This window comes from Crotalus tigris, unplaced genomic scaffold (genome assembly GCF_016545835.1).
Source record: "Crotalus tigris isolate CLP2741 ecotype Arizona unplaced genomic scaffold, ASM1654583v1 scf7180000024449.105168, whole genome shotgun sequence".
In the NCBI taxonomy this organism is placed as follows: domain Eukaryota; kingdom Metazoa; phylum Chordata; class Lepidosauria; order Squamata; family Viperidae; genus Crotalus; species Crotalus tigris.
Genome location: NW_024100618.1, coordinates 1 through 105,168, shown reverse-complemented (window position 1 = coordinate 105,168; position 105,168 = coordinate 1). Strand labels below are relative to the sequence as shown.

Sequence of the window (105,168 nt, the reverse complement as noted above, 5' to 3'; positions counted from 1 at the left end):
GTGACCGGCTCACGATTATGATGTTGCAGCAAGCCATGGTCATGGATCGTCATTTGTGATCTTCCCTGCCAGGTTCCCACAAGCAAAGTTGCCAGCTGTTTCCGTAAATTAGTCCTGCCAGTTTTTCTTACTAGGAGCCCCACTATGGAGTATGTACCTCCGCAGTACCCACCTGCCTGCCCACGCTTTCTAGTCGCACTTGTTGGCCTCCCCTCATTCAGTAGTGCCTGCCCACTATCCCCACTGGCTGGCACAACCCCAGTTCCTCCCCAGCCCACCTACGTTCAGTAGCACTCACCCACAGCTCCTCACCCACCAGCCTGCTTGCCTAGGACTCTGATCATGTATGGTCTTTTCTTAACAAGCTGCATGGTCTCTGGTTATGATGGCCACTGGTCCTGCCGGCCACTGGTCCTGCCGGGATTGGCATTGCTAAGTGAAGTGGTCACATGTCATCATGGTTTATAACCACATTACTTAGCAACAGAAAGTCCACTCCAAATGGCCGTTGTAACCTGAGGACTACCTATATTTTAGCCCCAATCTTTAATCTGCAATAACCGTCACATTAAGGAAATGCTGTGTAGTTCTTTTGTTTTGTTGTGTTTCTTCTCCACAGGAAAAAAGCAGAAGGTGTACAGGGAACTGTGGCAGAAACATCTGGAGCACTAGACAATGCCAAGGACAAAGTGAAGGCAGCCGAGCGAGCCCTGAAAAAAACAAAGGAAGCCATCCAGAGCGTGGAAGGCAAAGTCAAACAGGTGAAGCCAGCCAATTTGTATTTCTTGGAAGGAAGGGAGTTGTGGGTAATAGTCAAGATCCTGGATAGCTTTTAAGGTATCCTGTGCTTTCAGTGGGCAGCTGCCAAGTATTTTCCGTACCTGGCCTTTCATCCTGCCCTTCCATGACTCTGCAGGTAAGACTCAAACTCAGCTTCTGCTTTTGGGCCACTTGCATGCCATTTTCCTGTCAACAAAGTAATTGCTGCCTTCTCCTGGGAATCATATTTGTATTCCCAGATTGATTTATAGCTGCGGTATTTTCTTGACATCCCCCATCCAGGTATTAACCAGATCCAAGCCACTTTTGGACTCTCGTTCAGTGGTGATGAGTGCAACTCTTAAGGCAGGGGTCCCCAACTCCTGGTCCTTGGACTGGTACTGGGCCACGGCATGGCAGCAACCGGTCCGCACAAACAAGCAAAGGCCCATCTGTGGGATGCAGGCAACACACAAAATCATGCACTCTCCGGTCTATGGAAAAACCTTTCTGCATGGAACCGGTCTCTGGTGCCCAAAAGGTTGGGAACCTCTGTCTTAAGAGACCCGAAAGACAAGTATAGTATGTCCTGGAAAAACTCTATCTAAGTGGTCTCTGGGAGTTGAAAACAACTTGATGGCACATCCTCCTTTGCTTTTCAGCATCACCCAAGACTGGCATTTAAGAAAACGTTCTTTAATGCCTCCAATAAGAAATTGCTCTTTAATTTCATTCTAAAGCGGAAAATGTAATAGATATTTCCAGAGAGCAAAAACTCTTTAATTAAGCCAGTGGATTATGATTCTATGAAGGTTTAGTTAACATTTACCTACCTAATAGCAGTGTTCCTCAACCTTGGCCACTTTAAGATGTGTGGACTTCAACTCCCAGAATTCCCCAGACAGCACACATATTAACTTATCAGGGTTGAGAAACACTGCCTAATAGTACCAAGCTCATTGAAGGGGATTGTGTTGTGCTTCCCTCTCTTAAGTGTCCATTGTTGTTTATAAGATCATTTCACCATATATCACCACCATGCACCTTTTAAGAGGCCTCTGGTTAATGCATTAAGTATAGCTTATCTCATACCCACAGTATCCCTGCTTTATCTGGCTTTTAAAGCATCTTCATGTCAGAAGATGCCGCCTACATACGGAATGTCAACCAATCTAGTCTTGACTCGAATATAATATACCCACGTCTCCAATGTTATGGAATTACCATTAATACATTATAGAGGTACATATAATGCAACGTTCATAATGCTAAAATATCACATATACACATATAAATATAAATTTAGACCTTTATGGTGCCGCAAGACAGTTACGTCTGCTACCAAATGTTGTCATTGCTACTAGAAAATGGTCCAGTAATCAAGACTATCTGTCAGTACCATATGTCATACACTGAACTTGCCAGTTTATTTTATGAAATTGTTAAAACAAGCAAAATAGCATAGTACTAAAACGTCAGACTGAAGGGTTATTTATGAAATGGAAATGAAGGGTTACTTTTCTGATTATGGAAGATTTAAAAAAGTCTTTTGACACATTATTCTTAAACATCAGAAGGCAGATTTATTAGAAATATAGATACAGGTAATTCTTGACTAATGACCGTTCAAAGTTACGACAGGCCCACTTGGGGCTACTTAGGACCAGATTTGATGGTCACCTTTACTATTGTCACGTGATCAAATTTCACTTGGGCAACATGGTCGCTTGTACAGTCATTTGCAGCCTCCCACAGTCATGTGACTGCATTTTATGATGGGTTTGCTGAAAATTGGCACTCAGTTCTGTTTGGCAAAGCTGCGACCTCTGCAAAAAAGATCATAAAATTGTTTTATGACCAACATGACTTATGACTGTAATTCTGAGGCTCAGTTACAATCATAAGTCAAGGATTGCCTATACATCCTTTGCAACTATCATTTTATTGCCCTATATATTATACAATATCTTTCTCTAATTTATTGCATTCATCATTTTCTCCTATGCATTTTTTTCTTATCTTATCATCCCTCCAGCAAGCATTCTTTTTCATATTTCATATTAATGTAATTCCACAAACTCTCTGTACTCTGCAGCTTAATTCTTATCTTTCTGTTCCATATAACTTCCAAATCCCCTTTCTTTATACTCATTTTCTATTAATCCTGGCTCCTCCTGTATTAGGAGATTAATCTGTCTTCTAATGCTGTTTCATGCGAGGCTCATGCTTTCTCTTGTAGTTAGTATACGTTTCATTTCTTTCACTCCCTTCCTTTCTTCCAGGTTGATTTTTCTCTAATCCACTCGTGAGGTCTCATATTCAGACCTTCTTACTCTACTTGGATCGTCAGTCATTCTTTCAAGGCTTTCATCATAGACCATCAAATCAATCAGCTTTTTTATGCTTGCGCATGAATGGATTTATGGTTAAAATATTCTGCATATTCTAAAGAAACATATAATTATTTCTGAACAGAAGTTGCCAAACTATGATCGTTCTTATTCATTCGAACAACCCAATCACTTTTTCTGTAGTCTCACAACTCATCTACGCCCGTTCACCCAAGTAATTAAATACTTTTTTCTTGGATGACCTTTAAGGTCCCTTCCAACTTTATTATTATTATTATTATTATTATTATTATTATTATTATTATTATTATTATTATTATTACTATTACTATTACTATTATTATTATTCTTTTAGAACTCTATAGGATCACATTTGTTTAGAATGTTATGTATTTTTCCCCAAACTCATGTTTGTTTTTTCTATTAGTCATTATTCATTGAACCGTAACTATTACCAACCTATGAATTCTGACTTCCTTCTATGCCCACAGTGATCCAGTTGACTCTAATTAATACTTCCTGACATACATTTTGATATAACTTTCAGCTCATACAGATAGTCTTCAAATTACAACTGGTAACTTAGCAACCATTGAAAGTTACAATAGACCCCCCTCCCCGAAAACTGCTTATGTCCCCTGGGGTCACATGACTGCTTTTTGGGTGAGTGGCAACTGGATTACCTTTACAGGTGGTTGCAGTATTCTATGGTCATGTGATCACAACTTAACAATTTTTGGCTCGTTTCTGGCCTTTGGGGATGGTTTCCAGCAAAAAGCACCTGCAGAAAGACCTTGATTCACTTAGTGACTGCATTGTTCACTTAATGACTGCTGCAAAAAAAAGTCATCCAATCAAGTTTGGTCACATGTGTGCCTCAATTTATACCCATCATGACTTACAATGGAAACGCCAGGGCCCATTATAATCGTAAGTTGAGGGCTACCTGTAATTAAAACTATGCTTCACTTCCCTGAAGATGTTAATTAATTATTTTCCACACGATCAGACCACCTTCATTCAGATCTGTGACAGCCTTCTCCTTCCTCTTAGTTTCACAGACATGCAGCGTATCTATTTCTCTTTCTGTCACTTCGTTTATTCATTCATCTTCTTTGCTATTTACTCTTCTTATGTTCTAGGTGCACTCCTCCAGGTTTGTTTATTTATCCATCTTCTTACCGCAATCCATATTGAATTTTAGCAGTTCTATATGCTACGGTCGTCACCTGGTGACTCATAGAAATTGACCTTTACCGCCAATTACACTGTACACGTTTTTCAATTGAGCATACACATAACCTAAAGAAGGTAATATACTAGGACACCAGCTTTAGTTCTACCTGTGCTATTTGCTTATTCCCTGCAGGTAAGGGACAGTGCCTGTCAGTTTTGGTGCTCCGGGCCCATCATGCTACCAGGAGAATCACAGTCTGCTTTACCCCAAGAACGTTCACATTGTTGTTTTTGTTAGTTGCAACCCATCGCAACCAGATGAACAATGTTCCTCCAGGCCTTCCTGTCCTCTACCATCTTCTGGAGTCCATTTAAGCTCACGCCTACTGCTTCAGTGACTCCATCCAGCCACTTCATTCTCTGTTGTCCCTTTCTTCTATTGCCCTCAATCTTTCCCAGCATTAGGCTCTTCTCCAGTGAGTCCTTCCTTTTCATTAGGTGGCCAAAGTAATGAAGTAAATTTCTAATTTATAGACAATCTAGGTGGGCAACACACTGTCGCCCTCATCCTACCAAATCAAAAGTATATGCAGTATTCTTCCAAACACTCCAAATTGGCAAGGGCAGAAAATGTTAAGGAACAAATACCAATTTACTAAGAAAATAATGGTGTTTGAACAAATCATCAATTAAATGAACTTTTGAACAAAAATTATTATGCTAAATGAGCTATGTTGAATAGATATTTAGACAATTGATAAATGGGTTTAAATATGTTTGCTTATCATATTATTTCGTAATTATTGGGAACTTGTTTGGGTTACTTTTTCAGTATTTTGTTGTATTTAATTATGAGTCTCCTACTGCCAGTTGAAGTTAGATGGCATCCAAATAGAATTTAATAATGAAGAATATTTTAAGCATGAGCTTTTGAGCAAAAATGATTATGCTAAATTACCTCTGCTGAATAATTATTTAACCATTTCTTTATTATAGTTGGTCCCAGAGTCAGCCAGATGTTTAGACTGGATTTGGCATTTTATTGACCTATAGAGTCCTTCCCAAGGACCTGGGATAGGCAGATGCTATTGTTTGATTTTATTATTGTTATGTCCCGAGCCTTTGCAAACGGCTCGGGCGTTTGCAGGCAGTCCCGGGCAGGTGCAAAGCTGCCCGGGACCAGACAGGCTGTCGCCAGCGCCGTGCGCATGCGCGGTGCTGGCGCGGGAAAAGTAACCCATTTACCCGGGAGTTGCCTATATAAGAGGCTGCGAGGCGTTTGGGCGAGGCTGAAGCCATCTTCCTGTAAGCTGAACGCTGAATAAAAGAAACTGAGAACTCCAGCTGCTTCTCGTGTCTGTTTTCCCGCCACGGACTCAACACTGGCGACGAGGATGGGATGCCTTGCACTACCTGGAAAGGAAGAAGTGTAAGCTTACCCACGGAGTCCTGAGCGGCGGAAGAGGAACGGCGTCGACTCGGCAGCTGCCCGCCATTCCGGTGCGCATTCGGGGGTAGGCTGGCTGATAGACCCGTCTCCTGAAGATCCGAAGATGGCGAAAATCGGAAGGCTTTCGGAATTCGACGTCTCACATCCAGAGCGGTGGGAGTCCTACGTATCCAGAATGGAGAACTACTTCAAGGCAAACCAAGTGAGGGAAGATAGCTTGAAGGCGGCCACCCTGCTTTGCGTTTGCGGCCAAGACGCCTTCGAAATCGCAGAAAACCTTGCAGCACCTGTCCCAGTAGAGTCTGTAAGCTACGCAGACCTGAAGAAGCTGCTGAAGGAGCATTCCACCCAAAGGTGTCCGTTATCTCATGGCGCCCACACCTTCGAACAGAGGGATCAACGTCCGGTGGGAGTCAGCCAAGGAATACATCGCCGCGGTACGGAAGGCCGCCAAGCCCTGCGAGTTCACGGACCTCGAGGAACGACTGAGGGACCGATTCGTGTGCGGGTTAAGGCATCGAGAGCTACAACAGAGACTTTTCGCTAAGGAAGAATTATCCTTCCAAGACGCCTTAAGGAAAGTCACCGCAGAAGAAGCAGCAGGCGACGCCGTCAAGAACATGCGGCCGATCAGAAGCAGTGCAGAGGGTGCGTCCGTGCACCAGGAAGACATCCGACGAAACTCCGAGGAGGATCCGGACGAAGAAGTCGACCGTCTACACCCCGCGAAGGAAGAGAACCAGAAGGGAAGCTCTTCGGCTCCGCTCAAGTGCATCGGCTGTGGCGGTCGCCACAGGAGAACCGACTGCAAGTTCCGCTCCGCTACCTGCCGGGCATGCGGTAAACAAGGGCACATTGCAGCTGTGTGCCTGGGCCGACGAAAGGCACAACCCCAAGAAGAACGCCTGAAGGGTACCAGATTCCCCAGCCAGAATAGGGTAGGTTTGTGCGCTTCGCGAAGAAGCATCTGTAGAACAGGCACACACAAGCCCATGAAGAAAAATCTGTCACTCAACGTGAAGCTACAAGGGGTTCCATTATCTATGGAACTAGACACAGGGTCTGCCCTTTCCATTATTTCATTGCATACATTTAGGAAGATTTGTTCCAGTAGTGGGACTAAGGCCAAGTTAAGGCCTTCTGATATTGTATTAACAGATTTTCAGAACTCAAGAGTGTGTGTTAAGGGGAAGGCCACCCTTAACGTGCAATACAAGAGTTTTGAAGGTCCACTAGACGTATTAGTAGTAGGGGGTGAACGAACGAGTCTCATAGGACTCGATTGGTTTGAGGCCCGGGGGATACACGTCACAGGACTCAACAGTTTACAAACACTCGACCTACAGGAAGTCTGCAAAGAATTTGCAGATGTTTTCAGCCCCCAGCTGTGCACATTCAAAGGACCACCTGTGTCCTTAAAGCTAGACCCCACTGTCACTCCCATTAGGATTAAAGCAAGAAGGGTCCCTTTTGCTTTAAAAAGTAAGATTGATACTGAATTAGACAAACTAATCCAACAGGGAATCCTAGAACCTGTTGATTCCAGCCCGTGGGAGACCCCCATTGTCACGCCTCTAAAGGCACATGGGGACATTCGCATTTGTGCTGATTACAATTGCACACTCAATAAGGCATTGCAGCAACATGCCTATCCTGTTCCTGTGGTCAGTCACATCCTGGCCTCTCTCAAGGGGGGGCGTGTTTTTGCAAAGCTTGACCTAGCTCAAGCATATCAACAGCTGCCTTTTGATGATGATGCTGCCATAGCTCAGACCCTTGTGACCCACAGGGGAGCCTTTAAAGTAAAAAGGCTACAGTTTGGAGTAAATGTCGCTCCTGGGATTTTCCAAAGCGTAATGGAAAACACACTACGAGGTATACCAGTGGTCTGCCCCTACTTTGACGATGTCTTGATTGCAGGAGACTCCACACACATTCTAGCTGAAAGGCTTAGGGCTGTCCTGTTAAGATTCAGGAAATCAGGCCTCAAGCTCAGAAAAGACAAATGCAAGATTGGGGTGCCTTCTACTGAATTTCTGGGATTCAAAATTGATGCTGCTGGGATTCATCCTGCTGAATCCAAACTAACTGCTATTTTAGAAGCACCCAGGCCAAAGGCCTTCTTAGGCCTCCTGAATTTCTACAATTCTTTTCTTCCACATAAAGCTAGTGTAGCTGAGCCTCTTCACAGGCTACTAGACAAACAAGCTGTGTGGCTGTGGTCACAAGCACATGAGGCTTGCTTTAAAGAAGTCAAGGCCTTGCTCACTTCTAACAGTGTTCTTGCACATTTCAACGAGTCTCTTCCTGTGTGCATCGCTTGTGATGCGTCCCCCTACGGGGTTGGAGCTGTCCTGAGTCACCTCAGGTCTGATGGAACTCAGGTTCCTATTGCATACTACTCCAGAACACTGTCTTCTGCCGAGCGCAACTACGCTCAGATAGACAGGGAGGCTCTGGCTGTTGTTGCTGGAATTAAAAAATTCCACGATTTTCTATATGGCAGGCATTTCACGGTCTTCACTGACCATAAGCCTCTGCTGGGACTGTTTACCACACGTAAGCAGACTCCCCACATCATTTCCCCTAGAATGCTTAGGTGGTCTATTTTTTGTCTGCATATGATTTTTCATTACTCCACAAGCCTGGGAAAGAAATGGGCCATGCTGATGGCCTCAGTAGATTGCCTCTGCCAGTAGTAGAAGCTGACCCCGCGCCAGCTGTCAACATTCTATCAATCCAAGCCTTGCCCGAGCTCCCTCTTAGTGCCAGGGATGTTACCGCTGAAACAGGTACAGATCACACACTTTCACGTGTCCGCTCCTGGGTCCTGTCCGGGTGGCCTGAGCACTGCCCTAGTCCTGAGTTTCAGAGTTTCTGGTCCAAAAGGAACGAACTGTCCCTTTCTCAGGGTTGTCTGCTTTGGGGAAACAGAGTTGTCATTCCCACCTCAATGAGGACTAGGGTCTTAGAATCCCTCCACGAGGGTCATCCTGGCATTGTTCGTATGAAGGCTCTTGCACGAAGCCACTTGTGGTGGCCTGGTTTAGATAAAGGTATTGAGGCTAAGGTACACGCATGCCACCTGTGCCAACGATCTCGCCCAGAGATGCCCCAAGCTCCTGTGCATAGATGGGAGGAAACACAGTCCCCATGGTCTAGGGTGCACATTGACTACGCTGGGCCCTTTCAGGGCCAGTTCTTCTTGGTCCTTGTTGACAGCCATTCAAAATGGCTTGAGGTTGTGCCTGTCTCATCCACCACCACTGCAAAGACTATTCAGGTACTGAGGGGGATTTTTGCTGCACACGGGCTGCCAGATGTCATTGTGTCCGACAACGGCCCTCAATTCACCTCCTCCGAATTCCAAGCTTTCTTACAGGCAAACCTGATTCGTCATGCCACGTCTGCGCCTTTTCACCCGTCCACCAACGGTATGGCTGAACGCATGGTGCGCATCGCAAAGGACGCCTTGAAGAGACTCACCTACGGGGACTGGCATCACAGGTTGGCTGACTTTCTCCTTTCTTATCGCACCACACCGTCCACTTCTACAGGGAGAAGTCCAGCTGAACTTCGTTGGGGGCGCCAACTTACTACTAGACTTGACCGGTTGCATCCGGACAGACTGCCTTCATCTACCTCACATCCTAGGGCACCTAGACAACTACTTGTGGGTGCCCCGGTTTGGGCTCGCAATTACGGGCCTGGTCATACATGGGTCCCCGCTTCTGTGTCCAGGATCACAGGTCCTCTCTCCTACGAGGTTGCCCTGGACAACGGTCGTGTCCTGCGTCGGCACATCGACCAACTTCGCTCTAGGCGAGACTTTTCTGATGAGACTCCTGGGTCTTTTCCAGGGGGGGAGGGGGACCCTTTGGAGCAAAGGGAAGGGCAAGAGCTACTGCCCATCTCCACTGAGGGAGCCACAAACGGCCCATCCCAGGATTCTGCAATTGCTCCGAAAAGGAAGTCATGGAGCTTACCCACACAACAGGCACTCACGCCTACTCCAGCCAGGGAGTCACCCCGGGGGCATACTCACTTTCCACATACATCACACAGCACTCCAGCAACGGAGGATACCCGGGGGCATCCCAACAAATCATTCCCCGCAAGAGAGCTGGCACACAATTCCCAAGGTTGGCCTGACCTTACCCCAAATCCTACAGGGGGTCAAACATACACAGAGCTAGTCGAGGAACCAAGTCCCGACTACAACAACCCTAGCACAAATCAGGGAACACCTGAGTTTTGGGAAAGTACAGAAACCCACACGAGCCCGAGCACAGAATGGGGTTCAGGGAATGGACAGCCTCCTGACAGGTCTTGGACTGACCTAGGAGGTTCTACAGAGACGCCCAGCAGTGGCTATCACTTCAAGGGGCCTGAGGGTCTACAGCTAGGTAGGTCAACCAGGTCACAAAGCAACAGAAGCCCTGGCCTGACGAGCCCGGTGGGCAAGCAAGCAGGCCAGGCATCGGGGCACAGTCCTTGGAAGACACCAGGGCACAATAGAGAGAACAGGCTCACGCCTCCCTCCAGTCAGGGGACTTATGCCAGTAACCCAGAGCTAAGAAGGTCACAGAGAGCAAAGAAATCTCCTAAGTATCTAGAAGATTACATAACATTGCTGGCAAGGCAAAAGCCAGTAATCAGTGGGAGCACTGGGGAGCAAAATGTCATATAAAATAAATGTTGTATGTTGGTAGTAGTTTTAGCCCGGGGGAAAGGGGTGTTATGTCCCGAGCCTTGCAAACGGCTCGGGCGTTTGCAGGCAGTCCCGGGCAGGTGCAAAGCTGCCCGGGACCAGACAGGCTGTCGCCAGCGCCGTGCGCATGCGCGGGTGCTGGCGCGGGAAAAGTAACCCATTTACCCAGGAGTTGCCTATATAAGAGGCTGCGAGGCGTTTGGGCGAGGCTGAAGCCATCTTCCTGTAAGCTGAACGCTGAATAAAAGAAACTGAGAACTCCAGCTGCTTCTCGTGTCTGTTTTCCCGCCACGGACTCAACAATTATTATTCTCAATCATCGCACAGTCAGCCAGATGTTCAGACTGGATTTGGCATTTTGTCTACCTATCGAGTCCTTACCCAGGACCTGGGATAGGCAGATGTGGATGTTTGATGGTATTACAGGTATCGTCGCAGGATGGAAGCAGTTCCTAATAAGGCCGCCTTTTGCAATTGACTAATAGCAAATTTGTCAATGCCAATGGTGTTCAAGTGGTGCTCCAGTTGTTTTGGGATTGCGCCAAGGAGCCTATGACTATTGGTACTACCCTTGCTTGCTTTTGCCACAGTCTTTCTATTTCTATTTGTAGGTCTTTGTATTTTGTTATCTTCTCCAGTTCTTTCTCTTCTATTCTGCTGTCTCCAGGCACTGCCACGTCCACTATCCAGACTTTTTTGTCTTTCTTATCGACAATTGTTAAGTCTGGGGTGTTATGTTGCAGGTGCTTGTCTGTTTGAATTCTGAAGTCCCAGAGCAGTTTAATTTTATCATTTTCTATGACTTTCTCTATTTTATGATCCCACCAGTTTTTGCTTACAGGCAAATGATATTTTTTGCAGATCTTCCAATGCACCATTGTTGCTACTTTGTCATGCCGCTGCTTGTAATCAGTTTGTGCAATCTTCTTGCAACAGCTTACCAAGTGGTCCACTGTTTCTTCAGCTTCTTTGCATAGGCGGCACTTACTGTCTGTTGCTGTCTTCTCAATTTTGACTTTGTATGCATTTGTCCTTAAGGCTTGGTCTTGTGCAGCCAGAATTAGTCCCTCGGTCTCTTTCTTCAATTTTCCTGCTCTTAGCCATTGCCAGGTTTTATTATTATCTGCTTTCCCAGCTATTTTTTTAATGTATTGGCCATGTAGTGCTTTGTCTTCCCATGCCTCTATTCTGTTCTTCATTTGGTCTTTCTTGTAGGCCAGTTTGGTCTCTCCAGTAGTTAGTAAGCCTTCCTGATATACTAATTTCAGTGCATCTTCATCATTGTTCTTCAGATATTCTTCCAAAGCCATTTTTTCTTCTTCAACCATCTGATGTACTTGTAGCATTCCACGCCCACCTATTTGCCTTGGTAGATAAAGTCTATCAATGTCACTGCGTGGATGAAGGGCGTGATTCATTGTCATTATTATTATTATTATTATTATTATTATTATTATTATTATTATTATTATTATCCATTTATTAGCAAATTAATTGATAGACCAGTTGTACTAGTGCTCCATTTCATACCATGTTGAATACCACATGACAAGCGGTTGACTGGAGGGATGGCTTGTAGCTGGATTGTTACAATATCTGTATTTTGTTCTTAATTCTGCCCATATTCTTATAAACTGGTCAGAGCATTCTACAATATTTGATTAACATTCTATTGCAGTGCTTCCCAAACCTGGGTAAATTACCCAAAATTAGATAAAACTGGTTTTTCTTTGGGTTATCAACACACATGTTTATTCCCACTCACAACAGGGGCGTTTTGTTCTAGTGGTTAAGGCACCAGATTAGAGAGCGGGAGACTGTGAGTTCAAGTTCCATCTTAACCACGAAAGCCAGCTGGCTGACTTTGGGCCAGTCACTCTCTCTCAACACAACTCACTTCACAGGGTTGTTATTGTGGGGAAAATAGGAGGAGAAAGATCTGTTGGACGTGTTTCCCGCCTTGAGTTATCGGTAAAAATAATAAAGGCAGGATGCAAATAAACAGAGAAACAAACAAATAAATAAATTTGACTTAAAGTATTTTACCTACTTTGAGTAAAAAGGACTTTCTGGTAAGCAGTTTTGGGTAATGAAGGAAAACATTTGAGAAGCATTGTTAACTTTCGATTCATTGCAATCTTTGTGTGTCAAAGACACGCTGGAGGATTCCCGAGTCAGTCCCAATTCCACAACTGATTTTCGTGTGGATGTGCCCTGAATGTGGATGCGTGAATGTGACCTTTCTCAAAAGTCAACCCTTAATCATGCTTTGTGACTTTCCTTTCTCTCAGGCTGTGAGCCAGCTCGACACACTCCTCAACAAGGAACTGCGACTGGAAAGGCGTCTGAAAGACTTGGCACAGGATGTGGCCACCTTACAAAAGAAGTCCCAGGCTAATCAGCGCCAGGCTCAGCAGGCCACGGGAAAAGCTGAGCGTGCCACTAATATAGCACTCCAGCTCAAAAACGTGAGAATCCCATTGCTGTCATTACTTTCATTACAGGCAACTGCTTTTTTGTAGTGGTAGTAACAAACTGTTGTGGTTTTTAGTTGCAAAGTCGTGTCCGATCCATCGCGACCCCATGGACCACGTTCCTCCAGGCCTTCCTGTCCTCTATCATCTTCTGGAGTCCATTTAAGTTCACGCCTACTGCTTCAGTGACTCCATCCAGCCACCTCATTCTCTGTCGTCCCCTTCTTCTATTGCCCTCAATCTTTCCCAGCATTAGGCTCTTCTCCATTGAGTCCTTCCTTCTCATTGGGGGGCCAAAGTTCTTGAGTTTCAACTTCAGGATCTGGCCTTCTAAAGAGCAGTCAGGGTTGATCTCCTCTAGGATTGACCAGTTTGATCGCCTTGCAATCCAGGGGACTCGCAGGAGTCTTCTCCAACACCATAGTTCAAAGGCCTCAATTCTTTGGCGCTCAGCCTTTCTTATGGGACAAACTGTAGGCTCACCTTATGGTGCAGTGTTTCTCAACCCTGGAAACTTTAAGATGTGTGGACTTCAACTCCCAGAATTCATGCTAGATGAGGAATTCTGGGAATTGTAGGTCACACATTTGACAGTCGCCAAGGTTGAAAAACGTATTAGGAGAAATCCAGAACTCCTACTTGTCATGTTTTCCCAGCTTGTTGTACCTTCTTCTTCTATCTTCATCAGAAAGTCCTCTGTTTCTCCCTCCCTTGAACAGTCTGTTGTCTTTCTGCCCAGGGTTATATAGAAAAGATTATTCAAATTATTAGTATTCATCCCACAAAACTTTGGCTGATTCCTTAGCTGCAAGTCTCTTAATTACTTGAGTTTATACAGGTAGTCCTTGACTTACGACCACAACTGAGCTGAAAATTGCTCAAGTGAGACAGCTGCTAAGCGAGATAGTTAAGTGAGTTTTTCCCCATCTTACAACCTTTCTTGCCACAGTTATTAAGTGAATCACAGCTTAATAACATGGTTGTTAAGTGAATCTGGCTTTCCCATGGCCTCAGGGCACTGCAACAATCATAAATGCGAAGCAGTTGTCAAGCATCCGAATATAAATCACATGACTATGGAGATACTGCAAATGGTCATAACTGTGAAAAATAGTCATAAGCCATTTTTGAGTGCTTCAAATGGTCACAAAGCGAACTGTTGTAAGTCGAGGACTATTTGTATTGTTGCCCCAACCTCACAATGCAGTTCTTCTCCTTACATACCGTTGTGCAATGTCATCACTCAACTACTGTACTAAGTGACAGCACTCAGATCATGAAATCACAGTGCAAACAGTATTTTGGCATCACCATGGTGAGGAAGGGAGGATGCCTGGGTGCCTAAAGAATCTTATTCTCAGTTTTCAAGAAGAGCTACGAAAATGTTAATTAGTCCCTGGTGAGAAAATGGCTATCTTCATCCTCAGTATGCAAAGCATATTCTCTGAGTAATTGCTGAGGGTTGCAGGCAAGTAATGAAGCAACAAATAACACGACATGGCCAGATGGCCTTGTTAAAGGGCAATCCTCAAGTGGACAGAAAAGTATACCAGTCTAAAATCTGCTGTCCTGGTAATCTATCCCTGTTCTATCACAATAATGAGCCCATCAAGTGAAACTGTCCTTTTAGTATCAATACTGTATGGGAGACTCTAGAAAGAGTACAGAGAAGAGCAACAAGAATGATTAGGGGACTGGAGGCCAAAACATATGAAGAATGATTGCAAGAATTGGTTATGTCTAGTTTAATGAAAAGAAGGACTAGGGGTGATGATAGCAGCGTTCCAGTATCTCAGGGGTTGCCACAAAGAAGAGGGAGTCAAGCTATTTTCCAAAGCATCTGAAGGCAGGACAAGAAGCAATGGATAGAAACTAGTCAAGGACAGAAGCAACCTAGAATTAAGGAGAAATTTCCTAACAGTTAGAACAATTAATCAATGGAACTACTTGTCTGCAGAAGTTGGGGGTGCTCCAACACTGGAAGTTTTTAAAAAAAGACTGGACAGCCATTTGTCTGAAATGGCATAGGGTTTCCTACCTGAGCAGGGGGTTGGACTAGAAGACCTCCAAGGTCCCTTCCAACTCTGTAACTCTGTTACGAAAAGTCATTGGCAGATTCCTCCGGCTTTGTTGTCTGTCTCACTGAGCATCCCCTGCCAGTGGCAAAAACAACCACCAGTTGTTCTCTGCAATGTGTGGTAGAGCAGAGTTGGGTGTGTGTTGATGGGTCCTGGAACGGCCAGTTTAGCTACCTGTTAGATTGCCCTCAAAAGTAAATTGACAAGTAAACATGAAACTCCTTGTTGGCAGAAGCAGCAAAAAGCCGGTGAGGCACTCAGTGGTGACAGAACCACCAAAGCATGCCTGGCAGCAGCTGGCTTTCTTAGCCAATCTGAATCAACCTTTTGTGAAGCACAGAGTAGCAGTTTTTCAAAAGAGAATTAAATCCATGTTTTTAAGGAGACAGTGTATGATCTGGGGAGTGCTTTGGAAAGCATCCGACAGGCATTAGATGGGCAGATGTCTCTATGGCAGTGGTGGCGAACCTATGGCACAGGTGCCAGAGGCAGCACTCAGAGCCCTCTCTGTGGGCACGCGCTGTCGCCCCAGTCCTAGGTCTTCAGCTGGGCTTTATAAAACCTTTTCGCTTTAGGCCTCCGTCGCCATGTGCAAAACAAAAAAAAGTTCACTCAGTCAATTTCAACTTCTCACGGGAAAAAAAGATCTTGCAGAGTTGGAATTGATTGATTGAACTTTTTAGTCCCACCCACTCTGCTGTTATCACTGCAGCCACACCCACCCAATGGGCCACACCCACCTGGCACTCGACGATGCATAAGTGGATTTTGGGTTGCAGTTTGGGCACTCAGTCTCTAAAAGGTTTGTCATCACTGCTCTATGGGAACCACATGGCCATTCTCTCATGCCCCACCCCCAAAATGGCAATGGAGGGCAATGCCCGAGAACGAGAGAAGAGCAGACATTCTCATGGCAGCTAAAATGGCCATTAGATGCTGAGCAGACCCCATTCCCTAATCATCAATCATATCCTTGATGAAGCCTTTGCTCAGGCTTTGAGTGAGGTGGGGTGGAGCCCCTTGTTAAATGTGGGCTTTGTGTATGTTTTTGTATGGAGTGGCTGGATCCCATCTTGTCAATCTATTTTGTACAGTATTGTGCTTTTATCTTGTTTTGCTACATTGTGAGCTGCCTAGAATAGATTCAGAGTCAAACTATGACTAAACTGAATTAAAGAAATTAAAGAAAGCATACTAGATCAGGTCCATAGCAGAAATTCAAAAAAATACAAAAGACCACTGTTCATTAAAACTGAAATAGCTAAATCTCCCTCTGAAAAAGAGCCCAAGAGGCAAGATCATGAAGTTACGGCATATTAAAATGATGATTAAAGTCTGTTTATATCACGGTTAGGGAACAGAAGAATGAGCCCACAATCAGTTAATCTATGTGCGTGTATATGTTCATTATGCCAGATGTTACACTGTTGTATGCTTTACATCTGTTATTAGAATATCTGGAAAATAGGGATCAGTAGGATTGCAGGAGAAATATTTGTCACCGATACAAGTAACCAGAGTGCCAAAAATACGGCCTGCAGGCAGACTAGAAACATGGTAAATGACAAGCCAATGATCAAGTGATCAAGCAGATGAAGAGAAAAATGCTGGGTAGTTGCTGAATTGGATAAGTTGTGAGATAGGTAATTTCATTTCATTTGATCTCCCTAGAAGTTTATAAATGGCTTGCAAACTCCACTAACAATTATTAAGGTGGTATGGAAACCTACACGCTATCCTTAATTTCTGGGACCTAATTTCCTCATCTACCAGGTTTGCTAGAAATAGACTAGCTGTTAGCTCAAGGACAACCACTTCACCATTCTTCACCTATATTTACTCTGGGATTGATTGCCAATTTCTACCAATTTGCTTTGTAATGATATTTTTCCTTCTGTCTCTAAGGAGGTAGACGAGGTAAAGCAAAACTACCAAAAGTTGCAGAACGAATTGGAGAAACAGCCCAAGGATGTCCTGCTCAGGCTGAAAAATCTTAGGGAGGAAGCCCAGAATCTCCTAGACAAGGCCAACAGCAGCAAAAGAAAGCTGGAAGGTGAGAATACAAGAGGAGAGTTTGGCTAAATCCCAACCTCATGTATCTTCTCTGATTATACAATTATATTCAAAAAATAAGAATTGGTGGGGATGATGGATATTTACTGACAGCTGGTATGGGATCAGCGCTACATTGTTCAGTATAAAAATCCACATTCTGGATAGAGAGGACCATTGGTTTGAAAGAAGAGTGAAATAATAGAATAATAATCTATGTTACAACTGAACACCCCTCCCTCAACAGAGGGGGAGGAATAAGATTCCACTTATCTCTATTTTACAATGCAGCCGTTGCAGCAGTTCCAGGAAGATTCCACAACCAATTGCACTCTGATTCAGGTGACCCTGTGGGCTCAGATAAATCCGCAAGTGGCCTCAATAGGTCTCAGGGAGAGTGCTAACATCCAGATGACTGCAAAGAAATACAATCCTTCCATTTCCCCCCCCCCCCAATCCTATAAGAATCTATCCTTCCACTCACCCCCATCCAATCTCAACTGTCAATACCTATCCTTCTATCCCTCCGCCATCAGAACTGGATGAGAAGTGAAACATTTTATTCTTCTTCCTCAAGGAAAAAACAGTCCAGTTGCCTTTTCTATAAAACCTTTGAGATTACATAGCCCAGTGTACCATTACCCTAGGCTAAGCAACCCACTGAACAATAGCAGATGATCATAAATATCCTGATTATTTAGGGAGTTAGGGACTTAGTTAAGCATGCCATGCGAACATAGCACAGTTAAGTCGCATGATGAAAATTATCTTGGAGTTTTCAGAAAATGTCCAAAAGTAAAAAAGCTATGATTTCAAGGAAATTCTGACTTGGAAAATGGTTTGCATGTCATTTTAATAGATGCTAGGATATTTAAATTAATATTGGTGCAGCTATTCAAATCAAGGCAAGTTTTGTAAAATAAGTTCAGAGCCAATATTATCACCAAAATTCTGAGTTTTAAAGTAACAGTAATGATCAGAATCCATCATTTCTCGTTTCATAATTTAACTGCTTTGGCATTTTGTTTCATCCATCTCCTCACTTTCCTTAATGGAGTAAAAAAAACCTTGCTACTTCAGGACGTCTTTCCTAATCTGAAGCCTTTAGGTGCAATGGAAATTCCTGGTCTGCATCTTAGTGTAGCTAAAGTTGCAGCTTTGCCAAGCTGGATAGAAATTCTGGGTGTTGCAGAATTATAAATCCTATGATTCTGGAAGACACCAGGGTAAAGAAAGTGTTCCAAAGACTGTAATGTCCAAGCTTTTAAAAAATTCTGGCTATTCTTTCAGAATTGGAGAAGCGCTTTGAGGACAACGAGAAAGAAATGACAAGCAAAACCACAAAACTGCAGGAGCTGGAAGAAACTGCAAAAGGATTACTGAAGTATATCCAAGAGAAAGCCACTGCCTATGCTACCTGCTAAGTTCAAGGTTCCTGTGGATAGCCCTTTGGGTTGGCTTCCTGCCAGCTCCGAACACAACTATGGTATGGTGCTTTCTACTGATGTCAATAACTGGCTTCTTAGAGACAAGACTTTGGCGGTAAATCCAGAGTTTTAATGTAATCCAGATCATTTCATCCTTAACTGACTGTAGCACTTAAATCCACCCGGGATCAGACATTAATAGCATGATTCTAATGTGAATATTTTGTAGAAACAATGTGTCTCTAGACTATGTTTTGACCCAGGATTCTGGAACATAGGCCAGTTTCTGAAGGTATCAGCTGGACAGATAGAATATTTCCGTTGTAGTTGTAGAATGGGAACCAGTTTGGCGTAGTGGTTAAGGCACTAGGCTAGAAACCAGGAGATTATGAGTTTTAGTCCTGCCTTAAGGGATGAGCCAGCTAGGTGACCTTGGGCCAGTCACTCACTCTGCCCTAGAAAATAGGCAAGGGAAAACCACTTCTGCAATCTTGCCAAGAAAATAGTAGAGACTTGTCTGGGCAATTGCCATAAGTCAACCATGATTTGAAGGCATCAAATTGTTATCCTAGTCATGGAAATACTTCCTCTTTCAACACCCTCTTCCTACGATTCACAAAGTTATTTTCATTATAGGGTAGAAACAACCATACTTTCTGTATGGTCCAGACTGCCAATATGAATGCCATAAAAACTGAATGTAAGCTACTGCCATTCAAGATGACTGATCAGTTCCCTTTCTTGACATCTTTTTAATTATTTGTGTCCTTATTTTTTTTAATAAAGTAACGCACATATACACCAAAATGATTAATAATTTTCTAAAAGAGATTTTCCTATCCGGGTTCCCTCAACTCCAAAAGTCATCAATTTGCAACCAGGTGTTGATTACAGCAACACACATACAAACTCAGAATTAGGAGAATTTCCCTAGCCGTGACAACTGTTAAGCAGCGAAACGGTCCCCCTGCTAGAATCATGGGAGCTGGTGGTTTTCAAACAAAGGCTGAATAACCATTTGTATGACATGATATAAAGATTTCTTCCCTAAGCAGGGGTTGGACTAGAAGATCTCCATGGTCCCTTTCAACTTACTATTGTATGATTTTAAGTCCAACACCACTGGTTTGGAGAAGACTGCAGGCCATGACACAATATTCACCTCCTGTGAATACTTATTGAAGATCTCCTATGTCCTTCTCCAGATGAGGAACTTCTGTTAGTGAGTTAATGCCAGTAATGAGTGTTTTGGGTTACCAATTATAGCCATCAGCACACATTAGTATTATTTTTTAAAAAAACTAATGGAAAGCATGCTTAGCATGGCTTCTAGAATTCTTTCCAACCTGTTAGGAGTGGCTCCATTCTGGGTCACATGACCAGGATAAGTGGGGGCTTAAGAATAGAGCCATTGGTAGCATTCTATTATGGGTCTCCCATAGGGATAACAGAATTACAGAGTTGAAAGGGCCCATGGAAGTCTTCTAGTCCAACCCCCTGCAGGAAACCCTATCATTTCAGACAAATGGCTGTCCAATCTCATCTTTAAAGCTTCCAGTGCTGGAGCATCCACACCTTCTGGAGGCAAGTTGTTCCACTGATTAATTGTTCTAACTGTCAGGAAATTTCTGTAGGTTGCTTTTCCCCTTGATTAGTTTCCATCCATTGCTTCTTGTTCTGCCTTCAGCTGCTTTGGAGAATAGCTTGACTTCCTCTTCCTTGTGGCAACCCCTGAGATATTGGAACACTGCTATCATGTTGTACCCAATTCCAGCGACCTTTCTTTATATGTTTCAGCCTCCAGTCCCCTAATGGGGACTGGGATGCATGTTTCTGAACTTTATTATTCCCCATCAGATCTATCCCATTTTCTAACTCCATTTTTGTTTGTTGATTTATCCTCATGCACACACCCCTCAAATACGATCCAGTTTGCATCAGTTTTGCTGATAGAAAGACATATAGACAGACTGACAGATAGGCATAATCCTAAATCCCTTTACATAATTTATTTCCAACATTCTGTTGGGGTGGGAATAATAAAAAAAGACTGGAATAGATTCACACCTATTGTAATCTTAATACCTTAGGGCAGTGATGGGGAACCTTTTAGAGACCGAGTGCCCAAACTGCAACCCCAAACCCACTTATGTATTGTTGGGTGCCGGATGGGTGTGGCCCATTGACTGGGTGTGGCCCATTGGCTGGGCGTGGCTGCGGTGGTAACGGCAGACTGGGTGGAACTAAAAAGTTCAATCAATCAATTCCAACTTTGCAAGATCTTTTTTTTCCCGCAAGAAGTTGAAATTGATTGATTGAACCTTTTTTTTTTTGCACATGGTGGCAGAGACCTAAAGCGAAAAGGTTTTATAAAACCCAGCTGAAGGCCTAGGACTGGGGCGACAGTGCGCGTGCCCACAGAGAGCGCTCTGAGTGCCGCCTCTGGCACCCATGCCATAGGTTCGCCACCACTGCCTTAGGGTGAACTCTAGTTCTCTTATTCCACCCTACTGCAGCAAAATGTAAGGAGAGAAGAGGGTTCCCCATAGTCTGTTGATGAACTTTCCACCAACATTGATTAAACATTATATGGAGATGGAGAATTGGACAACTTAGCAAATGATCAGTTCCAGATGATTTGTTGGGATGAGGTAGGAAATTCCCTTTTAACTGCCATGGCAAAAGCAGAATAATCAATTAATGAAAGTTTTACCGTATTTACATCTCTCCCTCCCCTTCAGACCCATCCAGTACAATACAGCTGGCACTGAAGGCCATCCTAGATTTCATGAAGTCTTTGCTTTTTCTTTCTTTTCATTCCATCCATCATTCAATTTGGTTTCCACAGCCATTTCTACCTACTTGCCTAGAGAAGACTGCCATTTCAAAGCTAATTAGATAGATATTTATCCCAATATAGTATACCCTCCTCCATTTAATGTTTTCCTGTTACAGATGTAATTATCTGGAGATAAAGAAACGCCTCACTATCCCTCTTGAGTTTTCCTAACTTAATGGAACTAGACGTCTGTGTTCTGAATTCTTCCCTGTTTTATTGGCCGAATGGGCCATGTCTAATTCAGCCGCAGGATGGAAAAATAAAAATGCCACTTCTACAAAGTGGGAATTTTAAAATGTTCTCTCCTTGTAGTAATAAAGCCTTTGACCTCTCTGATTTTCTGGTATGTACTTATATATCTGGGCCTCCTGATATACTAATCTTATTTATGCTTCGAGGAATTCCTGTGAACCCTGAACTCTAAAAGTGCAGCTAGAGCTTTCGGCTTTACCTTATCTACTTGTGATGGAAAGATCTTTGGGAATCCCTTTTTCTTTGCTGAGGCAATTTTTCCTGGCCTATGCTTTTAATAAAGACTTGCCTATCCTAGTGTTTTCCAAACATATTGGACTCAAACCCTCTTCATTCTCAGCCAACATGGTGAGAAAATGTGTAGGGGTATATTAATAGCTGGGTGTCAGACAAAAATCAAACTTAACATGAGTCTTTTTCACAGCAATATTAAATCTCTCTGCTTTTTTCACACCAACAGTATTAAGAGAAAGGATTAACAGCAGAAGCTAAACATGGTCTTTAAATAAAAGGAAAGAACACTGCTACGCTTATTTCCAGATACCAACAGGTAATCCTTGACTTACAACCACAACTGAGATCAGAATTTCCACCTTTTTTTGCCCCAGAAAAGTGAATCCAGCTTCCCCCACTGATTTTGCTTCTTAGAAGTCATCTGGGAAGATTGCAAGTGGTGATCACATGATCCTGGGATGTTGCCATCATTGTAAATACATGCTGCCGGTTGCCAAGCACCCAAATTTTGATCATATGATTATGGGAATGCTTGATGGTTAAACAGTAAATATGAGGATGGGTTGTAAGTCTCTGATGCCATACAAAAGTCTACTGCTCCCCCAATTTAGGAGATACAGTGATACTTTTCCATCTGTTTCTCAACAGGTTGAATAAATTTGGGGCTAATGAAATCTGTCACCTAACCTGCATGGCAATGACTCATTTGTTCATATTCATTTGTCTGCTTCAGTCTGTCACTGTATTATTATTATTTCAGTTTTACACACACACACACACACACACACACAGAGAGAGAGAGAGAGAGAGAGAGAGAGAGAGAGAGAGAGAGAGAGAGAGAGAGAGAGAGAGATTGGCTGATCAATTGATCAAAAGGAATTAATTCTTATTTTCTAGCTAAGAAGTACTGCCAAGGTTCCAAATGTTCTTAGTTCACAAAATAGATAAGCGGCCTTTGTTATCCTACCACACTGATTTTTTTCCTCACATATAGCTCTATGTGGAAATGACTTGCCAAAATTCACAGAGCTTGGCAGAGGAAGGGAAGTATCTACACAGTATGTCTCCCAGAGCAATGCCGCCCTAAAGGATTATTCCTAGATTGACAGTAGAAACAAGATACATTCTACAGCTGGAAATAAGATTGCCCTTTTAGAGTGAATCAGCTGATTGAAGCAGGCAAGGTTGGACAGTCCCCATTGCTGGATTTGTTGGATGTGCAGTGCATGTTTTGACAAATAGCCTTTAGCTCACAGTGAGGAATCTTTGTTTTGCTGCCCCTTCCCAACGTACAGCATCATAGCAGCAACAAGCAGCATTGGGGGAACTTAATAGGTCTGTTTCATTTTGTACCCTCAGAGAAGGTCCTCTTCTGGAATCTCCGATTTCCAGTAGAACGATCCCTCAGAGGATCCCATCTCACGTAAATAAGAGAGAGGGAGGCGCGCCTAACTTGCATTAGAGAATTCAGAACTGTGCTCAGCTCTCCTCACGAAAAGGAGCAAGCTAGGGGAAGCACATTCCAGTCCGTCTGGAAGACCAGCCCACTTTGTACATAAGAAAAGCTGGAGTCCGCTCTCCTTAGCAGGGATGGGAGTCTGTCCACCCAGTGCAGGGAGGAGGAGGGGGGGGAATGGGTACGGTATTAAGAAATAGGCGGACATGACACTGGCAAGTCAACTAGTACAGATTATATACTAGCCAGCCCTCTACTTGTGAAAGATCATTTAAAACCAGATTATTCACCTATGGAACTATTGTAGAAGCTGAATTTTTGAGCCTGGAGCCATAGAAAGCGGATTTAAACTGACAAACTAAAATGCAGACCATTCTCTCTCTTTTTGAAATGCCAGGACAACATAACAACATAGTTGTGGATGAGTTTGTTGTGCTTTATCTATAACAACTGGAGCAGATCAGCTCCCTGCACCGTGTTCTTCACTTGTAGAGTCTGGAAGTGAAATTCAAAAATGGAGAGCTACATTCCTTTGAACATCCCAGGAGGTCAGCTTAGAAAAAGGGAAATTAGCCCACCCCTCCCCCTTCCGGAGTGTTATTTTTCCTGTAGAAAAATAATTTTAATTCCTAGACATTTCCGATTCACAGTTATAGCCTTTGGAACTTACAGATACGCTTAGAGAGTCAGAGTGTAATGTGTGGAATTGATAGAAAAGAAAAAATATTTTTCCACTACTTGCAGCCGTGACACAAACAAGTCCTTTTTGACAGGAACTCATGATTTTATTTTCAACTCATACTAGCCTCATTCTACAATGGAGATTTCCCAGCCCTTGAATTCAGTATCTTCTCCATGTGTTTATTTCTTTGTTCTTGATGATCCTTCCAAAGGATCTTTCAAATTTAATTCTTTAAGTATATATCCTGACTGTTCCCTGGCCAAACTCTCTGAGAATCAGAGATAAGAAGGATGTGAAAAAATAGTGGAGATTATTGCATTTCAGGACAGGTTATGACCACAAAATAGACCTTATTATGGTACCATTAAGAATGAAAATCATTCTTTCTTAGTATATGTTGGGCATCTTGTACAATCCAGTGTTTTTTTAAAAAAGCAAAGATACATTTCTACATGGGTCAAAGAAAGTTTTGTTGTTCATATAAAGATGTGTCTCCTTCCCTTGTAAGTCTGTGCTCACCACTCTGCAGTTGTGCTTAAAACAATTTTAAAGTACCATAAAACTCCGTAAAATTACATTTAGAGGCTTCACTGAGGCTTTTAGTTGTCTGCCATAATAACAATACTCCGAGGAAGAAATTTTTAAATCCTCACTATGGAAACAAAATACTGGAATAGAATAGAGAAATCCAGCAATATTTCATGAACATTCATATGGGTTGAGAACCGCCATATAAGACTGGTAAGAGCAACAGTTCTCAGTTATATAAATTGAATTGCTATATGGCTGTACTACGGCTAAAATTAATATTCACGTTCTGCGGTAGCATTAATCATTACAGACATTACACTGAGAAGTTTATATTGATGTCTAGTTTGTAAACTTCCCAGAAATATCTGGCTGCTATTGAAAGCAAAATTAGAGGCTTATCCAGACTGTCTCAGTTATTTATCCAGGAGGGTTGAATTTGTGTGTCCTACTAATTGGACTGTCATCATTGTGTTGCCGAAAGAGCAGTTCCAGACAGACCATGGCTTTCTTCCAAACATATTATATACCAAACCCTCTTGATCCATAAATTGCAACTGGAATTGCAGCCGATTTTCCATGGCCTCTGGGTTATTGCACTTTTTTTTACATGGCTTGGTTTTATTCTCCATCAGCGGCATTGACGTGGGGGCTATAAATGAGAAAAGAGAGCCTGACTATGGATAGTCCTCAACAACCGGTCCAGAATTTCTGTTGTTAAGCAAGGCAGTTGTTAAAACGAATCATGCCTAATTTTATGGCCCATTTTGCTACTGTTGTTAAGAGAATCACAGCTGTTGTTACACGAATTATGCAGTCATTAAACAAATCCGGCTTCCCTTACTGACTTTGCATGTCAGAAGCCGGCTGGAAAGGTTGCAAAGGGCAGTCATGTGACCCACAGGATGCTGCAACTGTCATAAATACATGCTGGCTGGCAAGTGCCCAAATTCTGATCAAGTGACTGTGGGGATGTTATAATGTTTGTAAGTGCAAGGACAGTTTTATGTCACTTTTTTCAGTGCTGTTGTAACTTAAACAATCACTAAATGAATGGTTGTAAGTCAAGGACAACCTGTAACTGAGTGTCCCTTGTGAAAACATCAGTTATCATAAAGATCTATTTGGTGTAGAATAGCTACTTCTCAGCTGTTGCCACCCATAAAATGCCAAAAAAAAAATCTTACTGTATAATGTTCCTTTGAATCAGAAATGACTCTCTTTTTACTGAAGCAATGTTTTAGAATATTTTAATACTTATAAACATATTAGCAGAAAATACTTAGCATTCATTAAGTTTTTTTTTAAAAAAAGGATTATAAAGTGCTACCCAATGCAAAGGTTATAAACAATATGTGTCTATCGAATTGTGTTAGGTGCATCTACCCGATGTCACCAGTCATATCATTTCTGTGGGTTCTTTCCCAAAACCTGAGAGGTTTTTTGTATGATTAAAACAGCAATACAGAAGAAAAGCAACACTAGAAAAACTCCAGGAGAATTACTAATTGGATCAGCATATAGTCCCTTTTTTCACTTGTACATAACCATGGCACAAACACACCAGTACATGCACAGCATTATGAAAAGCAGGTGGCAGCTGTCACAAAGATGATCTCTGCACAATTTCATACTAGTTGTGAAATTGCACCATAGATTGGGAGGCCCTGCTCTCTGTCACACCTTAGTGACCTCCTGGCTGGATTGCTGCAATGAACTCTACCTATGACTGCCATTGAAAACCACCTGGGAGCTAAAATTTTATTTATTTGAAATATTTATATAGCTTCCCATCTTACATGCAACCAATAATAAAACAATACAAACTGTAAAACCACTATAAAAATCCCCACTCCCAACAACACACCCCTCACATTCAACTGACCACTATGAGCCAGCAGTGTGCAGCAGCAACCAAAAAAGTTAATACAAACCTGGGTTGTATAAACAGAGGCTTAGAATCAAGATCACACAAAGTATTAGTACCACTTTTTAAAGCCCTAGTAAGACCACACCTCGAATACTGCAGCCAATTTTGGTTACCATGTCACAAAAAAAGATGTTGAGAGTTTGGAAAAAATTCAGAGAAGAGCAACTAAGATGATCAAAGTCCTGGAGACCAAAACGTACGAAGAATGGCTGCAGAACTTGGATTTGGCTAGTCTAAAGAAAAGAAGAAATAGGGGAGACATGATAGTAGTATTCCAGTATCTGATGGGCTGCCACAAGGCAGAGGGGGTCAGGTTATTCACCAGAGCACCAGAGGGAAGGACGAGAAACAATGGTTGGAAGCTGATCCAAGAGAGAAGCAACCTGAAACTGCTTTGGTAGCGCTGATGGATGATCTCTGGCAGGCCCGAGACAGGGGTTATTCCTCTGTCTTGGTGCTACTTGACCTCTCAGCGGCTTTTGATACCATCGATCATGGTATCCTTTTGCAACGACTTGAAGGGGTGGGAGTGGGAGGCACCGTTTTACGGTGGTTCTCCTACCTCTCTGGCCAGTCGCAATCGGTATTGGTGGGAGGGCAGAGGTCAACCCCGAGGCCCCTTGAATGCGGCGTGCCGCAGGGGTCAGTCCTCTCCCCCCTCCTATTTAACATTTACATGAAGCCGCTGGGTGAGATCATCAGACAGCACAGGGTGAGGTTTCATCAGTATGCTGATGATACCCAGCTATATATCTCCTCCCCGAGCTCTCTCAGTGAAGCGGCTGATGTGATGGGCCGTTGCCTTGAAGCCGTGAGGGTCTGGATGGGGGTTAACAGACTCAGGCTCAATCCTGACAAGACCGAGTGGCTTTGGATGTTGCCTCCCAAGGATCATGTCGACTGTCCAGTGTTGACTCTTGCGGGGGAAAATATACCCCCTTTGGAGCGGGTTCGCAACTTGGGTGTCCTCCTTGATCCACAGCTGAATTTGGAACATCATTTGACGGCTGTGGCTGGGAGGACCTTTGCACAAGTTCGTCTGTTGCACCAGTTGCGACCCTACCTGGACCGGGAGGCTCTCCTTACAGTCACTCATGCCCTTGTCACCTCACATTTGGACTACTGCAACGCGCTCTACATGGGGCTACCCTTGAAAAGTATTCGGAGACTACAGTTGGTCGATACACCCACGTTACACCTATCCTCCGTGAGCTGCACTGGTTGCCTATTGGTCTCCGGGTCCAATTCAAGGTGTTGGTTATCACCTTTAAAGCCCTAAATGGCTCAGGGCCAGGCTATTTGCGAGACCGCCTACTACCTCATAGTTCCCTTCGTCCAGTTAGATCCCACAGGCTGGGCCTCCTTCGGGTCCCGTCGGCCAAGCAGTGCCATTTGGCAGGGCCGCGGAGGAGGGCTTTCTCTGTGATGGCGCCCACGTCTTGGAACCAGCTCCCCCCGGAGATTAGGACCGTTCCCATCCTGTTGGTTTTCTGTAAGCTGCTTAAGACCTGGCTTTTCCAGCAGGCCTGGGGTTTATAAAATCTGACCCCTGGATGACTGTTATTGTACTGTTTGTTTTGTCATGTTTTATGTTGTTTTTATTGTTAGCCGCCCAGAGTCCTGCGGGAGTGGGGCGGTTTATAAATTTTTAAAATAAAATAAAATAAAATAAACCTGGAATTGAGAAACTTCCTGACAGTGAGAACAATCAACCAGTGGAACAGTTTACCCCCAGAAATCATGGGCACTCTATCACTGGAAATTTTTAAGAAAAGACTGGACAATCACCTGTCTGAGATGGTATAGGTTCTCCTGCTTGAGCAAGGGGCTGGACTAGAAGACCTCCAAGGTCCCTTCCAGATTCTATTCTATTCTATTCTATTCTATTCTATTCTATTCTATTCTATTCTATTCTATTCTACTTGCTTGGGCTCCAGCCAACACATTATCCCAACGCTTGTGGGAAAAAGTTTTCCCAAAAACTAGGAAGGTAGGGCCCTCCAGATCTCAGGGAGAAGGGCGCTCCAAAAGTTAGTGGTAGCTACCAAGAAGGCTTACCACAGGTCCCTCTTCCCAGTTAAGAGAAAGGACACAGAGAATGCCCGCACTATTGGATCTGGTTTGGAGCAGGCAGATACACTCAGGGAGAGGCCATCCCACAACTAACTTGGCCACATGCCATTCAGGGCTTTAAAGATGATAACTAGCCCACTGAATTGCACCTGGAAAAGAACTGGAAGGCAGGGCAGATCATGCAGTAGTAACACAACATGAACCACCTTTTGGTGCCCAAAACTGCACACACCACTGCATTCTCAACCACTTGTGATTTCTGGATTGTCTTCAAGGGGATCTCTGTGTGGAGAGCATTGTAGAAAATGTTTAAATGTCAACAAAGAGGGGCAAAAAATCAGAGCTCTGAGGAACCCCTCATTGCAGTCACCAAGGGTTTAACTTCTTACCCACACCCAGTGCCACACGAAACTTGCCACAGAGAAAGGAGAACCCTTGCGAAATAATACCCTCCCTCCATCCCCAGTCAGTCCAGTTGAACACTGGTTCAGCAGAATCAAATGCTACTGAGAGATCCAGGAGGGCCAGGGCAGATGCATTACCCCTCTCTGGGGCCCTCCAGAGGTCATCCTCAAGAACAACCAAGGCCACGTTAGTACACTAAATGGAACTGAACCCTGACTGAAAAGGGTCAGATAATTTGCTTCCATCGTGGCTCTCTAAATAACCTTCCTTAAGAGGGAGGGGCCGGTGGTGGAGACAGGACAAAAGTTGGGTCCAAAGAGGGTGTCTTAACATCTGTGGTGGACACACTTCAGTAGGCTTATGTAACACTACTATTTTGCGGGCTGCATTGGCTTCCCATTATCTTCCAGGTGAAATTCAAGGTGTTGTTATCATCTAGAAGGCTCTCCCTGACATAGGGTTATTTGTGGGACTGCCTGTTGCCAAAGGTATGTCTGTCCTACATGCTTGAATGGCCATGCTTTAGATCTCTTCCTGAAACAATCCCATCTGATGGTACCCAAGAGAAATGAATTTTCTGCTGTGCTGTCAGCTAATCATTCCAAATCTCCTCAGGGATAGAGCTGGCCCCAGCCTCGTTGGCCTTCAGAAAGGCAGTTAAACACTTGACTTTTCCTTCAGATTTTATGGCTGAGATTATTGGGTTTTCCATCGAGAAAGGGACAGAATTAGGATTTCCTGGTTGTTTGGATTTTAACAGAATTCTCATTTTATTTTCTAATGTTCTATGCACCACTTGGAAACTCAGTGTCCAGACTGGGCAACCTTATCAATTCATTAAATTAAATTAAATTATTTTTTCTGTCATGTCACTATGACTTTGCCCTAACTTTGTCCTCACATCATGACATGAAATGCAGTAGAAATACGGAGGGATTGGCAATGGAGTCCCAAAATGTTATGTTGGATAGTTTTCTACCATCTTAAGGATGGATACATAGTGTAGCACTTCTGCTCAGCAATGGGGAGTGTAACTCCTGGAAGATTTGAGTGCACGCAGACATTTCGCACTTAATTCATGTGGAATCCATGTGAAGAATGTTTTTCTTACCAAAAATACAGACTGATTGTCAAAGAATATAGCAATAGCAATAGCATCTAGAATAGAGTCTAATTCTATTGGCTTTCAAAAGCCAATAGGAATTGTCCAGGCTGTCTCTGCCCTGCTGAGCCCGCCAAAAGTCCCATTCTGCAAACGGTGCTGCAAGTTGTCTGCAGCGAAGGCGAGCTGTCTGGAAGTTTCCACCCCTCCCTGCTGAGCAACTACTAAAACTGTAAGTAAAAGAGGGCCAGGGGTGGGAGGTGGGAGGCCGGCGGGCGCAGGGAGGGTTGCTGGCGCGCGTGGGTCCCGGCAGGTGTCTTACCTCCCTTGGGTTGGGTCAGCTGGTGGCCCAGCCGGTGGTCGCCCCGCTCCGTCTCTGCCGCTTGCCAGCTATGCCTCGGCCGGCGAAGGGGGCAGCACCACGCATGCACGGCGCTCCTGGGCAGGGAAAGTCCTTGACTTACGACCGGTTGGGTAGTCCTTGACTTACGACCGGTTTAGTCCTCGACTTACGATCGGTGGAGTAGTCCTCGACTTATGACCGGTTTGGGGTTGTGGCATTAAAAAGGTTGAGAACCACTGATCTAGACTTATATATATACTATGAAGCACTACTTCATAGTGTTTTACAGCACTCTCTAAGCTATTTGCAGAGTCAGCATACTGCCCCCAACAAACTGGGTCCTCATATTACTGATCTCAGAAGGATGGAAAACTGAGTCAATCTTGAGCGGGACAGGATCAAACTCCTGGCAGTGGGCAGAGTTAGTTTGCAATACTGCATTCTAACCTCTGCACCAATATAGTCTATCTGTGGTTAAATTCCAGTTTCAGTGGCAATGCCGCAAACATGGAATCATGTCACAGAAGCAACAAACCGATCAGCCCTCCTTTAAAACTATCTAGTGGCCAGCACAACTGGTTGATGTAGCATGACTTTTAAGAGTGGCTATTAATCTGTTGCAAAAAAAAATACAGTACTTTAAATACTGATTTATTTATTGTGAATGAGCTTTTGAAACTAATGTAATCCATGAAAGCCCACATCAGAATAAATGTGTTAGTTTTTGAACTGCCACAAGTTTATCTTGTTATGTTTAGAGAAATCCTTTTGTGTTTGTACAATGCCTGCCACAAGCCAAGAAACCAGAGAAGACTTGGCTATTCTTCAACCTGCTCCCTATCTGTATTTTCTTAACCAAGCAAACATTTTACCAAGCAGCAAAGAGCACATTCCAACTTTTCAAAACTTGCATCTTCAGGATATGCCAATATCACACTAATCCATTTGAGCTGCATTTATTAATCCTTACAAACACCACTTTATCATAACTAAGCAGAAGGGCTAATAACAGATTGTCATAAATCACTTTAAAACGCTGAATTGAAAATTGCTGCCCCAAGTGTTCAGATATAATCATATGAGCACCCCGGATCTTCTGGAATAAAACCCTCCTGGCCTGACAATTTACTAAGCAAGGGTCACGTTTTGGAGATGCGAATAATAATTGGCACCTCAGAATCCAGCTTGCTTCTCAGGACAATTGTAAGGATGACGTCTTCTGTTTGAAAAGCTGGGGAGAAAAAAAGATTATAAATCGGCAAAGCTGTCTTGCTTTTTAAAATAATTGTTGTAGACCCTGCCACTGAACTTAAAATAAATATTTTAGACGCAAATGGCTTAAACAGCTCCCCTGGAACGCAGCCAACAAATAAACAAACCATCGGGGGTCCCGGCAGAGTTTTCCAAACTTAGGACGGTGCAGACCGAGTTTGCAAATGGGCGCGGGCCTGTTTTGCGCTTTCGGGCACCATCAGATCCCAGCAGAATCCGGCCCGCGCTTTTCCTTCGGCCCTGTTGCTAACTTTTTCCGACTAAGTTTAATGTTTGGAGCAGCCGTGACGCCGGCGTGAGGCGAGCTGCTATTTTATTTCCCCGCAGCGCGGGGTAGGTGAGCGCCTGGCGGGCAGCGGCTGCTGGTGGGACGAGGAAGAAAAGAGTGACCCGGGCCAGTTTGCGAAGTCCCGAGTCAGAGGCGCGGCCTGGGCGAAGCGAAAGGCTGGGCCACCCTGCCCTGCCCTGTCTTTGGGATCTCCGCCTCAGGTCCCCCTTCCTAGCAGCATCTTTTGGCTGCCGCCTGTGGATCAGCTCTCCTCGCCATGGCTCCCTTCAGGCCGGCGGCTTCGGGCATCAGAGCGTGGGGTTTCCTCCTGGCAGGTGAGTCTTCCTCGCGTCCATCTCCGCTCTCAGTCGGAGATGGGGGGGACCTGCCGCCGGACATGCCTAATTGGCGGGAAGCGTTGGTTACCCTTGAGGAGAGGAGCGTGCAATCTAACTAGAGAGGAAGGAGAGGAGGCGAAAGCGCAGGGGTGCAAGCGTAATTTGGGGTTTTGTTTTTCTTTCCTGGGGTACCAGGCCACGCTGAGTAGAGCTGAGGGGGTCTTGGAGAGAGCAGGGAGCTCCCGGTCATCCCTTTCAGCCTCATAAGCACCTCCTTCCTCCTGTCCACTGAAAGGCGCAGCAAAGGGTTGTCAGTCTAGTTTGAGGGGTTTAGGTGAAGCAGTCTGCTCCGAATTTGTGTGTGTGTGTGTGTGTGTGTGCGTGCGTGCGTGCGCGCGTATGTGTGTGTATGGGGTGGGGTAAGGCTGCCAATAAAGGAGTGATCCCTCAATTTTGGGGATGAATGAGGATGGGGGGAGTCCCAACTTCTAAGTCAGTGGTTCTCAACCTTTTCTTCACTACACTACAGCCCCCCTTTAAATACCATAGCCAGGGATCTCCAAGACTTAACTCAAGATTTAAATCATAGCATTTCTTCAAGCCCTCTGTGATGACATTGCGCCCCCACAGAGCTCTGCGGACCCACAAGTTGAGAACCATTGTTCTGAGCGAAGGCTGGGATTTAATGTTCTGGGTTGGGACTGCCACTTTTATTCTGAACAGGCTGACCTGCTTTCACACCGCGCAAAGGGCAGAAAATCAACAAGTGGCTCTTTCCGTGTGCTGTGATACAGAAAGCCCGACCGCCTGATTTTTTTCCCCCTCTGCTCCAATAATCAGCAGCTCAGCCCTATGAGTGTTTGTGCAGGAGAAACTCTCAGGGAGTGAAGGAGATACTGAAATAAGTGCCCGACTGGAGATGCTGTTCCTGAGAGCCAAAGGGCTTGGATCACATCCTCTGTGAAAATAAATGCCAAGAAGCACTGTCTGTCATAGGAGCAGGGAGGAAGCCTCCCCTTACCATGTGGATTTTTACTCCTGAATCTCCTGGATTCAGTTCTCGTATTAATAAAAGGGAGAGTCTAATTTGTGGTGCGTTCTTATCAATGGGATCAGAGTTTTATACTTGTGAATTTGAGTTTATGGAGACTTCTCTAACTGTGGTGCCTTTCTCAAGTAAAGATTTCGACTTCCAGAATAGCTATGCTAGTTGTAATCCAGTTGTAATCCATTAAATAATCACGCGAGTCTATCTGTTAACTGTTTCTATTTGTTGACCCCGTTAACCTCCAATCTCCCCGTATCTTTTTTTCCTAATGCCTTTGGAGTAGATGGAGTGTGTGGTCTGTGCCTGCCTGATTTCTAACCAACCTTGGTTGTGGGGAAGCTGCACACCCATTTCCACCAGCTGGAGCCTTTGTTCCCAATTCCCTTTGAAGTTTTGGCTCCAGAGGATTTGAGGCTCAGGGAACTGGCCAGCTGCCTGGAAGCAGCAACGAAATGCAAGAGGGCGGTGGGGAGATTGAAGGCTCCCAGTTGTCGTATCTCCCTGGCAGCTGTAGGCGTCCCTACAGAAGAAGCAGGTGGATGGAAGAATGCTTTGCATGCCATCCTGCAGTCAAAGCTTGGGTAAGGTGGACAGAAAATCCTGGCTGAGGCATCCAGCAGGACCCCGACTTACACGACTGTAATCCCTTCTTGAGGTTGTGCCATCGCCTCCCCGCCACAGCCTCTCAAGAGGAGATGTTCTCTGAAACTCAGCCATCGTTCACAAATTCAACTCTCAGCCCCCACATCCCTGGCGCAAGGCCAGGCTGGCCGAACAACAGAGCCAATCCCCGCTAGGGTTATTTCTGGCAGTGCTGCAGCTTCCGCTCTCAGGCCTAAAGGAAAGGGAGGGGAGGGCAGCTTTGACATTTCTCTTTTCCAGCCCCACCCTTGCATGAGCCACAGAAACAGGTGGAAGAATTAGGATGAAGAATCTGGAGGAAGAAGGAAGCCCAATTTGAGCTGAAAGATCTGCTAGGATTCTTTGGGGCCAACAGTGTGAATTGTGCCTGCATCACTGAACCAGCAGCTCTCTGGGGCAGAGTGTAGATCAATAGTGGCGAACCTATGGCACGAGTGCCAGAGACGGCACTCAGAGCCCTCTCTATGGGCACGCACGCCATCGCCCCAGTCCTAGGCCTTCAGCTGGGTTTTATAAAACCTTTTCGCTTTAGGCCTCCGCCACCATGTGCAAAAAAAAAAAGGTTCAATCAGTCAATTTCAACTTCTCGTGGGGAAAAAAAAGATCTTGCAAAGTTGGAATTGATTGATTGAACTTTTTAGTCTCACCCAGTCTGCCGTTACCACCGCAGCCATGCCCACCCAATGGGCAACACCCACCCAATTGGCCACACCCGGCACCCAACGAGGCATAAGTGGATTTTGGGTTGCAGTTTGGGCACTTGGTCTCTAAAAGGTTCGCCATCACTGGCATAGATAGATAGAGAACCGTGATGACAAAAAGCCGCTGCCCGTTCTTACATTTGCAGAGTGTGTTAGAATCTGTCCTCCAGTTTCTCACTATAACATCAAATAGCCTTGAGCTTTCTCCTTCATGGATTACTGCCTTGTTGTGGCGACGGGGCTTGTGTAACTCAATGAAGCTATGAGCTATGCCGTGCAGGGCCACCCAAGACGGACAGGTCATAGCAGAGAGTTCTGACAAAATATGATCCACTGGAGAAGGAAATGGCAACCCACTCCAGTATTTTTGCCATGAAAACCCCATGGACAGTACCAAAAGGCAAAAAGATATGATGCTGGAAGATGAGCCCCTCAGGTCGGAAGGTGTCCAATATGCTACTGGGGAAGAGCAGAGGGCTAGTACTAGTAGCACCAGAAAGAGTGAACCGACTGAGCCAAAGCCGAAAGGACGCTCAACTGTGGATGCATCTAGTGGTGAAAGGAAAGTCCGATGCTGTAAAGAATTTTTCTCCATAGGAGCCTGGAATGTAAGATCCATGAATCAAGGCAAGCTGGACGTGGTCAAACAAGAGATGACAAGATTGAAGTTGAAACTCAAATACTTTGGCCACCTAATGAGAAGGAAGGACTCACTGGAGAAGAGCCTGATGCTGGGAAAGATTGAGGGCAATAGAAAAAGGGACGACAGAGAATGAGATGGCTGGATGGAGTCACTGAAGCAGTAGGCGTGAGCTTAAATGGACTCCAGAAGATGGTAGAGGACAGGAAGACCTGGAGGAACGTTCTCCATGGGGTCACGATGGGTCAGACACATTTAACAGATGGGGAATGTGATTCAAACCCACACCAAATTGAAATCCTTCCAGGTTTAAAGCCAGCTCTGGATTGTAGGTAGTCCTTGACTTACAACCATTCGTTTAGTGACTGCTTGAAGTTATAATGGCACTGAAAATATGCCGAGAATATAACCGGGTTTTACACTTTACGATCATTGCAGTATCCCCATGGTCACATGATCGAAAGTCAGATGCATGACAACTGATGTGTATTTATGACAGTTACATTCTCCCAGGGTCATATAATCACCATTTGTAACCTTCCCAGCCGGGTTCCGACAAGCAAAATCAGGGAATGCCAAATTCACTTAACAACCACATGATTCGTTTGACAGCTATAATTATTCACTTATAGATGGTGACAAAAAGGTTGTAAAAATGGCACACATCTCGGCTAACAACTGTCTTGCTTAGCAACAGAAATTTTAGGCTCCATTTGTGATAGTAAGATGAGAGCTTCCTGTATTGCTTTCGAGTCACATTTTGACTCCTGGAAATTGCCTGGACTAATTCCAGCATTTTTCTTGTAAATTTCAGTGATTCGCCCTCGCCGCCTTCTTCCTAGAGCTGAGAGAGAATGATGGACTCAAAGTCACTCAGCTGACTTCCTGTCTAATGTGGGATTGGAATTCATTATCTCCCATTTGTAGCCTGATGCCTTAACTATTGCACCAATCTCTGGATTATTACCGTTAATTTTTTTTTACATTTTTTAAAAGAAAATTTTGAGTGGGGCTCTTATAAACTTTTGTCCAAGACAGTTTTTCAGTTCACATCTGCTTTAGACATAGAGTTTCTATTCACCTAAGTCTTGTAGGAATATATCATGCTTTCTTTCTAAAGTTAAAATGCAGGGGAGGAGAATAATTTGAAAAGCATTTCTTAAACCTGAATAATAAATAGACAAACCAAAGACCACCCCTGTTCTGTCTTTATTAAAGTCCAAATCTTCATTAAAATGTGATTATACGCAGATTTAATAATTTTGTATATGTGAGAAACTTTGGTTCGGAACAAAATGATCTGGCCCATCTTCTCACTTTCTTCCCCCATTAGACTGAGAAAGACATCTTGGTATGATGGTATGTGATGATGGACATTGTTTGGAAGGTGGTTTAGTGTATTTAAGTAAAAAAAAAAAAAACTTGACTGGGGGCCAAGTGCTATGGAATGCATAAGACTGGAGTGTTTGCCAGTCGCTCCCTCTATATTGTCAAGAAAGAAGAAAAAAGTCAAAGCAGCAAATCAAATGGCAGACTCTGTAAAAAAAATTAATACAATAAAACAGGTATTCTTTCAATAAACTATTTCTTCAGGAGTCCGAAAAAAATACTTCTTTCCTAGTAAGAAATAGAATGCATTAGAGATGAGTTTTCCTTCATTTGGGTATTATGCCGCCAATAAAACACTGATTTCAGGAAAAATAACTTAGATAGTTACCTGGAAATCATTTCCATTTAGCTCCCAGGAGATCACTGCTCAGTAAATATGCAGAGGATTGAGCCATACGTTTTTCTGATTAAATTTAGTGAATTTTGTTGAAGGGTTCTGCCTTTTTCGTTTGTCTCTTTACTTTCAGTAAACCTAGCTTAAGTGCCCCAGGGTGTACTCCCCATTTGCACTAAACCACAGCAAAATCTTCTCTTGATTACAATAGTCCTTGATTTATGACCACAACAGAGCCTGGCAATTATGGTAATAAATCCTGATAGTCGTAAAGTGGTTTGTCACATGATTAATCCAATTTTGTTTTCTGGTGGTCATTAAGAGAATGTCATGATCACCAACCAAACCCGTAGTTTGCTATGGGGCGTTTTTGCTGAAAACTGGAAGTAAATGCCATTTTTTTGGCAAAAACTTTGTAAATCGCGGTCACATAACTGCAGGATTGTGCAAATGACTGTAAATTCAGGCCGGTGGCCAAGTGTCCAAAACGCAGTTATGTGCCTGAAGGGGAGACAGTAGGGTGCTTGGTTGTAAGTGCCTTTTGGGGTGTCCATTGTAACTTTCATTGGTCGCTAAGTGACTGATTGTAAGTTGAGGACGGCCTGTGTAGCAATTTTTCACTTTGTTCCCATGATGTTTCCTTTATCTTCTCCCAACTTTAAGCTCAATTTATTTTTAGTTATAGTATCAAAAGAAAAATTTGCCGTCATTTCCACACCATCTACTGCTAGCTTTATGGTGTGGAAAAACTGTTAGGTTTCACCACCCCACAGCCAAAGTTAGGTGTTCAATAGTGGGAGCCAAGCATTTCCTGGGTTTTCAAGCTGAATGTGGGCACAATTTTGTGGTAAATTCTGGTCAGTTTCTGAATGCTGCCATTCTGCTTTTAGCTTCCTAAAGAGCTGGACATAGCTCTTTCAGAAGCCTGCTAGGTGTACAGTGTTGGGGTCTGGAATTACATAACCGTGAAATAGTATGTTAAGTGAAATAATGTAACTGTATAATGCTATAACCAGCTCAGTCCTTCACTTTGCCTCAGCTCATAACAGGAAGGAATCTGCAGAGCAGTGATTGGCAACTATAGCTAGTTCTCAACTTTCAACAGTTTGTTTAGTGACCATTCAAAGTTACAACGGTACTGAAAAATGTGACTTACAATGTTTTTCACACTTACAAACATTGCAGCCTCCCCATGGTCACATGACAGAAATTCAGATGCTTGGCAGCTGACTCATATTTATGACAGTTGCAGTGTCCCAGGGTCATGCGATCCCCTTTTGCGACCTTCTGACAAGCAAAGTCAATTTCAGACCCCAGATTCACTTAACAAACGTGTTACAAACTTTACAACTGCAGTGTTTCACTTAACAACGGTGGCCAGAAAGGTCGTAAAATGGGTGAAGATTCACTTAACAACTGTCTTGTTTAGCAACGTTGGGCTCAATTGTGATCATAAGTTGAAGACTACCTATATATAGAAAAAGGGAAGGGAAGGGAAAAAGGAAAGGAAAGGAAAGGAAAGGAAATCAAATCCTAAGTCCATCTCTCCCCCCCCCCCGCCAAATGTTGCTGGCAAGTTGGTTCTGTTAGTGATTCTCACATTTTATTCAACTTGTGTTGTTTATTTTGGGGTTTATTAATTTCAAAAGCTTTTAAGCCACTTGGGTCTTATGGCTTTACGACAAAAGAATCAAGGAGGAGCAGCTGGTGAGGAAGGGAGGGTGCTTTGCCTATTCTGTGCTGCACGCACGTAATCACACATAAATCACACATTACTAACAATAATCCCTTAACGTCTGGATTAATATCGCTATTCCAATTTCTCAGTTTAATTATTTTAGCCATCTGCCGCGATTGATATAACCACAATTCCTGATGAAGAGTCAGATGCCAAAGTTTTGATAGATAGTTCAACATCACACCAACATCATTAACACTTAGAGATTTTCCCGTAAATATATTTACATACATTACTACACAATTCTAAAATAATAGCAAACGATCACATTTCATATGGGTCAGGGAACCCTCAAGTTTCTTTCATAAGCATAAGGATGTCCAAAATTTCAAATACATTCTTTGGGCAGTCAAGTATACCCTAAAACATTTTTTGATTAATTAACTTTTATCTTCATATCTCAGATTTCTTTTTTTGATGAATACTAAACAGATATTTTGCCCTGATCCAATAACTTCCTTTTGAATAATTATGCAGTAGACAAAGCTTATCTTCCAATAATTTTTCAGGTGGAAAACTACTGTTTTGCTCTATCTGAAACCCAGATTTTGCTTTGAACAAATCCAAATACTGCTAATCTCGTTCTCTGCTTGTAATTTGGCTCCTAATGGTTCAGTGCTTCCTAAGGTCCTATCCCCGTGGTGGCAAACCTATGGCGCACATGCCACAGGTGGCATGCAGAGCCCTCTCTCTGTGCACGTGCACCATAGCCCCAGTCCTAGGCCTTCAGCTGGGTTTTATAAAACCTTTTCGCTTTAGGCCTCCACTGCCGTGTGCAAAAAAAAAAAAAAAAAAAATAGGTTCAATCAATCAATTTCAACTTGCGGGGAAAAAAAAGATCTTGTAAAGTTGGAATTGATTGATTGAACTTTTTAATCCCACCCAGTCTGCCATTACCACCGCAGCCATGCCCACCAATTGGCCACACCCACCCAAAGGGACATGTCCACCCAATGGAACATGCCCACCCGGCACCAGACGATACATAAGTGGGTTTTGGGTTGCAATTTGGGCACTCGGTCTCGAAAAGGTTCTCCATCACTCCAAGATAATACTTGCTTCGGCACTTTCTGTCTCCACAGTGCTGGGAGGAGTGCTGTGCCAGGAACCTGAACATCCCCATGGCTGTTCCCATGGCAGCTGCTACCCAGCCACTGGAGATCTGCTGGTAGGCAGGGCTGATCGACTTTCTGTCACTTCTACCTGCGGCCTGCGACACCCACAGCCTTACTGCATTGTCAGTCATTTGCAGGTGAGTATCAGATAACAAATGTTATGTCTCTTTTAGTCATAAGACAACTGGATCACAGCCCTTTTCATTGTACAGGCAGTCTTCAACTTATAACCGGTCAAAGTACGATGGACCTCCAAAAGGTACTGATGATCTAGTTCCAATAGCCAACCCCCTCTTGGTCACATGACCAGGCACTTGGCCTTCAGCCCACATTTACAGCTGCTTGCCGTGTCCCATGGTCATGTTACCACTATGGATTCACTTAACAACCATATGCTGTTGCTCTTTGACTGCAGCATTTTCTTAACCACCACAACAAAAGGTTGTAAAATCAGATCAGTCACCTGATGATCCACTTTATGACCATCCTGACCTACAACCTCCATTACAGTCGTAAATTGAGGACTACCTCTATGTGGTTGTGGCAAAAAGATAAAAAAATAAAAGGGGTTGGAGCAGTCATTGGTCTTCTGTTCACTAGAAATTCTGCCTTGCAGGGCTAATTTTTTGCAGGACGAAAGCTAAGAGCTGCTTCTCTGTATGTCTGTATGTAATAAAAATCAAATTTCCTTTCATATCAAATTCTCCCCCGAATCCCTTTTTATGGGGAGAACAGCCTATACGTGGCTCCATCTCTTTAACAGGATGAGAAAAAGTGTTTTGTGTGCGACTCACGTCGACCTTATGATCCTGTGTCCAACCGTAACAGTCATCGCATTGAGAATGTCATCACTGCCTTTGCCCGTTATCGGAAGAAGACCTGGTGGCAGTCAGAAAATGGTAAGAGATGGAAAGCTCCATACATAAATGCCAGGATGACAAGTTTTTGAGGAGTTGTACAGGCATACATCAGTGCAAATTAGGTGTCAGCACTGGTGATGTTATCTAGTTTGTAATGAAACGTCTGCAAGAAAACAACCAAACTCAGAGAATATCAAGGACCCCTCATGGGGAGTTGGGCTGTAAAGGTGTGTGGTCTAGCATCTGCCGGGAAGGGTGTGTTTTTAACTATGTTTTTTTAATTGTTGTTGCCATGTTTCTCTGAAAATAAGACTGGGTCTTATATTAATTTTTGCTCCAAAAGATGCATTAGGGCTTATTTTCCAGTTAGGTCTTATTTTGGAGAAATATGGTACTAAATGCGTCCGTCTGGCTGACGATCTTAACTGGGCCTTATTTTGGGAGTGGGGCTTATATTACGATCATCCTGAAAAATCATGCTAGGGCTTATTTTCTGGTTGGGTCTTATTTTGGGGAAAACACGATAAATAACTAAATAAATGAAGCTATCTTTCATAGTAGAACACCATAATTGTTCTCCAATTATCTTAACCACCCTACAAGTGATGCCGTGTGATCATCTGCCCCCTCCCCCCATTAAATGTCATCAGTGAGGCTGGATAATTGCAGAATAATCTCTTTATTTATTAGACTTTAGATTTATTACACTATAAGATTTATTGCTGAATACAAGTAGTTCTCATCTTACGACCCATTGCTTAGAAACTGTTTGAATTTCCAACAGACTTAACCTGGGGATTATTTAAGACTTGGAATTGAAATTCCAATGGTTTTGGCCCCCAGTGGTCACATGACCACTCTTCGGGCGCTTAGCAACCAGGCTTCATTTAGGGATACTTGCAGCATCCGTAGTCACAAGATTGTGTTTTATGATGGTTTTGCCAAAACCTGGCATTTATTTGTCTATAACTATAACAAGCCTTCACTTAACGACCACTGATTCGCTTAACAACAGGGGTGATTTGTTTAACAAGTGCCACAAAAAGATTGTAAAATCATCATGGGTTATGACCCTCATGAATGATGACGGTGACGGGCAGGCTCCATTATGCTTGTAACTTGAAGCCTCCCTATACTACAATATTTTGGCAGTTTACAATAAACCTATGAAATGAAAACTACAATAATCAAAGATTAAGATCATGAGTAAGTCAAAAGCTTTCCAAGAAAGGTGCGTTGAGGCCTTTTAAAAGATAACAAGGAAAACATCAGAAAGTCCTCTAGGGCAGAGATCCCCAACCTTTTGGGCACCAGGGACCGGTTCTGTGGAGAAAGTTTTTTCCACGGACCGGAGAATGTGTGATTTTGTGTGCTGCCTGCATCCCACAGATGGGGCTTTGTTTGTTTGTGCGGACCGGTTGCTGGCATGCTGTGCCCTAGTACTGGTCCACAGCCCAGGGATTGGGGACCCCTGCTCTAAGACTACTCAACCTCTAGTGACCAAGTCACCCTTCAGATGTTTTACCGTCGCGCACAATCCTCTGTGAAGGAGAGGTGAAGCTGATGGGAGCTGGATTGCCTGATGCCTTATGCGTCATCTCAAGGGTGTTATAAGCTGTCTACCAGCAGGACTCTTAGATACTCACAGCCACTTTCTTCCTTGCTGCGCTACTCCATGTTTCTCTGCAGCAAGCCAGCCTCACAGTTGATTTGGCCTGCCCTGGATCTGCGTGTTCTTTGTTTAGAGAACATGTCACCTCCGAGGCAGAGCAAGAGAGAGGGCTTCCCCAGAGTCCTGTTGCTTTCCTTTCACTCCCACGCAGGGGAAATGCTGAATCATGTACAGCCAAGTCCCTTCTTCCTCCGGTTTTTGCCAGGTGGGGGTGGAGGCGCCTACAGGAAGAGCCAGCTATTCAGAGAGGAACTCAGTACCAGCAACTGACCTCTGACAGCTAGAGTGTCTCTCTCTGGATCCAAAAACGCCCACGCAGTTTAGAGCTCAAGTCTCCTTAACCAGGTCTTCTGGTGGTTCCACAAAGTTCTCAGGTGCTTCTTCTGCCTGGATTCATCATCGGGAGTTGCTCTTATGCTTTGTTCCAGATGGGAGAAGGGTGGACAGGATGAATCATTTTTCCCATTCTCAGCTTTAAAAAAAAAAAAAAAAAAAAATCACAGGGAGGCAATTGGCAGCCAGAAAAGAAAGCAATCAAAACAATAGTTTGCTTACAATATTAACACCAGAGCAATATTTTATCAGCCCAACACAGTGTCCCCCCCCCCAAAAGGGTTTTTATGTGTTCTTAAAAAGGAGTAAGAGGAGATTATTTGGGTCAGGGGAACCATTTAAGAGAGAAAAATTGCACCATTCTAGGGGAGTGAAACTGACCTAACTCTTTGTTACTTTGCAAAAAACATTGTGAATATATGTATAATTTAAGATGCCCCGTGCTTACTCCCAGGAAGCTAGTAAACTCAGTTATAAAAAGTCATACATAAAATAATCCAATATATTACCAATACAATAGTATTATCTGGAATTACATTCTTGGATCATGAATGCAGAAATTTGGATTCATTTCTTTATAGCTCAACTGTCTTACCTAATGGCAAAATCTTATTAGAGTGCCTAAATTCAGGAACTCTTTCCTACCATTTGTATGGTTTACAAGGTAGTAAGTGGTGGTCGGAAAGTTTTGTTAAAAGAGGTCTGACTTCCTTGTCAGCTGTTGGTGGTGGGATTTTGGAGCTAAGGTATCCTTGCATGTTGTACATATAGAAGGGGGAAGGGGGTTTACTATGGTTCTTAGATACCCAACAACAGTGTTTCTCAATCTTAGCAACTTTAAGATATGTGGACTTCAACTCCCAGAATTCCCCAGCTAGCCATGCTGGCTAGGGATTCTGGGAGTTGAAGTCCACATATCTTAAAGTTGTTAAGGTTGAAAAAATACTATCCAATGTAGTTTGGAGGGGAAGAACAGCAATAGTGGACCATCTGTCATTCAGGAAATTGAGTCATCACTATTATTCATTTTCTATAAGGAGAATCCCAAAAAGTTTCAGAGGAGTCTTAGATTCCCTTCCAAAAGAGCTCCCCTAGAGTTGCTTCAAATAGCAACATGGGTAGTATATAAATTTAATAAATAAATAAAATTAGGTCAAAAGCAATTGCCCTAAATATTTTTCTGGGGTCCATCCCGCCTCCCATCTATTTCTCTAGGAGTGGAGGAAGTCAGTATCCGCCTGGACTTGGAGGCTGAATTCCACTTCACGCACTTAATCATGACTTTTAAGGTAAGTTCCATGTGACCATAGATGGCTCCTTCTCCAGGAGAGAATTCCCACACAATGCCTTCTTCGTGGAGAGGCATGAATGAGTTTATCTTTGGGGAGACTTTGTAGCCTTATACAGTTCTTCACAAAGAGGTGGGGGCTTTATTTAAAGTAAAGAATAAATGCACATTTCCATGGCAATTTTCCTGTCTGCATATCTAAAGGCAACACACTTGTATGCAATTTCCTATAAGACAGAAATTCCATTGTATACAATGGTAGAAACGACTCTTCTTGTGAAATGTGGGGAAATAACCTTATAAAACTACTTTGTAAAATGCCAAATTTCATCTATTATGTTGGCATATATAGGTATAGCACTAGATTTGATGGATTATTGAGGGGAAGGCATGTACAGTACACTAAATATGGCTTTGTTAAATTCCCTTCCCTTCCCTAAAGCAACACCCCTTCCACCGTTGTAGCATAGCATAGCCCTGTTCAGTACACTTTATCCATTAATAATAATAATAATAATAATAATAATAATAATAATAATAATAATAATAATAATAATAATAATGTTGGAAGGGATCTTGGAGGTCATCTAGTCCAACCCCCTGCTCAGACAGGAAACCCTATACCATTTCAGACAAATGGCTGTCCAGTCTCTTCTTAAAAACTTCCAGTGTTGGAGCATTCACCACTTCTGGAGGCAGGTTGTTCCACTGGTTAATTGTTCTAACTGAGGTTCTTAAATCAAGGGTTGATTGTATCCTTGATAGCGTACCCATAACATACAAATCTAGGACCATGTGGAGGAATATAGAGATAACCTTGGAGAAAATAGGTGACAACTATTCATGAAACTTAGCCCAGGAAAATAGAAAGTGTGAGAAAGAAACTCAAGATTGCCTCTCCTTGATTCTTTTTGGTTTAAAGAGGGAAAGGGAAATATCAGACTTCCATCATTCTATTATGGAAGTCTGATGATATTTTCTCTTCCTTCCTTAAACCAAATCAATATCGATAGCCTGGTATATCCATAAAGTAAAACTCTAGAATTTTTGTGATGTCTGTTTCTTGAAGGGCTGATAGATATTTACACAAAATATATGAGCATAGGGTCTGGGTCACCCATATTTATTTATTCCTTTATCGTTATCGCATCTCATTATTTTATTTTATTTATTTATACCCTGTCTCAATCCATCTTCATTCCAGGCAAGATATAAAGTAGACAATTAATAACGATGACGATAATGATTGTGATGATACTGCTACTATTAATAATAATAATAGTGCAATTTTAATTGCAGACAATAATAGAATTATAGTAAGAACTAAAAGCTGAGCAGCACTTCAGATGATAACCTGAAGACACACAAAGTGATTCTTGTAGACCTCCAGTCCAGTTTGGAGTAATTTGTTGAGTCACCATTTCTACCCTGCAGACCTTCCGACCTGCAGCTATGCTGGTGGAGCGCTCAGCAGACTTTGGGCGCACCTGGCAGGTGTACCGCTACTTTGCCTATGACTGTGCCGCATCTTTCCCCACTGCCTCCCTGGGACCCTTGAGACGCGTGGATGACGTTATCTGTGAGTCGCGGTACTCGGACATTGAACCTTCTACAGAAGGGGAGGTGAGTGTGACTCCTGGCCTCGGGGCTGCAAAGTTGAGTATAGATAGTCCTTGATTTACTAACCTGTTGCTTAGTGACCATTCAAAGTTACGACCAACCTGAAAAGGGGGACTTACAATCTGAGTTGAAGTTCTCCAGTTGGACACTTTCTGAAGTCACATGATCAAACTTGGCACACTCAGCAACATGGCTAAATTTACAGCCCTTTGTGGCATCCTGCGGACAGGTAGGGCATTTACAGCCCTTTGTGGCATCCTGCCTGTCACATTTTATGACAGTTTTGCTAAAAACCAGAACTTCCGGTTTTCAGCAAAACCTTGCCATAGTACATCATCGGTTCACTTAACGATCTCCGATCTCCGCAAAAAAGGTTGTAAAATTGGGTAGGTCAGAGATCAGCAGGCTCCATTATAGCCGTATGTTGAGGAGTACCTCTACTCAAAGCTATTGCACTCAGCTGGGGCTCTTTCTCTTCTCTACGTTATGCCTTTCTTCTTTGTTCTAGGTCATCTACAGAGTGCTGGATCCAGCTATTCCAATCCACGATCCCTACAGTCCAAAAATTCAGAGTGAGTCTTTTTTTGGGGAGGGGGATTCTGGGCTGAAAAGAATAAAGTAGTATTTCCCAACCCTTAGCAACTTTAAGATATGTGGACTTCAACTCCCAGAATTCCCCAGCCAGCATTTTGGCTGAGGAATTCTAGGAGTTGAAGTCCAGATACCTTAAAGTTGCCACAGTTGAGAAACAATGGAGTAGAGCTGTGGTGGCGAACCTGTGCCACATGTGGCACACAGAGCCCTCTCTGGGCATGCGCATTGTCACCCCAGTGCTAGGACTTCAGCTGGGTTTTATGAAACCTTTTCGCTTTAGGCCTCTGCCGTGTGCAAAAAAAAAGTTTCAATCAATCAATCAATTTCAACTTCACGGAAAAAAAAGATCTCGCAAAGTTGGAACTGATTGATTGAATTTTTTAGTCCCACCCAGTCTGCCGTTACCACTGCAGCCACGCTCACCCAATGGACCATGCCCACTCCATGGGCCACGCCCACCCAGCATCTGACGATACATAAGTGGGTTTGGGTTTCAGTTTGGGCACTCGGTCTCTAAAAGGTTTGCCATCACTGGAGTAGAGCATTGGTTTGAGGTGTAAAAAAGACTTAATATATTACACCTCCTTTTGAGATTTTCAGCCATGTCCAAAATATTGCGAATTCTTTCCTGTTCCAGATTTATTTCGGGAAAAGCCCAAATAGCTGAGTTAGCATGTTCTGGGGGGTGGGTGGGGGGAATGCAATGCTCCAGGGAACACTGGAGCATTCCAGGAATGGACCACACCATTTTACATGTAGCTAAGTAAAGCTTTTGCTCCTTTGGTGACATCCAGATATGTTGAGACTACTATAGCTTCTAAAATTCTTAGATGCCATAGCAATGGGGATAAGAATACATATTTGAAAGTCATCTCTTTGGAGAAGGCCATTTCTTTATTCTCAGTTGTTAAATTTCAGCTTGTTGACGAGAATGGTTTCCAAAGGCAGGCCGTTCCATATCCAGAATATCCCACTGGAGTATTTTAAGCAGAAACTGCACAGCCATTTATCATGGGCGAAGGAGTATCCAGGGATTTCTTGCCTTGGCAGGGAAATGACTTTTCCAACTTTTCCAGTTCTTTTCCAACTCGATGACTCTTCTGAAAAATAGATACTCCCCAGTAGACACCAAAATGCTGGGTAAACATGCTATCACCACAAGAATCTCTTCCCAAAGAGAAGATATCCTAGGCACACAGACGCAGGCACATGCAGATATAAAGAGGGAGAGATTTATTTAGCTAATTAGTTAGTTCACTCTGATTGCAATGCAGTCTGCAGCTGGCCTTGTCTTTTGCCCTATTTCAGGCTAGTTAATTTTGGCCCTCGATGTATTTTTTGCTCTAGCAATTACACTATTGGCTCCAAGGATCTGTCTGGGCGTTCGGAATTCCCTGCCTTCCCTCCTCCTTAGTGCGGTGCAGATATTTCTGACTCCAGCTGATGCTTTGTAGAAGCCAGCCAATCTAAAACGGTCACGCTTCTTGCTTTCTCACCACCATCTTACGATCTTCTTGCATCTCATGATTTCAATGCCCAGATCTCCTGAAAGTCACCAATCTGAGGATGAACCTGACTAGACTGCACACGCTGGGAGACAACCTCTTGGATTCCCGCCGGGAAATCAAGGAGAAATACTACTTTGCAGTGTATGAGATGGTGCTGCGGGGCAACTGCTTCTGCTATGGGCATGCCTCGGAGTGTGCCCCGCTCACTGGCAACCCTACTGCTGTGGAAAGCATGGTAAGGCTTCCTGGTAACAACAGCAATGAAAAGATGGTGAGGCTCTAGAACAGGGGTCTTCCAACTTGGCCCTTTTATGACTTGTGGACTTCGACTCCCAGAATTCCTCAGCCAGGCACGCCTGACTGAGGAATTCTGGGAGTTGAAGTACAAGTCATAAAAGGGCCAAGTTGGAAGACTCCCTGCCCTAGAAAGAGTGCAGAGAGCAGCAACAAAGGGCCCTGGAGGCTAGATTGTATGATGAACAGCTAAGAGAACGAAGTATGTTTAGCCTAATGAAGAGAAGGCTCAGGAGAGACACGATAGCATCTTCCAACAGGCAACAGTTTGCTTAGTACAGTGTTTCTCAACCTTGACAATTTTAAGGCATGTAGACTTCAACTCCCAGAATTCCACAGCCAACAATGCTGGCTGTGGAATTCTGGGAGTTGAAGTCCACATGCCTTAAAAGCTGGCTGTGGAATTCTGGGAGTTGAAGTCCACATGCCTTAAAATTGTCAAGGTTGAGAAACACTGGCTTAGTAACCGTTCAAAGTTACAATGGCATTGAAACACTGACTTATGACTACTTTTCATACTTACGACCGCTGCAGCATCCCCATGGTCATGTGATTTAAATTGAGACACTTGGCAACTGACTAACATTTATGACTGTTGCCGTGTCCCAGGGTCACGTGATCCCCTTTGTCAACCTTCCGCCGAGCAAAGTCAGTGGGGAAATCCAGATTCATTTAACAACCGTCTTACTGATTTAACAACTGCGGTGGTTCCAGTAGGGCAAGAAATGGGGCAAAACTCAATAAACACTTAACACATTTCTCACTTCGCAACATAAATGATGGGCTCAGTTGTGGCCGTACGTTGAAGAGCTGTCACAGAGAAGAGGGTATCAATTTATTCTCCACAGCACCTGAGGGCAGGACCAGAAGCAGTGGGTGGAAGGGTGCCAGAAGGTGATCCAGCCTAGGAATAAGGAGGAATTTCCTGTCTGGGAGAACAATTGGTCAGTGGAGCAGCTTGCCTCCACTGGAGCTGTAAGTGCTCGATTGCTGGAGGTTTTCAAGAAAAGACTGACCAACCATTTGTCCAAGATGGTGTAACGACTCCTGCCTTGGGCAGGGATTGGACTAGAGCAGGGGTCTGCAACCATGACAACTTGAAGACTTGTGGACTTCAGCTCCCAGAATTCCTTAGCCAACATAGCTGGCTGAGGAATTCTGGGAGCTGAAGTCCACAAGTCTTCAAGTTGTCAAGGTTGCAAACCCCTGGACTAGAAGACCTTCAAGGTCCCTTCCAGCTCTATGATACTAAGCAGAGAAAATACCATGCTCCTCCAACCCCCATCATTAATGGCCCCCTCCTTATGGATCTGGCTTTGCCTTAAGGGGCTATAGTTGAGGGAAATATTCAACAAGTAATAATAGTAATAGTAATAATAATAAGATAGAAGAAGAAGAAGGAGAAGAAGAAGGAGGAGGAGGAGGAGGAGGAGGAGGAGGAGGAGGAGGAGAAGAAATAGTAGTAGTAGTAGTAATAGTAGTAGTTCTCCCATTAATACAAAAGTGGAAGCTGTTACTGAATCAGAAACGCTACTGCTATGCCCAACAGTTGGATTCGGAACCATGCAGTTTCGTTAAGAGTTTTCCAAATCTACATTATGGTGAGCCATCATGTAACTCACAGGCCATATGTGTCCCCATCTATGTTTTTTCCTCTGAAAAAGGGCTCCTTTCTCATATCAGGCATTCAGTAATATAATATTTGACCCTTTTTAACAATAATAGCAATAACAAAACTCCATAAGGAGTATGAGGCTTCTTTCCGCGGTTACCGTGCAAGTAGTTCTCGACTTACAAGCACAATTGGGATCAGAACCTCCATTGCTAAGTGATGCAGTCATTAAATGAATCACACCCAATTTTATGACCTTTTGGCCACATATTTAAATGAATCTGACTTCCCGCATTGACTTTGTGTGTCAAAAGCCAACTGGGAAGATCACAAATGACAATCATATGACCTTAGCACCTAGACTTATATACCACTTCACAGTGCTTTACAGCCCTCTCTAAGTGGTTTACAGAGGCAGCATATTGCCCCCCCAACAGTCTGGGTCCTCATTTTACCGACCTTGGAAGGATGGAAGACTGAGTCAACACTGAGCTGGTGAGAATCGAACTGTTGGCAGTTAGCAGAATTAGCCTGCAGTACTGCCTTCTAACTATTCTAACCAATGCGCCACCACCTTGGGACTATAACTGTTGTAAATGCAACATTGCCGAGTGTCTGAATTTTGATCATGGAGCCATGAGGACACTGTGACTGTATAATTGCGAGGACCTGTTGTAAGTCTTTTTTTTAACCACTGACACAACCGAACAATCATTAAATGAGTGGTTGTAAGTCAAGGACTACCTGTAGCTATCACACTTCAAATCCTATTCCACTTCCCCAAATGAAAAAAATGACTCAAAACATCATCCTTTCCCCTTTGAGCTGCCACCATTATAAATGTGAGGCCAGTAAAACTATTCTTTTAAAAGTAAAATATAGTTCCTCCTAGAATAGTGTTGCCTGCTCCAGTCTACTTATTGCTGAATCAGTCGGATTTGCAGTTCATGCACAATTTTTGGACTTTTTGTGATGGAAGAAAAGCAAGAGATAAATAAATTAACCAGGCTGAAAGAAATATACTTCTGTGCTTTGGCTGCAAAATGTATGGACTTTTCCTTCCAAACCAGAGGACTGTTCTCTTTTGTCTTTTGTTATCTTGAGGACCATTATCATTCTTTTTTTAAAAGCCCTTGCACAGGATGCCACAAACTTAAAGAATAGACCTAGACCACATGGCCTGGTCTGTGCTTGTGGAGGGTCTGCCCTCTGCTATTGAGGTTTGTGTTGTCACCTTTCTTCATCTACCAACAGGTTCACGGTCGCTGCGTCTGCAAGCACAACACCAAAGGGCTGAACTGTGAGCTGTGCAAGGACTTTTACCATGACTTGCCCTGGCGCCCAGCTGAGGGACGCCGCACAAATGCCTGCAAGAGTGAGTGTGAACCCTGTAGTGCCTCTAAAGACAAATTGGGGAAGGTTGTGAGGTCACAAACGGACTGTGTCCTCCCAAAACATTTATGTAGGGGACCTTAGAGGAAGGGTGTTGTTGGTAAAGACACATACTCTACCAATTATTATTATAAGACATTTACCACATAGAACAGAGGTCCCCAACCCCCAGTCTGTGGACCAATACCGGGCCGCAGCATGCCAGCAACTGGGCTGCACAAACAAGCAAAGCTCCATCTGCGAGATGCAGGCAGCGCACAAAACCACACACCTTCCAGTCCATGGAAAAACCCCTCTCCATGGAACCGGTCCCTGGTGCCCAAAAGGTTGGGGACCTCTGACATAAAAGACTCCCTTCCCCTGAAGGATATAGTAGCCTGAAGCCTTCCAGATGTCACTCCCCAAAATATGGTGAACATTGCCTAGGGTGAGGGATGCTAGGAGTATTTAAGTATAGCAACATCTGGAAGATCACAGATCTCTTCCTTATGGGCTTTGTAATGAGCACATGTTCGCTAGAGTGCAGCAAAGCAACTTGTCCATTATTTAACGTAGTATTTTATACACACAGAAAAAACCTATCTTTCAAGCAGGAACAGTGAATGAATTCTTAGGTGGTAGAGGGACCCACAGATCCTGGTCAAACAGATCCCGCAGGATGGTTGACGCGCAGACATGCAAGGAAATAAATTATGGGCAGGAAACTCTTAATGTGTGAAGGGGTTTAGAGATGGGCTATCTCGGGTTTTGGACAGGTCTCAGCAGCCACGCACTCTTGTGTGCATAGACTGCTGGCTGGGGCCAGCTTCCGTTTCACCAAAAGGCAACAAACAAGATTAAGGAAGCACCTCTACCTCCTAATCAGGTGATACAGGGGATGTATTTCTGTGCTCTCTCTCAGGTGCTTTTTCCGATGTGGTTGGAGGGTGGGAAGCATCATTGGCCGATGGAGTCTAGAGCGAAGCACTTTTGCATTCTTGCTCTCCTCAGAATGCAACTGCAACGAACACTCCCACCGGTGCCACTTCGACATGGCTGTGTACCTGGCCACGGGCAACGTCCATGGTGGGGTCTGTGATGATTGCCAGCATAACACCATGGGCCACCACTGCCAGTTCTGCAAGCCATTCTATTACAAGGATCCCACCAAGGATATTCGTGATCCTGGCATGTGCCGAGGTAAGGGGGGGGTAACAGCTGCGGAGGGAAGCAAATGGATTCAGGACCTGAGAATCTGCAGGAAGAGAGGGATTTTCTTGAGGACCAGCCCCATTCCTCACCACTGGGAGAGTTGGAGGATGAGAATACAAGTAACTGTCAACTTACAACAATTTGTTTAATGGCCATACAAAGTTACACCGTCATTGAAAAAAGTGACTTCTGGCCACTTTTCACACTTAACAACCGTTGAGGCAATCCCACGGTCACGTGATCAGAATTGGTACACTTGGCAACTGGCATGTACTTATGACGGTTGCAATATCCCGGGGTCACGTGATCATCTTTTGAGACCTCCCGACAAGCAGAGTCAATGGGGAAGCCAGATTCACTTAACAGCTGTGTTACTGACTTAACGACTGCAATGATTCGCTTCAGGGCTGTGGCAAGAAAGGTCATAAAATGGGTCAAAACTCATTTAACAAACTGTCTCGCTCAGCGAGAGAAATTTTGGGCTCAGTTGTAGTCGTAAGTCGAAGACTACCTGTATGTAGGCATCTGGTCCCCTGATATTTACAGGTTCTATCTGCCCTTTGAACCTCTGTTGAAAATTAAACCCCCGAAGCTTTAAGAGTCACATGAAGTATGTGACTGTGGCGGGGATGGCGTGGAACCATCAGAACCTTGGGACCAGATTGTACATAGCTTTTGGGAGGGTCCGTCATAACTTTGGACGCTTGAAAAGGGACTGGTCTTTAAGTGAGGAGCACCTGTACTTAGCTGAAAAGTAGCTAAGGAGATATGCTAATTGTCCTCTTTTTATTCAGTCATCTCACCAGGGACAGCATCTTCTGACTTCCCAGACTTCAATGAAGTCCCTAAGGAGGACATATAAGGAATTCCCTCCATGGGGTTTTTTTAGGAGTAGAACTTCAGTCAATGCTGAGAAAAATTCCCAAGAAACTGTAGGAGAATTTCTCTCTCCATTAGAGAAAGTTAACCTATCCTCCTGCTTTATTTCTCTCCCAAAATGGTGGAGTATTTTGAAAAGCCATCTCTACCCAGCGCTAACCACAATGCTTCCATCCTGCCAAATCAATGGGAAATTGTGCTTCGATTGTTCAGTGGTGTTTCTGAGGATTGAGAAATACCTCCGGCCTTCTTAAATGTGGCCTGGTACATTTGAACAAGACAAAAATAATCCTTCTTGGGAATGGCTGGTTTTGTTTTCCATCTCAGATCCGCAAAGTATATCGGTGCCCCTGCTACCATAAAAATAGTGCAATGCTTTATAATGGGGCTTTGTCGAGTTTCCCCGAACGTATAGACAGAACCCTGCTGATCAACAGCAGCACAAAGCATTAAGTGACAATCTGCAAAAGCTAGATTAGAGGCTTTGGAGCCAGCATTTTCATTGTGCATTCAGTAAGCACTGCTCTCCACATCCATCTGCAGGTTGGCTGCCTGTTTCTTCATTGCCAATTAGCAGAGTGGAGAATTCAGCACTGTGTTTTTCAGCCTTAAAAGGTATTCACACATCTTAAAGTTGCCAAGGTTCAGCAAAGTGTTAGGAAGTCAAAGGGCAGTGTTTCCACACAGGCTTGAAGGAAGAAAGAGAGTCTACGCAGTGTTTCTCAACCTTGACAATTTTAAGGCATGTGGACTTCAGCTCCCAGAATTCCACAGCCAGCATTGCTGGCTGTGGAATTCTGGGAGTTGAAGTCCACATGCCTTAAAATTGTCAAGGTTGAGAAACACTGGTCTACAGGTAATCCTGAACTTATAACCATAACTGAATAAGAGTTGCAAGCCATGCTGCTTATTAAAGAGTCACCAGATGACCATTTTACAACATTTTTTTGCAATGGTCATTAAATGAATGATCGTCGTTAAATGAACACCATGGTTGTTAAGCGAATCCACTCTCCACAATTTTTTGCTGGAAACTGGAAGTAAATGCAAAAAAACCCAAATCGTACATTGCAACCACGTGACCGTGGGACACGGCAAATGGCCATGAATATGGGCTGGTTGCTGAACACCCAAAATGCAGTCACGTGACCCTGGGGGAGGTCGTATCCGGGTCTTAAATAGCATTAGCAAGGTCTGTCATAATGGAATAGTCACTAAGTGACTGGTCATAAGTTGAGGACTACATGTAGTATCTCATCTTTTCTATTAGCAACATTATTAACCAGTAATAAATAATCTATGAAAAAATGGTCAGGATTTGGGTTTTTTTGGTTTTTTTTTTAGTTTGGATCTGAAAATAGTGGTGTGTTAATTGTTCCCTGCTGGCTGTTCCTTTAGATTCTGAATTGTGGCCATTCCTTCCAAGTATTCCTTGAGCACAATTCCTTTTTTTTTCTCCTCTGCCATGTAGCCTGTGACTGTGACCCTGATGGGACATTAGATGGCGGGGTGTGTGACACACATGATGATCCAATGCTGGGGCTGATTGCCGGGCAGTGTCGGTGCAAGGAGCATGTAGAGGGGCCCCGTTGTGACAGATGCAAGTCTGGGTTCTTCGGACTGAGTGCAGAAAACCCACAAGGATGCCAGCGTAGGTACCTTTCTTCTTGATGGGTTCTCCTGGGCTGAGACGGGCTTTCCTCTAGGGAACCCCGTGTGACTTCAGCTCTGGCTGGTGGTCTCTTGGAATGGATTTTCTTAAGACAGTGAAACTTAGCCTGTGTGGCATAAGGAACAAAATGAAGGTTACGTTTGAAACTCTGGTCCTAAAACTCACCGGTTAAAACTTCAGCTTGTCTGTCAAACCTGTAGGAAATGACCAGGCTGAGCCCAAGGAAGGGGGTCAAACAGGTCAAGTCTCAGGCCCCTTCTCACCCACAAGAGATTGAAGTCCAGCCCATCTTGAATTCCATTGATTCTTACTACTGCCAATTTGCTTTGAACATTAGTAAATCAGGTTCTTGTAGAGAACATAAGCATGCCATAAACCTTCACGTTCATTTGAACTGCTTGGACTTCTGATTTTCCCACGTTTGACAAAACCCTAACTAAAGAAGATAAGGACTCTAGTGGCTGTCCCCAAAAAGCTGGGAATGATTCTTCAGTGGGGGTATATAATCCTTAAGGATCGATAAACCGGGAAATCCTTGAGACAGGGGTGAGTTTGTGCCATGTTTGACTTAACAGGCTGCCAGTGTGACCCCCGAGGCACAGTCCAAGAGGGCCCTCGATGTGATGCCATCACAGGGGATTGCTTCTGCAAACGCTTGGTTTCTGGGCGCAGCTGTAATCAGTGCCTGGTAAGTACTAGACCAGCGGTTCTCAACCTGTGGGTCGGGACCCCATTTGGGGTCGAACGACAATTTCACGGGGGTCGCCAAACAACGCAGTCCGCCATTTTTTTCCCCTTTTCCTTAGCTGTGCTACTCCCTTTTATTCTATTGGCTTTTGAAAGCCAATAGAATAGACTCTCTTGAATAGAGTCTAATTCTATTGGCTTTCAAAAGCCAATAGGAATTGTCCAGGCGTCTCTGCCCTGCTGAGCCCGCCAAAAGTCCCATTCTGCAAACGGTGCTGCACCAGTTGAGTAGTCCTCGACTTACGACCGGTTGAGTAGTCCTCGACTTACGACCGGTTGGGGGTCACGGCATTAAAAAGGTTGAGAACCACTGTACTAGACAGTAAGTATCCCTTGACAGCCTTATATGTGCATTATGTCTCTCTTGGACTAAAGAATCTTATGTTGCCTTCCAGCCTGAACACTGGGCTTTGAGTCTCGATCTGCGTGGCTGCCGTCCTTGTGATTGCGATGTAGGGGGTGCCTACGACAACCAGTAAGGAATTACAGCTACACTTCTGTGAGCAAAGATGAGGGGGGAAATGGGTGCAGTATTATCCATGCAATATCTAGGATGAGAAACACGAGATGGGATGGATGGAAAGTGAAATAGAAAGTTATTGGAGGTGGTGAAGAATCAGATAACTGTGGGAGGAGAGGCAAGAGAGAGAGAACTCTATTCTTACTTACTTCATCTTTATAATTCAGCAAGTAAGACAGATGCTCAGTTCTCCCCTAGAAGCACCCACCAGGCCAGAACCTATTTAGCTTCAGTGTAAACCTCCAGCAGATCAGGGCCAGTTTAATCCCCTGAGGAGAAGATGGGTAGGCCTGTTGTCACTTGGAAGAACTGATAGAAGAGACTATTTGTAGCTCAGGGTTGGACTATGGGATCTTTGATGCTCTCTGAGCTTGGTTGGTTTTTGTTTTTTGGCAGTCGTTTCATTACCAAACTAGGTAACATCATCAATGCTAGAAAGGAGTGGAGTCTGCTCTTAGTTTTATATACAGAATGACAGAGTTGGAAGAGACCTTAGAGATCTTCTAGTCCAACCCCCTGCTCAGGCAGGAAACCCTATACCACTTCAGACAAGTGGTTGTCCAATGTCTTCTTAAAAACTTCCAGTGTTGGAGCATTCACTGCTTCTGGAGGCAAGTTGTTCCACTGGTTAATTGTTCTAACTGTCAGGAAGTTTCTCCTTAGTTCTAGGTTGCTTCTCTCCTTGATTAGTTTCCACCCGTTGCTTCTTGTCCTGCCTTCAGGCGCTTTGGAAAATAGCTTGACTCCCTCTTCTTTGTGGCAGTCCCTAGATATCATGCCTAGTCCTTCTTTTCATTAAACTAGACCAGGGGTCTTCAAACTTGGCCCTTTTATGACTTGTGGACTTCAATTCCCAGAATTCTTCAGCCAGTGTCCAATTCCTGCAGCCATTCTTCATGTTTTAGCCTCAGCCCCCTGATCATCTTTGTTTCTCTTCTTTGCACTCTTTCTAGAGTCTCAGAATCTTTTTTACATTGTGGCGACCCCTTCAGTATCAGTGGGAGTGTTCTTGGTGGTTCCTTAATTAGGCTGTTTACTGTTAGCTTATTTGTCCAAGTTTGTACAGTAGTTCCTTGGTTGATGTATTGTTTCCTTTTTTTGACTTTTTGATTGTCTCAAGAAAACAACCAAGCTCAGAGTGCACCAAGGGCCTCATACTTGGGAGAACCGTTTGCCTATTTTGAACCTGGTCCCTTTTCTTTTCACAGATGTGCTACAGAAACAGGACAATGTCGCTGCCGTAGCCATATAGTGGGCCGACAGTGTAATCAAGTTCAAACTGGCTATTATCGCATAGTGTTGGATCACTATACATACGAGGCAGAAGAAGCCCGCCTCCACCAGGTGAGGAATGGCAAAGAATTACCTGGGAGCTGTCAGAAAGTAGCTGTCATGGTTCCGACAGATGAAACTCTTCAAAGAACTTGGAGGCATTGTTTATCTTAAAGAATCTTTATTCGAGTAGCATAGCATCAGCATGTACATAGTCAAAGCCAAAATCTGACTTCCCCTCCCCTGAGCACATAGTATGAAAGCACAATTCTCTCCTCTAACTAACAGTCATAAATCACATACTCCAATTAGTTTGAAATGTTCCCACCAGTTCTTCATTCGCCATGTCTTATCATCTCTTATTACAAACAGCCTTGGCTCTCACCCTTATACAGTATTGTTTTGTCTAACTAATCTCCCATGCACATTCCTCCTCCTCCCCCCACCCAGTATCATCTAATTCAGTGTTTCCCAAACTTGACAATTTTAAGGCATGTGGACTTCAACTCCCAGAATTCCACAGCCAGCAATGCTGGCTGTGGAATTCTGGGAGTTGAAGTCCACATGCCTTAAAATTGTCAAGTTTGGGAAACACTGATCTAATTCTAACTCTAAGAGTAAAACATAAAGTAAAGGAAAATGGCTGCATCTCCATATGTTGTCAAAGCAAGAACGTCCGATGTTAGCGTTGACAGTAGCTTTCTTGTGTGGGCTCAGGCTCGCCACGGGGCAGAGACAGTAAAACTAGGTAATTTTATATTTCGTTGCTAAATGATCCAGTGAGGACAAGACGCAGAGTAAGGACTTAATGCTGATTGGGGGGAGGGGAGGGCTCTCAGCTTTACCTGCTGCCAAATTTACTCACACCCACATTTATAAATCAAATCCTGGGCATGATCCTAAATGCCACACTCAGTTCACACACACAAGGTTTGTTCTAAGCAGCAGAGGGGAAGCAAAGAAGCAAAACTTTTTAACCCTTAGTGAAGTTTTAACCCTGTAAATACAAATGGCGGTTTTGAAGAGATGCTTTTTTAAAAAAAAAAAAGAAAGAAAGAAAGAAAGAAAGAAAGAAAGAAAGAAAGAAAGAAAGAAAGAAAGAAAGAAAGAAAGAAAGAAAGAAAGAAAGAAAGCAAATGCTGGGCTTTGGGCTCGTTCTCCAAAAGGGGCTTTGGAAGGTTCGGAAACAGAAACGCAGCATTTTTTCTATAGCATCTCAAAGCAGCCACGTCTTTCCCTTGTGGTTGTGCTAACCAAAGCTGCATTTCCATGTAGTCCTCAACTTACAACGGTTCGTTTAGTGACTGTTCAAAGTTACAATGGTGGTACAACAGTTATGACAATTTTTCCTATTTATGATCGTTGCAGCGTCCCCACAGTCACATGATCAAAATTCAGATGCTTGGCAGCTGGTTCACATTTATGACACTTGCAGTGTCCCAGGATCACGTGATCCCCTTTTTTGCAAACTTCTGACAAGCAGAGGCAAGGGGGGAAGCCAGATTCATTTAATAAGTGCAACGATTCACTTCACAACTGTGGCAAGAAAAGTCGTAAAGCGGGCCAAACTCACTTAACAAATGTTTCACTTAGCAACATAAATTTTGGGCTCAATTATCATAACTCGAGGACTACCTGTATTCTCTGAGGAGCTGCATAACCTTAGCAAGAATCTCTGGGGAGACAATTTCCTGTTTTATTTTATTACTGTTTTCCACCCACAAGCATTCAAATGCAGCATGTATTGCACTGAACAGATGTTTATGTATATCAGTGTTTCCCAAACTTGACAATTTTAAGGCATGTGGACTTCAACTCCCAGAATTCCACAGCCAGCGTTGCTGGCTGTGGAATTCTGGGAGTTGAAGTCCTCATGCCTTAAAATTGTCAAGTTTGGGAAACACTGATGTACATGAACGGATGCAGCGTCTGCTGTGTGTTGCAGCTAACTCTAGTTGCACTTACTGCTATTTAACTTTTTTTTTTCATCCTATTTTATTATGAGCTTCTTTGGGGACAATTTCAGGGCTGGAAAATGGGTAGATATGTGGGTCTAGGACAGGGGTAGGCAACTTTGGCTCTTTTATGACTCGTGGATTTCAACTCCCAGAATTCCTGAGCCAGCATGGCTCAGCATGGAAACCTCTCCCTTTCCCCTCAGCATGGCTGGCTCAGGAATCCTGGGAGTTGAAGTCCACGAGTCATAAAAGAGCCAAGGTTGCCTACCCCTTGATCTAGTGAAAGTTTTTTGATTCAGTTAAATAATGATGAATTGATAAGTTTGGTAACATTACAGGTAGTCTTTCACATGACCACAACTGAGCCCAAGATTTCTGTTGCTCAATGAGACCTTTAAGTGAATTTTGACCCATTTTACGACCTTTCTGGCCACAGTTGTTAAGCGAACCACTTCAGTTGTTAAATTAGGAATACAGTAGTTCAATGAATCTGGCTTCCCCATTGATTTTGCTTGTTGGAAGGTTGCAAAAGGTGATCCTGTGACCCCGGGAACTGCAGCTGTCGTAAATATGAGTCAGTTGACCGAATTTTGATCACGTGACCGTGGGGATGCTTCAATGGCCGGAACCGTAAAAACCGGTCATAAGTCTTCTTTTTTCAGTGCTGCTGTAACTTCGAAAGACAGTAAATGAACCGTTTAAGCTGAGGCCTACCCCCACAGACTTGCTTTCTGAGGAAACGTAATCGCTTACCAGTCCTTCTGTTGCCAGGGAGCGGAAGTCATACAGCGAGTGCACCTGTCTGGCCGTCCAGTCACGTGGACTGGGCTGGGGTTTGCTCGGGTGCTGGAGGGCAGCGTGGTGCAGTTCCATGTCAACAATGTGCCATTTTCCATGGAATATGACCTCCTCCTGCGCTACGAACCTCAGGTAAGACCCCTGTGACTTTCCATCTGTTGCTCTGCTTTCTGTTGCTTCTCCTTTGCCATGGAAATACATCCTTTGGGAACCGAACGTTTTTTTATTTAATTCTGCCCTTCACAATTTAAAATGTATGACAGATATTCTGTACTCATCAGTGTATAGGGATTTATAAGATAAAGGTATCAGCATAATAAAAGCATGTTAGCGACAAGACCGCGATTTGCACCCTTTGCCGTTTTCTGGCAAAAAAACAAACAAACACCTGTTTGGAAAAATGGGTTCACTTGACAACCAGGCATTTTCCTTAACAGCCAAGTGATTCGCTTAACGACTGCAACAAAAAATATTGAAAAAAATGAGTCTGGTCATAGAGGTGACTATACTTATGATCGCAATGACTTAACAATCAGAATTCCAGTCCCAGTTGTGATCGTAAGTCAAGGATTACCTGCATTGATCACTTTAACAAATTCCCTAAATTTTCTTTTTTTTTTTTAATAAAGATTTTACTGGGTTTTTTTTTTCATAAACATATGTTAATTTTTCCAATCAACGAGTTGTCTGGAGTTTGCTATGCTAATGCATGTTCAATTCCTAATCATTCTTTCCTCTAGCCCAGTGTTTCCCAAACTTGACAATTTTAAGGCATGTGGACTTCAACTCCCAGAATTCCACAGCCAGCGTTGCTGGCTGTGGAATTCTGGGAGTTGAAGTCCTCATGCCTTAAAATTGTCAAGTTTGGGAAACACTGCTCTAGCCAACAATAAAATAGGTCCCAAGTTTGATAATAGTCTGTATCTTCTTTATCTTTCAACCTCATAGTTTTCACGGTCACTATTTAAAATGGTGAATTTCAACTTCATGATTGTAAAATTTAAAAAAATAATTTGCACTCGTTTTTGTCTGCTGCTAAATTTCATCTGGTGTTTTTACGAATTGTAAACTTCTACTACAGTCTTTTTTCGATTTTGGCAACTTTTGTGTGGATTTCAACTCCCAGAATTTGTCAGCCAGCATGTTGGGAGTTGAAGTCCATGCATCTTAAAGTTGTGGTGGTTGAGAAACGTGGCTCTGTCTACTGTATTATTTCACTTTCTCTATGCTGCTGTGAGGCCTACACTTCCCAAACTATATTCCCTTTGATTTTATTACTTTCACAGCAACCTGCAGTATAAAAATAAAACATCTGGAGCCCATTGCATCACTTGGTCCCCATGCCAGGAAAAAATGTGTTGGCTGCCTGGAAGATCCCTGTTAAAGGCAGAAGTGTAGGGCTTGTGTTTTTATTTTTAAAAAATGGCAATCATCAAAACAACACTTTAACAACTCATGTCATTGTCAGGGAGGAGCTGATTCCAGAACCTATATCCTCAAGTGCCTCTAACTTTTTGTCAGGTTATATATGTGTCACATTTGGCTAGCAGATCCTCAGTAATCCTTACAGGATCAACATGTTTCATTTCTCAGTTTATTTCCACCACCTCTGAGCAAGGAATTCAAACCAAGTCTTCTCTTTTTGTTTAATAATACGGGGCTTGGAAAGATTTCTGCTAATCTGCCACAGAAAGAAAGTTGCACTTAACTAATTGTCCAGGGAACGCACACCTTTGCTGGTGTTGCCTGTGCAAAATCCTCCTTTGTCCTATCCTGCTTCTAAACTTCTTCATGCTCCCATTCCTTTTGTCTTAAATCCGTTCAAGGCCCCCAAAACCTGGGCACACACAGTCTTTTTATGCATATATAAGTCTGAACAATTTTAATCTTACTATTTGTCTTTTATTCTTGGCTGGACTGCTATATGGCAGCATTTCTCAACCTTGACCACTTTAAGATGCAATTCCCAGAATGCTTCAGGCAGCCTTGCTGGCTGAAGAATTCTGGGAGTTAAAGTCCACAAATCTTAAAGCTGTCAAGGTTGAGAAACTCCATTATATGGTTTTCCTAACTGTCTGCCAATCCAGCTCTGTTATTCCATGGACAATGCTACTTGTCCTCCTCTTCTTTCAGTTTCCAGGAAAATGGGAAAAAGTGAAGGTGTCTGTAGTGAGACCTGGGCCTGTCCCTAGCAGTAGTCCATGTGGAAACATCATCCCTGCCGATGACTTGATGTCTACAGCTCTGCTACCCACATCCAGGTAATCATTTGTCTGAAATGGTCCAGGGCAGGGGTAGGCAACCTTGGCTCTTTTATGACTGGTGGACTTCAACTCCCAGAATTCCTGAGCCAGCATGGCTCCGCTTGGAAACCTCTCCCTTTCCCCTCAGCATGGCTGGCTCAGGAATTCTGGGAGTTGAAGTCCATGAGTCATAAAAGAGCCAAGGTTGCCTGCCCCTGGTATAGGGTTTCCTGCCTGAGTAGGGGGTTGGACTAGAAAACCTCCAAGGTCCCTTCCAACTCTGTTATTCTATTCCATTCCATTAAGTTTCAGTGAAAAACTGGGAAGTAGAGTTATCTAGACTTTATTGCTGGGAAAGTGTAATTCAAACTGACAAATACAGGTAGTCCTCGACTCACAACAGTTTGTTTAGTGACCATTCAAAGTTACAAGGACAATGAAAAATGTGACTTATGACTGTTTGCCACAGTTAGAGCCTTTGCAACATCCCCATGGTCATGTGATCAAAATTCAGACGCTTGGCAAACTGGTTCATGTCTATGTCCATTGCTATGTCCCAAAGTCATGTGATCCCCTTTTGCGACCTTCTTATAAGCAAAGTCAATGGGGAAGCTGGATTCATTTAACGATCGAGTTACTTACAGTGATTCACTTAACAACTGTGGTAAAGGTCGTAAAATGGGGCAAGACTCACTTAACAAATATCTCATTTAACAGAAATTTTGGGCTCAATTGTCGTAAGTTGAGGTAGTGGTATTTTTATTGCTGAGAAAGGGAAATATTTAAGAGAGATGGATTTTGAGGCATATATAGGCAGATCAAGTCAACTCAGTTCTCCATCCTATTTGATCTAAGACTGTCTGGGCTTGCTTTAACTATAAGGATAATCATTTATTGGTTTTTATTCTACATCAGAGGTCCCCAACCTTTTGGGCACCAGGGACCGGTTCTGTGGAGAGAGGTTTTTCCGCAGACCAGAGGGGGCGTGGTTTTGTGTGCTGCCTGCATCCCGGGGCTTATATATTGTTACAATAAACCAGTAAATGAGGACACTGTGTATATATTTTAAACAGTCTGTATCAAATCAAAAATGAGAATGGATCGCCTAATTAACAGATTCTTAACCTTGAAAATAGCAGGCGATTTTTCGTTGTCTTAAAAAGATGGCACGAACACTAAAGAACTGTGCCAGGACAGATTGAGTAACTCCCGTGTGCTTGCATGATTTTTTCCTTGTCATAATTTATTCTGCTTTTATAGCTGACATTTTTTAAAGGATAAGAAACAAATATAAACAGCATAATAAATCAGCTTCAATAATGTATCAGAAATCTGCTAGGGAAAAAAAAAATAAGGATTAGGGATTAAGTTGGCAACAAGTAACCAAGCCTTAGCCAATTTTTTTTCTGGAAATCGTATTCTTGTGTTTGAATATCTTAATGACGTTCTCTAGATAAACTTCTCTCTATAACTGGGATAACTGGTAAGTTTAAAATATATGTATTATTTTTATAGTAAAATAATAAACAAGTGGGATTCACAAAAGCTTAAATCACGGGTAGGCAACCTTGGCTCTTTTATGACTCGTGGACTTCAGCTCCCAGAATTCCTGTTTAGGAATTCTGGGAGTTGAAGTCCACGAGTCATAAAAGAGCCAAGGTTGCCTGTTGTTGTTGTTAATTGCGAAGTCGTGTCCGACCCATCGCGACCCCATGGACAATGTTCCTCCAGATCTTCCTGTCCTCTACCATCTTCTGGAGTCCATTTAAGTTCACACCTACTGCTTCAGTGAATCCATCCAGCCATCTCATTCTCTGTCGTCCCCTTCTTCTATTGCCCTCAATCTTTTCCAGCATTAGGCCCTTCTCCAGTGAGTCCTTCCTTCTCATTAGGTGGCCAAAGTACTTGAGTTTCAACTTCAGGATATGGCCTTCTAAAGAGCAGTCGGGGTTGATCTCTTCTAGGACTGACCGGTTTGAACGCCTTGCAGTCCAAGGGACTCGCAGGAGTCTTCTCCAGCACCATAGATCAAAGGCCTCCATTCTTTTGCGCTCAGCCTTTCTTATGGTCCAACTTTCACAGCAATACATTGCAACTGGGAAAACCATGGCCTGGACTATACGCACTTTTGTTGGCAGGGTGATGTCTCTGCTTTTTAGAATGCTGTTTAGATTTGCCATAGCTTTCCTCCCCAGGAGCAAGCGTCTTTTAATTTCTTGGCTGCAGTCCCCATCTGAGGTGATCTTGGAGCCCAGAAAAATAAAATCTGTCACTACCTCCATTTCTTCCCCATCTATTTGCCAGGATTGAGAGGGCCGGATGCCATGATTTTGGTTTTCTTAATGTTGAGTTTCAAGCCAACTTTTGCACTCTCCTTCTTCACCCGCATCAAGAGGCTCTTTAGTTCCTCTTCACTTTCTGCCATTAGAGTGGTATCATCTGCATATCTTAGGTTGTTGATATTTCTCCCGGCAATCTTAATTCCAACTTTGCCTACCCCTGGCCTAAACTATATGATGAACAGGGATAGCATCTTCTTCTTTTGCTTCTCCTCCCATCCATAGCAGGAGGCAGAGATTCTTTGAGCATGCCAGTCAGTTGTCTCAGTAATATGGGCCGCAAGAAAGCCTTCTTCTGCAAATCTGATAAAGATCGTCCTCACTTAACGATGATAATTGGGCCCCAAATTTCCATTGCTAAGTGACACCATCACAAAGCGCAACATCATGTCACTGCGCTGCTTAATGACAATAGTTGCAGGCAATCCCCGGTTACCATCATTAAGCAAATCACCATGGGCTTGTTTAAGCAAGATCCTCAGGTAACCGTGACATCTGACTTCCTCCTGGCTTCCCTGTTGTCTTCGCTTGTCGGAAGCTGGCAGGGGACCTCAGAAATCGGGATCAGATGGACTGTGGGATGCTGCAACACTTGACAATGTGGGCCAGTTTCGGATATGTTATTGTATGGAGAAGATGTATAGAATATGTTCAGAAGAAATATGGAACTACAAAGTTTCATTTATTTTATGAGTAATGGATTTGTTTATAAAATTATGATGTTAAAGTCTGAAGAGAGTTAAGGGTTAGTATGATTTTGGTTATTGTATAATTAGTAAACTTAAATAGATTATGTTTAATATGTTTGTATAACCCTGTACTTGGCTCTGGGAAGTGGGGGGTGGGGGTAGGGGGGAGGAGGGGGAATGGGATGAAGGTTAAATAGCTCAGATAAGTAGAAATAGTTTCATTGTTTATAATATTATGCTTTATTTTGGAGAGAGGAATTGCTCGGGCATTTCTCCTGGACTGCATCCGGAATGAGAAGATAGGAGGAAGGGGAGAAGTAAGTAGGAAGGTTGAGGAGAAGGAAGAGAGGGGGAGAGTGAAGAAAAAGAGGGAAAGAGGGAAGTGAGAGAAGAGGCTAGAGCGGGGGTAGTCAACCTTGGCTCTTCTATGACTCGTGGACTTCAACTCCCAGAATTCCTGAGCCAGCTGTGCTGGCTCAGGAATTCTGGGAGTTGAAGTCCACGAGACATAAAAGAGCCAAGGTTGACTACCTCTGGGCTAGAGGGTGGACGCGGTTTGGGGGAAAATGGGTGAGCAATACCGAAAGTTATGTGTATAAATTTATTTTACTCTTTATCTGAAGTATTTTTTATGATGTAATGTAAAATTGAAAATAAAAATTTAAAAAAAAAAATGTGGGCCAGTTTCCAAACGTCTGGATCACGATCACGTGACTAGAGAGGCACTGCAAAAGCTAGAATTTTGAGGACCAAACATAAGTACCACTTTTTCAGCAGCACTGTGATTTCAAACAGTTGCTGAATTAGTGGTCGTTAACTGAGGATCCTCAGAAAAATTCTAATGGGGGTGTGTGGGGGGGGGGTTACGTGAGACCTCTGTGAAATGAATTGGCATTTCCATTCCCACAGGTACATTGTGCTGCAACAGCCAGTCTGCCTAGAACAAGGAATCAGGTACACCATTAGGGTAGAGTTTACCCATTCCGGAGGGCGTGAGCATTTGCAAGGCGCTGCTGTACTCCTGGACTCTGTAAGTACTGAGATTGGTAACCCTGGCACACATAGCAGAGGGGAGAGCCACATCTGGAGGAACCAGCTGTAAACACCCAACCCTATCCTCTTTTCTCCCTCTCTCCTTCTCATTTCTCTTCCTTGGAAGTTGGTACTGGTGCCACGTTACTCCTCCTTGGAGATGTTCATTGCCGGGGATGCCGCCTCTATTGCTCGCAAAGAGACCTTTGAGCGCTACCGCTGTGCCCAGCAGGCTCGCCCTGTGATTAAGGGGCCCGCCCCGGAGGCTTGTGCCAACTTGCTCACCAGCATGTCAGCCATCATTCACCAGGGGGCACTCCGTGAGTGTTAAATTGCCCAGATACAACTGCCACCCAGGGGCTCGGGCACAGGGGAAATCATCAGTGGACTAGGGAAGTTGTTCTGCTCACTCAGAGGAAGACAGGGACGGTTCAAGGTGAAGCCCTGATGAGATGGGAGAGATGGTTCCTGGAGACTCTAGGCCAGGGGTCTTCAAACTTGGCCCTTTTATGACTTGTGGACTTCAACTCCCAGAATTCCTCAGCCAGCGTGCACGCTGTCTGAGGAATTCTGGGAGTTGAAGTCCACAAGTCATAAAAGGGCCAAGTTTGAAGACCCCTGCTCTAGGCCTTCCCCACGTGCCTCTTAGCAGAATATGAATATGTCCTGGAAACCACTTTTATCTAAGGCAGTGGTTCTCAACTTTTTAAATGCCGCGACCTCCAACCGGTCGTAAGTCGAGGACTACTCAACTGGTGCAGCACCGTTTGCAGAATGGGACTTTTGGCGGGCTCAGCAGGGCAGAGACAGCCTGGACAAGTCCTATTGGCTTTTGAAAGCCAATAGAATAAGACTCTATTCAAGAGAGTCTATTCTATTGGCTTTCAAAAGCCAATAGAATAAAAGGGAGTAGCACAGCTAAGGAAAAGGGGGGAAAAATGGTGGACTGCGTTGTTTGGCGACCCCCGTGAAATGGTCGTTCGACCCCAAATGGGGTCCCGACCCACAGGTTGAGAACCACTGATCTACGGTCTCCATGAGGTTGCTTTTACCTTGTTCCCAGCCTACACTCCAGATAGTTTTAAGTTGTCCTTTGAAGTTCTCCCTTCAGCAGCAAATAAGGTTGCAGCAGTTTTACCTCTGATTGCGATCTGAAAAACAGCTGACCAGTGGTGGAGAGGAGGCTGTGTGGCGAAATAAGGGACCTCAAACTGGATCTCGTCTATCTTAGATGCACACCCAGTACACATGGGCTGTTGTTCAGGCCGCTTTTGAATATGGGTTTATACTTTAGTTTATAGCTTTTCCAGAAGAGCACTGAAGCCTGGAAGAGTGCCAAAACGGGCGTTCAAAGTCAGCCTGAACCATAGCTGCTAGGAACTGTGGGGTTCCATCCTGAAACAGAAGCAGAGATACATCTGGCTCGTGCAGTCCCAACACCCTGACCGCTACTTTTGCGCGCAGGGATCCAAGGCAGAGATCAGCTCAGATCTGCTGTGCAAAGAGCCTCCTCTTCCACTCACCTGCTCACCTCTCCTGGTCTGGCAGGTGATTCTCCAGCCGGGAGAGGCAGGGAAGCAAGGAGAAAGTTCTGACAGACGCCTAAATCCACAAGCTGAGCCACCCCCGAATCTATTGCCAATGACAGCATTGCTATGATTGGGGGGCACTTTTCTTGGTGATGAGGAGAAGGGGGGGGTTGGGAAAAGGCAACCTTTCCTGCACAAGGAATGAGGACACCATCAAGTCAGAGTAGAGACCTTTGGGACTGGTAATGGGATATAAACTATGCCAGTGTAGCTTTCTGTTGACTCACAGACAAGAGGCGGATGGTCTAACTGAGCGATTTAACTGAGCTCTGGGGAAAGAGTCCTGGCTGTTCTTGTGCAATTCTGGAAGCCTGGCAAGCACAGACAGGGCTGACCCTGGCAAACACATTCAGATTTTTTCCCATTATATAACGGAGAGGGGATACTTAGTCACATGGATCTCAGGTCCATTTCTGTGCAAGCCGGGAGGAGAGACTAAGAAGCTTTTCCTAAAGAGCATCACTCCCTTTTCTCTGCTGCTGCTTCTTCCTCTGTCTCCAGCCTGCCAGTGTGATCTCCAGGGATCTCTGAGTCTCGAGTGCAATCCAGACGGTGGACAGTGTCAGTGCAAGCCTCACGTCATGGGTCGTCGCTGTGAACGCTGCACTCCCGGCACCTTTGGTTTTGGGCCTGGTGGCTGCAAGCGTGAGTGAAACTCAGCTTCCTTTCTCCTCAAAGCACAGATCCGTCCCTGCCAGCCCAGTTCCATATGCTGCTGAAGATGATAGCTCAGGGGTCTTCAAACCTGGCCCTTTTATGACTTGTGGACTTCAACTCCCAGAATTCCTCAGCCAGGCACGCTGGCTGAGGAATTCTGGAAGTTGACGTCCACAAGTCATAAAAGGGCCAAGTTTGAAGACCCTTTTGATAGCTAATTGATAGGCAGAAATATTGATCTAAGCTGGTTGCTTTTGCTGACTGAGCCTTTATTGGAAGTACCATTAGAGGTGATGGAAATTATTTAGGTGGAGCGTGTTGGAGTAGAGAAGCAGCTTGCAAGGACAAGAATGAAATTTACTCTTATCTGCCTCGATATTTTTTGAAAATGCCTTTAGTGGGAACTGGTCATCTACGGAAACTTCAGCCCTTTTCCACATATGAGTGGATATTTTTATCTGTATATTGTGTTGTATCTGGAATCAGCTATTTCATCTCATTAGTTTATTTACTGGTTATTATATTTCCAAACAAGGTTTATCTCCATTGCCTCCATGTTAGATTGTCTGCTTGAGAAATAATGATGGCCAGTTACTCCATGGTTAAGCAGGGACTTGAATGTGGGTTGTCCAATTCTATTTAGTTTATTCATTTGATATATATCTTTTTTTAGCAGGTTGATCTTTAGTGTCCAGGTGGGGTTTGGCCTGGATAGGACTTGGGTGGGGAATCACCAAGAAAAACCAAGCTATAGGATAGATAGGGAGGTGAAGACAATGGCAAGCCACTTCTATATGTGGGTAATCTTACCTCAAGGGGGGGGGGAAGCTGAATGTTTCACCCAAAATAGCAACCTTCATGCTTAGGAGATGGTTGAAGTTATGCAAAATAGCAGTCTTTCCATTTTGGGGTATATGTAGCCAGATGAGAGCAGAAATAAAATATTTGGCATAGACCATGAAGAAAATATACACGAATGCATGAATTGTGTAGATGCATCCTATTGAGCTTGAATCATTGGTAGAGCATGATTGGGAGGAGACACAAGAATAGTTGGGGTGGGAAAATTTCAGCTGCTCTCATTAGAGTTGAGGATGCTTTTCTATAATCAACATCCAGTTACGAAGAGCCCTGGTGGCGCAGTGATTAGAAAGCAGCATAGCAGGCTAACTCTGCCATATCCTGGAGTTCGATCCTGACAGGAATCAAGGTTGACTCAGCCTTCCATCCTTCCAAGTCGGTAAAATGAGGACCGAGATTGTTGGGGGCAACACGCAAATAATGCTTCTACATTGTAAAATGTTCAAGAGAGTGCTGTAAAGCGGTATGGGGCAGTATCTAAGCCTGAACGCTACTGCTATGGCTAGCACTATTGCTATGATTCACTTCTAATTCTGTCTGTTTCGGTTTCTGAACCATTGGGGTATGTTCTGCCTTCCTTCATTCAGAGCAGGAAACTCTTCACGGGCTTGCCATGATATGACTTTTCTTTCTCCTTCCAGCATGCCAGTGCCACAGCCAAGGGTCCTTGAGCAGTTTTTGTGACAACTTTAGTGGACAGTGTCCTTGTCGGGCAGGTGTTTTTGGGCCTCACTGTGACCACTGCCAGGCTGGTCACTGGGGCTTCCCAAACTGCCGTCCATGCCAGTGTAATGGCCGATCAGAAGAATGTGAGTCACGGACAGGCAGCTGTTTGCATTGCCGGGGCCACACGGAAGGAAATCGGTGTGAGAGGTAAGGGAGAAACGGTAGAATATGCCGAGAGCCGGCCATTAGCTAATAGACATACATCTATCCATGATTTCCTGCGTGGACTTCAAGATCAACAGCAGGCTAGAATACAGGTAGTCCTTGACTTACGATCACAATTGAGCCCAAAATTTCTGTTGCTAAGCGAGACAGTTGAGTTTTGCCCCATTTCACGACCTTTCTTGCCACAATTGTTAAATAAATCGCTGCATTTAATAATAATAATGAAGTTGGAAGGGACCTTGGAGGTCATCAGTTAAGTTAATATCACAGTTGTTAAGTGAATCTAGCTTCCCCATTGACTGTGCTTGTCAGAAGGTCACCAAAGGTTTTCACATGACCCCTGGACACTGTGACCGTCATAAATGTGAATCAGTTTGCCAGACCACAGGGATGCAGCCACGGTCGTAATTGTGAAAAACAGTCGTAAGTCACTATTTTTCAGGGCCGGGGTAACTTCGAACGGTCACTGAATGAATGGCTATAAGCCAGTGTTTCCCAAACTTGACAATTTTAAGGCATGAGGACTTCAACTCCCAGAATTCCACAGCCAGCAATGCTGGCTGTGGAATTCTGGGAGTTGAAGTCCTCATGCCTTAAAATTGTCAAGTTTGGGAAACACTGCTATAAGCCAAGGACTACCTATATACAGTAGTAGCCAAAATTGTGGAAACCTTTTGGGAAACGTATACATTTGAGGTTTGATGGCTAATAACACCACTTTTTGGGGAGTAGTACCATAAAAGTATATATCAATGGAAAGACAATTTAATCAAGAATGTAATACAATAACTTTTATGAAGGATTTGCTATTAGAATAGCAGTTATAAAGAAGAAAAGTGAAACACATAGAAAAAAACGAGATATACCAAAATTATCACCATAGAAAAAATGAGATATACAAAAATTATCACCATGTCAATTAATACTTGGGTAGCCTTTAGCATGAATTACGGCCTTATAACGTCTTCCCATGGAGTGAGCCAAGTCTTTTAGTTCTGCAGCTGTTATAATGTGAAACCAAGATTGAATGATTGCTTCTATTAACTGGGTTTTATTGCTGGGTTGCTTCTGACTAACAAGTTTCTTTAGTCGGCTCCATAGATTTTCAAATAATTTCCCAGAGAAGTTTTTGGTTCAATAAAAAGCAAGTTTAATATGCCGAAGGCAGAACCGGAATGACAGTGGAAAGCAAAAACAGCATTATACTTCAATCCATTCATTGATTACATTGATGTCCTTTCAGACAGAATTGTTATGCGCAGAATTGACACATCCTGCACTTCATCCCCAAATAAAAACCAGGGTGATCATTCATGCACTGCAGCATCATTAAAGAGGGATATTGAACAACCCAGCTCTGACAACAATGCGAAAATTTAAAATTTAAAAACATCTTTTTAACTAATACTCCTAGTGGTATTCCTACACCTTCATTCATTCAGTAGACAAGGTCTTTTTTTCAGGATGTAATGGATTTCTTCAGACATCAAGATTGGATGGTAAATCTGTAACTTAATTGTTGGTGAACTTATATTTCTTGGGATGTATCCAGCTATTCTGGGAGCAAACAAATTTTATTCAGAGTTTATGCCTTTTAATAAAATGTAATCTGAAAAGGTGCTACTGGGTTCTTTCTGATTTTGGGGCTACCATAGATTAACACATCTCTTTGCTTATAGTAACTAGCTATCATTCTTTTGTAGCATTTTTGTAAATTCCTTAGCTTATTGATAGTAAGCCATTCTCAGCATTTCTTTTATCATTTTCTTGGTAGCCTAAAGTGTTTGTATCAATCTTTCTAGCCAGCTCCACTTTTCTACACAGTTCCTTTATTTGTAACTCCAGCTTGTTCTTCTGCTTCCTCAAAATTTTTCTATTCCTCCACTATTTATGCTTATAAATGCTTAAGGTACATTACATTTTTGGGGGGGGAATAGATTTTTTAAATTATTTTAATTTTAAAAATCTATTCCCCCCCAAAAAGCAACACATGCACAAATATGTATAGTATGGATGGTTCATCACAATCCTGCCACTTCTTTAGGAGGTATCAGCCAGTGGCTCTACCAGAATTGGAAGCTAAACAAGGTTGAGCTTCTTTAATAGTTAGATGAGAAACCTCCAGATAATATTATACCCATAGGCTAACTTGAGAAGTTGAAAAAAAAAAAACACTTTGGTAGAAGGTATTCCTGACAAAGAAAATTACAAAGAAAGGAACCGGAACTCAAGCCCCATTCATATGGACTTGATTTTCCTGTAAGAGATTAACGCTTCTTATACAAGAATTCTTCCTTTTCAGTCCTAAATAAATATAAGTAATCCTCGATTTACAACCATTTGTTTAGTGACGGTTCAAAGTTACAGCCCCACTGAAAAAAGTGACATGACCGTTTTTCACACTCACGACACAAATGCTGTGCAGCATCCCCACAGCCATGTGATCAAAATTGGGATGCTTGGCAACTGGCTCTTATTTATGACCATTGCTGTGTCCCAGGGTCACGTGATCACTTTTTGTGACCTTCTGACAAGCAAAGTCAATGGTGAAACCAAATTCCCTTAACAGCTGTGTTACTAATTTAACAACTGCAGTGATTCATTTAACAACTGTATCAAGAAAGGCTATAAGATGGGGCAAAACTCCCAAAATGCGGGGGTCAATTGCGATCGTAAGTCGAGGACTATCTATACCTTAAGTACAGCAGCTCATTGCCCCTCATGTAGTAGAGATGAAACAAGAGTAGATTTTGCTGAGTAAAAACATTACTTGACTGTATCAAAACTGGATCTTGGGAACCAGTGGATGAGGAAGAAGAGGAAAGAAGTGAAAGAAATCAAGTTGGAAGTAGAAGTCGTGTGAAAATGTAGTGGAAGAGAGTTATAGTCTCATCTTAGACATGAAAACCAACTGGGTGACTTCGGGCTGGTCACTGTCTCTCAGCCCAACTCAACCCACAAGGTTGTTATTGTGGAGAAAATAGGAGAAGGAAAGTATGTTAGAAAGGTTCATCACTGGGATACAAATGAATAAATAAAATAAAAATAAAATCACGTGTTCCTAAAACAACCTCTTCCCTCATGTGCAGCTGCGTGGCCGGATACTATGGGAACCCAGTACTGTCCTTGGGTGGCCAATGCCGTCCTTGCCCCTGCCCTGAGGCTCCTGGCTCTGGGCGCCATTTTGCAGCCACTTGCCACCAAGACAACCCTTCCGGAACTGTCCTGTGCAGCTGCCTCGGAGGTTATACAGGCAAGTCCAGCTTTGGGGCACGAGGGCAGGTCTTCATTCCACCTTATGGCGGGATTGGGGCAATAGCTCTCTGCACAACACGAGCTGCAGTGAAAAAGCAGAACACAATCAGGTCTGGGAGGCTTTGGAGGCTGGAACTGAGGGAGGTGAAAGACGTTTGGTTGGGTTATGTATGTTGGGTAGGCGGGTGAGTTTGCTCCAATAAAGGAGAATATTTGCAGCTCAGGGTTGAAATGGGGGGGTCCAGGTGCTCTCTGAGCTTGGTGGTTTTCTTATAGACATTTCATTACCAAACTAGGTAACATCATCAAAGGTAGCAGGGGGTGGTGTTTGCTCAATTTATATTCTAGTGGCTTGCCCTATCCATGTTGGTGGGAGTGATCTTGGTGGTTCTTTGGTTGGGCCGCTGAGTTTCCTCCTGTTTGTCCCAGGCATCCCAACTGGCACTCTTCCTTCATACAGGCCCACGCTGTGACGAGTGTGCTCCTGGTTATTATGGCAACCCCTGGCAGGTTAGAGGACGATGCCAGCCCTGCGCCTGTAATAACAACATTGATCTGGCAGACCCCAAATCCTGCGATCGACGCACAGGTCAATGCCTTCGCTGCCTCTACCACACCGAGGGAGACCAGTGTCAACACTGCCAAAGGGGTTACTATGGCGACGCCACTCGACATACCTGCCGCCGTAAGTGTCTACTGCAAATACTGACTGCCTGGATTTTATTGTTTTTTTGTTGTTGTTGTTGTTTGTTTTTATTTGAGAAAAGTTATACGGCTTCCCAACTCACTCGCAGTGACTCCGGGTGGCTTAAGAGGCTAAACTCCAATGCAAAAATCAATTAATCCCCCCACCTTTGGCAATATGAATCAGATGAGCCATTTGATTGGCTCCATCTCACTCTGGGTCTTCAGGTCCTTGGCAGAACAATGTCTTCAGGGCCTTGCGAAAGAGTGGAGATCAATCTTAGCTCTGTGGGGATGATGTTCCACAGGGAGGGAGGGAGGGAGCCACCACAGAGAAAGTCCTTCTTCTTGGTCCTGATAGATGGACCCCCTTAGGAGAGGGGACCCATAGCATTCCCTGCCTCCTCACTTTGGTGGGGTTAGGTAGATGTGACTGGGAAAAGACAGTCCTTCAAATCTTATTAAAACATTTACTAAAAGATTGTGCAGACTATCTTACTAAAACAGTGGTTCTCAACCTGTGGGTCGGGACCCCATTTGGGGTCGAACGACCATTTCACGGGGGTCGCCAAACAACGCAGTCCGCCATTTTTTCCCCCTTTTCCTTAGCTGTGCTACTCCCTTTTATTCTATTGGCTTTTGAAAGCCAATAGAATAGACTCTCTTGAATAGAGTCTAATTCTATTGGCTTTCAAAAGCCAATAGGAATTGTCCAGGCTGTCTCTGCCCTGCTGAGCCCGCCAAAAGTCCCATTCTGCAAACGGTGCTGCACCAGTTGAGTAGTCCTCGACTTACGACCGGTTGAGTAGTCCTCGACTTACAACTGGTTGGGGGTCGTGGCATTAAAAAGGTTGAGAACCACTGTACTAAAAAGACAGCCTGCACAATCTTACTAAAATATTAGTGCTAATCTGTATACCACAGCCATCTCCCCCCCCAAAAAAAGCTTTGGTTTATGGTGCCCAAGGAGAGTAGCTTCCTTTTAACTGACATAATAACTATTTACTTTTCTGTAAAGATGGTGTGACCTACCCATTGCTGTATCTTTTTTCCTCCAAAGAAGTGGCTGAATATCATATATATATATTTTGCTACCCACAGGTTGCTCTTGTAACCATCTGGGGACGGTGCAGAACAAATGCTCCTCACAGGAAGAGTGCCAGTGTGACCGGCACAGTGGGCAGTGCCAGTGCCTACCCAATGTCCAAGGACAAAACTGTGACCGTTGTGCCCCCAACTTCTGGAACTTAACCAGTGGGCAGGGCTGCCAACCCTGTGATTGCCATTCCTATTACTCACTGAGCCCTGCTTGTAATCAGGTCAGTCTGAGCTCTGTGCCAGGCAAGGCAGGTGCAGGCATCTTGGTCAATGAGGTGCTGAAAACTGGGAGAACTTCCAGCGTTGAAGAACAGGGTGGGCCACGACCTGGAAGCTCCTTGGCCGATAGGCTGGGAGAGGGGAGGAGAGTTTTAATTCAGCTCTATTTCACAGGCTGGATGAGAGGATAAAAAGTAGGGTGGAGAGGTGGTATCTGCATGGCCTTCAGAGGATGCAAACACGCCTGGGGACGTTATTTTGAGATCTCGGTGAAATAATATAGAAACATTGAAAAGAGATTTTGCTTGAACATCAAAACAATTTGCAAGAGCCGAGAAGAGTCAGGCAATATGGTGCTTCCATCATACAAATAGACCAGAACATGTTTCAACTTGGAGCGAAACAAGCTCGGAGAAGCTGTTAACAGGTAGTCCTCAACTTATGATCACAATTGGGATCACAATTTCCACTGCTAAGCAAGGACATTGTTACACCCGGTTTTATGTTTTGGTCACAGTTGTTAAGAGAATCGCGGCAGTTGTTAAGTGAATCATGCAGCTGTTAAGAGAATCTGGCTTCCCCCATTGACTTTGCTTGTCAAAAGCCAGCTGGAAAGGTTGCACATAGTGATCACATGACCCCGGGTTGCCACAAACCTTGTAAGTACATGCTGGTTGTCAAGCGGCCAAATTTTGATCAGATAACCTTGTGCCATTCATAAGTGCGAGGACCAGTCGTAAATCACCTTTTCGGCACAGTTGTAATTTAGAACGGTCACTAAATGAATGGCTGTAAGTCAAGGGCCATCTATATTCTTTGCAACTGCTGTCTCTGCTGCAGCTATTGCGTTATTCTCCTCTCCTGCCTCCTTACAGCAGAATGGCTATAGCAAACTTCACCCCACTATGAATTTAAATAGTTTTGAGCAAGACAGCCATATTGTCCCAAACCAGCTGATGTCCAGTATGGAGATAATTTTACAGCTTACCTATTACATAGAGATTTGTTGTCATTTCTTCCATCTTGCTACTATGCAGATATTATTGTTAGACATTCAAGATAATTCGAGCAGGAAACCAAAACCATGAGTATTAATACTACCTTTATTGTAAGTTTACAGTAACAGAATTTTGCAAGTCTGAAGGTACTCCTCTCCTGCCTTGCCTATATTTCCCTGAGACCTAGGGCAGTGGTGGCGAACCTATGGCACATGTGCCAGAGGCGGCACTCAGAGCCTTCTCTGTGGGCATGCACGCCATTGCCCCAGCCCCGCCTGTACCTGCGGCCCCCTCCTCACCAGCAGCCTCCCCCCAGAGGACAGTCGCCTCGAGGCATGACCCGCGCAGACCAGCACAGCCAATGTCATGGCAGCCAGGCAACAGAGACAAGATTCCGCCCTTGTGCCCCATCGCGCACTCATCATGCTGCAGGGCGCGGGTGGAGGATGTGGCCACCATGGCACTGCAGGGCCATCTGGGTAATCTGTGGCGGGCTGTGGAGGCGGTAGGTGGACTTGTGGGCTGGCGGAATGGGGGTGGAGCGGGTGGGGCGGGGGTGGTTTTTGGGCACTCAGTGTCTAAAAGGTTCGCCATCGCTGAGCTAGGGAATTCCCTTCTGAGATGCTTTCTCCACCCCCATCTCTTTTTTGCTCTTATTAGACCATTACCTAGACCGGGTATCTTTCTCCTGTCTCCCAAGGTTATTCTCACAGCCCATTACAGATTTATGTTCTACTGTAGCTCCCATTATCTCTAATGGGAAGAGACCAGGAGAAGAGAATCAGAGGCTTTACAGAGAACATACGTCAGCACGTTTTAACATTATATAGTACTATATTACTATCATGGTTATTGTTATTGCTGCTGCCACTTCTCCTCTTCCTGCCTCCTCTCCCATGCCTCATACCATATATCTACCTCTGCCCTTGTTAGCAGACTCTGGCCCTCTAATGGCGCCTGTCTTTGTAGTTCACAGGGCAGTGCCAATGCCGGCCAGGATTCGGAGGCCGCACCTGTTCAGAGTGCCAGGAGAACCATTGGGGCCAGCCAGGTCAACAGTGCAGAGGTAAGAGAGAAAGCAAGATGTGAAACTCTGTCAAAATGACAGACTCCAAATTTGAATCTCTTCCCCTGTTGACTTTGCTTGTCGAAAGCCAGTTGGAAAGATTTAAAAAAAGGCAATCAGGTGACCTGGGACACTCTGCAACCATCGAAAACGTATGCTGGATGCCATGCGTCCAAATTCTGATCCTATGACTGTAAGAATGCTGCAACAGTCATAAGTGTGAGGACTAGTCATTTTTCAATGTCGTAACTGTGAATAGTCGCTTAATAACAACGGTTGTAATTTGAGGATTACCTGTATGCAATTAGGAAAATGGGGTCTGAGGTCTGAGGTTCAGTTCAACTTGCCAAAGGAATTATTTCTGGAAGAATGCAGCGCTTCTGAGCTTAATTTGCTAAGAGGCCCTGTGTAGAAGAGCAGAGAGGGTGGGCTAAACTTCTTGTGTGTTGTTGGCAGCCTGTGATTGTGACCCCCGTGGGATTGAGAAGCCGCAATGCCACCGTACTACTGGGCACTGCTCCTGCCGCCCGGGGGTGTCTGGCGTGCGCTGTGACCAATGCTCCCGCGGTTTCGCTGGTGATTTCCCCGCCTGCCAGCCCTGCCACCAGTGCTTTGGAGACTGGGATCGCATTGTGCAAGACCTGGCTGCCCACACCCGCAGCCTGATGCAGCGGGCTCAACAACTCCACCAAACGGGGCTGGCTGGAGCTTTTGAGGGCCCCTTCCGTCGGCTGCAGGACAAACTGAGCGCCATCCAGGCTGTGGTCAGTGCTCGCAATGCTACCGCCGCCACCATCACTCACCTCCTGCGCAATATGGACGATGTGCGGTAAGTTGAAAGGCAGCCCAGCCCCCAACCTCCACTAAACTGGCCCAAAAGGTGGAGCAGGCAAGAGTGGAAGAGCAGGGATTAGGCAGGACTCATCGTCCAGAGTGCATGCTTTGGAAGATGGAGGACTCCAGTTAATGAAAACCATCTCAAGGCATTTCAAAAGACTTTCCCAGTTAACCTGGCAACAGAATTCTTGAAACCTGTTCAAGACCAATCACATAATATACTTGCTGCAACAAATGACTGTACACATTTAAAATGAAGCCAGCTGGTTTTATTTCAAAAAAGAATACTTCCATCCCAAGCGTGTTTCTGCAGAATTAAGTCATTAACTCAAAAACAATTGATTGCATAAACCACAATTAACAGAATTCAAACCTCCCGCTAAAAAGTATAAGCTATGATGAATATCTGAGTTCACAACACATCCAGGGACCCAATCAAACAAATTGCGCCATTGTACATAAGGTAATATATGAGTGCACCTGCACCTTTCTTTTACTATTGCTCACCAAAGTTTTCCTAAAACAAGAGAAATCCAAATAATTACTCTTTAATGTAAAGATTGAATTTCTTTCCAGTTGTTTTTAGCCTAATCTGATTTAAAAAAAACCTTGAAATCTCCCTCTTCCAAGCTGGTGTAGCGTCAGGGTTTAGATGTACTGGATGAACATTAGAGAACGTATCTCTGTCCCCATCAAGGTTTGGTTATTAGCTTTCCTCTACTACAGCAATATATTGACTATAGAAAACTGCTTTATATCATCTATCACAGTGGTTCTCAACCTTTTTAATGCCGCGACCCCCAACCGGTCGTAAGTCGAGGACTAAACCGGTCGTAAGTCGAGGACTACTCAACTGGTGCAGCACCGTTTGCAGAATGGGACTTTTGGCAGGCTCAGCAGGGTAGAGACAGCCTGGATAATTCCTATTGGCTTTTGAAAGCCAATAGAATTAGACTCTATTCAAGAGAGTCTATTCCAGTGGTTCTCAACCTTTTTAATGCCACGACCCCCAACCGGTCGTACGTCGAGGACTACTCAACCGGTCGTAAGTCGAGGACTACTCAACTGGTGCAGCACCGTTTGCAGAATGGGACTTTTGGCGGGCTCAGCAGGGTAGAGACAGCCTGGATAATTCCTATTGGCTTTTGAAAGCCAATAGAATTAGACTCTGTTCAAGAGAGTCTATTCTATTGGCTTTCAAAAGCCAATAGAATAAAAGGGAGTAGCACAGCTAAGGAAAAAGGGGGGAAAAATGGCGGACTGCATTGTTTGGCGACCCCTGTGAAATGGTCATTCGACCCCAAATGGGGTCCCGACCCACAGGTTGAGAACCACTGATCTATCACCAAAATCATATTCCTGCTAGCAGTAGTTCTTCCAAGAGTGATGTGGATTGGAGGACTTTCTGGATATGAAGCAGCTGCTTTTTGCCACTGAACTCTGGTTTCCCTAATTCAATGTTTCTCAAACTTGGCGACTTTAAAATGTGTGGACTTCACATCCCAGAATTGCACAGCCAGGAAATTCTGGGAGTTGAAGTCCACACATCTTAAAGCAGCCCCTAAAAAGGCGGCATCACATTGGATTAACAAGTCTGGGGGAGGTACTTCACGTCTCCCTCTTGTTCTGATCAGGCAGGAGATAGCTGATGTAACAGAAACACTGACCCAGCTGGAGGGATTGCTGACAGCCACCCAGGACAAGAATTTTAATGCCAATCATGCGCTGGGCACCCTGGAGCGTGGCGTTCGGAGTCTCAACTTTAGCCTAGAAGATCTGAAGCACCAGCTTAATATTCTCATAAACACCAACGTGTTGGGTAAGTGTTTTCTGCCATTCTGTCTAGAACAGAGGTCCCCAACCTTTTGGGCACCAGGGACCGCTTCCGTGGAGAGAGGTTTTTCCACAGACCGGAGGAGGTGTGGTTTTGTGTGCTGCCCCCATCCCACAGATGGGGCTTTGCTTGTTTGTGTGGCCCGGTTGCTGGCACGCTGCAGCCCGGTACCAGTCCACGGACCGGGGGTTGGGGACCCCTGGTCTAGAAAACAAAGCAATCCACAACTACAAATCCTTTGTCCATTTTATCCATATCTTTCCCTGCTTTCCTACCCTTGATGTTATCCTTTCTCTTCAGGCAGCCTCTGTGGAGCTGCTTGACTGAATGAGGATCAGAATGTAGTTTTTCCAATTCTTAGTTTGACCTGCTAAACACTAGAGGTAGTCCTTGCTTAACAACTAATTGCTTAATGATTGCTTGAAGTTACGACGGACTCAGAAAAAAAAATTATGACCCATCCTTTAAAGTCACGACTGCCACACTCACCCTTTCCAAGGCCAGATGATTGCATTTTGTGTGCTTGGCAACCACCTCACATTTATGAGGTGGTTGCAGCATCCCACAATTGTATGACTCTGATTTGCCACTTTTCTGTTGTTTTCCGGCAGAAAAGGGCAAAATCAGCCCAACAGATATGCTGGATTCACTTAACAACCACATGTTTTTAATAATAATAATAATAATAATAAAGTTGGAAGGGACCTTGGAGGTCATCTAGTCCAACCCTCTGCTCAGACAGGAAACCCTATCCATTTCTGACAAATGGCTGTCCAGTTTCTTCTTAAAAACTTCCAGTGTTGGCGCATTCTCTGCTTCTGGAGGCAGGTTGTTCCACTGGTTAATTGTTCTGTCAGGAAGTTTCTCCTTAATTCTAGGTTGCTTCTCTCTTTGGTTAGTTTCCATCCATTGCTTCTTGTCCTACCTTAAGGCGCTTTGGAAAATAGCTTGACTCCCTCTTCTTTATGGCAGCCCCTGAGATATTGGAATACTGCTATCATGTCCCCCCTCGTCCTTCTCTTCATTAAACTAGACATACCCAATTCCAGCAACCGTTCCTTATATGTTTTAGCCTCCAGTCCCCTAATCATCTTTGTTGCTCTTCTCTGTACTCTTTCTAGAGTCTCAACATCTTTTTTATATCGTGGTGACCAAAACTGGATGCAGTATTCCAAGTATGGCCTTACCAAAGCATTGTAAAGTGGTACTAATACTTCACATGATCTTGATTCTGTCCCTCTGTTAATGCAGCCTAGCACTGTTTTGGCTTTTTTGGCAGCTGCAGCACACTGCTGGCTCATATTTAAATGATTGTCCACTAGGACAAAACACTAGGTTTTGCTTAACCATGGTGCCTCACTTTACAACCATTGTAAAAATGGGTATAAAATGGAGTCAGGTCACATAGTGACCTGCTTTATCATTGCATAATGACTTACAACCAAAATTTGGGGCCCAATAGTTAAGTGAGGACCACTTGTACAGTATAGTGGTTCTCCTTTATACTGGATTGACCCAGTAAAATTCTCCTGACTTTCTATTCCACTGAAGTGGAATAATATAAAATGTATGCTGCAAATAAGTTGCTCTGGATTTAAATCACAGAGCAGTGGTGAACCTTATCAGCTAGCCTTAATTATTTTGTTTACAATTTGTATGCCACTTATTCTTCATGTTTTTCTCATAAAAAAACCTAAAACTAGTCAACAATACCATCTGCCTCCATTCTAACACTCCCCATGCGTAGCTGCCTCTGATTAGGTAGCCTCACTGCCCTAAAGGCTTTGAGGAAAGCCCCATCTTTATGATTTCCTGGAATGGCTCCCACTACCTTAAAATCTTGTGGCGGGTGGGGTGGGGTGGGGATCCATAGCATGATTTCTCTGCTTGCATTTTTTTAAAAAAAAAAAATGGGTAGTGCCATTATGCAGAGGAACAGGAGCAAAAACTCTTTAGCCAAGAGATGTCCAATGTCATGGGAATTTGAGAACTGTCAGATAAAGAGCCACTTCCTCCCAGCTTCCCTTTCTGTTCCTGAGAAAGAATTCTGGGAATTGAAGTCCATGGATCTTGAAGTTGCCACACTGTTGCAGCGTCCCCAGAAAACATCCTCTCCAGCAGCTTATATCCAGATAAGCAGGGATTAATACCAGCCAAACAATCAGACAGAAAACAATAATCAAGGAATTCTAAAGCAACTCCAAGAAAACCCCATGCTCATCGGTACAGATGATGTTACCTAGTCAGATAACCTGCAAGCAAGCATCCAAACTCAGGGAGCACCAAGGACTTCATAGTTCAACCCTAAGCTGTATTCTCTTCTATTGAAATTTCTCCTACAGTTTTCATGCTCCTTCTCTCTCCTTGGAACTGATACTGTGGGGATAAGGCCAGGCCTCTCCTCTCCCACCCACGTTTCTTCAAATGCAGCAGAGCAAACAAATTCTAATGAGAAAGTCAGGGTATTTCACCTAGTTTGAAACTGGAATTTACAACTGTGCTGTGGAAACAAGCCATGTTCTGTACTCTCTCTCTAAATGGGAATTTAGGAAACACACGGAACATTCTAGGAGGGTTTCCTGCAGGTCTACTAGAAGAAATTTTACTGCACCAGACAGGTTTCTGGGAGGCTTATTTTAAATAATTCCTCCCCTGGCAGGGGTCTATGACAGCGTCTACCAGTCCTTCGTGCAGTCACGCAAAGCAGAGCATCAGGCTAACGCCTCGACCTTGGCTGTGCACAGCCCCGTTAGCCAATCAGCTGCTTCCAGGCGTCGCACAGAACACCTAATGACGTCCCGAAGGGAAGCTTTCAATCGGCAGAATGCCGCCAACCGCCGAGGGCTGGGGGACCTCTCGACACGCACCCGAGGGCTGAGCCTGGATCAGATTAACGAGAAGGTGAGAGAGCATGAGAACAGGATGTCCAAAGTCTGCTGGAATTTATTTTCATTTTATTTGATTTTTGTTGTTGTTAGTTGCGAAGTCGTGTCCGACCCATCGCGACCCCATGGACAACGTTCCTCCAGGCCTTCCTGTCCCCTACCATCTTCTGGAGTCCACTTAAGCTCACACCTACTGCTTCAGTGACTCCATGCAGCCACCTCATTCTCTGTCGTCCCTTTCTTCTATTGCCCTCAATCTTTCCCAGCATTAGGCCCTTCTCCAGTGAGTCCTTCCTTCTCATTAAGTGGCCAAAGTATTTGAGTATAAGTAACTCAAGGTAGTAAACATACCTAATACTCCTTCTTCCTCCTATTTTCCCCCATAATAACCCTGTGAGGTGGGCTGGGCTGAGAGGGAATGACCAGCCCAAAGTCATCCAGCTAGATTTCATGCCTAAGGCAGGATTAAAACTCACAGTTTCCTGGTGATTGTCCTAACGTCCCTGAACTGGCTTTCATGCCTAAGACTGGACTAGAACTCATGGCCTCCTGGTGATTGACCCAAAGTTACCCAGCTGGTTTTCATGCCTAAGGTGGGACTAGAACTCACTGTTTTCTGGTTTCTAGGTCAGCACCTTCACCATTACATCAAGCTGTCTTTTCAAAACAGGGCAACAGTGCCGGTGCCATCAGAGAACTTGGGCCTCTTGTAATTGAAATAAATTCACCATCCAACTGTGAGCTGTTTTGGGAAGAAGTGTTTCCAGAAATCCTTGCCTTAATTAACTTATTGTAATTCTGGCTGGGAGTTTACTGTCAACAGTTTTCAGGATTCTTTTTAATGAATGACATTAAAATCCACGTGGTTTTTGTTTCTTTGGTTTGTCAGATTCGGGGAGCTCGACAGTAGCAGAGTTGAAGTTCATGACAAGATTTAGCACCGTTTCTCATGTGTGAAACAAAGAAGGGGTTGCTTATCGGTGCAAGAATATCTGTCACATGGAACTGCTTTTCTCTTGGAAGAACTGTTTCCCACCTCTCCTTTAATTATTTCCTTTCCCTTTCTCTGCTCCCTCCCCAACAGTAACTCTGAGCAGTGTTTCTATAAATAAATATGAATACCAGTAAATCCACTCTCTTTTTTTCAGAAATGCAACTAATCAAGTAGACTGTGTTCCCTGAAAGTTTATTTATTTGCCCATAGGGTGCCATAAACCTCTTGCGTGCATAATGGAGTAAAAAAATATATATATCAAGATTTATGCAAATTGCCAGTGTCAGTTGAGGGGGAAGAACAGTCTGAGAGGAGCTGTTATAAAAAGCACAGGGGGGGAGGGGGGATAAAGTGAAAGACCCTGCAGCTTCAGCAGTTAACTCTGCCTGCCCCTCTCTCTTAGGTCTGTGGGGCTCAGGGAGACACTCCCTGTGCCATCAATTCCTGTGGAGGAGCTGGTTGCTATGACGAGGATGGCAGACGTCACTGTGGAGGCCTTCACTGCGATGGAGCAGTGGCCACAGCTGACAACGCACTGGACCGAGCCCGCCATGTCGAGGAGGAGCTGCACCATGCAGTCTCTGAAGTGGAAAGTCTGCTGCATCAGGTAGGGAGGGTGGGTTGCTTGACATTTGGATAGGGCAAATCCAAGAACATTTCAATTCTGTGCCTTTCACGTCACATCAGATGATCCCGACGGGGATTCCTTTCATTTTGGGAAGCAGAATGAATTAATTCTGGGGAGCTGCAGCGACTTCCTTATCCCCGCGCGTCTGCTGCCCCCTGCTGGTTGACCAGGCCCTCGGATGTCTTTTTGGACAGGTCTCCAACGCGAAGGCCCGGGCGGCTGAAGCAAAGCAGAGGGCGCAGGCAGCTTTGGATCACGCCAATGCCACCAAAGCTCGGCTGGAGCACTCAAATAAGGCGCTGCGTGACCTTATCCAGCAAGTCAAAGAATTCCTGAATCGTAAGTACGAGAGCTGCTAGACCTCCCCCTTCTCTTCTGTTTTTGCTGTATTTTATTAAAAGTATATTCTGCCCTCCACCAATGGGTTGTCTTTTAAGAAAAGTTGTGTAAAACATTCCGAGTATAGTCCAAAATGTTCAAGAATATCTAATAAGTATAAAATAAAATGGAAAGATGTAATAAAAGAAAACCCAGACCTTCGTGCCCTCAGGATCATTCAACTTTCTGACCTCTTCCCTAGCCCAGTTAAGTGATAACAGCTAGCCATCTTTGAAAAGTTAAACAGGCCCAGTTGTGGTTAAAGCTTGGATGAGAGCCTACCAGAAAACAGCAGGACTGTGGGAGAGCCAATGAGGTTCATGGTTAAAGTGCTCACCAGGGGCAGGGGAGACAAACCCTGGTTCAAATCTACCCTCTCTACCCTAGAATCTCCATTCACAATCATTTGGCCAAGTTATCTCACAGGATTGTTGTTGTGGAAAGGGAATATATTACACTTTGAAGTCCTAGACCAGGGGCAGGCAACCTTGGCTCTTTTATGACTCGTGGACTTCAACTCCCAGAATTTCTGAGCCAGCCATGCTGAAGGGAAAGAGAGGGGTTTCCAAGCTGAGCCATGCTGGCTCAGGAATTCTGGGAGTTGAAGTCCACGAGTCATAAAAGAGCCCAGTTTGCCTACCCCTGTCCTAGACAAAAGGCAAGGCCTGATCAGTGATGGCGAACCTTTTAGAGACCGAGTGCCCAAACTGCAACTCAAAACCCACTTATGCATCATCGGGTGCCGGGTGAGTATGGCCCGTTGGGTGGGTGTGGCCCATTGGGTCGGCATGGCAGCAGTGGTAACAGCAGATTGGGTGGAACTAAAAAGTTCAATCAATCAATTCCAACTTTGCAATATCTTTTTTTTCCCCACAAGAAGTTGAAATTGACTGATTGATTGAACTTTTTTTTTTTTTTTTTGTACATGGCGGCAGAGGCCTAAAGCAAAAAGGTTTTATAAAACCCAGCTGAAGGCCTAGGACTGGGGCAACAGCGTGCGTGCCAGTCTGGGGTGTTATGTTGCAGGTGCTTGTCTGTTTGAATTCTGAAGTCCCAGAGCAGTTTAATTTTTATCATTTATTATTATTATTATTATTATTATTATTATTATTATTATTATTACTACTACTACTACTACTAAATGTTTTTTTAAATGTTGGGATTCAAAATGTGGTCATGAATGTTCATACATTGACTCATTCTGCTTCAAAAAACTGATAATTCTGGGAAACTAGAAGTAGAAAGTATATGAAGATGTGTTTATTTGTTTATTTATTATTAAATGTACTAAATGTATATGTTGCCCATCTCCCCAGCAGGGCAACTCTTAAGATTTAGGAATGACAGAAATAGAGAAACAGGTCACTGTTCCTGAATGTATCCCAAATTCCTCCAGGCTTTTCTCCAGACATGCCTGAATTAACTTTTTATTTTCCTGGGAATCTCTCTCTCCTCTCCCAGTTTCTAAAAACCAATCACCTTGGGCAGTCTTCCCAACCTGATGTCCTCCTGATATATTGGTTTACAGCTGCAATAATGGTTAACCAAACGTATAGATTGGCTACCTCGTAGTGCTGCTGCAACCGCAGCAACCATCTCCCTCTCTGAATCCAGCATCACAATCAGATCTGTTCAAGGATCTGGGGAGGTTCAGGCCATTCCCAATTCCTGAGGGCTTCAGCCAAAAATAATAAAAACGTATGGAAACAGAACAAAAGTATTGGCGGGAGGGGAGGCAGTGATGGTGAAAATGTGCAAGTACCGAGCACAACATTGAGATCAAAGGCTTGCAACATCCGTGTGCCTGCCACTGATCTTGACCCCCTTGCAGAGCACCAAAAGAACAAAAGACGAGACGTCGTTGACCTGTTTTCAAACAGAATAAAAAAAGCAGTCGTCTAAAATGGAGTTCTCTCTACACTTGAGAGGCCCAGAGCCAATGACCCTTTTGCTTTGCCCCCCTCTCCCCTCCAAATGAAGGGGTAAAGATTGGGTCCTGAATTGGATCAGCAAAGCATCTAAATCAGTGTTTCTCAACCTTGACAATTTTAAGGCATGTGGACTTCAACTCCCAGAATTCCACAGCCAGCATTGCTGGCTGTGGAATTCTGGGAGTTGAAGTCCACATGCCTTAAAATTGTCAAGGTTGAGAAACACTGATCTAAATTGTCTCATAAATTTGAAAAGAAAATATCTCCGTGAGGAAATGTATAGAATAGGTTACTCTGGGGGACTTTGGGAGAGCATTCACATTGGGACGGAAGACCACAGACTTCAGGCAGAGGCCCCTTTAAGATGGAGTCCTGTGGATAGCCAGGAGGGGGCTGCCATTTACTTTTCCACAGCTCTAATGGATCCATCCTGCATACAGTCGAGGGGGCAGATCCCGACAGCATTGCGCTGGTGGCTTCCCGTGTGCTGGAGCTCTCCATCCCAGCATCCCCTGTGCAGATCCACCATCTTGCTGAGGAGATCAAGGAGCGGGTCAGCAGCCTAGCCAATGTGGATGCAATTCTGGATCAGACAGCAGGGGACGTCCGCATCGCAGGGCAGCTACTACAGGACGCACGCCGGGCCAAGTAAGTATGGCAGGGAGAAGAGAGGGAGCTCAGGAGAAGCAGAGCTAAATCTCTTTTTTACTTGGATTCTGATCAATTTCTGGAGGATGTTTGCACAGCAGTTGAACATGTTACATGTCAGAAATTGGAGCTGCCTTTCCATGGGCCTCTCCTTTCCACTGGATTGAAGTGTGCTCCAATATTGCTTGATCTGGCCGAAAACTATAGCATCTCATCTAAACGGTCTGGGAAATTCACAAGCAATCATAGTGTAGGTATGCTTTATATCGTGTCTTATGATCTGAGATACAGGTAATCCTTGACTTATAGCTGGTCTCTTAGAATCCATTTAAAGTTACGGAGGACCTCTTCAGGGCCTCTTGTGGCTTAGATTTGAAGTTCTGGTGGCCTTCACCACCACCACCATGCAGTCACATGATCACGTTTTGAATGCTTGGCAACCAGCTCACATTAACATCCATTTGATCATGTGACCATGACTTACTTACCGTATATGCTGGCGTATAAGGCGACTTCTGCAAGCGCTAAAATCGGCGCCAAAGACGGGGGTCGTCTTATATGCCGAGTCGTCTTATACGCCGGAAATGCTGGTAGTTTCTGGCGTATAAGACGATGTTCTAGGAATGCGGCTCGGCGACAAAGACAGGGGTCGTCTTATACGCCGGGTCGCCTAATACGCCGGTATATACGGTACTTACTTACTTACTTACTTTCTCTCTCTCTCTCTCTCTCTCTCTCTCTCTCTCTCTCTCTCTCTCTCTCTTCCTTCCTTTTTCTTTTCTTTCTTTTTTTCTTTCTTTCCTTACTTTCTGGAAATTAATGTTTAGTTCTGGTTTCTGGCAAAACAGATTCACATTGTGGACAATGTATTCCTTTAACAAGTGCTGTGCTCATTTAACAACCTGGGCATTCACTTAACAGCTGTGATAATTCATTTAATGACTGCCACAAAAGCTGACGTAAAATCAGGCATGCTCACGTGGTGACCCGCCTAAAGACCGGCACAACTTGGGACTGTAATTTGGGACTCAATTACAGCCGTTAAGTCAAGGACTACCTGTACACAGCACTAAAATGGGAAGATTTCGTTTAGTGATCATGGTCACTAATATCGGTAGATCTGTGACTTCCCATTTGATGCTGATTCTTACACCATCGAAGTTGCCGATGGGTTAGGGTTTCTATTCATTCTTACAGAATTTTTCCTCCCCAGCGCTCGGGCAGAGAGTGTTAAAAATGCAGCTGAAGCAGTGAAAAGGGCTCTGGATGATGCCAAACGGGCCCAAAGTGCTGCCGAAAAAGCCATCAATTCTGCAGACAGTGACATTCAACATACTAACACAGTTGTTAATGAGGTAAGGCACCATAATGAATTATTTTTTTTATCAGCCCAAAGCAAATAACACGTCCATATGTTGCACTAGATGTGTCAGCTAAGGTATACCTAGTATAAATACCTCTCCTGTGGTTACAGTAATGCAACGATTAGCGGCAGAACGATTATGACACTGAAGGGCATCATTTAGTTTTTTCTACTTTGTGATTTTCCACATCCAGGTCTCTTAACACATCAAGCTTTTCTTTTTATTCCTTGATGAAAATTGACATGAAATTGCACCACTGTTGCTCAGCACTTCACCATCAAATTTGCCGCTCAGCAGTTCACCATCAGATTTTGGCAGTGCAACCTGGCGGCTCTGGAAGCCTTTGAAAGAAAGGTTTCAAGGCCTGAGGGCAACCAATCAAACTTCCAAACCACTTTCCTGAAACCGAGAACACATCCTGACAGCAGTTTAATACATTTGCTTTTAGTCTGTGAAGCAGCACTAAATATGCTTGCGTAGTTCTTTCTAGCTACATAGCCATTTTGTATTTTGCCTTGGTATTGGGGCTTAATCATGCTTTGTGTCTTAGCACTTTTGAATTCCCTGGTTGGAAAAGATTTTATGTATTAAATTTATTCCCCCCCCCCATCTTGCCTCAAGGAGGCTCTGGGTGTCTTACATCAGAGATCCCCAACCTTTCTTGGTTGGCGGCCTGGAAGGAAAGGGAGGGGCAGGCACCTGTACGCACGCATGCGCACATGCTGACGGAGCCGCACGCACATACTGCAACAGGGCTGCAAGCATATGCGTAACGCAAATGGGGCCGTGAGTGCATGTGAGACGATCGCAGTGGTGCTAGCGCCTGCAACCCTTGCAGCGACACTAGCACCCGCATGACTCTTGGGGCGACCTAGTGGCAACCCTCATGGCAACGCTAGTGCCTGCATGACCCTCATGGCGACGTTAGTGCCCATGCAATCCTCGGGGCGATGCTAGTGCAAGTGGGGGGGTGAGTGCTATGGACCAGGCCACAGACCAGTAGTGGGCCACGGCCCACAGGTTGGGGACCTCTGGCTTACAACATCAAAAGATTCCTGAGAACACCATGGATAACCCAGAAAATGAATGAATGTATCATTGAACATATCAATTTCAATTTCCACTGGAGGCACATATGACCAAGCTCAGATTATCGTATCATGCAAAGAGCCTTAATGCTGAGAAAGATGAAAAGGAAAAAGATGAGAACCAGCAGCAAAGTGATAGGACAGATTGTGGACAGATTGTCCTGGAGAATCAGTCTGTATGGCCACTAAGAGCCCACACCAATTTGATGGCATATAATGAATCAGTTAAGGACCTATTGAAACCTAAATACGTCTTCCAGATTTCCGTCCACGTCAACCAAAATGCTGGCTGTTCCAGGTTTGCAATATAGCATTATAGGTAGCCCTCAACTTACAACCATTTGCTTAGTGACCATTTGAAGTTTACAACAGCATTGAAAAAAGTGACCTATGGCTGGTTTTCTGCTCAAGAGGGAATTGCTCCCCTCCCCCAAACAAGACTACTGGCCAAATGCACACCAACACAATGAGGTGAAGTACCAGCCCTTCACCCTCCTTATCACCATTATATAGGCTTGTATCTATGTTTGGCTGACTTCACTTATTGTATCTAAGTATCACTTCTGCCACTTCATCTCCTGGAGCTCCGTGGTGAACCAAGGACTCCCTCAGGATTGGCAAGCAGCCTAGATTGGACATGCAGAAGTTTCCACCACGTGGACCTCCATGCACATTTTTCCTGTCCCCCCTCTTATCTACCTCATTCCACCAGATTAACAGGAAGACTGCAAATGCTGAGGTTGAGTTGGCTGCAGCCAAGAAACGGGTGGGCCATCTTGACAGGCAGGTGGATGTTCTCAAGATGAAGCGGGCCAACAACATCTTGACAGCCACACGAGCAGAAGAGACAGCGAGTGCTGCCAAGAACCGAGCTGAGGAAGCTGAACAGGTAGGATTCTGGCAAAAATGAACCATTGTTGGGATTTCAAATATCTTTACTTTGCTTGGTCCAGAGCCATAACTCAGCCTGTTGAAGTCTTAACTGGTTACTTTTAATTCTAAAATATTTGTGCCCTTTTCATACAGATCAGGGAGTTCATAATAAATAACCCAAATCAGACATTTCTCATTAAAAATGATACCCTCGTTGTTTCTTTGTTTTAGGACATAATATATCTTCATAGATTCACTGTATTTCATTTTTGTCTCGGTCTCTTCAGAGATTCAGGCTTGCTAATTTTATTCCGACCTCAAGTGAAATATTACAAATATGTCCTGACTGACACATTCCAAGAAAACTGTAACACACAAGTTGCCTGTATTTTATCAGGTGTTATCCAAACTTTATTGCAGTTTGTTCTCCCAAAGATTTTCCCTCAGAACCATGAAATGGTCAGCTAGTTAGTGATCGGATACTAACATATGAAGCTGGTAGCAAAAATAGTAATAGCATTTAGACTTGTATACTGCCTCATAGTGCTTTACAGCACTCTCTGGGCAGTTTACAATGTAAGCATTATTTGCATATTGCCCCTAACAATTTGGGTCCTCATATTACTGATCTCGGAAGGATGAAATGCTGAAACAACCTTGAGCTCTGTCAGGATCAAACTCCAAGCTGTGGGCAGATTTTGCCTGCCATACTGCATTTTAACCCTTGCTCCATCACCATGGCTCTTAATACTTTTAATTGTGTCAGTGGCCAGGGCCAAGATGTCATCATCCATGAAAATGAATTTTTATTAGGAATTGCATGGGGGGTTGTGCACTGAAGTCTCTGGCAGGAACAAACAAAGGTGATATTCATCCTCCCTGTAGCCCATTGATGGGGAAGTTATATTTCATCGATATCTGAAAAACTACAACTCTCAGCATCCTCTGTTCCTCTGGAACAGTGTTTCTCAACTTTGGCAGCTTTAAGATGTTTGGACTTTTAACATCCCGAATTCTGCAGCCAACATGCTGGCTGGGGACTTCTGGGAATTGAAGTCCACACACTTCCAAGTGGCCAAGGCTGAGAAACGCTGCTCTGGAAAGCTTTAGAACACTATCCTGTTCATAGCCTTCAGCCTCTCCTGTGTAGCATCTCATTTACGTGAAACCTTTCAATTGGAAGGCCCTTTAAAAAATCAAAGTCCAAGAGGCAAGATCACCTCTTCACTCCCTCGTTCCTGGCGTTTACTTCCGTTTTTCACCAAAAACCCGCCGATAGCCAATAGTGGGTTCACATAGCAACCCAACCACAATGCTTGATGAATCGCTGGAGCATTTATGACCTCTGCATTTGCTGAATGACCCTCCCCCAAAAAGGTTGCAAAATGGGCATGTGGTGACCCGCTTTACAACCAACTTAACCATAATTGTGAGGTTCAATTATACTCGTAAGTCGAGCACTACCTCTATTGCCTGCTGGTGTTTTCTGCAGGTACTGCAGGGACCGCTGGGTGATCAATACCGCACCATGCAGGAGTTGGTGGATCGAAAAGCCCAGCATGTAGTGGGGGCCCGAAAGAAAGCAGAGCACCTGCGAGATGAGGCCAAAGGACTTCTGCGCGATGCTCACGAAAAACTACGCCGGCTGAGCAGTAAGTGCCTAAGACAGTGATGGCGAACCTTTTAGAGACCAAGTGCTCAAAAACCGCCCCACCCCCTGACCTGCCCCCGCTCTGCCCCACCCCCACCCACTCGCAGGGCTACCACCGCCTCCATGGCCCGCTGCAGATCGCCCAGGCGGCCCTGCAGCGCCATGGCGGCCACACCTTCCGCCCGTGCCCCACAGCATCATCTGCGCGTGACGGGGCGTGAGGGCGGAGTCTTGTCCCTGCTGCCCGGCTGCCATGTTCTTGGCTGCGCTGCTCCACATGGGCCGCGCCCGGGGGCGAATCTCCTCCGGGGGGGGGGCTGCTGGGAAGGAGAGGGCTAAGGGGGAGGCGGGGCTGGAGCGATGGCACGCATGCCCACAGAGAGGGCTCTGAGTGCCGTCTCTGGCATGCATGCCATAGGTTCGCCACCACTGGCCTAAGACCTCTCTCTGTGTCTGCATCAGAATAAACAATGCGGATTTACGTTTTTAATGTGTCCCTGGGTCTCCAGCCGTTGGAGACTCCCCAGCCAGCTTCTGACAAGCAAAGTAAATGAGGGAAACTGGACCCACTTAACGACTGCATGATTCACTTAACAACTGCAGTGATTCACTTAACAACCATGGCAAGAAAGGTGATCAAATAGATCGTGACTCACTTAACAACGGCCTTGTTTAGCAACAGAAATTTTGGGCTCAACTGTAGTTGTAAGTCAAGGACTATCTGTATCTCGGGTAGAGGCAATGAATGCCCACTGCAGGCTTTTTGTCTGGATTTTCAGACAAAGTTAACGTCGAACTAGCAGTTTGGATATTAGATTCAGAACTGTGCTTGCACCGTGAGTGAAGTGTTTTTTTTTCTGTATACTGTCTGAATTTCTCTTATCTTTAACCCCTTTTTCCCCTCCTCCCTTACTCAGAGCTGGAAGAAACCTATGAAGAGAATGAGAGGCTGCTACAAGTGAAGGCAGCCCAGCTGGATGGGCTGGAAGCCAAGATGAGAAGCATCTTAAAAGACATCAATGAGCAAATCCAAATTTACAACACTTGCCAATGATTCCCCCATCGTGTACTCCTACTTATTTCCCCTGTCCGTGTGCTTAAAGCAGCACCGCTTTTCGGCTTAGCATGGCCCAGCTCCAACTACTACACGGAGCACTGATTCTTACAGCCATTCCTTCTCAGCATCTCTTTGATATACAGTATCAGCATCACCCTGCTCACCACCTCCAATGTATCTCAAAACACAACACTGCCCCGTGACTTCCTTTTGAGACTGCTAACTTCCTGCCCTGGGAAAGTCAGTCTGGCAGTACTTAAAAGCTTTTCGGTTGTTGTTTTTTTATGCTATTCTTATTTTCAGTGTTTCACACATGGTAATGTAGGGCTCTCCTTTCAAAGCTTGCAGGCTAAAACAAAGAAAGATGGTCTAAGAATGGATCGGATAAGGTAGTTAACACTGGTGTTTAAGTTTCACATGACCTGTCCCAACCGGAGTGGCTTACATTTGTGGGAAAATAAAGACCCAAAGTGGCTGTGCTTTTTGCAACATTACCTTGTTTTCTTTGTCTGTTTAAAGCAGAAACTAGAAGCTAGAAAATGCTGGCTATTAGTTTAGACCAGCGTTTCTCAACCTTAGCAACTTTTAAGATACATGGACTTCAACTCCCAGAATTCCCCAGCCAGGCACACTGGCTGAGGAATTCTGGGAGTTGAAGTCCACACATCTTAAAAGTTGCTGAGGATGAGAAATGCTGGTTCAGATAGTAAGAGCTGGGTAGAATTGATGCACGATATTGCAGAGATGTTGATACTGAAATGTCAAACATGGCCATTATCCAAAATTGGAAATGGTCCCAAAGGGCAGAAATCAGGCAACAGCAAGAGAGATGAAAGCAATTACAGCTTTACTGCAGAAGAAGCATCCTTCTAAAAGCCTAGCTAGATAAATTAGTTTCCGAGAAATCCACAAAAAAAGACATGAAGCAACAACTATTTTTGTCAAGAACTGGCATCCAGGGGCACATTGTTCCTAAAGCTGAAGACTCTATAAAGCCATCCTGGCTAATAGTCATTAAAAGACTTTTCCTCCAAGATTTATTTTAATTTTGCATTCTAGAAACAATTTTGTGAATGTGGGGGGGGGGAGAATACGCCTTCATATTTTTCTGTAAGTGTAGATCCACTTCTTCATACCAGAATGAAGTCAGTGCAACAAACCTAGGAAAAATGAAAGCATTTTGCTTCTAAAGATAAAATTCAGCTGGATCTTTAAACATTGTTTGGTCATGCCTGTGACCAGAGATTAGAAGTGTCTATAGGGTATCAAAAAGTGAAGATGGTAACTGATGTTTGAATCAAGTGCCTTTGTAAGACCACACTTGGAATATTGTGTCCAAGTCTGGTCATAATAAAAGATGTTGAGACTTTTTTAGAAAGAGTGCAGAGAAGAGCAACAAAAATCGGGGACTGGAGGCGAAAACAGGAAGAACCATATAACAAATGGTTGCAAGAACTGGGTATGTCTAGTCCAGGGATAGGCAACCTTGGCTCTTTTATGACTCGTGGACTTCAACTCCCAGAATTCCCGGGAGTTGAAGTCCACGAATCATAAAAGAGCCAAGTGGCCTACCCCTGGTCTAGTCTAACGAAGAGAAGGCAAGACAAGAAGTAATGGATGGGACATTGTCAAACAGGGATCCAATCTAAAAATTAAGGAGAAATAAGCCCTGTTAATTGATTCATCAAATCATAGTTAAAAAGCACAACAAAGTGTTATGTGCGAACCTATCACTGAGAACCATACCTTAAAAGCAAATAGAGGAGCAGAATTTCATTTAATTCCAGGGTTGTATTTTTATTTTTTTTTACAATAGAAGGCTGTTTATCAGAAATCCTTTTAAAGATTTGTACCCAGAGTTACAGTCTTCTCTTTCTAGTAAATCTTCATTTTTCATTTTGCTGCATTGCCCTTTATTTTAGTAATTTATTGTACAATGTCCTGGCCTAAAACATCACAGCATGTTCAAGAGTTTCAGATTTCATGGATCAGTGCAAGGTATGCTTAAAAGCCTTGTGTCAGAAATAATCCCCAAATTACAAAATGATAGGAAGTAATGTGTAGATTCCAACAGTTCATCACTAAATACTAATCCCCTTGTGGATAATTAGAAAATAACTAGATAGCACAAAATGCTGTTTGTGAAACAAAAGAAAAGGAGAAGTGAAAGGAATGTTTGAATGTTGTTTTCCTCTTTGTCTAAAGAAGAGGCAGGTAGCTTTTTTATGCAGAAGGCACAGCAGTCTTAAGCGGCGCAATGATGCAAGTAGAGCAGGGCCAGGATTGTAAAGTCTGCTTTGGGGCTGAATGATTAGGGACTGAATCCTCCTTTTCTACAGCCATTGCCAAAAATGGGCACCAATGTTCTGCTTTTCTGAGTAGGAAACATGAGGAAACTATGCACACTTGCAAAACAGGGGTGAAAGAATGAACATAGGGCAAAACCTTTTCAACCAAGATACCTCAAATGGGCTAACGTACGGAATGTGTCAAAAATCTGGGACCCCTGTCTCCTGTGGAATTGAAATTTGGCAGATTTTATAAAACATTTTGTGACAAAAATTATCATAAGCATTTTATGACATGGTACAAAATGTCATAAAACATTTCTAGTTTGTGCTATACAGATCAGTTCAAGACAGGCACATATCTAAATATCTCCCTGAATTTTTAGGAACTTTTCAAGTATATTAGAAGCTCTGCCATTGTTGAAAGCATTGAGGAATCCAGCAAGGAAATATCCCTGAAATGAGGACCGAAGGGGTCACGGGTAGTCTAGTCATATTTTCAAAAGCAAAGAACTGGCCACTTCTAAATTCCTCTCTAAAAGCTCAGGAAAATAATTGTGTCCTGGATTTCAGCTATTTATCTTGTGGTTTGTACTGCCTAAATCCATGACATTCAAGCTACTAGAATTTTTCCATAACCATCAAATTCTGATTAAGAGCTGTCTAGTTGGATGCTGACAGCAACAATAGACTTTAAAAGAATAGTAAGGATAGATAGATAATGGATCAATGGATGGATAGTAGATGATAGATAGATAGATAGATAGATAGATAGATAGATAGATAGATAGATAGATAATGTAAAAGATACATATTTGATCAATTATTTTAACGATGCAGCTATATATAACTGCACTTCTTGGAACGTGGAATTGCCCTTTGCCTCATAACCAAGACAGAAACCTAAATAATCAGGAGTTTCACAGGGACTCTGGGACTTATACTGAGTGTTAAGCTATCTGGTACATAAAAGGCTTGCCAAATCTTCAACTAAGCAGATACCAACAGAATCACAGGGTTAGAAGAGGGCACTTAAGCCACTTAGTTCAACCTCTTAACAAGTTGAATCCAAATCCCAGCATTCCTGACAGATGGCGGCATAGCTTCGTACTAAAAGCATCAGAGGTAAGGGAGCCCCCCCCCACAACTACCTTGAGTAATTGCTGCTACTGTTAAGGATATTTGTTTTCCTAACATGCAATCAGGATCTGTCTCCCTGTGATTGAAATCCTTTATTCTATGTCCTGCACTCTACAATGAAGAACGTCCTGTGTGATACATAATACTATTTCCAGTATTTGAAGAATGCAGTTGTGTCCCTACTCGGTTGTCTTTTCCCAAGGCAAAGCATAACAACCTCCTTCAATCTCTTTTCACAGGAGTTACTTTCTAATCCCAGGATCACCTTGTTGCCTTTCTCTGCTCCTGTTCCAGTTTCTGTGACTCATTTTTAAATTGTGCTATCCAGACCTGGATACAGGATTCTAGTGTTGGGATCCTGGTCTTTACTGAGCTTGAATGTCTTCCTGCAAATGTTTCATGACCAAGCTGAGTAACATTGTCAGTGCTTTGATACAAGGTTGTTTACTGGCTTTTTATATATGGCTGTTGGGAGTTTTTGTGTCTATTTCTGATTAGGCCATCTAGTTTAGTTAATTGAACTGTTTCATCTTAGATGGTTCTTGCCCATTGTGTTGGATTTCCCCCTTCTAGCCTGGGTTATCTCTCAGTATCTGTTAATGGCTGGTCTATCAGAATCCCAGGAATTTTCTTGCAATCTTGGATTTGGCTTGAATTAAAATGTTATAATAACAAACTATTGGAAGCAAATAGTCCTGAATACATCTTCCCTTAATAAACATCCAGAAACCAACAAGTACTGTATGTAAGAATCAGTACAACATTTGAACCGTGATCTGCACACATTTCTTTGCTGTTTCTACAGTATGCAAGGTGGAGAGCTGAACAATGTAGAAGAGAGTTGAAAAATTACTTCCTGTATATTTAGACAGTATATTTCTGTTAATGCTGCTTAAAATTGTACTTGCCTTTTAAGCTGGCATATCATACTGCTGGCTAATTTATTTGCAACCAACTACTATTCCAAGACTCAACCTTTTGAGGTAATCTATTCTAGACCAGGAAACCAAAGTTGTGAAAACTAATATTTTTATTATAAGGTTACAGTAACAGAATCTTAGTTGCAACTCTTCTTCCTGTTTCTCAAGGTTATCCTCACAGCGCTATATCAACATTTTCTCCATTACCATGCCGGGTATTTCCTATCCTACACCTATGCATTCACCTTTTCCTCTGTTAAATTTCACTGTGTCCCTGAATCTCTTTGAGCCTTTCCCTCCAATGTATCAAGATTATTTGAATAGTACTTCTATTTTCTCAGGTATTAGCTGATCACTATATGAGGCCATGGAAGAGGAAAAAGTATGAACTCAACAAGATTAAGTGGAGAAATGGCAACCACACAGTATTTGCTGCCATCATCCCACTATAAACTTATATATGTTTTGCTCCATCCAGCCCAGCTCAGTATTGACCACCAAAGTTTTGTTAGGAATAAAATTTTAGAATAAAAAGTAAAGTTAAGTGACACGTACTCTGTAAAATTTCTACACGCAGACAGAAAGATTTCTACACAAAATTTCTACTGCAAGATTTCTACATAATTTCTACATGTACATGTACCTTGTAAGAGTTCTGCACATAGGCTATAGGATTTCCACACTGAGCTATAGGATTTCATATACATATATGGGAATAGGTGAAGCAAAATAGTAAGGGGCAGGGATAATGTATTTTGTTTAGGCGATCCTGATAAGATTGTAACCTCAGAGGAGGGGCCAAGGTGTCGGGATAGAATGTATATAATGTATGTTTTTACTGTGACCAGGTGTGGCTCAAATATTTATTTGGAGTCCACCATGCTTTGCAAACCGTTGTAGCCAATAAATCTCTGTCTAATTTCAACTTGCTGTTTGGTGTTATTCAGTGGGCTAGAATTTCTACCAACAGTTTGATGGGACTATTCAAGGGGCTGATAAATGTCTAGGGAGGGGGTGTCAAAAGACATTATAGAAGAGGCAAAAAATTTACCTGATAAGACAGAGACTGAGTTGAAACTGGATTTACATAACACAGATTACAAGAATTATATTATTATTATTATTATTATTATTATTAAATTTTAACACTGCACATATAAAAGAAATGGGCCAATGGTTTAGTAATTAAAAGGGACATGCACACAATACACCAAAAGAGTGACTTGGATAATTTTCCTATACTGGTCTTACAAAAAATCTCATATGAAGGGACAAAATTTCTATTACAGTGGTCCTTGGTGCTCCCTAAGCTTGGTTGTTTTCTTGCAGACGTTCCATTACATCCTAAACCAAACATTAATACTCTTGGTAAGGAGTGGGATTCACTCTACATTTATATTTTAGCAGCTTGCTTTCTCAGTGTTGTCTGTACTGTCAAGTACTACATTGGCCAGGGCTCTTCAAACTTGGCCCTTTTATGACTTGTGGACTTCAACTCCCAGAATTCCTCAGCCAGCGTAAGGAATTCTGGGAGTTGAAGTCCACAAGTCATAAAGGCCAAGTTTGAAGAGCCCTGACATAGGCTATAAAAAATATTGGCTGTCATTTCTATTACCTTATTTGAATGTACTGAAGATTAATACTATTAGAAGTAAAAGGTAGGAATGTAATGTTATTTCTGGTAACCTTTAATGGCCTGTTGCTGACACCAGGATCGAAATGCTTTATTATGAATTTGTTTATAGATAAGAGATGGGAAGATCATCTATTGTAATTTAAGAGGAAGTGAAAAGTTACTAAAATTGTTTATGTTTGTAATGGTGAAGATTGGGAGTCACTTCTTTATGTACTTTTCTTTTCCTTTACTATATTCTTGCTTTTCTTTTTCTTTTCTTTTTCCTATTCTTTACCTCTTGCCTTTTCTTCTCCTTCGCACCTTTTTTTTACTCTTTTTCTTTTAGTTTGTATTGTGTTTTTTTAAAAAAATACTGTAATCTTTAATAAAAGTACTTGCGAAAAAAAGAAGAAACAACAGTGGCCTCGTCTGTCGGATAGCAATCTAACAAAAAATCGGTAACTGAATTTCAATTCCGCATTATATTACGCTACCAGGTCGGACCAGTTGCTGCATTCAACACCCGAGGTAAATTAAGGCTTTGTGTTACCAACCCTCTCCTAACAGAGCGGTTGCCATGGGAGCCCACCATGACGTCACGAAGGCGGAGGCGTTCTTTTGCCCTTCCTTTCCTTCGCCTCCTCTGTACCGACCGCGAGCACCATTCGCGGGCTCACGTGATGCTGGGTTGACTGGGGGAAGGTAGGGAGCGGGGGGGGCATCTCTCCGCGCGCCGTCGTAGCCGCCTCCTCCTCCCTCCTCCGTGTCACGTGGTTGCGGCGGTACCGGTTTCCGGAAACACGTCACGGGCACGGGCCTGGCTCCTCCTGAGTCTCGCCCGTTCGGAACTTCGTTTCCAAACCCAACCCAACCCAACTAAGCACGGGGGGCGGAGAGTCGCCGGGGCCTGCAGGGGGAGGGGGCCGGTGAGTGACCCGGGCCGGAGCGGGGTCTGTCAGGGAGGGGAGGGGGAGAGGACTTGGGAACGAGAGGCGGAGGGCGGGGCCTGGGAGTCCGCGGAGGGGCCCTTAAACCGGGAGGGGTTTCTATGGGGACGAGGGGCGCTGGCGCGAGACTTCCGCGGGCGAGAGTGGGAGGCCCGGCGGGAATCCCTTTTCCCCGCTTGCGAGACGCGCCTCTGCTGTGCCGGTTGTCCCTTTAAAGGCGCTCAAGCCTTCCTCGCGCGGCTGGTGGCCTGGTAATTCCTCTCCCCCCCCCCGGACCTTCCCCCCCCCCCGGTCACCTCCTGCATGCTGGCGCTTAGTCTCGTGAACCCCCGGGTGCCAGGTGGCGGGAGACGACCCTGGGTTTCCCGTTGTTATTGTTGTGTAGAAGCGTCCCTTTTTGTCCACGCTCCGGCGTTGCAATAGCGCCTCAGCTGCAGAAGAGCCTTTGCGCATCCCTGCGAGAAAGTGTAGCGGCCCCGAGAGGCGTCCTTCGGGGACAATCCTGACAGGTGCTGGAGGAGGAGGGCTGGGACGATACGAGTTAGCGCCTCCACGAGCCAAGTGATAGGGAGCCTGGTGGTAGGTATATTGGATGGCCAGTCGAGGGAGATGTCAATCAGAATACACTGGAAGGGACCTTGCAGCTCCTCTAGTCCAACCCTCTGAAGATGCTGAAGTATATGGGGAAATCTGCTTTTGGTGCCTCCTTTGCTTCATGTTGGTGAAAGGGTCGGATACCCAGAAGATTGTCCTACACCAACTTTTAATGCAGTGGTTCTCAACCTTTTTAATGCCGCGACCCCCCCCAACCGGTCGTAAGTTGAGGACTATTCAACCGGTCGTAATTCGAGGACTACTCAACTGGTACAGCACTGTTTGCAGAATGGGACTTTTGGCGGGCTCAGCAGGGCAGAGACAGCCTGGACAATTCCTATTGGCTTTTGAAAGCCAATAGAATTAGACTCTATTCAAGAGAGTCTATTCTATTGGCTTTCAAAAGCCAATAGAATAAAAGGGAGTAGCACAGCTAAGGAAAAGGGGGGGAAAATGGCGGACTGCATTGTTTGGCGACCCCAGTGAAATGGTCGTTCGACCCCAAATGGGGTCCCAACCCACAGGTTGAGAACCACTGTTTTAACAAAACGTGTATTGCTAGTTAAATCCAGATCTCAAACCTCTACCGCAGCAGTTCTCAATCTGTGGGTCGCGACCCCTTTGGGGGCTGAACAACCCTTTCACAGGGGTCGCCTAAGACCATTGGAAAACACATATTTCCGATGGTCTTAGGAACCGAGACACCGCTCCTCTATCCGTCTCCGCACGGCTTCGAGCTGGGGGCCGTTGCAGCACCGGATTCGTTTCCGTCGAGCATCTCCTAAGGGAAGCTGCGCTGCTTTGCGGCCCTTTCCGCGGAGGAGGCTGAACTAAGCTCTGCCGGCGCTGTTGTCCTCTTGGCTCTCTCTCCCTCTCCCCGCCTGGGCGCTTCTCCAACCAGGCTGGGCGGAGCCGGCGAAACGGCCTTCCTGCCCCCCCTCCCTGGCCAGTTGGAGCCAGGCAGGCCGGCGACCTTCGGAAGTGAGGTGAAGACAGGCGAGGCACGCTGAGCCCCAGGTGCAGCGGGTGAGTGGGCGGCGCCGATGCGCGCTTGGAGAGCCCTTAGGGTTGGGGGTCACCACAACATGAGGAACTGTATTAAAGGGTCGCGGCATTAGGAAGGTTGGGAACCACTGCTCTACCAAATTTGAAGTTTTATTTAGGGCTGTAGAACCCCGTGGCTACAAAAAGAGAAAGCGGCGTTCCTCTGAAATTTTAGTAGTTCTTTTAGGTGGCATGATGTTTGTTACTGTATTCTAAAGTTAGGGTTTAATGTGAGGCAAAAATCAACCTTTATTGAGGCTATTGCACTTCATTCCTAGATGCGTTCTTTCTTCCTTTATAGTAATTGCACTAACAATTGGAGTTGCCACAATAAAAACTAGTACTATTTTTTTTAAAAAAAGAATCAAAAGTAAAAATAGAAAGTAAATAAAAAAAGAAAACAAAAAAAATGTATTAAAGAAAAAATATATAAAAGAATGACTTCCCCCTTTATCACAAGTATGAACAGGTTTAGTAACTTACCACCACCTCTTAAAATACAACAAATGATTTCTTCTTCCTATACCTTATCTTTAAAAAAAAATCCTTAAATCTTATCATTTATTTTCTGAAGCCTAGAAAAAAATATGTTTGAAAGATTTTTACAGTTCATTTTATATGTTTTAATTAGCAAACCTTAATTAACAAATTTATTTGTATTTGTTTTGTTTCTTTCTAGTAAGCAAGTTGGCTCATTAAAGAAAGTGATCTGGCTGTATTAGTTACATAAACATTTCCCAAATTCTGATGGCATACCTGTTTGCATATCATAATTTAGATTGGTATATGGAAACATAATATTTTCTTATTGTCTAAACATGTTTTCCAGTCATGGAAAATGAAAACTGGAAATGTATTTTGAAAATAAAATGGGCACTCCTTGTTACATAAGGAGTTATTTTCTGATTTGCAAGAATGATATGATCACATCAGCATATTTTGTTTGCTAAAATTTAGGTAGGTGTTATAGGCTATAAAAAATTGGCTGGCAATTCTGGGAGTTTAGTTCTACCATGCAGGGAAGACAACATGTTAGGCCTGGATGTTAAGCCTGCATTTATATGTTGGATCAATATTTGAAATTAAAAACCAGATATCTGTTGTTGCTTCCTTAAATATTGATTGGTTCCTGTATCTTATATTTCTTGGGAAAAGCATGGGTTGTCCCCATCTTCTGTCAGTGTTGCTTTTTGTTCAGGCTAAGATAAATTTTCTGCATCCTGTGTTATAGCTGTTGCCTTGAACATTTTATTAGCCTTTAGTCACAGTTCCTTGGGAATGGTTTGGACATGTTAACCACGATCTCCCACTAAACGGAAATGCCAAGGCATTATTTCTTCTTGCTTAGTTTGGGATTGAGTGTGCCGTATCATTATTTCAAAAATAATCACTGTCAGTTTAAATTGATAAGGACAACTAGTTGTCAGTTATGTTAAGGGAGCTCTGAAACGACTCAGAAGTCAATCCCTATTAATGTAGGAAATTCATAATTTGTTTCTTGTAATTCTTGAGAAGTACTGCATCAATTTGAATGGCAGTTCCCAGGCTTCCTTCTTCTTTGTTCATTATGCATAAAGAATGCAAAAAAATGGGGAAAAATAACCTTTGAGGACTCCTAATAGCTACATTAACAAAATATAAATATGGAAAGTAAAATAGATTATTTTGGGTTCATCACATAGCAACTTGTTCTTTTCTCTTTGTTCTGAACAAATGCTGGAGATTGAAATTGAAAGTGACATTTGACAAATAGATTCCTGTGCTTTCTAAAAGGATACCTGCACTCTACTAAAAGGAATGGGGCTAGACAAGTGTCTGCCTGGAGCTCAGTAAAGCCTGCATTGCCCACCTTAGCAAGCTGAGATTCTCTGGGTACTGCTTTAGAGATATTTATGATGTGGTTCAGTCTCAAGTTGATGCATATTTAAGGTGTAGCTAACATATTAAATATGTTCTACTACAATGGGAAGAAAATAGGGGATTGCTATAAATAGAAAGGCATCAAGGACTTTTTGTGATGCGTGTGTGTGACTGTGTCTGTGTATTTTAGCCAGCTTCTTCTCCCATTCATAACAACAATGTCCAGTGTAGAAACTAACTTGCATTCAGCTGCTCTAATACTATAATGGAAAGATATCAGATGACAGCAAATTGGCCCATGACGGCTGAGGCACCCGTTTGTCCTGTTGCATTCTCTCTTAAGATGATTTTCTATGTTGACTGCTTTTGTGGGGGCTGTAGTTGTACTCTGCCAAAATTCTCATCACAAAGTGCTATTCTTTTGCAATTATTTCTAAATCAAGCTAAGGCCTAAAATATTGCCTTACTTAAGGAGTATTGTCCTTACCACTTAGTAGCTTCAAAACCCAAGCATAAGCATTATGCTTTGGTTTCTGTTAAAAGCTTGTTTTTTGTCCATTTCTGTGCAGTTTTGGTAGCTCAAAAAGAATATAGGTTCAGAGAAGGGCAACTAAGATGACCAAGGGACTGGAATAGCTTACCTATGAAAAAAAGTTGTGGCATTTGAATGATTTTTAGACTAGAAGAAGGTGATTAAGAGAGGACGGGATTGAGGTTATGCCTGATGTGAATAAAATGGACAAGGAACAGCTATTTCTCCCCTGCCCAAAATACCAGAACCAGAGGTCACCCAATGAAAGTGAATCGCCAGGAGGGCAGCCAAAGGGAAATATTTTCTAAGACAATGCCTAACAAATTTTGGAATTTTCTTACCATGAGATGTGCTGCTGGCTGCCAGCTTGGGTGGCTTTAAAAAAAAAGGGGGGGTTAGACAAATTCATGGAAGTCATGGGG

General features: G+C 43.9%; 1 protein-coding gene and 1 long non-coding RNA gene across 3 annotated transcripts; both read left to right on the top strand.

Moving 5' to 3' along the window:
- The first annotated feature begins 576 nt into the window (after nt 1-576).
- On the top strand, nt 577-19,285 carry LOC120303028. The gene is made up of 4 exons (XR_005555317.1): nt 577-761; nt 12,739-12,915; nt 16,905-17,052; nt 18,342-19,285. It is a non-coding gene; the product is annotated as an uncharacterized LOC120303028 (long non-coding RNA).
- A 12,275-nt stretch (nt 19,286-31,560) lies between these two features.
- On the top strand, nt 31,561-94,300 carry LOC120303027 (laminin subunit beta-2-like). Of its 2 annotated transcripts, XM_039332130.1 has the most exons (33): nt 31,569-32,197; nt 39,775-39,944; nt 40,571-40,706; nt 43,888-43,961; nt 45,395-45,583; nt 46,089-46,152; nt 47,715-47,917; nt 50,843-50,963; nt 51,971-52,159; nt 54,522-54,701; nt 55,298-55,410; nt 55,865-55,944; nt 57,198-57,333; nt 59,991-60,149; nt 62,151-62,278; nt 66,198-66,318; nt 66,448-66,640; nt 68,411-68,554; nt 70,069-70,300; nt 73,408-73,571; nt 74,034-74,258; nt 75,359-75,576; nt 77,542-77,638; nt 78,095-78,467; nt 80,110-80,294; nt 82,969-83,210; nt 84,592-84,795; nt 85,011-85,155; nt 87,566-87,773; nt 88,987-89,128; nt 90,938-91,114; nt 92,591-92,750; nt 93,667-94,300. In XM_039332130.1, the coding sequence occupies exons 1-33, from the start codon at nt 32,140-32,142 to the stop codon at nt 93,801-93,803; spliced, it is 5,367 nt and encodes a 1,788-aa protein (XP_039188064.1). In that variant the 5' UTR covers nt 31,569-32,139; the 3' UTR covers nt 93,804-94,300. The 2 variants fall into 2 exon arrangements, 1 of the variants encoding a protein (XP_039188064.1); XR_005555316.1 differs by lacking the exons at nt 90,938-91,114; nt 92,591-92,750; nt 93,667-94,300 and having other exon boundaries at nt 31,561-32,197; nt 87,540-87,773; nt 88,987-89,122.
- Nucleotides 94,301-105,168: the final 10,868 nt, after the last annotated feature.

Excerpts from the sequence above, each read along its gene's own strand:
- LOC120303027 (XM_039332130.1), top strand. The coding sequence starts at position 32,140 with ATGGCTCCCTTCAGGCCGGCGGCTTCGGGCATCAGAGCGTGGGGTTTC. Across the intron at positions 74,259-75,358 it reads CACTCGACATACCTGCCGCC|GTTGCTCTTGTAACCATCTG; the intron begins GTAAGTGTCTAC and ends TGCTACCCACAG. Across the intron at positions 83,211-84,591 it reads TGGATCAGATTAACGAGAAG|GTCTGTGGGGCTCAGGGAGA; the intron begins GTGAGAGAGCAT and ends CCTCTCTCTTAG.